General features: G+C 55.0%; 3 protein-coding genes across 16 annotated transcripts; all 3 read right to left on the reverse strand.

Annotated features, from left to right (window-relative positions):
* Window positions 1-878: 878 nt before the first annotated feature.
* MBD3 (methyl-CpG binding domain protein 3) lies at window positions 879-16862 on the reverse strand. 2 transcript variants are annotated; one of them, XM_066336368.1, is made up of 8 exons: window positions 16629-16862; window positions 12702-12758; window positions 10542-10701; window positions 8383-8520; window positions 6235-6325; window positions 5172-5349; window positions 3800-3997; window positions 879-2719 (listed from the first exon to the last, which is right to left on the reverse strand). In XM_066336368.1, exons 1-7 carry the CDS (start codon window positions 16640-16642, stop codon window positions 3805-3807), a joined length of 831 nt encoding a protein of 276 aa, XP_066192465.1. In that variant the 5' UTR covers window positions 16643-16862; the 3' UTR covers window positions 879-2719; window positions 3800-3804. The 2 variants fall into 2 exon arrangements, with proteins under 2 accessions (XP_066192465.1, XP_066192466.1); XM_066336369.1 differs by lacking the exon at window positions 12702-12758 and having other exon boundaries at window positions 16629-16861.
* A 5285-nt stretch (window positions 16863-22147) lies between these two features.
* On the reverse strand, window positions 22148-26197 carry UQCR11 (ubiquinol-cytochrome c reductase, complex III subunit XI). The gene is made up of 3 exons (XM_066336370.1): window positions 26101-26197; window positions 24047-24181; window positions 22148-22381 (listed from the first exon to the last, which is right to left on the reverse strand). The coding sequence occupies exons 1-2, from the start codon at window positions 26148-26150 to the stop codon at window positions 24061-24063; spliced, it is 171 nt and encodes a 56-aa protein (XP_066192467.1). The 5' UTR covers window positions 26151-26197; the 3' UTR covers window positions 22148-22381; window positions 24047-24060.
* Window positions 26198-28836: 2639 nt separating this feature from the next.
* TCF3 (transcription factor 3) lies at window positions 28837-112460 on the reverse strand. Of its 13 annotated transcripts, XR_010745410.1 has the most exons (21): window positions 112119-112458; window positions 109899-110000; window positions 102827-102899; window positions 68831-68904; window positions 67665-67761; window positions 58199-58266; window positions 55013-55142; window positions 53378-53427; window positions 47846-47948; window positions 47157-47296; window positions 46890-47016; window positions 45964-46022; window positions 45188-45266; window positions 44320-44393; window positions 43487-43690; window positions 41956-42079; window positions 41057-41219; window positions 39918-40156; window positions 36093-36237; window positions 30940-35214; window positions 28837-30882 (listed from the first exon to the last, which is right to left on the reverse strand). XR_010745410.1 is itself a non-coding variant. In XM_066336104.1 (20 exons), the coding sequence occupies exons 2-19, from the start codon at window positions 109971-109973 to the stop codon at window positions 36095-36097; spliced, it is 2022 nt and encodes a 673-aa protein (XP_066192201.1). In that variant the 5' UTR covers window positions 109974-110000; window positions 112119-112458; the 3' UTR covers window positions 28837-35214; window positions 36093-36094. The 13 variants fall into 13 exon arrangements, 12 of the variants coding, with proteins under 12 accessions (XP_066192201.1, XP_066192202.1, XP_066192206.1 ...); XM_066336104.1 differs by having other exon boundaries at window positions 28837-35214; XM_066336105.1 differs by having other exon boundaries at window positions 28837-35214; window positions 67665-67758; window positions 112119-112457.
* Between the last annotated feature and the right edge of the window lie 27461 nt (window positions 112461-139921).

The following is a 139921-nucleotide window of genomic DNA, read 5'->3' on the forward strand; positions in this document are numbered from 1 at the left end:
TCCCTTTTTGGCACTTTGCACAAGCAACTCCTCCACATCAATGAAAACATAATCAACTTTGTAAAGTGAAGAGAGCTGAATTGGGAAAGCAGCAGGGGGGAGGGAACAGAGAGTTGGCAGCAATTTAAACCTGATGTTCAGTGCATCAAAATAAGAGTATCAGCACCTCAATCACCTGTGTTATGGTATCTCAATGGTATGGTTAGAGTCAAGTAAAAGTAGATAAAACATCACCAGGTATTAAAAAGTTTTCAAAAAGACAGTGTCAGAATAAGACTGCTCTGGGCATAAGGTGTGCAGGTTTAGCACACCTCTGGTGTGGGATATGAACTGCTGGAGTTGTCATTCAAAGGGCCATATGGGAACACACTGAAGTTGAGCCAGGAGAGGTTTAGATTGGATATTAGGGATAATTTTTTTATTTTTTACAAAAAGGGTTGTCCAGCCCTGGCGCAGGCTGACCAAGGCAGTGGTGGAGTCATGGTCCCTGGGAGTGTTTAAAAGCAGTGTGGATGTGGCACTTGGGGACATGGTTTAGTGGTGAATGTGATGGTGCTGGGCTCATGGTTGGATTTTTTATCTTAAAGCTCTTTTCCCACCTTAACAATTCTGTGACTCTCTATCACCAACCTGCCCAAGAGATGGGACACCCTGGCAGCCTCTCCCTTGGTGAGGACACAAGAGAGGATTCTGTAACAAGAATGAACTGCTTTCCATGAATTTCCCTCCACATTCCCCTCTGCCAGGCCTCAGATGTCAAGATCCAAATCTCAGAGTGGAGCCCACAACAGAACTCCCAGAGCATCCCCACGGGGTGAAGTGGAAAGGGTAGAGCACAAAACTCCAGGTAAGGGCTTAAGGCAAACTAGAAGAACCTCTTCTTTGTGAGAAACATTTAATTCAACACCATGACTTACAAGAGGACAGATTTACAGAGTAGTAACTGTAACAGACTGTTCAGAAAGGAAAATAATGGTTGCTGCCTGCAGTGCCAGGTAAAGCTCCCCAAGGCAGCACCTGGCGGAGCAGCAGCAAAGTACAATTCAGTCTCCTTGCAGTACTCCAATGAGCAGTATCAACCAATTTTGTGTTTTCAAACCTTTAAGAAAAGAGTGAATAAAGGATCAATCACTTTGGCATGGGATATTTTTCAGAGATCACTAAGCTGCACTACTCCCAAAGGCAATTCCGTGGCCCCTGGCTGTCAATGCTAATCTTTCTCATACAATAAAGGCTCTGGGAGCTACTTTCTTCCCCAAGTTTTGGGATACCAACAACTTGTACAATTGGTTGGTGGCACAATATTTAATCCACCACTCTGTAGTGTTCTCTCAGCCGAGACGTCCACGCATGGATTATGCAATGGATACCCTAAGACTAAAATCATTTTGCAACCCAGTCAACACATTCCCCAAGCTATCAACTCTCCTCTTCCTCCCCTCTCCTTGTCTCCCTTCCCAGAGAAATCTATTTTTAGCCACAAGTTACTCCAATATGCTCAAAGATGTACTGGAAGAGACTGGAATCAATCAAGGTACCCATGGTGAAGCTCAATACTTATAAACACATTAAGGCAGGTTTCACATCAGTCCAATTTTCGACACAAAATGCTGGTCACTTCACTGCACATGCAAATAAGAAAGATTCAATACTTAATAAAAAGCTTTAAATTTCTTTTTAAGATATCAATTATAGAAAAATCAACCTTTTTCCTTTCTTTTTTTTTTTTTTTTAAGAGGTCAGAACATTACTGCACACAAAAGCAGGTGTGTAGCCACACCTGTTGGAATGGATCCCCTTCCCTCCACACTGAGGAACAGAGGGCAGGTTCTTGGCACCAGAAGAGAAAAAGGAGGAAGTTTTCCTCATTATCAGTTAGAAATGAGTCATCCTTCCATCCCTAGTTGAGAAAGTCCTTCTGACTGGACTTAAACCAAAGTAAAATATACCTCAGGCTGGGTATATATCGCCTCTGAGACTGTTTAGAATGTCTGGACACAAAGAGCTCTGTATCCAAACTGTGGTGTGGAATAACCAAAACCCCAAATTCCCAGGGCTGGCAGCCCAAGTCCTCGAGTGCAGCTTCCCCTTCTCACCCAAGCTCAGGTGGAAGAGGCACTGGCAGCTCAGCTCTGAGACTACATGTCCAAGACCAATGTGGTCTTGTGAGGAAATGGCAATTCAGTGACTGGAATTCACACATGGAATGAACCATTCACAACATGAAATGACCTCCTTTACAGTCAGGTACAAACAGGTAGCCCACAGCAGAGTAGCCAAGGAGTGAAACAGCATCTCTCTCCCTCAGGTAACAGAGAAATTGTTTCTGTGGGTCCTTAAAAGTACTTTGATAGAAAAGCTTAAAAATGTATCACCCAGCACTGACCCACAAAAAGTAATACCAAAAAAAAAAAAAACCAAACAAAAACCCAAAAGAGCCTAAGATTTTTCCCTCCCACCATGTAGTATTCCTTTATCCCCTCCCACCTTTGCATTCCCAATCACCCTATCCCTTTAGAAAAAGGAAGGGGAGTAGAGTTTAGTCAAGTTCCATCTGCAAAACTCCCCAGCAATGAATGAACCATCAGCTTGCACTTTTCCTGAAGTCCATCCAAAGGCTCTGGGGTGCAGTTGGACTGGTGGTGCACTCTGGGCTCTGTGAATGCTTGTGCTGACCCTGCTGAATGGGTTTATACTGGGAATTCTTAGATGGAACTCCCTGAAAGAGGAAAAAAAAAAAAAAAGACCTTGTAACTCAAAAAGAATTTTTGTATCTTTTCTTGAAAGGAGAAATCCCACTGTCACAACACATCCATGTCTTTATCTCCCGGATTTCACATGCAGCAGTCAGTTTGTTCTGGCTCCTGCCTATTGCCAGCCTCTATAGCAGAAAGGAATTCAAGGTATTCACTGTCCAAATAAAGCCACTGTTGGTGATACTGGAAAATGGGAAAAAAGAGCCCAGATAAAAGATGGGATCTCCCAAAGGCCAAGCAGATTGCACATTATAATCAATCCTCAAGCTTCACGGATTGCTTAACAAAATCAATCTTCCCCTTACCTGAAATCCCCATTCCCTCCAAAGGAGCTCTTATGCTATTCATCCTAAAATATTCCTTTTTTCCCCCATCACATTCTTGATTCTTGTGTCAGAGGCTCCAGAGGAGGCCACTAAGGTATCTTAGGGCTGGAGAACCTTTCCTATGGGGACAGGCTGAGACAACTGGGTCTGAATCCTGAGCCTCCTTTTCCCCAGACTGAGACCCCTCAGCTCCCTCAGCCACTCCTGGTGTGCCAGAGCCTTCCCCAGCCCTGTCCCAACGGGCCTGGAACACACACTTCCAGGATCCAGGGGCAGCCACAGCTGCTCTGGGCACCCTGTGCCAGGGCCTCCCCACCCTCACAGCCAACAATTCCTTCCCAATATCCCATCCAGCCCTGCCCTCTGGCAGTGGGGACCATTCCCTGTGTCCTGTCCCTCCATCCCTTGTCCCAGTCCCTCTCCAGCTCTCCTGGAGCCCCTTTAGGCCCTGCCAGGGGCTCGGAGCTCTCCCTGGAGCCTTCTCTTCTCCAGTGAACACCCCCAGCCCTCCCAGGCTGTCCCCAGAACAGAGGGGCTCCAGCCCTTGGAGCAGCTCTGCAGGTGGAGTCTCATGCCCACCTCCCCCACTCCTGACCCAAGGCTACCACACCTTTCAAAGCACAGGCTAAAAAGCAAAGATTCATCAATATTTAAGATTCCTCCTGAAAAGTTTCCTGCTCCCAGTGTTTAAGGTGAGACACAGCACTATCACCTTACCTGGACTATACATTTTCCATCTCCTGGTCATGGTCCTGTTCCTCCTCCTCCTCTTCTTCTTCTCCTTCTTCCTCTGCTCCTTCTTTCTCCGAGGGAGGCTCCCCATCCCTGGCAATCTCCTCCACATGGGCCAGCATGTCAGCCATCAGTGCCTCCTCCAGCCTCTTCCTCACCTGCTGCACCAGCTCCTCCTGCTTCCTGCCCAACACAAGGGACACCCAACATCAGTCCCCGAGGCTCTCCCTGTCAAGGGGAAAAAATCTCCAACCCACCCAACATGAGACAAGCATAAACTGGAAAAGCCCTCTAAGAACTTCATTGTATAAAAAAACAAAAAACAAACAAACAAAAAAAAAAACCCAACAAAGCCCCCCAAAACCTCACCTGGCATGGTACTACAAATGAAGATGAAAAAAAATTTAAAAATTTGTCCAGTATTTCTTTCATGAGTCCTGCACCTCTTGATTTCTGGCTGAAATTTGGCTCATCTAGTGGGAGATTTTATTTTTTTTTTTTTTTGGCCTAAGGCTAATCTTTAACTCCTACTACTAATATCTAACAAGTCAGCCTACCCTGCACAGACTTTCAAATATAAGACTGGAGAAAATTAAGGTTCCTGCCATTTCTTTCTGCTCATTTTCCTTTTGAGTCCCAAGCCTAAGAAGTCAAAGACACAGCAAAGAAGTGATCAACAATCAGTGGCTCATGGGGCTCCTATTTCAGCTCAGCCACAGGACATCAAAGTTACAAACAGACTGTTTCTCCTGGTCATTTATGTCTCAATCAAGCCCAGAAAAGTCATCCCGCAATTCCAAAAGATTTATCAAGCAGTCAAAGCAAGGACTGCCTTTAAACACTTCATGAATGCAAACTGCATGCTGCAGGCCTTTGGTATATTCAGTTCTTCATCAAAAGCTTTAAGCTGAATAAACTGCATCCTTGTTCCCTGTCACCACAGCAGGCACAGCTTGGATTTGGTCAATCCATAGATTCTACTTAATTCATTTACTGACACATATGAAGTTGAAGAGAAATCCAATCCCACTGTTCAGGATTTCTCCAATCCCATCTCTGCCCAGAAGTGCCTCAGTCAAGGTTCCCCCCACTCAGACACTTTTGTAATAAAAGGAAACTTGACATCAGAAACAAACCTGAGCCTGAAACTCCAAAGTAACTGAGCATGGCCAAAATAAAAAATAGTGGGCTTTAAGCACATGACAGAGCTTAATGTAACTACTTTTGTCTACTCGATTGCTAGAGAGCCATTCAAATTAATCCCCAAGCCGCAGTGCTCCATCAGACATTTAGAAAGAAGAGAAAAGCACTGTTTGGGCACAAGGAACCTCGTGCAAGTGCAATTTCCACTTCATACCTGATATCTTCATCCGTCACCATGAAGGCTTTGCAGAGAGGCTGGGAGGTGTTCAGCCAGACCCCCGGGTTCTTCTCCACGGCTGCAGAGAGCTGGCCAGTGATGGGCATGGTGCTGGTGTGCAGGGCACTGGCGATGGCAGAGAGCAGAGTCTCGTCCGTGCAGCCGGGGCCAACCCCTGCAAGGGGGAGGGAAATCCATAACCAGCACTGCCCCAGGCAGGGAGCACGAAATCAGGACAATGGGAATGAAATTTTAATGGCAAAGCACAGGCTGCCAGTTTGAAAGCTCACACGACATAAATCTTAGACCTAAATGCTTCTAGCAGCACCCATGCAGCTCTCTAAGGGTATTTAAACTTAGAGCTGTTCCTCATTCTGTTACAACCAAAACCACAATAAAACCCACCAAACCGGGAAGGGAAGGTGTTTCCATTCTGCTTTAATGAGGCTCAGAGAGCTGGGGGTGTTCACCTGGAGAAGAGAAGGCTCCAGGGAGAGCTCCGAGCCCCTGCCAGGGCCTAAAGGGGCTCCAGGAGAGCTGGAGAGGGACTGGGACAAGGGATGGAGGGACAGGACACAGGGAATGGCTTCCACTGCCAGAGGACAGGGAGAGATGAGATACTGGAAAGAAATTTATTCACGTGAGGGTGGGGAGGCCCTGGCACAGGGTGCCCAGAGCAGCTGTGGCTGCCCCTGGATCCCTGGCAGTGCCCAAGGCCAGGCTGGACAGGGCTTGGAGCAGCCTGGGACAGTGGAACATGTCCCTGCCATGGCAGGGGGTAGGACGGATGAGCTTTAAGGTCCCTTCCAACCCAAACTCAAACAGCATTCTGGGATGCTCTGGAAAATGAATCCTCCAAAAGGCTGAGAAGCCTTGCTTCAGCGACTCCTCAGAAGAAAGGGCACTGGGACCCCCAGGCAAAGCACTACAACTCCTACTGCAGCAGGAATGGATACAGCCCTGCCAGGCTCTGGGAACAGAGAGCTCACCCTCAGCACCTTCATTCACTGCTGCCAGGGGCCAAAATGCCAGCCCTGAGTGAAGGGCACCCTCTGATTACCTTGCAACCCTTTGGGAAGGTCCATTGTTTTCACCAGTTCCTCTGCAATGTCAAAGGCATTCAGTCCACTCAACTTCTTCTCCCAGAAGAGCTGCAGTCAAAGCAGGTGGTTATTGGCACAACCAGAAACGGAACTGACAACGCCACAAAATCCCTGCTTCCTGTGCAGAGAGGGAACAGCAGTGCTGGGGACAGTTTAATACGGATTTACCACAGAAGGGATCTGCCACCTCCAACAGCAGGACAATCCTCATTGCCAATCAGCCCCACGACTCCTCTCCCCCAATTTGCTGCCTTGGAAAAAAACCTCTTTTCTTCCAGGGCCTGGTACTTTCACTGCTCTGAGCTGCAGCAGCAAGGCCAGGCTTGCTGACTTTCAGCTACAACCTCAGAGTGTGAGACAGCTTTTTTTACACCCTATTTCTCTCCAACACATCCCACAGAAAATTAAGGAATGGAAGAACTGTATTCAAGGTAAAGTATTATTTTCTCCTTGTCCAGCAGTTTGGTCCTTTCCTCCATGTCTTGTCCCTTACCAGATTTTGAGTCACAGGCTCTCCCCAGGCTTAAAGCCACGTGAATGTCTGGTATGGTAGAAAGTCAAATACATCACCTTGATACAGCTTTAATTTTGCACCTTGGTGCAGGAGGGATATCAGGAGGATAGCAATGCACAGCTGGAGGATCAACTATCTTGCAAAAAACCACATTTTTTTCAAGATTTTGAGAAATCAAGAATTCACCTCAAACACTCCATGCATATCCCACCCCTTTTTCCTGCCTGTCAAAATCCAAGTGCAACTGACCCCACATGACTTTTCCAAAAGGGAGAATCAGGGTAGTCACAGCCCTAACACAGGCTGGACATCCTCTAGACTTTCAAACAGGCGGTTTTTTGTGTTACCCAGAGAAGCTGTGGCTGCCACAGTCCTGGAATTGTCCAAGGCCAGGTTGAATGGGGCTTGGAGCAACCTGGGATAGTGCAAGGTGTCCCTACCCGTGGTAGGAGGGTGGAATGGGATCATCTTTAAGATCACTTCCAGCCCCCAATAATTCTGGGATTTTTAAGCCAGTGCATGGTGGGATTTGGCACTGCTTCCAATTCTGCAGAAACATCTGGAGTCTGTTGAGCAAAAGTTGAAAAAATCTGCAGTCCAGTAAAGTATCTTAAACAGGAACACAAATCCAGCTTAGAACTGAGAGAGGGCATTTTATCTTTAATGTTCTCTTTTATTGCCTTAACTATAAAAACTGCAACAACAACAATAGGAACAAGGAATAGCAACAACACTGTGAACATACAGGATCTACTTCCCCAGAAAACCATGGTAAGACCCTGCCAACCTGCTGAAAAAACAAAAAACCCACCCCAACCACCAAAACCCCCCACCCATTTCAGATGAGTTCTATCTCACACCTGGAGGTTCTAGCTGAACTAAGTTTATGTAATTCTTAAAAACTGCCTTCAAAATGTGTTTCTTTAAGTTTTCAGAAAAGGTTTTCGGTGTTCTAACAGGCACAGCTTATTTCACCAGGGTCTTGCTTTGTCCTGAGCACCCTTTCCTTGAATTTTGGTGTGTTCTCTTGCTTGCAAATAAACATTATGATAAGAAAAACACTTTGATTTTGTATTAAAAATAACATTCTAAGTGAATTTATGATCTTATACTGGCAGAGTTTACTCCTAATGTACAGTCCCTTGCACTGCAACCAACACCACATTGGATGTGATCCATGCAGGAACATGGATTTAATGGAACATGGAATTCTTACACAATTGCAACATTTGACAGTGATTCTAAATCTAAGTGTCCTCTGAAGTGGTTACAATGCCTGAATAATTTTGTAGATAATACCTGATTTCAGCATTAAGGAAATTCAGGTTTAGCTACACCAGAACTGTGATCTAATCAAGGCTAGAATTTGTAAATCCCAGTGCACAGAGTCCAGAACTAGAGATTGGGAATGGGATTTGTTCTGATTTTAAGAGCTGGGAGCACTGCAATCCACTGCTTCTGAAAGATTTTTCTGAATTCTGAAGTGTCAGGGATCAGGAAGTGCCAGGGAGTATTTGTTTAGCAGCACGAAATGAAAGTCGATTATTTTGGGATCCTCCCAGCAGCAAATCCAGGAGTTTCTCAACCTTACCTGCCTGGGCTGGTCCACAGCTTTCTGGGGGTCACTCTTCACCTTGTTGCTGGGGTGGTTTGTGATCTTGGTGACAGGCTGTTTGAAGATAGAGGCTGTCTGTCTCACAGGCAGGGCTGTGTTCAAATCAGGCTTGCCCTGTTTCAAACAAAAAGAAAAGGAAAACCCCAACAAAAATAATTTCAATTTGCTAAAATGCTACTACAGCCATGAAGAAGTGCAGCAGGGAACAGTTCCTGGGCTTGAAATCTTGTCTAATCTCAAGTTATACAAGTTAGGCTGCTAAAAATACATAACTAAATTCAAATCTTGCCTTAGACCTATCAAAGTTTTCCACTCATTCTGTTTAACATAGCACCCTCCTCCCATGTTAGCTCACACACATCAGTTTTACTCCCATTTTTAATGAGTTTAGGAGCCAGAACAAACCACGTGTAATCACTAAAAGAGAGGATTACAACACAATATTTGTAATAAATTTAAAAAAATTATGAACGGGCATTTTTTTCTGAATCCAGAAACCATTCCAAACCATTCCTTCTAAATCCAGTTGTGACCAATAAACAAACCAACACAGCTGGAAGCTACATCCCTTTTTTAACCTTTGGCTCTGAACGAAGCCCAGCTTTTAAATGAAGCTCATAATCAATTCTGCACTACATGACTGCATTTTCTGTTAGGAGAAGCACAGGAAGAGTGCTCCTCATGCCCAAAATCTAACACACAACTCCTGGAATGGCTGTAGGACACGCTTTGTTCTTGGGGATGCAAACACTGCGTCTGCTTCACAGATTTATTCATGAGATGTAGAAAAGATGTATTCAGGACAAATATAATTCTGAACCATCTGGGTGCTAATCCATTCAGAAGCCAGTGATAACATTTGTACATTTATTGAGAGTTTTGGGCAGAATTTTTAGCCTGAGAGGTGTGTGAGCTGCTGGTCTCTGCCTCAAGGCAAGTCTCAAAATATCACTGCAGCACCCAGGACTGCAAAGAATGTTCCTAACACTCTCGTGATGATGATCCTTGACTGGCTGATGTATTTAAAAAATTATCATTGTGCCTTTTCCACATTCAGTGTTTAGGTGCACACACAACAGCTTTTGGGTTCTGGGAAAGATTTTAGCACCTGAGGAAGATCCTTAGGAATGAGTTGGGACAATCAATTCAGACAGGGAGCCTGTCTCTGCCATCCTGACACCTCAACAATCTGAATTTTATTTTGCTCTACAAACAGGCCTCACAGTCCTCTTCCCTCTCCAGCTTTTTGCCCCAAATGCCACCTCCTCTTCCATCAATTCCAGAGATGGGTCACCAGCACAGCCTGGGAGAGCTCCAGTGAGTCACTGGCAGGAGAGGCAGCATCTCCTTATCCCTATGGACCCAAATCCCTCCTCTCCTCTCAAACCAGAGGCAAGGGCAGGGCAGAGCTGCTGCACAGTCCCAGGAGATGTGGGGGTCTGGAACAGATTGTTCTGGAGAAGGTGAGCTCAAACTCTAGGGAGAAGGATCACAGAATCATGGAATGCTTTAGATTGGAAAGGACCCTAAAGACCATCCAGTGCTACCCCCAGCCATGGGCAGGGACACTTTCCACTATCCCAGGGTGCTCCTGCTGCTCTGGGCACCCTGTGCCAGGGCCTCCCCACCCTCACAGCCAACAATTCCTTCCCAATATCCCATCCAGCCCTGCCCTCTGGCAGTGGAAGCCATTCCCTGTGTCCTGTCCCTCCATCCCTTGTCCCAGTCCCTCTCCAGCTCTCCTGGAGCCCCTTTAGGCCCTGCCAGGGGCTCGGAGCTCTCCCTGGAGCCTTCTCTCCTCCAGTGAACACCCCCAGCCCTCCCAGGCTGTCCCCAGAGCAGAGGGGCTCCTCCGTACTCATTCCCACAGGTCAATCCCTCTCTTCTCTTGGGAACTGAGAAGGTGACAGTCTCTTCCCTGCCCTCCTGCACAGAAGACAGAGCAGTGACACAGCTCTCCTCCATGGCACCAACCCCCTGGGAGCAGCACTGTCCAACTGCCACCCACAGAGATGTTCTGACACAGCTCCAAGTTCACACTTCAGTTATGAAATGCTGCACTTTCCCTCTCTCCCAGACACTGCTGTGGCAGCTCCACAGCGAGGAGGGGAAGCTCCAGGGCCTCTCAGGCTTACTTTGGCTTGGTTGGAGCAGTCGTAGCGCATCCTCTGCCTGTTCTTGTTCATTTTGTTCATCAGCATTTTCCCCGTGCGGAAGTCAAAGGTGCCCAGGTCCATGGAGCTGCCCAAGTAACGCGCCAGCTGCGGCTTGCTCCGGAACTTCTTCCCACTGGGGCTGCAAAACACACACCAGAGAGACATGGAGGGAAACTTAAACCCCCTGGACTTCTGCAACTCAGGAGAGAGAATTTTTATCTCCTTCCTGAAAAACACATGCTGGACTTTGGAGAATGAAGCTCACATTCAACTCTAAAATGCATGGTTTTCCTTCCATATTGACTCTGGCTCATGTGGAACAGACAAATTAAGTTATAATGTTTTTGTATGTCAAAAGGAAGATTCAGATCAGGTAAACAAATGTAGAATAATGCACACAATAACCATCAAGGGAGATCACAGCACAGATGCACTTTTCATTTAGTTGTCTCTCATAGTAAATGTCCACTTTCAGGTATAATTTCTTCTCCCAGGACTGTTGCATTTGACCAGCACCACAAATGCTCCTTGTCTCCTCTCCCTGTCCCTTAAACAACACATTCAGGTTTGCTGAAAAGACAGAAGTTAACTATTGACAAGCTGCAAAACAATGAATCACAAAGTGATGTAAAGATAAATGTCAAAACCTCATTTAACTTTCCATTAATGGTAAAAGGGAAGAGAGATTCTTCTGTTACCCCTGGGTTTCCACGAAGACTCAACCTGGAGAGCAGGCACAAATTGTTGCAAATCTTTACTGATGTTTTCCTTGGGGTCTTTGTTTTTTGTTTTTTTAATAATCCAACATCATAAGCTATTTTTTTATTCATAAAGCAAAAATAAGACAGTGTGTTATGGCTGCAGTGAAGGACTATAAAGACAATAAGCACCAAGTATTCTTCACCTTCTCACTAAGTGTTATAACAACACCTCATTATTCCCTGGATTACTCTCACTTCTGCATTTCTCCACCTTGCAACTTGCATCTTCAGTCCTAGTTCACATCCAGGAGAAGCTCATTCCCTGTATATCCATCCCACTATCATAGGCTAATGGGCTGGAAGGCATTTTAAGACCAAAAATGCCAGTTACGGCCTCATCTCACACTGGTGAGATACTGACAACCTTACCAGGTTCTTAACAACAACAAAACAAAAATAAAAAAGGAGAAGTCTATTTTCACATACTGTCTGCTGCCCTGAAGCTTTTTTAGGGGAAAATCAGCATAAGTAGAGAATTTCTGGTATAGGACAGTGACAAAGCAATTAGGCTAAGTCAGACTGTGCATGAAAAAAAAAAAAAGATAAAAAAAAAACCAAAACCCAAACTCAGAAGGTACTGAAGCATTAAAAACTCTCCAAAAACTGAGCTAAATTTAATATAAATTACACTAAAACTGAAATTAGAAAAAGACTCTTGAAGGAGTTAAGACTGAAAGGTTGTGGTGATCCCACACAGCATCTGCTTACGAAGCTCCTGGCTCCAACTGCTCCCAAGCTGCTTATCCTGCCTGGATCTTCTCCCTGCCACCACTACTGCTCACACAGCCCAGGGTTCATGCAAATGAAGCAGCTGAGGAAAATAATCCATCTTGGGAGGGCAGAGAGAGGAGGAGGAAACACTCCCTTCGCTGGTTATTCCTCAGCTGGAGCAGCTCCCCGTGGAGCTGCACTTGGGCCAGGAGACAACACGGAGTAGGACCAAGCAGCCAGGAACAGAGCCTGTGTCCAGCCTCAAATTTGTGAATCGCTTTTTCAAACTATAAGGGGAGTTATTTGCCTCAATCCAGAGAGAGGAATAACCAGAGAGAGGAATCCAGAGAGAGGAATAAGCCTCAATCCAGAGAGAGGAATAACCAACTCCAGCAGCTTTAGGGCAGAGCTGTTGCTGCCAGTGAAGCCAGGAAGAGAAACATGGCACTGTTTCCTCTTCCAAGATCTGCTGCTCCAGTTTGGGGTTTAGTGTCTTAGCAGGTTTAAAAATAATGCATTAAAGTGCAGAGGAACTTCCAGAACAGTCAGTACAGTCAAAGACAGGATTTTTAAGTGAACAGAGCCCTTCATCTTGTGTGTTTAGTATGTGCTGTGGTCATTTTGCAAGGAAGAACTGAAAAGCTGCTCAGAGTCTCAAAAAACCCACCTGAAATGACTGAGAGTCCTGTCTCTTCCTGGGGAAGCTTGGCCCAAAGGAAAAGCACTGAAATGTTCAGAAGAAAAACTTTTATTCCGATTAGGTCTTGCAAAAGGCAGATCATCCCCAGGCTCTCTGGGACAGTAGCAGACCAGGGAGCAAAACTATGACCAGAAGGTAACAGTGAGCTGAGAAAGGAAGGGGTGGGGTGCCCTGGAGCTCCTGGGGACCCTCTGGCAGGACCATGCAGGACATTGGGGCACCTACACACACCTGGGAGGGTCAGAGGTGTGGGGTGGAGCCAGAGGAACCCAAAACTCCAGCGGGATTCCTGCTGCACACCAGGACACAGAGAAACTCCCTCAACACCTCGGAACTCTGAGCCCTGTTAAAGTGCCCTTTAAACGTCACAAAATACTGACTTTACCTCCTTCAGCTCCTCCTGCACTCCTGGTTTTGCACAAAGATTTTAAAGTGGCCCAGAAACGAGACATTTTGGTACAAAGCTGCAAACCCCAACCTCTGCTCTGTAACATCCCCCCAGGCAGCGACGCTGAGAGCCCGGATTGATCCTGGGCTCCCAAATTAGGCTCTGTCACAGTTCCCTCTGTGTGAAAGGCAAGGACACGGCCAAGCTGCAAAGGAGTTTACAAGTTGCAAAGGATTTTCCATGCTCGTCCATCACCAGCTCCGGGGCTTTATTTGCTCGGGCCGCCTGGCTCCCGCGAACAAAACAGAGCTGGGACCCAGCCCGAGCCGGCCGCAGCTCCCATTCCCAGCCTTTTCCGTGCGGATTAAGCCGCGCTCGGGGCAGCCTATTGAGGGGCCAGGCCTGCCAGGTGCCCCTGCTCTCCATGTGCAGCTCACCCTTTGTTTCCTGCCTTACATCCTTAAGGAGAGAGCGGCTGCCCAGGCCCTCTCCCCTCCTCCCCCATGGCAGTCTCCTCCCCTCCGCTCTCCCGTTTGGCCTGCACAGGATCTGCACAACTTGGGAAGCAAGGGACAAAAGACAAAAAAAAAAAAAACAACCAAAAAAAAAAAACCAACCCTGAGCAAAGCCAGCCACCGCCTGCCTCTGGAAGAAATGGAGGCAGGAATAACCCAGGGAAAACGGGTCGCTGAAAGCAGACACTCAGAGCCTCGTTTCCTCGCTGGATGGGGCAAGGGAAGAACACAAAATGCTTCTACCTCTTGCTTTGCATCGTGCTCCCTCCACTCACTTCTCTCCCCAGCTCTGCCCCAGGCAAATCCCAGCAGCAGGGGCTCCTGGAGGGCTGCAGGACCTCCTGATGCTGCCCCCAGGGAGACGGGGACCACAAAATCCACCACTGTTAGCTTCTCCCTCACAGCATCCTCACGTTATCCCTGGATGCAGCACGCACACAGGGTCCCACACTCCAGCTGGGTTATCTTGGGATGGGCTGGCACAGCCATAAAAACTACACCAGACCAGGGGGGTGACACCTCCAGCTGCCACAGCCCAGGCCACAAGGCACAACCATCCCACAGCTCCGCACGGAGCAGCCTCGGGACCGGCCTGTCCCATCCCACTGGGGCTGTCCCAGGCACCTGGAAGGGATGACACTCCCCAGGGATGATGTTCCCTGCCCCGCAGGGCAACAGGGAGGTCCTTGTTCAGCAACTTGGACTCCAACCACACCAAAAAAAACCACCCCAAACTCCCAAACCACCCCCACAACCAAACAAAGCACTTGGAGAACACACACAATCTCCCAAACTTCCAGAAGCATCACATCCCTAAAGAAGAGCCCAAGTAACACTGGGACAAACACAAATACAACCTGATGATTTTGCAGGGCTCAACTCAGGCATCATGGAATCATGGAATTGTTAAGGATGAAAAAGACCTTTAAGATCATCAGATCCAACCATCACCCCAGCATCACCACCATGTTCACCACTAAACCATGTCCCCAAGTGCCACATGCACATGTCCTTGAACATTTCCAGGGATGATGTCGCCACCGCTGCCCTGGGCAGCCTGTTCTAATCCTTTACAACAGTTTCCATGAAAAAAATCTCCCTAATACCCAACCTAAATGTCCCCTAGTGCAACTTGAGGCCGTTTCCTTCTCATGTGAGAAGTCATAAGCTTCCCTGCAGGCAAACCAGAGCAACAGAGGAAAAGCAAAGCACAGACTCAGTAAAAGCATTCTGCTCCACAGTTGTTTTTTTTTTAAGATTGTACTGATTAAAATATCCTTGGAGGAGTGTTAAAAACATTCCCTTCCAACTTCTTACATTTGTGCTGCAAAGGTAAGGAATTCTCAACAAAATAAGTTCCACACAAGAGTGTGAAGTTTCCCAGCACAGTGATGGCAACATTCTGAGGCAGAGATGAGCAGCGATCTCAAATTTCTGACACTTGGCCATCAAACCTTCAGGAGAAAAGCACTCTGAAGGAAAAAAAACCACAAAGCAGCACTAAATTCTCCTTCCCCTGTGTGAGCCAAAACTCTCTCAAAGACAACCTGTCACTTTGACAAAATCCCCAATATGATTTTCTTCCTGAAATCCTCCATCCCTGCACTTTTCCTGCTCACTCCAAACCCAGCCCACAAGTCCCACTGGAGCAGCCAGAAACCCTCTTTAGGATGAGGTTCAAGGACTGGCTTTAAAAACATGCCCAGATACTCACATCTCGAGGAAGATGTGATTTCCAGCGAGAGACTGACTCACACAAACATCTCGCAGGGGGTTTTCCACAAACCCACCCTGCATCTGTACACCCCTGGGAGCTGGACAGAACACTCACCACGTAAACAACAGGCAGAACTTGCACAGGTATTACTGAACTGCCACACCTGCATTTGCCACTCTGAGGTAATGCAAAATGCAACAGAAACCAAAAACTAGCGCAACAAAGCTCTATTCTGCCTTTGATCTCTGTCCAAATTGATACAAAGGGAAAACCCATAATAATTTCTGACTAAAAACACGCTATTTATCCTCTCTCCCCCTTTTTTTAAAGTTCAGCTCCAACACTGTAACTTAACAAACAAGTTCTGGGAAAACCAGGATCTCTGAAGCTTTCAGCTGCTCCTGGTGGTCTCATCCTGCCCTTAGCCTCTCAGCTGCAGCAGCAGAACCGGCTTCACACTTTCGAGGATGGCATTTTCTGGTTCACTACCCTTTTCTCACAGCCATAATCTGATTTTTAAAATGAAACCTGAAGCTAAAGCTGTGGCTGCCCCATCTCTGGAAGTGCTCAGGGCCAGGTTGGACGGGGCTGGGAGCCACCTGGTCCTGGGGAAGGGGCTCCTACTCCAAGCATGGCAGGGGTGGAATGAGATGGGCTTTAAGGTCCCTCCCAAGCCAAACCACCCTGTGAAAATTCCGTGACAGATGCAGAGGTTGACGGTATGGATCTTCCCGACAAGCAGGGCTAGGTGAGGACACAGGGACAGCTCCTGCTGCGCTCCCATCTCCCGCTGGACCCGAGTTTCACACCTCAGCCCGCGGGTGCCTCGTGGGTGCGGGGAGGATCCATATGGCCACCTACAGCCGTATGAGCCATGCAGGGCTATAAATAGAAAGCCTGCAGCTCCCGGGCCATGTGCTCCCCCACAGCCACACTCCCGGGAAGGCGCATCCCGAGCCCGCCCTGGGGCCACCACCGCCACCAGCGACGCTCCCTCCCCGCGATTTTTAAGTACACCCAAAAAGCAGCAGGGCAAGCCCCAAGAAAGGAGGAACAACACCCCCGCTGCTCCTTCGAGAGCAAGGAACGCCGCGTGTCGGGGGGCCCGGGCCGCTCGGAGGGGACGCGGGGGCTCCTCAGGGCGCTCCCCCATTCCCGAGGGGCCGAGCGTCCCCGGGCCGGTCCCGCCGCCTTCCCTCCACCTGCGGCTGCGGCCCCGGCCCGGCCTCCCGCGGCCCCCCCGCGCCCGGGGCGGCCCCACCGAGCGCTCCCACCTCTTCCGCTCCATGGCGGCTCCTCCCGGCCCGCTCCCGCCTGGCTCCGGCCGCCTCCCGCCGGCTCCTCCCGGCCGCCGCGCTCTCCTCCCGCCGCCGGCTCGACCGCGCTGCCGCTGCCCCCGGGAGGCGGCGCCGCGGCCCCGGCTCGTCCCGCCGCCGGTGCCGCTCCGCTCCCGCTCCCGTTCCCGCGGGCGCCGCCGGGCCCTGGCCCCGCTCCCGCCGCCGGTGCGCGCCGTTCCTCCGCCCGCCCCTTCCACCCACCGAGCCGCCTCCCACCGCCCGCCGCGCCCGGATCCCTCCGCCCGCATATAGTCCCTGCCCCCCGCCGCCCCCACGTGGGACCCCCGCCACCGCAGCGCCGCTCCCCGCCGCCAGTCCCCACGCTCCGCTTTACCCCAGCGCCGAGCGCCGCGGGCCCCCACGGTGTCCCGGCAGCGCCGCTTTGGGCATCTTCTTCCCCCGCGACCCCCGGCCCCGCCCCGCGCCCCGGGGCTGCGGACCCGCCCGGACCCCGGGGGACAACCGGCCCCTCGCCGTGGGGCTGCCCCCGGGGGTTCGCGGGTTTGGGGGCTTGGTTCCGTGCAAAAGCACCATGCCAAAACCTCCCCCCCCCACCAAACCCCCAACCAACAACAAAAACAAACGAACAAGCAAGCAAAAAAAAAAAAAAAAAAAAAAAAAAGTGAAATCAGCGCATGAGGAGCTGGAGTGAAGACAAAAGCAATGAAAAGTTTTTCAGAAAAGCGTGTAATCCAACATCTACAGCAGCTGCAGTGGCAAATTCCCTACTGTGGTACCGACAGGAGAGAAATCTGCCCGCCACTGCCATGGAACATCACCTGTGAGCCCGAGTTTTGGGAATGAGGTACCACCCAGCACCTGAATTCCAGCAGCTCGTGTTCCTCGCCATTCCAGTGTCCACATGCTGGGAAACACCACAAGGCAGCCTCTTTCCCAAAGCAAGTCAGAGAAATCAATTTTCTTTTAATGAATGATGTATTAGATTTTTGTTAAGAATCCTGTCTGGAGCAGCAGTTGGAAGGGATCAGTGTCAGACATTACAGCAGGGGTGTCCATAGCAGGATGTCCATTCCTTCAGCCACAGCTCTGGTCTGACACCAAACTCTGTGTCAGCAGCCAGTGCTTCCTCCAGTCCTCAGCTGGCAGTAACACAGAAACCTGGAATATCCTGAGCTGGAAGGGACCCACAGGGATGATTCAGTCCCACTCCTGTCCCTGCACAGACACCCAACAATCCCACCCTGAGCATCCCTGAGAGCCTTGTCCAAACCCTCCTGGAGCTCTGGCACCGTGGGGCTGGGACCATTCCCTGGGGAGCCTGGGCAGTGCCCCAGCACCCTCGGGGGGAAGAACCTTTCCCTGAGCTCCAGCCCAGCCCTGGCACAGCTCCAGCCCTTCCTGGGCTCCTGTCCCTGTCCCAGAGCAGAGCTCAGCCCCTGCCCCTCCGCCTCCCCTCAGGAGGAGCTGCAGCCCCCGAGGAGCCTCCCCTCAGTCTCCTCTGCTCCAGCTGGACGAGCCAAGTGCCCTCAGCCTCTCCTCAGACCCTTCCCCAGCTCCGTGTCCCTCCTTTGGGCACTCTCCAACAGCTTTGGATCCTTCTGATCTTGTGGTGCCCAAAGTGCCCCCGGCACTGGGGTGAGGCTGCCCCAGTCAGAGCAGGGTGGGACAATCCCTCCCTGGGCCTGGTGCCCCCAGGACACGGTGCCCCTTTGGGCTGCCAGGACTCAGCTGTGACTCAGATCCAACCTGCCACTGACCAGGACCCCCAGGTCCCTTCCCACGGGGCTGCTCTCCAGCCTCTCATTCCCAGTCTGTCCCTGCATCCAGGGCTGCCCCACCCCAGGGCAGGAACCAGCACCGGCCATCGCTAAATGTCACACGGTTGGTGATTACTTACTACCTTTTCTTTTTTCAATTCAGGGCTCACTCACTCGTTTCAAACTCCCTCGTTTGAAAAGCAGCAGGACACTGAGGGAGGATGTGAGACGTGTCATGGAGGAGAGGGAAGCCCACACCCCCACAACGGGCTGCAAATTGTCCAGACTCCGGAGCAGAAACTGAAAACAATTTCCCAGAGCCAGGTGTGCCTGTATGTGCTGGGTTACATTTGCTATGTTTAAAAAGTTTTAAGATCCATGAGGACGGAGGTGGTGTCTTTAATTTGATCAATGCTGAGTTTTGCCCTGAAGGCATCCCAGCGCCCCAGGGACTGGCATGGCGTAGTTTATACTGTCTCGTCTGGGCTCTCAGGTACGAAATGTCTCGCTCTGCTATTGCTGTTATTTCCTGAAATCTTGCACAAAAGAGATGGAAAACTTCCAATTCCCACTATTGATCAAACCCACACTATCTTCCATAACACGTCCCTGTTTCTCTTAATAAAAACACCCCAAACCTCACACTCCAGCTGAACTGACACTGTTGTAACCAAAAACTTGCAGTGACATGGAGCTTTGGAGTGCAAAAGGGAAGGCAAAGCACGGTGAAACCTTCAGTGGTATTTTTAAAGAATTAACTGGCAGAGCTGGGAGAAAATGGAGCCGTGTTTGGATGTGGAAGAGGATCCCTGAAATGTCCTCTGGACCTCAAGCTGAGGGTATCAGGAGGTGGAAAATCAGTTTTCACTGGCAGCCGGCACCGGTTTGTGGAAGGGAAACATTTACTCTCTTCTAGGACTGCATGAAATGTTTGGGTAGAAATGAACTTGAGCTGAAGGGAAAATATTTCAGTTTTCCTCTGGGAACACTGCCAAGGTGAGGTATTTGCAGGTATAACCAACCACCAGCTGAAAGTGAATTCAGCTGCCAGAGACTCTTTGTTGCCCCATGGATGAGCAAATAATCAAACAAAATCACCAAAATCGGTTGTTGTCAGGCATAGAAGGAAGCAGCAGGATATCCCAACAGAAACACTCTTGATTTCACTCTGCAGGTATCCTTGGTTTGAAGCTTCCCACCCTCAACCCCTAGAGCCAATTGAGAAGTCTATTCCAGAGCAGGATTAGCCAAGGAATTCCTAACGCAGGAGCCCCAGCAGAGACTCTTCCAGAAGAGACCAACAAGGGCTGTTCCAGGCTCACAGTGCTGATGTGGCTGCAGTAAAAACCCCCCATCCCATCTCCACTTGCACACACCACCAAGGAAGTGAAGTGGGGGTACCACAACAAGGACAAACAATTGAAGAGGCAGGCAGGAATGCAAAGCCTCCCTTTTCTTAGAGGCTGTTTCAAAGTTACATCATCAACTCAGAGTTTGTTTGATGCCTGTAAACCCAAAGCTACCTCCGTGCCCACTCCAGAATTGGAAGAGGAAGTTTTCTTCCCCCCTCTGTGAGGTCACTGTTTTTTAATTTGTTCCTCTAACATATGTGGCATTCATATCTAATTATGAAAATAACTGTTAGAAGAGAAGCAATGCTAGGGTATCAAAAATTAGATCACCCATGCCACTTGAACAGTAATTATTTGAATTTTAACAGAGACTTGCCCAAGAATGCAAAAGGTATTTTCAAGAGCGTGTTTCTTGCTCTTGTAGCAAGAGAAATACAGCAATTAAATAAGTTATACACTAATCCTACAGTTAATTAGCAGTAATTCCATCACTAGAAATGCTGCACGAAGAACAAGGAGCTGAACAATCCCCAAACAAATCCAAGGTCTGTACACTCCTTACAGTGCTGCCTGTGCACACAGCTGGAATTTTAAATATGTTTTCCTCCTTTCAGTATCTCATCTCACCTGCTGGGCACACTTCTACCACTGAGGCTGTGTAAAGGTGACTGTCACCACTGACCAGCAGCTTGGACTGGCTGCAAGGACAGGCTGACAGAATATCCTCTCTCCAAGAATATCCACCTTACAGGCATAATTTGGCTGGAAATGGATCAGCATCAACACCTCTCTTTATGGCAGAGGGCTGCTGTTGCCAAATCTCCGCTCTCAGTATCCTGAGGTTAAGGAGAGGCTTTGGTCTCCTGCAGGTCAGTCAGGAGCACTGCTGGAGCAGGGATGGGACAGCCTGAGGAATCAGCACCATTATCCCATTATTTCATAAGCTTCTGTTCCATCAGGCTCCCAGGGAAGCTGCCCCAAGGTGCCAGAGCTCCAGGAGGGTTTGGAAAAGGCTCTCAGGGATGCTCAGGGTGGGATTGTTGGGGTGTCTGTGCAGGGCCGGGGGCTGGACTGCAGGATCCCTGTGAGTCCCTTCTCACTCAGGATGTTCCAGGATTCTGTGATTGCACCTTACTGGACATAGCAGAGCAGCAGAGGCAGTTTTTGCATGTGAAAATTATATTCTTTGCCCCTAATTCATTAACAATGAAGCTGCTGAAGCAACACTAAGAAATTTTTAATTGTTAATTAAGTAATCCAAGTGTCCTGCATAGTGCCACTGTTTGGGCAGGCTTTCCAGCAGTTTTCTGTAGAAACATCCCTGAGGGTGACACAGCCCTGACAGTGACACAGGCAGCACAGCTACAACCGGGATTTTCCCCTAAAGAGATTCAAACCTTGCATTACAGCCAAACATTCTAGTAAGATTAAACTGGGCACTAAGCAGAGAGAAAACTGTTCTCACACAGAGGACATTTGTTTGTAAATTCTGGTCTTTGTGAAAAGGGATGAACTTTTCCCCTCGAGTCTGAGTCATCTGTGGCTGAGTGGCAGAGACCCTGAGCAAAATAATCCTCCTCCTTCCTTTTTCAAACAGCTAAAAATGCTCATGTAAAGGGTTGTGTTTGGGGGTTGTTTTATCACCGATTTAACTTCACAAATAAATAGATCTATGGATTAAGAATACAGATCCTTTTACTACTCAAACCCCAAATTAAGAACTGAGCAGCTCTCTGAACCTCTGGTTTTCGTCCTGGTACAAAGAAAGACACTCAGGATTTGGGGCCTGCCTTCTTCAAGTCCCTAGATTTAAGCCAGAAAAGCTAAGAAAAAATAGATCATTTAAGGGGTCCACGAATTGATGTCAAAACCCCCAAATCATTTTTTAAACTAAATTTCAGGAATCTGTTATCATGAAACACTACAATATTGGCTGTGAAAAGTTAACTGTATCCATGAGGCCATAATGATCCAGCAATGGTAAGCCTAAAATCAACACATACCTAAGAGCAGCTCAAGAGCTGTAATTGATATAAATAAATAATCAAACCCAGTATTCTAGTAGCCAGTGGTTGATTCCCAAGAAACCTGCACAGGAAAAAAAGACAAATACATGGCAGACCTGCCTTAGGACACACAGTCCAACAAGCTGAAGACATAACATGGTGTCCAGAGAAGTTGTGGCTGCCCCTGGATCCCTGGAAGTTTCCAAGGCCAGGCTGGACAGGGCTTGGAGCAACCTGGGATAGTGCCAAGCACTCCAACCCAAACCAGTCTGTGACTCCATGATTCTGTAAAAACCAAACCAGGAGTCTGGTCTTAAGAATGTGGACTAAGAAGGTAATGCACACACACACAAATCCCCCAAAACCCAACCACCCCCAAAATCATTCACTTGGTTTATTTTGTACACCAGGTTTATAAGTTACTCCCATCAAGGCAAGATGTGCTGGGAAAGTGCTCAGAGGAAGTGGTCAGTGAATTTGCTCACAGCTGCTCATTGGAGAGACAGACAGACAGATCACAGCTTGTTGCAGAATCTGTATTGGGCATTTCAGGGTCACCCCCAGCAGGGTCTCAGCGGACGGATGGCTCCAAACACTCTCCAGCAATAACGACCCTGCAACAAACACAGAGCACAACAAACACAGAGTTAAGCAGAGCTTCCTGCACAGTGCCCCAGCAGCTAACATGGGAGATTTCAAAACCCTCTATATCCAGGCAGGAATTTTCTGGTACAGGAGCTGACCCAAGTGCAGGTGTGCAGGCCTGGAGTCCCTTTGGAAGGGAGCACAGGCCACCACAGACACATCCCCGTTCTCTGCTCCTCTTTACAGATGACTGACACACAAAGCTCTTATTTCAAAATGGGTAACACAGACATTGTTGGCTCAGGAATAGAGCTGTGTTCCTACTACTGACAATTTTTAAGGAAGGAAAGACCTTCGAAGATAATATAATTCCCTCCACATAACTTGAGAGTTTTTCCACTCGAAAACTTTCCTCCATCCAGGTCAGATGGGGCTTGGAGCACCCTGGGATAGGGAAAGGTGTCTCTGCCCACGGCAGGGGTGGAACTTAATGGGCTTTAAGGACCCTTCCCACCCAAACCATTTTGTGATTTTATGGTTCTGTGACTTGTCTGTAAACGTCACAGTGACCCAAAATGCCTCCAGTTCAGCTAACTTCCAAGACAAGTTTCATTCCTCTCTTAATTACAGAAGGATCTGTGCAATACTGAGTTTGCAAACAGTAAATCATTTCAACTGCAATAATTATTGCTAAAAAACCTTAAAAAGTTCTGTCTGTGCTTTCCAAACTGACTGACTTCCCTACGAAATACTGTGTAGCTGGAGCACAGCTAGCTCACTTTCATTAATCAACATTTAGATGTAGCAGTTATTCTGGCCAGAAGAAAAACACTGAGGTGGACAAAGCTTTCTCTGGACTCAGACTTTCCCCTTTAATGGGAATTTCCCTTTTTCCCTTTAATTAGCATCCTTTAATAAACTGAAAAATCTTCCTGACTCCCTTCTATCTGCAGCAAGTACTAAAGAAATCCAAAGCCTGCCTACTAGAAAGAATATGCAGTCACAGCCCCAACAGAAGGATGTCTAATTGCTGCTTGAGCTTTAGGAATTTAGGAATTGCTGCTCCAGTTTCAGAACATTCAGAACAGCACTTCTGATATGCATTTAAAGAAGGGAAATAACCAAAACTTTGAGAAAGCGGATCTTTCAAGGAATTAATGGAACACAATAACCAGCTCCAAAAATTCAATTTACTTTTAATACCAGTTACAAGGAGCAGAAAGGAGGCTGAATTTGCCTAGTCACAAACCTAGTTCTGAGCTTGTAGCCCTTCTGCTCAGGAACAGAAGTAAGCAACTACATCAAAAGTTCCAAATTAACATGATTTGACCTCTTAAGAACCACATTGTGTTGTGGGAAACCCGCTGCTTGCAAAATAATCACTTGAAAAACATATTCTAATGAATCTTTCATCCTTCTGGTGCTCTGTGAAAGTCCATTAAAAAAAAATAAAAATTGTGCCGGAGGCAAAGAGGAAACATGTCCTGTCACACCAACACAGGGTTATTGTCTTACAGCTCCAGGCCAGGTACTCCTGGACAGGGCTTGGGGCAACCTGGGAATGGAAGGTGTCCTTGCTCATGGCAGAGAGTGAGAAGGATGAGCTTTAGGGACCTTCCAACCCAAACCCATCTGGTATTCTGTGATTTTATAATTCTATTGATTAAGCCAAGAGATGCACAAACAGAACTCACCATTAGAGGGAAGCTCAGTCTTCAGTTTTGTACTTGCCACCGATGTAGGGAACATACTGCAAGACCAGCTTCCAGTCTGTGGCCCAGATCACACCGACACCAGCCACACCACCCCATGTCACAAGGGTGGGGGTCCTAAAGAAGAGACACACACCCAGGTACATAACAAATTACCACTGTGAAAGGCCTTGGCAGATGCTCATGGCTGAGGTACCTCAGAAATACCCTGAGCTGGAAGAGACCCACAGGGATGATTCAGTCCCACTTCTGTCCCTGCCCAGACACCCAACAATCCCACCCTGAGCATCCCTGAGAGCCTTGTCCAAACCCTCCTGGAGCTCTGGCACCCTGGGGCTGGGACCATTCCCTGGGGAGCCTGGGCAGTGCCCCAGCACCCTCGGGGGGAAGAACCTTTCCCTGAGCTCCAGCCCAGCCCTGGCACAGCTCCAGCCCTTCCTGGGCTCCTGTCCCTGTCCCAGAGCAGAGCTCAGCCCCTGCCCCTCCGCCTCCCCTCAGGAGGAGCTGCAGCCCCCGAGGAGCCTCCCCTCAGTCTCCTCTGCTCCAGCTGGACGAGCCAAGTGCCCTCAGCCTCTCCTCAGACCCTTCCCCAGCTCCGTGTCCCTCCTTTGGACACTCTCCAACAGCTTTGGATCCTTCTGATCTTGTGGTGCCCAAACTGGACACAGAAATCTGAAACAACCTCACAGATATGGAACAGTATTAGTTCTCAGGGCAGCCACGATATTTGACAGGAACAAGGTCGTAGTCTTTTACTTAAAAATAGTACTACTCAACAAAGAGAAGACACCCTCCATACACTGCTGCGGACACATCCCGTCGATTCTGCCCCGCCGAACACCTCGTTTTGCCTCCCACAGCCCCGCAAAGGGCACCCACGGGCACTGCTGTATTCATATATGTGAAGCACAGCCAGCGCCGGGCGGGCCGCAGCCTTTCCCCGGCTCCGCGGCCCCGGGCCGAGCGCTGCTCCGCGCCCCAGGGCCGCCCCCAGCGACCCTCACAGAGCCTGGAGCGAACGGGGAGGCCTCGGGCAGGGCTTCGGGAAGCGGTCGGCACCTTCAGCCTCCCACAGTGCGCGCTGAGTGCGGGGCCGTGCCCGGGGAACGCCGTGAGGGGAGCGCGGGGCCCCGGCCGGGCACACAGAGCCGGGAATGGCACACAGAGCCGGGCACACGGAGCCGGGCCGGGCACACGGAGCCGGGCCGGGCAGACAGAGCCGGGCCGGGCACACGGAGCCGGGCCGGGCACACGGAGCCGGGCCGGGCACACGGAGCCGGGCCGGGCACACGGAGCCGGGCCGGGCACACGGAGCCGGGCCGGGCACACAGAGCCGGGCCGGGCCGGGCCGGGCACACGGAGCCGGGCCGGGCCGGGCACACAGAGCCGGGCCGGGCACACGGAGCCGGGCCGGGCAGACAGAGCCGGGCCGGGCACACGGAGCCGGGCCGGGCAGACAGAGCCGGGCCGGGCACACGGAGCCGGGCCGGGCCGGGCACACGGAGCCGGGCCGGGCCGGGCACACGGAGCCGGGCCGGGCCGGGCACACGGAGCCGGGCCGGGCCGGGCACACGGAGCCGGGCCGGGCCGGGCACACGGAGCCGGGCCGGGCCGGGCACACGGAGCCGGGCCGGGCCGGGCACACGGAGCCGGGCCGGGCCGGGCACACGGAGCCGGGCCGGGCCGGGCACACGGAGCCGGGCCGGGCCGGGCACACGGAGCCGGGCCGGGCCGGGCACACGGAGCCGGGCCGGGCACACGGAGCCGGGCCGGGCCGGGCACACAGAGCCGGGCCTGGCACACAGAGCCGGGCCTGGCACACAGAGCCGGGCCGGGCCGGGCGAGCAGAGCCCGGGTCGGAGCGGAGAGAAAGCCCGCGTCGAAGCGGGCAAACCCGGGGCCAGGGCAGGCAGAGAGTTGGAGCAAACCCGGGTTGGAGCGTATGAGCTCGGGTCAGAGAGGACAGACAGCCCCGGGTCGAAGCGGGCAGGCCCAGGCAGCCCCAGGGCCGGGTGGGCAGCGCGGTCTCTCCTCACCAGGTCTGCAGCAGTTGCGCGTAGCGCGGGCCCAGCAGTTGACTCAACATGGCGATGGCGCCGCCTCAAAGTGACCCCGAGCGCCGGCGCGGCGGTGGGACCGCTCTGAGCATGCGGGGGCTCAAAGGGGCGGGGCCGCGGCCGGGCTCAATGGGGCGGGGCCGGGGCGGAGCGACAGCGGGGCGGGGCTCAGCGGGGCGGGGCCGGGAGCGGGGCGGGGCCGGGAGCGGGGCGGGGCTCAGCGGGGCGGGGCCGGGCCGGGCGCGGGGCGGGGCCGGGAGCTGGGCGGGGCCGGGAGCGGGGCGGGGCCGGGAGCGGGGCGGGGCCGGGAGCGGGGCGGGGCCGGGAGCTGGGCGGGGCCGGGAGCTGGGCGGGGCCGGGAGCGGGGCGGGGCCGGGAGCGGGGCGGGGCCGGGGCGGTGCCCGCGCGTGTGGGGAAGGGGCACGGGGGCCCTGAGGGGATACGGGGACTGAGGCGACAGGAGCCGAGGGATCGGGCTTGTCTCTGTACTGGAGAAGAGATGCGAACCCTGAGGGGACACGACCCCTTGAGGGGACACGGGCCGAGGGGACGGGCTGTCCCCACACTGGAGAGGGGACACGAGCCCTGAAGGGACAAGAGCCCTGACACCAGCCCTGAGGACACGGGCCCTGAGGGGACACGGGCCGAGAGGATGGGCTGTCCCCACAGCCAGGAGAGGGCAGCAGCTGCCCTGAGGGAACAGGCTGCCCCTGCACTGGAGAGGGGACATGAGGCCTGTCTTCACACCAGAGAGGGAGCACGAGCCCTGAGGTGAGCCCTGAGGGGACAGGATTTCCCCAAGCTGCAGAGGGCACACGGGCCCTGAGGGGTGGTGGCAGTGTGCCCGCGCTGAGCTGGGACAGCTGCTCAGCCTCTTGTCCCGGGGGCAGTGCCCTCTTCCCAAAGCGTTTCCCCAGAGCCCAGCAGCGCCTCTGCAAACCCGGGGACACTCAGCCTTCCCCAACAGGAGAGGGAGTTTCCAGCCAGGTTTTTCAGGAGAGGGACATAAAATCACCATCAATTCAATGATGTTCCCTGGTCTCTGCTTGGAGCCTGCTCAGCCTCCTGTGAACATTTAGGAAGAACACTGGAACAGATAGCCCGGAGCAGCTGGGGTATCCCAGGCTGGACCGGGCTTGGAGCACTCTGGGATTGTACGAGGGGTCCCTGCCCATAGGATGAGCTTCAAGGTCCTTTAGAACCCAAAGCATTCCGTGATTCTGTGATTGTCTGGCAGTGGGAGCATGACATGATGCTTGCCCACAGGGGCTGGTAGTCTCATCGCAGCTCATCTCCAGCTGATAGTGACTCATCTCCAGGGAGGAAGTGCTGGCAGGAGCTTCCAGCTCTGCCTCACTTGGTGGCCACTGCTCAGATCTTGGGAAGCTGGATGGTTCAGCAACTCCTTTGTGCTGCTCCTTGTTCCTGTCCTTACCAGCTCTCCCAGCCCAAGCCTGCTCTGGACACTGGCACTTGCCTGCTTTTATTATGCTGCACTTTGGGCATTTGTTGAGCATCCATCTTCCAGGCAGCTCCCAAGCACACACTTCTCTCTCATCTGGATCTGAGTTTTAACCCGCTGGCACAGACTGCCCAGGGCAATGGTGGAGTCACCATCCCTAGAAGCATTCCCAAAATGTGTGGATGTGGCTCTTGAGGACATTTTTAGTGGTGAACATGGCAGTGCTGCTGCATTAATGATTAGACTGGGTGATCTTCAAAGTCTTTCCCAGTCTTAATGATTCTGTTATTTTATGATGGAATCTAAGGAAGGACTGTCACCCAGAGCAGCTTGGGAAGGGCAGAGCTAGCTCACTGCTGAGAGAAGGCACCCAAGGCTCAGAGAGATTTAACCAACCAGTGCCAGAGTCACTTCTCAGTTAGTCTGGACTTTGTCCTGCTCTGTGAGGACAAGCCTTGAGCCAGAGCAGCACAGTGAAAACACAGGCAGCAAACCTGGGAAGGAAGGCTGCTTCCAGGCAGGTGCTTTGTCTCTGTGGAAGTGTCCAAGGCCAGGCTGGATGGGGCTTGTGGTCCAGTGGAAGGTGTCCCTACTTGTGGAGCGAGTGGAATGAGATGGGCTTTGTGGTCCTTTTGAACCCAAATCAAGCTGTAATTCTGTGAAAGGCCTGAGGGACTTGGAGCCTGAAGGGCAGGAGGATGGCACCAGGTGGGGGGCAGGCTCTGTTCCCAGGGAACAAGGGACAGGACCAGAGGAAAGGGCCCCAAGTTGTGCCAGGGAAGGTTTTGGTTGGATATTAGTTAAAGTTTCTTCACAGAGAGGGCTGTCAGGTACTGGAACAGGTACTGGGGTAGAAGTCACCATCCCTGGAAATGTTCAAACAACGAATGTGGTGGTTAGGGCAGGGGTTAGTGCCGAATTGACAATTGGACTGGATGATCTTAAAGGTCTTTTTCAACCTCAACGACTATGATTTGATGAATTTCTTCCATCACCAGTCTGTGCTGGGCTCCTGGATGGGCACGGGGCATTTAAGTGGATTTCCCACTTGTGGGTGCTCCCCAGGGGCAGAGGTGAGGAAACAACAGTGATGCAGGGGGCAGAATCCACACCCAGAGCAAGTGTCTGAAAACCTGTCTGGTGTTTTTGTTAATTTTTTTGATTTTTTTTAGTACAAGGCATAGCCTTTATTCCAACTTCTAATTCCTAGGGATACATTATCTGAAGGACACACATAGGGATAAAAAAAGTAATATTGTTATAAAATGTCACATTTATTGCTACATTACTGTTATATACAGGACAGTTCTCAAAATCTACTTTAAAAAAGTTAGGATTATTTAAAAATTCCAAATAATCCAGCCAGCTGTTTTGACACTTGTATAAATATTTAAAAAAATGAAAACAATTCATATCTTGAGGCACTCAGAAACACAATTTCATCCCCCAATTGTGATTCATTTCAAAGAGCAATGCATTTCCCACCCCCAAATACTTTATTTTTATTTTTTTTTTTGCTGGGTTAGGCATATATATATATATATTTACTATATATATAGTTCAAAACTATAATGTGTATCTGATTTAAGAACAAGGATTTCAGCCACTTAAGTACATCTGGATTTACAGGTAGGCAGCATAAACATCAAAAGCAAGGACCATTTTTTATTTTAAAGGCCAAAAACCAAAAACAACCCAAAACTTTCTACAGGGTTAAAAATAAACAACTTCCGCAGGCATCTCCCATCTGCTCTCCCACCCCCCATTCCTACAAAAATATAGAGACAGAACATCCCAGGAATGCTTTGTTTCCCCAGAGAGCTGCAGCCCTCGGCACCCAACGGGTCATTCCCACCTGTGGGGTCGGGATCCTCCCCGTCCTGCCTCAGCAGGTGCCTCTTTCCCCTCTCCTGGCACATGAACTGTGGCTGGTGTGTGGCTCCTCATGGCTCCTTCCCTCCCCAGTGGCTCCATGTTACAAGGTTTGCCAAAAAGCTGGTGGGTTCAAGTGATTTGGGAAGATGTGGCCGTGGGAAGGGGGACCCGCGGTGTTCCCAGGTCACTGCCTCCAGGAGCTCCACAGAGCCGTGGAGCACAGCCCAGGGATGCAGGGCACGGGGATGCTCTCTGGCAAAAGGCCTTGGTACCAGCACACCCCCTTTGGAAGCAGAAACCCTTTTGCTCCCCCGAGCTGGTGCTGCAGCCACGCTGAGCTGAGATGTCCCGGGGTGAGCGCTACAGCCTCACCCTCCACCCTCCTTGGCTGGGCCAGGGTGGGAATGGAGAGCCCTGAGGGGCAGGAGGGGTACAAAACCAGGGGAACAGAGATACCAGTGTGGAGACCCGCAACAGGACTGCCCTTGGCCCTGAGCTGGCTGCAAGTGGACACACAGGTTTTTGGCAGGTCATGTGGAGCCTGCACCACCCTCCTAAGCAGAGCCCACCTCCCCGTGGAAGTCCTGCAGGCCGAGGCACAGCAGTGCTGGCTCTGCAGAAGGGCTGAATTGGCCTGGAAATCAAAGTACAGAGCACCAGGTGCCCCGACACCTGCCCCAAGGGCAGGGAGAGGCAGCTGTGCTGTGGGACACAGGCAGCACCCAATCATCCTGCCTGCACCCCAGCTGATGGGGAGCTGCTGGCATGGGCTGCCCCTCTGCAAAGGGAAACAGCCCAGAGATGCTGCCTGGAGAGACTGGGGAGCACGGGAGGAAGGGGAAGCAGCTGAAGGAAAAGCAGCCCCAGCCAAGCCTGAGGCTCAGCTGTTAGAACAGGGCAGTCTGGGAAGCAACAAGGTGGAACAGAACTTCTCCTTTCAGAGGGCTGAGAGGATGAAGGATGCTGGCAGAGCCCCACCAGCTTTGAGCAGAAGGCACAGGAGGGTGAAGGGTGCGTGCAGGAGCCCCAGGACCAGGCCTTGCCCTCTCCAATTCAGTGCCCAGTATGAGCTGGGTGTTTCTACAGTCTCATCTGTCCTCTCCCAGCTCCAGGGTGCAAGTCTCAAAATGCTTTTAGAGCTGCCAGGAATGAAGCCAGACCCTGAGGGCAGCAGGGAGCAGGAACTCAGGAGCAATCATGGACAAGAGCAGAGAGAACAGCTGGGATCTGCAGAGCCCTGGGAGAGGGAAGAGGGATAAGATTTGCATAGGATTTTTAACAGGGAAAAGACCTTGTGCAAGCTCGGGGACAGAAAACAGGCCCTGCTATTGCTGGTGTCGGGCAGAACGGAGGAGTCCAGTGGCCAGGGCTTGCTCTAGGTTAGCCAGCACTGCAGGCTTGTTCTGGCCCAGCTCCATCCCCAGCTTTGCTTCACCTTCCAAAGCCCAGGGATGGAACTAAAGCTGGCCCAGGCTTCCCACTAAAGCACAGCAGGGCCTGCAAGAGGAACTTGGGTTCCACTTGGGCCCAAAGCTGGCAGCAAAGCTCAAGGGGTGAAGGGGAGTGGGGGTTCCAAAGCCTCCTGTTTCTTGAGCCCCCACAGCTGGAATCACCCAGCAAGGGGCCAAAGGCTCTGCTGGCTTCAGTGGGGACACAAAGGACCTTAGAAAGCAGTTTCTGCACTGACTCTGGAATTACAGCCTCCTGAGGAAACCACAGCTTGATTGCATCCTTGCTGCCAACACACCTCTGTGAGAGGTGTGAGAGAGGAGCAGAGAGCCCGAGAGATGCTGGCTGGGGCTGTGAGTAGATCTAATGGGGGGTCATGGGTGTTTGCCAAGCAGCTGGAATTCTGCTCCCTGAGCTGTGAGCAGGAGCAGCCAGGCTGCCACCACTGCCTGAGCACCAACCCATGAGAGGCTGCAGCTGCTTTGCTCTGGGGAAAAAGCAGGTGAAAAGGGAGAAAACAAAAATCTGCAATTACACTGTTCATAGACTGGATTCCAGACACTCTCAGTCCTGTGGCATGAACAGCTTGTGTGCAGGGAGGCAGGGGGCTGGCTGAGTGGGGCAAGAAGAGGCCCCTGGGCTGGGGACACAAGAAATGTCCCATGGCAGTGTCCCACTTCTGCTGCTTCACTGGGATGCAGCTTGGGGAAAGAGGAACCAGAAGCTGCACAGAAGGGAAGACAGCCTCCCTGTCTGATGAAGGAAGCTTTGGGGGGCTCAGTTGCCCCAAAGATGAGGGCACGTGTCCCCAGGAGCAGCCATGAGAGCAAAGGCTGAGAGAGGAAGGAGAAGATGGAATAAATGGCACCTTATGCCCACCCGTGACACCTCTCCTGGTGTGGGGGACACGCAGACGGGCAGAGGAGCAGGTCTGGGGTTCTGTAAGATCCCAAGTGGAATGGAGCAGAGCTGTGGGCTGGGGAGGGTGCAGACCTGGCCCTCACTGACCACAACACCTAAAGACAAGAGTTTTCTTGCTACAGGGTGACATTTCACGGCTGGGCTGGTGGCATTTGGGGGCAGCACATGGCAGCAATTGTTTTTAGAAAAGCCACTTCCCCTGACAGGTTACAGGCACTATGTTCACACTGAGCCAAACACTGACAAGACAAAAGAATTTTTCCTTGCTGCTCTTCCCAATTGCTCCTTGAGCACCTGGAAAACAGAGATGTCACTGAGGCCAAACTGGGCTGACACAAAGCTGTCACCCTGCGCCATCGAGGCAACTCCAGGGACAGCACTGCCACCCCTTACACTGTGCTTTTGAGATGACATCTCCAAACCTTGGCTCTGAGGGCTTATGCTCAAGGATCTTCACCCAAGCCTTGCCACGGAAGGAAGTTGGCTGGATTTGCTGTCCAAGTAACATCTTAAACCACTGAAATGCAGCTGAAAAGCCCCATTTTTTGTTGCAAGGCCTGGGGATTCAGGGATGGTGAGAAAGACTCTGGCTCATCAGGACTACTCCCTGGCCTGCAGGACTCAGAGGGGATGAAGAAGTTCGGCAAGTTTGTGAACAACTCATACATCTTCTCAGACTTCCAATTTTGTTCAATTTATGGATTTTTCTTGACTAGTCTCTGTAAGTCCAGTTGTCCATGACTGCCACCTCCAATTCTTGGGGCAGAATCAAAGGATTTGTGAACTTTTAAATATTTTTGTAGGGTTTCAATCTTTCCAGGGCTGGGACACTGCTCCATCCCTCCTGGCCCTGGGACAGGGGCACTGAGCGAGCCCCAGCCCCTGAGCAGTAGGTACTTTGCAGCTCCAACACTGTCTCACCAGTGGAGGAGGAACTCTCATGGATGAAACAAAAAGCAGCTGCTGAGCCCTCCAATTTGCACTCCAGAGCATGAATGGGAGTCAAGGCTGTCACACATGGAGGAAAACCTCATCCATCTCCCTGCCCACTGCTTCAGCAGCAAGAAGAACCCAAGGGAAGGAAGTGTCATAACCTGACGAGATGATTAGGCTAAAACGTGTCTGTTACAAAGGCAAGAAGAACGTGGGTTACTGGAACCACTGAGCTTTCCTGGCCTTCCCAGGGACAGAGCTGGGGCTGCTGAGGTCTCACCACGCAGAAGGAAGGGTGGGAGCAGCACGCCAGGGAAAGCCAGGAGCACCCCAAAAGCTTCAGAGCGATGGTTGGATGTTGGGAAGCCCCAGGGCAGGGCCAGGGGCAGCAGGGACTGTCCCATCCTGCCCTGGCACTTGGAGTGGCTCAGCTTGGAGCTGCCACAGGGGCTGAGGCCACAGTGCCCAGGTGTGGGTGGGACATAAGCACTGCCCTGAGTGCTTCCAGCAGGGTTTGCCAGAGCACAAAGCACAGCGGAGCACGGAGGACCACCAGGTTATGCCAAAACCTGGGGCTGCTGGGAAGTGCCAAAGGACCTAATCCTGTTTGCCAGTCCCTCCCTTTCCCTGTGCCAAAGCAACACAGCTTCCCCTGGAGCCCAGGCTGGAGCAGCACAGGGGAGAGATGGATCCTGCAGGGGAGAGGGGAGTTCCCCACATCCCCCCAGACCAGCACCCACATCCTGTGCACCATGCTGCCTGACTGGGTTCTGCAGAGCTGGGAAGAACCAGGCACAAAATGTTTCAGAAGGGGAAGGAGAGGGAAGAAACAAAAGTGAATTCCTCATGGATGTTTTTGCATGGCCATCTCCAAACCGGTTGCTGCAGCTCAACACTGCCCAGCATCTCTTTGTTTTCTCCACACCTCTGGGGCATCCAGAGGGGCTGCCAGGGATCCTCCTCCTGCTGAGCACACCAGAGTGCTCTGGAGTGACTGGGAATCCCTTGGAGTGAAGGGATGGCTGGCCCAGCTTGGCTGCTGGAGCACATGGTGCAGGAGAGGGCCTCCTGCTGCCCTCCTTCCCAGTGCTGAGAGAGGAGCTCACATGCAGGTGACAGAGCCAACTCACATCCCACAGCACAGTGCTGAGCTCAGTTTGCCTCCATGGATGCCTGGGAGATGTGACAGCAGGTGACAGAGGGGTGTGAAGGCACCCCTCTCCCCGAGCCAGTATTTTGCATTTCTGATGGTGGTGGCTCCACTGCAAGAAGGGATCCTGCTGCTGGTCGTGGCGTTGCCGAGGCTGGAGTGAGCCAGGTTGCTGCTCCTTTCCTGCCGTCCTCAGGTCTGCTGCTGCCCAGCTTCCTGGCCCTGTATCCCACTGCTGCTGCCGTGCTCCAGCTGCCTCTGCCTCTTCCCAGTGCTCCAGCTTTGTTCAGTTGGTCTTTGTTCAGCGCTGCTCCTGGAAGTGCCTCCAGCAGCTCTAGATGTGGGAAGAGGCGCTTCCCTTGTGCATCCCTTGCTGCTCTGCTCACCTGGAAGCACCTCAGTGCCTTGGTTCTCCTCCACTCAGGGCCTGCTCTCTCCCAGCAGCTCGTCCTCCCCACGGCGATGCTCTGGAACTGCCGTGGGCCGTGTCCTCTCCCACAGGGGCCCGTGGGGCCTCGGGATCTCCGGGAACAAAGCAAAGCTCACCAAGCACCTCGGTCACCGCCGGGGGGAGCGGGAGCACTGCTGCCACTCACTTTGCTGTTTAACTTCCTTTTCCCAAATCAGAAGTGGCCAAAGCAAAGAGATGGTGAAGTCACCACATGAGTTTGTTTTTTGTCATGGAAGGTACAAGCCAGGCAAGGAAGAACATTCCCTCACTGTGGCTACATTCGCTTTTAGTGGCTTTCCGAGCCGAATCTGAGAATTCCTCTCTTTATATCCAGTCTCTCTTAATACAATTTTAATATTCTGGTTGATCCTAAAGATGCAACGTTAACTATAGAAACAGCAGCAGAAAAGCGGAGGGTACAAGACATGTTTTTATACAAAAAAAATTTTTTTCGTTGCTTACAAAACATATGCAAAAGAAGCTAAAAAAAACCAAAAGGCATTGCTATTTGTTCTACATAAAAAATCTCATAACTAATGTTCTTTTTTTTAAAAAAAGAAATATCAAGCTTAGGCACAATTTTGCTGCTGGCTGCTTGTGAACAAGCCAAGAGAACACGCCACCCCCTCCTAACTGAGTGATATGTATTGACTGTTCTGCACTTTATACTTAAGGCAATTTTTTGTTTCCATTTTGTTTCTGACAAAGTGTTTTTTCCACCCCTTACGTCACGCCAGGATCCATCTGCGTGTGTCAGTATGAGCAGTACTACAGTTTATGGTTCAACAGGGTTGCAGGTCACACTGAGGGTTTTCTTCCTACAGATCTCCATATCCAGAGGAACAAAAAGATCTACCGAAAAAAAAAAAAAAAAAAAAAAAAACAAAAAAAAAAAAAAAAACGGTGAAACTGTGCTCCTTGCACAACGGGTCCCAAACTCCTGCAGCTCATCCCTGCAGGGCTGCAGCTGAGCTTTGCCACCCCCAGGCACCCCCTGGGGCAGGGGACACCAAGGGACCGTGTCATCTCCATGCACTCCACAGGATCAGCTCCTGACCTACCACTCCTGGATGTGCTCAACCCCCCACCATCTCTGCACTGCTCAGATGCTCCTAGGTTCCCTTAAAAATGGGGACAGCCCATCGGAGTCTGTGCCTGCCACAGCCTCACCAGGGGTTTTTCACCTTCTCTGACTCACTTGGCATTTCTGGGACTTGCCCATCCCCTCTCATAGAGCCACAGGGAAAAGGAATTGCTGGTTTCCAGTAGCCAACTGGGGCAGGACTGGGAGGTGCAGAGCAGAGCTGAGCCCACTCAGAGACCTCTGAACCCCCCCCTCCCAGCTGTGGGGCTGCACTCTGCTGTGGGCCAGAGCCTTTGGATGTCCGTGGGGCATGTGACACACAGAGAGAAAAATGGAATGGCTTGGGTTTGAAGATTAAAGTTCATCTTATTCCAGCCCCAGCCATGGGCAGGGACACCTTCCACTATCTCAGGTTGCTCCAAGCCCCTCCAGCCTGGCCTTGGACACTTGCAGGGATGGGGCAGCCACAGCTGCTCTGGGCGCCCTGTGCCAGGCCTCGCACACATGCAGGTCATTGATTTCAGGGAAATGAAGCAGGGCCAAGGCTGGTGCTGAGGGAGTGGGGCTGACCAGACAGGGCAGAGCAGCGTGTGGGAAGAGGGCTGGACCCAACCTGGGATGTGGGATCAAAGGTGGGGAGCAGTACCTTTACATGTGCCCGACAGGGTTGTGACCATCTCCTAGACCAGGATGTGAAGCTGACAGTGTCATCTGGGGGTCTCCCACCACTCCGGACACTTTCTCCTCTTCCCGACGCTTCAAGCAGGCCGCTTTTGGGTTCAGATTGCGCTCTGTGCCCAAAACAGCAAGGGAGGAGAGCAACCTCAGTCTGGGCAACAGCATCACCCCTGGCAGCAGCATCCCAGAGGGACAGTTGCAGGCAGGCCCGTGTGAGGAGATGAGCTCTGTGCAGCACTCGCTGCTGCCTGCAGGAATCTGCCAGGCCCCACTTAAACATGGAATCATGGAATGGTTTGGTTGGAAGGAATGTTAAAGGCCATCTTGTTACCACCATCCCCTGCCATGGACAGGGACACCTTCCACTATCCCTGGTTGCTGCAAGCCCTGTCCAGCCTGGCCTTGGACACTGCCAGGGATCCAGGGGCAGCCACAGCTGCTCTGGGCACCCTGTGCCAGGGCATCTCAATGTGCTTGTTACATGAACCCTTGAGTGCCTCAGCCAGCACTCAGAGTTGAGGACTGAATTTTCCAAAGTTGCTTAATGGGATCCAGGTGCCAAATTATGTTAAGCATGAGTGGAGAGAGAGAGGAGCCTCAAATCCACCCCGGGCCAGGGCTGGGGCATGTTCAGCACCTAGAGGTGCTGCTAGTGCTGCAAACACACACCTCACACTGAAAGCAGGAGTCAGGACAGAGAAGCGTGAGCATGCAGAGACAGGGGGAGAGACAGGCCCCAAAATGCACCTGCCCGTGGTACCATACCTCGTACTTGCTGCTCCAGGCCCAGAATGACCTGCACCGCTTGCTGTAGGATGATCAGTTTGGTCTGTGCTTTGTCCGTTTTTAAGTGCATCTGGCACATGCGTCCCAGTTCTTTAAAGGCCTCGTTAATGTCCCGCACACGCACCCTCTCCCTGGCGTTATTGGCCATTCTCCTCTCCCGGTCCCTCAGATCTTTGTCCTCCAGTGACAAGGCCTCGTCTGTACTGCTGGGTTCATAGCACCACAGGGGTTAGTCAGGGGGTGCCACCGAGGGGGGCTCTATGTTGCCATGCTGGAAGTGCTCCGGGTGTCCACTGCAAATGGCCCAAATGGCCTCACTTTGCAAAGCCAATTCCTCCGGGTGCTTCGCAGAGCAGCCCAGGCTGTGTCAGCTCTGTGAGCCCAGGGAAGGTGCTGCCAGCACAGGGCCAGGTGCCCAGGGGGCTGGAGGGGCCACTGGGGGCAAGGGTGGGCACTGATGCAGCATCACCCACCAACCTCGACCCTCTGCAAAATTTTGCCTTCCTGTTTGTTTTCAACTGAAAACTCAAAGAGTGGGGGAGGGTCTCTGCCAAAACCATCAGGTTTGTCCCCCAAGGAAAGATTTTTGGCAGGAAGCAAATCCTTCCTTTAAAGATTTCCTTCCCAAATTCCAGCTGCAGCTCCCAGTGCTGGTGTTTGGAGCAGTGGTGCTGCAGCAGCAGGAGCAGCTTGGCCTGGCACCCTCTTAGGGGCCACGGCAGCATTGGGAGCAGGAGCCTGGGCTGCTCTGAGGATCAGACTCAGATGCAGACACTGAATCTCGTTTTTCCACACAGCCAAAAGCGTGCCAGAAGGGGTGATTTTCTTTCTCACACACAGTCAGAAGCTCTGAGAGAGGCCCCACTGCTGACAGCACCCCGTGGATGCCTGACACAGGCAGGGATGGGGGGAAGCAAAGTTGTGCTGGCAGCATCTTGAACCGTGGCCTTGCCCATCCCCTTGAAAGCACCAATTTAAGCCCAGACGACCTTCTCCCCCAGAGCAAAACTTCTTGCAGGAAGACACCTATATGAGGAGGGTTCTTGGGTGAGACCTGACACTGGGACAGCCTGTGGCCTTGGGCTCCTGGGGAGCCACGTGGGGACAAGCCTTTAGCAAAGAGGAGCCGCAGAGTCAGAGCTTTCTTGGAGAGTCTCTGGACAGTGCATGGCCAAGTGAAGGGGGAGCCGGGGTCCCTCAGGCAAGCACTGCCTGTGTGGGACAGAGTCAGTGGACACACTGCCCACTGTCCCTGCTGCACCCTCTCCTCACTGCCTTGTCCCTGTCTGTGTCCCCTCCTGGCTGCCCCAGCTGGCACTGCCACCTTCTCTCCACACGCCCAGGACAGGTGGGGAGACAGGGCCATCCTGTGCCCCCCATGCAGGATCCCAGATCCTTCCTGCAGCACAGGGTGGTGGCTGTAGGTCTTTGCTGGTGGCCAGTCCTAGCTGGTGGCTCCCCCAGCAGGGACAAGGCCTGGATGTCACAGATGGGAGCAGGACAGAGCCGTGCTCCCATCACCAGCACATAGTGGCAGCTTGCATTGTGTGAGGATGGGTTGCTTTGGCTGTCTTGTGCCCCTGGGGGTCACCAACCAGCCTAAAACTCATCAGTCTCCTCCTTTCCCTTGCTGTAGCTGCTGTGGCAGTGGGAGGATCCTGGCAACCCCCTGGGCACACAGGGACCTGATGGCTCCATGCCCATGGTAGTGCTGCCAGAGGGGATGTGAGGGAGGGATTCTCTCCTGGAAAGCAGCACAAACCCACAGAGGGGACGCTGCCTGTCTACACTAACTGCTGAGGGAGGCTGCAGGGCTCAGCCACTTCCCTGGCTGCCTCCAGGAAGGGTTTAAAAAGGGACAAGCGTGGGAGACCAAAGTGAACATGGTGCCAACTCTGCCTAAGCCCTGCCCCACCCTTGGTCCTGCCTGGGATCCTTGAGCAGCAAGTACAAGGTAGAGTGGGACCACCGAGAGGTCACGGCTGGGGCATGTCTGTAGGAGATTGGAAAGAACAGAACCAAAAAATAAAAACTCGAAATAAAAAAAAAAAAATCAAAAGGAAGGGGAAATTAAAAAAGAAGACAGGAAAAAATATACATGTTATGAAAGGCAAAAAATTACAAACTGAAGAGAGGCACAAAGGACTCCAACATCAAGGCACAGCAAGGCCAGCAGAGAGGAGCACAGCCAGGCACAGCCCCCGACGCGTGTTACCACAGCTCTGCAGAGAGAAAGGGGTTATCTTGCCCGGCACCCCGCACTGCAGGCGGGGCAGGAGCGGGAGCATGCACTGCGGGATGCAGGACAAAGCAGCCACCCCTCGCTTCCCTCCCTGGCATTGTGCACACACACCACGATGCACACGTGTGTGGAAGGCAGCGAGAGTGCCCTGAGGGTGTCCCGGGGAGGGGCAGAGCCTGCAGGCGCCTGCTGGCAGCTCCAGGCTCACAATGCACAGTGTTCCCAGCCTGTGTCTGACACCAGCGAGTGCAGGCAGCGATGGCTGCTCAGCCCATGGCATCCTGCTGCCCTTGCACATCTCTCGTGGTGCAAAGGCTTTGCCAAGTGCCACACTGCGGGGACAGGAGCACAGAGCCCCCATCAGGCACAGAGGGGCCAGGAATGGGCTCTGTGCTCAGAGCAGCCCTTGGAGATGGCAGAGCTGGACCCCTCTGGGAGAGTTTCTAGTGGGGTTTCTGTCACTTTGCTGACCAAGCACTGAGCACTCCTGGCTGCGGGGAAGCAGGATGGCACAGATGTCCCCACAGGGACTGGCATGCAGCACACGCAGTGGCAGCAGGGGACAAAGGAGAGAACAGCAGGGATGGATGCAAAAAAGGCAAAAAAATAAAAATAAAAAGACACTGACAGCCTTGGGTTGATCCCCAAGGCCACAGGGGAGAGAGACAGTGCGAGGCACCACAGCACGTCACAAGAGACAGACAGACAGACAGCCCCGTGCCGATCAGATACGTAAAATATCACCACTCCGGGACCCTCACTGACCTCTAACTTGTTGCTCCAGGTTCAGTATGACTGATACGGCCTGGTGTAGGATTAGCAGTTTGGTCTGCGGTTTTTCGCTGTTTAGGTGCAGTTGGCACATGCGTCCGAGCTCTTTAAAGGCCTCGTTGATGTCACGAACCCGCAGGCGCTCACGGGCATTATTGGCGACCCTCCTTTCTCTCTCTCTCTCGGCTTTTTGCTCTGGGGGAAGAAGATCGTCCTCCTCATCCTCATCTTGACTAATGGTTTAAAATAAGAACGAGACAGGGACATTCCTCGTGTGCACTCTCAGCACTGGTCAACTCACAGACAAGAAACACACGGTGACGCACCAAGATGCCGAGCCCCCCATGTGCCCTGCCAGCACCTGCTGGCCTGTGCCACATTCAGGGACACACAGGGGCTTCGGAGAGAAGCAGTTAAGACTCTTCTTCTGCGTCTTTTCTGTTTCGTTTTTAAACAGCAAAGAAAGAAACCACAATGTGATTAAGGCCTGAGCTTGTTGCTGGGGGAGTGCAGGGTGACCTAGACAAGGTGAAGGCCAACACTGGAATCTCCAGCTGGAATTTGGGAAGATGTAGCCCTCTGCCTTCAGGGCAGGAGTGGGGCTGGTGCTGCTTCTCTAGGCACCATCACCCTGGTGAGGTCACCAAGCTGGTGGCAAGGCAGCAGAGCAGCCAACACGATGAAGGACTCTACCTGAGCTACCTCCACTCCTCTGGCTGGATGTGACAGAGGATACAGGAGCCCAAAGCAGAGATGCTCCAAGGCAGGAAAGGGGTCAAACCATGTCTGACTGGGGCTGAGCACTTGCTCCTTTCCTGCAGGGCCCCAGGTGCCCAGACAGGCAGGTGGGGGATAAGGTGCATCCCTCTGGTTTAGGAGCATGAGGACACCCTGAGGCCACAGAGACAGGAGCCAGCAGGAGGGTGGCAGGGGCCTTTCCCCCTGGGGGCAGTAGCAGGAGCTGAGGCTGTGTGAGACCACACCAGGCTCCAGTTGGGAAGGGGCTGGGGGGGCCTGTGCTGCAGGATGACCACAGGCCAAACCAGGCCAAGCCCAGTGCCTGGGGGATCCTGGCAGCTGGACCCCAGCCCAAACACCCCTGGCCTGGGAGCAGAGAAATTGGAGGGAGAGACCTGTTCAAAGAGCACCTTGTTCTATTCCTGGAGGGTTTCAGCTCTTTCTTCTCCTCTTCTGAGTTATCTGCCACTGATGTGTTCTCTTCATCCTCCTTCTCTTCTCTCTTTATTTCGCTCGTTCCTGAGGAGACGCTGCTCCGCCCCAGCCCCCCAGACAAGCCTGCAGAGAGAGCAGAGCCACATGCAGAGTTTGAGGGGCCTGGTCCATACAGGAGGCTGAGGGTTTCCCAGGCCCTGTTCCTGCGGTGGCATCCCAAACTCGTTCTGCATTGCTGCTCCACAATGGAGGATGGGGGGGTGCTGGTTCTGCCCTGCTGACACTTCCCGTTCTCCCTCTTACTTCCCAGACCCTCCAGTTTGGGAACCCAACCTACACAGCAGAGCACTGTGAACTGCACACCCACACCTAGCAGGGGGGACAAGAAAATACAGATCAAACACGTAGGGTTAGATGGAATATTGGGAAAGAATTGTTCCCTGGGAGGGTGGGGTGGCCCTGGCACAGGGTGCCCAGAGCAGCTGTGGCTGCCTCTGGAACCCTGGAACTGTTCCAGGCCAGGTTGGAGGAGGCTTGCAACAACGGGCTGGGATAGTGGAAGGTGAACCTGCCCATGGGAGGGGGTGGTAGGAGATGAGCTTTAAGATCCCTTCCAAGCCAGACCATTCTGGGACTTTGTGAAACTACTGGAAAAGGCTCCAAGTAGAAACTGCTCTTTGAATGCTGCAAGGAAGCACCAGCCTTGAAGAGACATCCATTTCCTCCCAGGCTGCTGCTGCACAGGCCTGGACCCAAGCCCCACAGGTGACTCTCCACACTCCACAGTAGGTGAACCCCCAACACAGGTGAACCCTTGCACAGGTGAGACCCATCCTGCACCCCAGCAGAGCTGCCTTACCACTGTATGTGTCCTGCTGCCTGCTGAGGTCCGGGAGGGAGCTGGGCTGTGATGGAAGTGTGACATGGTTGTGGAGCAAGCTGGGGTTGCTGGACAGCCCATCTTCAGGGTGGCCTCCTCCCACCTGCAGCACAAGGAGCAGAGCAAGCCTTAGGGGGGAATGTGTCATGGCCAGTGGGGACACTCACCTGGGCAGTCACCCAAGGACGTCCCCAGGGCTCCAGGCTGAGGCACAGCTGTGTGCTCCCCTCACACTCCCACACCTGAACTCTGGAGTGTGGGAGGGAAGAGGCAGCCTGCTCCAGCACCAGCTCTCTGGGACCATGCTGGGGACACTGCAGCTTCCTGCTCTGAACAGGAGCTGGGGCAGCCCAGAGCCCCTGTCACTGCTGTCCCTTGCCTCGAGGAAAAGTGCCTTTGTGCCTGGTGCAAGGTCAGCACACCAGAGAGGACACATCCTGTGTCCATTGAGCACCGCTGTTTCCTAATCCCTGCAGTGCCACCAGAGCAAGGGACATCCCAGCAACATGAACTTGGCTCCAAACAAGCTGGAGGCAAAGAGTGAGGGCCCCTTCTGAGCCCACAGCCCCAAGGCTGTGACACACAGGCTGGGGACTGACAGGACACAGCCAGCCCTGCTGGCTCCCCAGCTGGCAGCAGCCTACAGAGAACAAGTCTCATTCCCTGCTCAGGAGCAGAATCCAGGAAGCCTGGAAGGGGATCACAACTGGTTCTCTGGGGACTGGAGATGTGTCACTGTTTGCTGCAGCAGGCAAGCAGCTCTGCCAAAAACACGCTGCTGTGGTCACCAACCTCTAGACAAGGGGAGAGCCAGGTGACCCAGCACAGGATCCCAGCATCCACGTGCCCACGGTGCCCTGGATTCATCACACTCCCTGGAGCTGGAATGAGCCCTTACACGCCAGCACTGTGCATGTGGCTGCACAAACCATTCAGAGCAGGGAATTCCTGGTGACACCTGGCACTCCTGTACCCACTGGATCCCTCTTCTCCTCCCTGCATATCCCAGTGATGCCTTGAAGTTGTTTTGAGGGATTTCCAATCATCTTGCAGGGAAAGAAGAGCAGCTCTCTCACCACCTCTGCATGCCCTGAGAAGGAGCACAAGGGAAGAGCACACAGAGCTCGTGCCAAGGGTGGACTCGATGTCCCCAGAGCAGCTGTGGCTGCCCCTGGATCCCTGGAAGTGTTCAAACCAGGCTGGACAGGGCTTGGAGCACCCTGGGATAGGGGAAGGTGTCCCTGCCTGTGGCAGGAGGTGGAACAAGATGAGCTCTGAGGTCCCTCCAACCCAAACCACTCTGGGATTCTGTGACTCAACTCTCCCTTGCAGGAACATGGGAAGTGACTTCTGTGCCTGTCACCCATGTAACGCTGCTAACACCTCTTCCAAGATGGACCACACTCAGCTGTTCTTGCACCACCATGTCCCTCTGAATGCCAGGGCACCCCGCGCATGACACGTGTCCCCAGCTTGTCCCTGCCAGCTGCCACAACGCTCCCACACTCACCAGACTTGGGTGCCTGTTCCCCAGGGCCATGACTGAGGCGGGGAAGGCCTGGCCCAGGCTGCCCACAGTGGCACTGTGTGGTGGTGCTGAGCCCAGCAGCCCGTGCATGTCTCCGTGGTTGCTGGCCATGGCAGAGGTCTGGCCCACAGCGTGGTTCCTCAGCACATGGATGGCTTCATCCAACCTGTCTTCCATTTTGTTTTGCTGGAAGGGCAGGACAGAGACAGGTCTGTGTTAAGTGCCCCATCCCTGGAAGTGTCCAAGGTTGGATGGGGCTTGGAGCACTCTGGTCTAGCAGAAGGTATCTCTACCCATGGCAGTGGGTGGAACTGTATGAGCTTTAAGATCCCTTCCACCCCAAACCTTTCCATGATGCCAATCCGATTCCATGATTGCAGTCCCATAAAGCCAGCTGCCCCCTGCTGCTCTGCACTACAGAATGGCTAGTGGCAATCCTGGACTCAGGTGCCACAGGGCAGGGATGGGGAGAATAACCCGCCCTCAGCCAGTGCCATTCCCCAAAGGCATGATGGGTCACGAGTGGAACTGCTCAGGGCAGGGAGGCAGAAACCTGCCAGGAATCCCTTAGCCTGGGCCAGACCCCAGAATAGGCCTGGGCCAGGGGCAGGGGTAGGGTGCCAGGCTGCGAGGGGACTCCAAGTCAGAGATGTAGCACTTGGCTCTGCTCAGCTGCTGCCACCCAAATACCCATCCCTGACCAAACAGCTGATTTCAGGCATTTAGGGCAGAGGGCATCACCCAAAAACCCTTCACCACCAAGCCCTGAGGGATAAGAGAGAAAAGGAGATGCTGGAATTTTTGGTGCCACTCACCAAAGTGTGGAGGCTCCCTTCGTAGCTGGGAGATAAGGCACCCGCTCCACCCGCCCGCGGCCACTGCGACGAGCCTGGGGACAAACGCAGAGTTGGGGACCGGCCATGGCCACGGCGGCCACTAGATGGGGCTGGAAGCTGGGACACCGCGGCACCGCACCGGCCACCGGCCACGCACAGCGCTGCTCGGCACGGCTCGGGCCACAGCAGCACCACCCGGCACTGCACAGGCACTGTGGCACCTCATGGGACTGCGTGGGCCACCACAGCACCGCAAGGGCCACCATGGCACTGCACAGCACCACTGTGGCACCACATGCTCTGCATGGGCCACCACAGCCCCACACAAGTCCCCACGGCAGTGCACAGGCCACCACGACACTGTTTGACACCTCATGGGCCACCACAGAGCTGTGTGGCACTGCATGGACACTGTGGCACTGCGTGGCACTACGAGCTCTGCGCTGGCTCAGCCCTTCCGACCTCGAGAGGTGTGCAAATGGTCCTGGCCTCAGTGACTCGCTGTGACCTCAGGGCCACAGGGAGCCTGGGCACCAGCTCTGCTGGGCACAGCAGCACTCCTGTCCTGCACGAGGGGACCAGGGAATGGGCTTTCTGCAGGTGCTGAACATGGGTTTTAACCACTTGGCTGTTTCCCAGTTTCCACTGTGCTTTTCCCATGGGAGACAAATCCAGCCACAGCCTCTCTGAGATGAGATGCTCAGAGACAGGGTCAGGAAGGACAGGAGAAGGTCCCAGGGTTGCTGCGAGCCCTGGGCTGAGTGTTTAGGGCTGACCTGGGAAATTTTCTGCCTGGGAGCTCCCCAAAGCAAACCTGGCCCCCCTTACCCTTTACATTGTCACTCACCTGCAAGGCCCTGCGGGGACCCGACCGGGGTGGAGGGGTTGGAGGAGAAGTTATTGCTAGAGTGGTCAGGGGAGTAAATCTGTAGGGACAGAAGGGGGACAGTTAGCAGTGCCACCCTGAGCTAGCTGCGCCCTCCCAGTGGCACTCTCCACCTGCTGGGAGCTCCCTTCCCAAATCCACAGCCAGCACAAAGACTGAGCCCAGTTCCCTCCAGTTCCTCCATTAACCTCAGAGTCTCTCTGTGCCCACTGTCAGCACCCCTGAGCGCAGCCTCTGCTCTTCAGGTCCCCTCTCAGGAGGAAGCAGGAGCTCTCAGGAATTGCTGTAGGGTGCACTGTCAGCACCCCTCTACCACCATGCAAAGATCACTGAACGGGACAGAGGCAACTCTCTGGTAACCCAGCGAGACCAATGCCCTCCAGTTTGAACCAGCAAACACAGGGCAAGGACTACTGGCACCTGCAAGTCGTGCCACAAGGTCTGTGTAGGGTGGTCCTGGCAAAGCAGAACCAGTCTGTGAGGGCACAGAGCAGGTAATGGGGCTGCAGGACCACCACAACTCGTGGTGCCTCGGTTTCCCTATCAGTACCTTAGTTTCCCCATCCACCAAAAGGTGCCAGGACTGAGATGACAGCACAGGGAGAGGGGAAAACCCTCCCTCAGAGGCTGCTGTGGATTTGGGCTGCATTCACCAGATGTGTGCACATTCCCTGCTGGGTAAAGGGTCCCTGCAGCAGCAGGACTGGGAGTGGGTCAGGACTACCCCAAACTCTTACCGAGGCCAGAGCCTTCCCAAGTGCGTCTCCGGAGCTCCCGGCTGTGGTTCCTCTGTTACCTGCCAAGAGAGGACACAGATGCCACTGCCAAGGCCCCCGACCCCAGCAGGACACAGTAACCTACAAGACCTTCTTTGGGGTCACCTGCTCTGGGGTGGAAATTTTCTGCTTTTAGTGCTTTGCTTGAAAATTAAATGTTTGTCCAGCAGCTCCCATGTGGGGCACCTTCCCCTGGAAGCTGTCAAGGGGCTGCAGGGACATCTGTCCAAGCTCTGGGCTGGAGGTGCAGTGCCACCAACAGCAGTCAGACATCTCTGCTGCAGCACAGCCATTGCCATGGGGCATCTCAAACCCCAACAACCACCAATGCACTGGATAACTCCACAGGTCTCTTCCAACCTTAATGATACTTTCATTCTATGAATCCCAAACTTGCTTCTCCATAGAAAAAGAAAGTTTTTTTCTACAAATCTGTGTCAGGATCCTCATTTCCTGGAGAACAGGAGCTCGTTTTAGTAACAAGTTTTGTAACAGGTTCAGCAGGATCAGAGAGTCAAAGCACCCTGCAGTTAACGTGGCATCCAAACCCAGCACAAACATTCCTGTTCTGGATCTAGGGGAGCAGCTTCACACAGGTGTGAATCCATCCCACAACTTATCTAACCCACAGCACTTCCAGGAGACAATGCCAGAACTCCCGGGCTCCTCCCAGACTCGCCCCACGAGGCGTAAACCCCCAGACCAGCACCCAAGTGCTCCAGCAGCAAGAACCTCACTGTGCCTCTTCCCCAGGAAGGGACTTCAGGCACGAGGTACCAAAGGTGTCTGTGTGTGTTGGATGTGTCAGGCACCAGGTTTGCCTTGGTTTTCCAGGTGAGCCTGTGCCTGGCCATGGAGCTCGGGGTCACCCTGGTGACTGCTCATACCCATCATGTTGTCTGTGCCGCTGATCGGGGGCGTGTGACTGGACACTCCGTACGCTGTGGAGGCTGAAGAGAAGCCGGACACAGAGGGGAGTCCACCGTTCACCTCTCCTGAATGCAGCTGGTAGTTCTGGCAGGGAAGGAGAGAAGGGGGAGAGGGACCCTGGAAAAGCTGTGGGGTTCAGCAGCTGGGGCAGGATCCAGGTGGCCCAAGCCCACAGCCAGGGGAGAAGGTGACAGGGAGGTGACACAGCCATGGGGACACGTTACCATGCGTTCATGCTGATGTAAACTGTTGAAGCCACTGGACTGTGGGAGTGGGGATGAGGAGCTGCCCAGCATGGCACCGTAACTCGACTGGCTCATGGCACCCGGGGAACTCCACAGGTCTGGCGAGTTATGAAGTCCATCTGCAAGGAACCCATAGCTGAGTGAGGCAGGGACAGTGGCACGCACCCTCAGGCCCTGGGTGGGGGACAAGTCAGCCCTGGCTGAGGGGCTGGGGCTGTCCCCATCACATCCTGCCTGTGCTGAGCATCACTTGCTGGGCAAATCAGGACAAACTCCCTGGGACAGGGACAGGAGCCCAGGAAGGGCTGGAGCTGTGCCAGGGCTGGGCTGGAGCTCAGGGAAAGGTTCTTCCCCCCGAGGGTGCTGGGGCACTGCCCAGGCTCCCCAGGGAATGGTCCCGGCCCCAAGGTGCCAGAGCTCCAGGAGGGTTTGGACAAGGCTCTCAGGGATGCTCAGGGTGGACTGTTGGGTGTCTGTGCAGGGCTGCACTGATGATTCTTGTGGGTCCCTTCTCACTTAGGGTATTTGATGATTTTGGGGCTGCATTGCGCCTCATGCACTCTTGCTGTGAGCTCCCTCCAGATGTGCAATCCCTCCCATGGCCCATAATGGGCAAGGCTGCTCCTGCTCTGCCTGCCTTGTGGATCACAGGGCTGGGAATAATTCACCTGTCATATAAAAGGCTCCAGGATACACAGTGCTGGGAGGTTTCGAGGGAGTATATCCAGCTGGATCCCTGCTGTAGTCATCACCTGAGTTGGATGGATACACCTGTGGGGCAGGAAAGGGGTTGAAGAGAAGGGCTTGGTCAGTCCATGGCCCCACATCCTTACCATGGCTGCCCCCAACCCTGCACAGCTTAAACTTCAAACCTCAAACTTCAGCAGTGTTTGATCACCTTTCCCATGGCAACAGAGCAGCAACTGCTTCACTCAACTGACCTTTCAAGCATGTGGAGGGACAGGACACAGGGAACAGCTTCCCACTGCCAGAGGGCAGGGATGGATGGGATATTGGGAAGGAACTCTTGGCTGTGAGGGCGGGGAGGCCCTGAGATGCCCAGAGCAGCTGTGGCTGCCCCTGGATCCCTGGCAGTGCCCAAGGCCAGGTTGGAGGGGTCTTGGAGAAGCCTGGGACAGTGGAAGGTGTCCCTGCCCATGGCAGGGGTGGAACTGGATGGGCTTTGAGGTCCCAATCCAAACCATCTGATGAGTTCAGGAGCTTTGCTTTGATTCATCCCACAGCAGATCTGGGGCAGGGGGGGACTGGAGCAGCTCAGCCAAAGTCCTCAAAGGGCACAGCCCTACGTGGAGCAGGGCAGGGGACAGGGCACAGAGGACAGAGCAGAGGGCAGAAGGGACAAGGCACAGGGCTCTTCTCTGTTTGTTCCTGTCACCCTCCTTGGCCCCCAGAACCTGCCCAGCTCCAGCAGAAGTTTCGACTCTGCTCCAGTTCCGTTTTCCATGGTTATAACTTTTTCTGGGTAACCACAAAAGCCACCACTGTTGCAGTGACCCCACACTGGGGGGACGGGATGGGCAGTGGCAGCGGGCATCTGTGTGGCCTCAGACCCCTCTGTGCCAACCCTGCCCTGTGCCAGGCTCCTGAGCACAGCCTGCTCAAGGCCACAGGGAAACCAGGCTGAGGGGAAACTGAGGCACAGGGGGCTGAGCAGCCCCTCACAGCCATTGTCAAAGGGGAGGGGACAACTCTCAGACAGCCCTCACACAGCTTTTGGGTCAGATTTCTGCAGCACTGCTCAGCTCTGTGATTTAACAGCACTTTAAGCTGAAGAAAAAGCTTTTCCTTCTCTTCTAAATTAACCAAACCCATCCTAGAAAGCCCTGACTGAAAATCAGCTTCTGCCAGGACAAAAACAGACTTTTCTTTTTTTAAAGCAGAAATTCAACATGCAAAGGAACCGAAATGGCACTCAAAGAAACTGAAATAGCATTCAGATGATGTGAGAACTTTTGTCACGGCTTATTTTCATCCCCTTTGATTCATTCTGAAACCGATAATCATTTTTTTTTTTAAATCCAGCCGAAAGCAGAGGTGGGGCAGGGGCTGGGCTCTGCTTGGCACACACAGTTCTCTTTGGAAAGGAAACTTGCCTGAGTTTCTTTTTCCCCACAGCCAGCTGCTCCCTTCCAGCCCTTGTTCTCACCCAGCAAAAAGGGACAAAATTGATGGTGGGGAGTAAAAGACTCAGAGAATCCTTAAGGTTGGAAGAGACCTTTAAGATCAAGGCAAACCATAAAAGCAGCACCACCATGGTCATCACTAACTCATGTCCTCAAGTGCCATATCCACATGATTTTTTTTTAACAGCTCCAAGATGGTGACTCTACCCTGGCCCTGGACAGCCTGTGCCAGGCCTCTTTTTCTTTAAAAAACAACCCCAAAGCCCCCAGAAATCCAACAAGGGTCAAAATTGGTGGTAAAGGGTCTGGAGCCACAGGAGAGGCTGAGGAAGCTGGGAAAGGGGCTCAGCCTGGAGAAAAGGAGCTCAGGGGGGACTTGGTGGCTCTGCACAAGTCCCTGACAGGAGGGGACAGCCAGAGGGGTCGGGCTCTGCTCCCAGAGAACAGGGACAGGAGGAGAGGAAACAGCCTCAGGCTGGGCCAGGGGAGATTTAGAATGAATATTGGGAAAATTTCTTCACACAAAGTGTGGTCAGGCATTGGAACAGACTGCGCAGGGCAGTGGTGGAGTCACCATCCCTGGAAGTGTTCAAACAACGTGTGAATGTGGCACTTGGGGACATGGGTCAGCAGTGGCCTTGGCAATGCTGGGGAACAGTTGGACTCTGTGACCTTTAGAGGGCTTTTCCAACCTTAATGACTGTGATTCTACTGGGAACTCGTAAAATAAAGACACAAAAAAAAAAAAAAAAAAAAAAAAAAAAAAAAAAAAAAAAAAGGGGGGGGTGGGGGTGGGGAAGGGCAAATCCTGACAGACACTGGCAGCTGCCCTTTGTCCCTTGCTCAGAAAGAATTCCAGGCCCTGGTCCCCAGGATGCTGCCGGGTGCTGTGGGCAGAGGGGCCACGCGTGGGCTGGGGGGGATGGGGGAGGCACTGCAGATTGGGAATCCAGCAAATTGACTTTTCCTATAATTTGATTAAATAGCGGGAGCCGGGACAGGGAATGGAGCGCAGCACGTCTGAGAGCCCCGCGCCATCTGGCAGGGGCTGGCTCGGGGCCAGGCGCCCGGCAGCTGCACCAACAGCCAAGCCAGGAACCCACGGAGAAAACAACGGGGAGAAAATGGCAGGGATGGAGGCACCGGGGCTGCAAAGCAGGCTGCAGGCAGAGCAGGGGGATGTTAACCTTGCTGCGCATCCACCCTGCTCCACCACCCCCGGACACATCTCCTGCCGGATCCCGGGAGGCCAAGTTTCACCACACCCCTGTGATTTCTCCTTTGGCTGCCCAGCGCAGGGCAGGCTGTGAAGGGCCGGTTCCATGCCGTGTGCCCGGAGCCGTGCGAGGGCCGGGCCCCGCTCCCCGGCCCCAGCCGCAGCGCTCACGGCGGCCTCGGGGACCTCCAGGTGAGGTCATTTCCTCCGCTTACAATCTGCCAGCGCGGCCAGAGCCCTCGAAAAGCCCCAGCGCTGGGATTCGCAGCGCTTTGTGGTCTTGGGTTGTTTTTCCCTCCCTGTTTTTCTTGCTTAAATGCAGGAGCTGGGGTGGGACTTTGGGCAGACTGAGGCTAAACAGAGCGGCGAGCAGACTGGGAAAGCACAGCCTGAAACAGCTCCCAGGCACTGAACTCAGTATGGCAACAAAATCCTGCAGAACCAACGTGCACAAAGGCCCTCCCCGGGCTCTGGCACCACAGCCGATGTGGGGCCACATCCAGCCTGGATCCTGTGCCCAGACACAGCAGCCCGTGGCCAGGGGCTCCAGAGCTGCAGGGAGGCGCCAAGGGGCTCCATGCCCTGAGGGCAGCCCCAAACCAGCACCTACTGCAGAGAATCCCAGGATGGTTTGGGTTCAGAGGGAGCTCAAAACCCATCTTATTCCAAGCCCTTCCATAGGCAGGGACACCTTTCACTGTCCCAGGCTGCTCCAAGCCCCGTCTAACCTGGCCTTGGACACTGCCAGGGATCCAGGGGCAGCCACACCTGCTCTGGACACCCTCACGGGCAACAATTCCTTCCCAATGTCCTAGGTAACCCTGCCCCCTGGCTCCTGGAGCCCCTTTAGGCCCTGGCAGGGGCTCTGAAGTCTCTCTTCTCCAGGTGAACACCCTCAGCTCTCCCAGGCTGGCTCCAGAGCAGAGGGGTCCAGCCCTCGGAGCAGCTCTGTGGCCTCCTCGGGACAAAAGCACTGAGCTCAAAGGCCCTGGGTTCCCAGCACAGGTAGCTCTGTGCCCGTCCCTGCCTGGCATCACTGCTCACACTCCCTGCACCCCCTCACACTGCCGGTGCCTCTTGGTGCCTTTGGCATCACTCCCTGTTCACCCACCCACCCTCAACTCCTGCAGCCGCTGACCTCGGCGAGTTTTCAAAGCAGCTCGGGAATTACAGATTAAAGCACTTAATTTTAATAAGATGCTGATTAACCTATTTATTTTGCACGGGGTCCAGCGATAACGCGGGGCGGGCTCCTGCATGGGCGAGTCAGACAAGAAAGAGCCTTTGATCCGCTGCCTTTGAGGCCACTCCTGCTTCACACTTCTCCTGCTGCCGAGGCACGGAGCTGTCTCCCCAGGTGTGGAAGTTCAAAAACAAACCAGGAAGCCAGAGCTCCCAGCACAGGGAGGGTGAGGGAGAGAGGCAGAACCAGCCTGTGCTCTGAAAATCAGAGCTTTGGCATCAATGGACAACTGAAGCAACAGCCAGGGCAGAGAGGGAGATTTAGGTTGGATGTTGGGGAAAAATTCTTCCCTGAGAGGTTGTGGAGACCCTGGCACAGGGTGCCCAGAGCAGCTGTGGCTGCCCCTGGATCCCTGGAAGTGTCCAAGGCCAGGATGGACGGGGCTTGAAGCACTCTGGGATCGTGGGGAGTGTCTGTGCCCATGGCAGGGGTGGGACTGGATGAACTTTAATGTCCTTCCAACCCAAACCATTCCATGATCCTAAGAAGGGCTGGAGTGCAGGTGCCACTCAGACACGCGAAGGGGCTGAGCTGTGGCAAATGCCAAGCAGCTCCTCCTGTGGGAATCAGGGTCCTCCAGGATGGAGGACGGGCCAAGCCCCAGCACTTTGAAATTTGAGGCCAATAAAGGCCATTTGTCCAGGGTGATGTTTTCCCCACATGTGGACTAGGGTTTAAAGCTCCAAATTTCACACAGAAACTCATGGCAGCGACACGGCTCGTGACTCAAAACACGTTTTCCCTGTAAAAACACAGATTCTTTGGAGCTGTTTTCTGCCTCATGCGGATCCACATGGACCCTCCAAAACCCCCAGGTCTATGAGCCCAACCCGGCAAGGCCTCGGTGCCCTCCTCTCCATCTGTCCTCCAAAACCAGCACCTCGGGGTCCAACCCCAAAGGCAGAGCCTGTGGTGGAGGATACAGCTCTGCACCAGTCCTCAGGGAATGCCACGGATTTCCCCGTGGATGGAGTGTTCCCTGGGGAACGGGGGAACATCACAGCGGCTTTGGCAGAGAGTGAGGGCACAGCCCCAGCACAGCCCCGGCCTGGGGACAGAGCACAAAGGCACAGAGCCGTCCCCCTCCAAGCACGCAAACATTCCAGCCAGGAATGCGGCCCCGGCCGCCAGACAGCTCCCGTGTTCCTGCAGGAACCCTCCAGCCCGCTCCAATTAGCTTTCCTGGAGATCCCATTACTTCCAGCCACAAAGACATTGTTCAGTTTATTGGAACAGCCCAAGAGTTAAGTGGAACAGCCGCGGGAGCAGGGATAGCGTATTCCTGCAGGCTGCTCAACTTTCCTATAAAGCAGCGCACACCTGGAGCGGCCTCAGCTGCCTGCCCCCAGCGCAACTGCGCCGCTTCCCCTCCCGCCGTGAAACCCGAGCCTCGGTGTCGCCTTTCACCGCGACATAGCGTCAAACACGGCACAGGCTGCGGGGCAGGGGCCACGGAGCTCTCCCACCGCTTCCCGTGCTCCCAGCACGGGAAATCCCTCCCCATCCCGCTGAAATCCCAGCCTGCGATGTTTGGGGCTGCGGGGCAGAGCGGGTTCCCAGGGCACGGGGAAATGGGGAACATGCTGCTGCCACTTACCGAGGAGGGGAGTCCAGGAGGCACCTTCCGAACCTTTTTGGGCTGTCCATCTGGGTCAGAGAAGAGAGGATCTGAGTTGTCAAGGAGGTTAGAGGGAGGGGAAACGAGCTGCAGCAAAAGTCTCCGGGATTGGAAACTGCAGGTACAGACAGGGCCGAGATCCCAGTGGCCATGGAAGCATCAACAATGAAAATGTCCAGGGATGAGCCTCTCCAAGTCTTGTCTGCACCGTTTGGGGGCAGGTTCACACCCACACAGAGATCCCAGGATGGCAAGGGCTTGTTGAGAGAGACTGAACCCATGAATATAATAACATTTAATGTTATAACCCCTTATTGGGTTTTTTTTTTGGAAACACTTTTAACCTGAAGTGGGTTTGTGGAGAGAGGATGCAGAAAGGGAACACATGCAGGGCTGAGCTGTATTTTCATTTGCTTCCTACCCAGGGATAGATTTGGGAAAGCTTCACTGCTACAGGAGGCAGGGATATGCTTCCCAGAGGCAGACCCCAGCCCATCCCTCCAGTTCCAGCTCTGGAGGGGGACAGTGACCTGCGGAAAGGGGACAGTTCAGGGAGGTGGTGGGGAAACATCCAGAAGTGGCTCAAGGGGAAGCACTGGGTAAATTTTTTTAAAAATTCTATTTTTCATAATTATTATTTTTATAACTACTTTCTCAATAGTTTTAAAATTATTTTTCATAATTTTAAAATTTATTTTTCATAATTAAGGAAAGCCTTGGCTGAGGAGTGAAGGGTGCTAACACAGGAACCTGCCAAGACAAGGACTCTGCTGGGATGTACCTCCAGAGCAGAAATTCATCCCACAGAATGCTAGAGAATCATTTTCCAGGCTGAAGTGGCAGCACCAGAGTAGGTGCCTTTTTCTGAAAAGCACTGAAAAATGCACCCATCACTGGGTCACTTCTGGTTTCACTTGTTGGAGATAACCCAAAATAGCAGCAGGAAGGTGGCTCTGGAGGGTGCAGGGGGAACTGTGATGAGAAACACAAGTTCTGGGGAACTGGAGCTTGTCTTTTCTCTGAAGTTAAACTCAGACCTGACCCCAGCCTTCAGTAAAAGCTTATTCCCAGGCTGATCCAGACGTGGGCAAGCCCTGCTAGTGACCAGCAGAGCGGCAGGGAGAGCTCCTAGAGCAAACACTGCCTGTGTCCCAGGCACAGCCCTGGACCTCCCACTGCCTCCTACACCCTGCTCCTGCCACTCCTGCCTGCTGCTGCTCCAGGAGGGCCACCAGCCACAGAAACAGCCTCCATGGCAGCCCAAAGTTTGCCAGAAAGGACAAGTGATGTGCAGTGGGGCTGGAGGTGTTTTTACCAGAACCTCAAGCCATTTGCTGCTTTCAGCTAACCTGGCATTTTCCAGAAAGAGGGAAATTGTACCTGACTCTGAGCATCCTTTTTTTTGAGGTTAGATATCTCTCTCTATATATATAAAAGAGATATTTATATGCATTACCTCCTCAAAAAAGAGCAAATGCCAAATTCATGCCAGGAGCACAGTGACAACATCATTCCCTCATTCCCAACTTCAATGTCCTCGTTCCCAAAGGCAGATCTGACAAGGGCACCTGTCCAGCTCGTGTGGTGCCACCCAGGGGACATGCAGTCACTCACCTATGCTGCTCTCAGCACCTCTCCTGCGAGGATTGTTGGGGTAAGAAAAATACTGAGACCCTCCTTTGCCCCCAGTGGGGGAAAGTGTGCTCGGGCTGGTGATTCCCATCTCACTGGGCAGGAAACCAGGCTGCAAACAAGGAGAGAGAAAAGCCCTTCCATGGAATTACACTGGAAAACGACTCGCTGGGAGAGAACAGAGCTGCTTTGAGCCACCTTCACACCAATTCAGCTGAGGGGAAAAATAAACATGAGCCAAGGGGCCAGGAGGGAAAGCAAATCCGTAAATATGGGGGTGGAGGTGGGGGAATAGGTGTGGAGGAACAAAAGGGGCTTTCAGCTTGTGCTTTCCTGCTGGACCCCAGCAAGGAACCTTTGCAAACCAGGGATGCAGACCAGGAGGTGCCATGGTGGGGAACATTGTGGTCCTGCAGTCACCTTGCAGGTGCTATGGCAGGACCATCGTGGCCCATGCTCATCTTGATGTCCAGGAGGACAGGATGAGTCCCATGTCACCAGCCCACGTCATGCCCAGTGCCCTGGAATGGCACTGCCACTGCTCACTGCTTTTCTCCTGAGTTTTATCAGGGAAAAGCTGAATCCTTCTTTCTACAGCCATGAAACTCCTCCCTGGTGTTTATCCCAGCTGACCTTGGGCACGCTGGGAAGCAGTGTGGAGCCAGAGCCCAGGGTGCTCCCTCCTGGGACAGAGCCTCTCCTCCAGCACTGCCCCTCTCACCTCGGGAGGAAGTTCAGTGTATTTACATGGAATTGCACAGGGCTGGCAAAGGGCCCTCAAGTCCCAAAAGCTCAGCTTTGACCCATCTTCCGAGGGCAACACATGGAAATAAAGGAGGATTTCAGGCTTTTGAGAAACTGGAAAGAAAAACCTTTGCTTTCAAACTCCGTCTCCTCCAGAAAGGGGTCAGGGAGGGAAAGAGGAGCTCGTGTGTTCACAGCTGGTGACATTCCTGCAATCTGTTCCACTGCTCAGGTTTCCTCTGCTCCGGACTCGCTCCCTGAGCAGCCAAGGAAAGCACTCGGAGGGATCCCGGGAGCTGCTGCCCTGCTCCTCCTGCAGGCGGCAGATGCACTGGGATTTTGAGGCAATTTCCCAGGGAAAGGGGTTTTCTTCCCGTTTCCTTTCCCTGGGGACGGCCCAGGAGGTGGTTCAGGGTTAAACAAGCGGGAAATGCCTTGCCAGCTCTGCCTCAGAGCAGGGCATTTTTGGGGAAGAACCTGATCCCCATCCAGGCCATCCCCACCAGACTATTTTTCATCTTTTCAAAAACAGATTAAAAAAAAAGGTCAACCCCTCCACTCCCCCAAACTGGAGCCAGAAGCAACAACTGCTCTGGGGGCCACAGCAGCTCCATTGGCCTCCCCCCACCCCCACAAGGGGGTTTTGTCTCCTCTCCACATCAAGTGGGATTTGCCACCCGATCCCAAGCCCTGTGCCCTCCTCTCCCGGGGCCTCTCCCGGCCATTTGCCCCCCCATTTCTGTTACCTTATATTCCCCCTCCTCCACAAAAGCCCAGCAAAACCATCACATCCAAAAGCAACACTTGGCACTGGGCCCAGTTTTCTTTGAGCAGCTTCAGTGGTAAATGAAATCCACTCTGGCACAGCCAGCACAGCTGCTCCAGCAAAGGAAACATCCTCACTTCAGAGAAGAGGAAATTATGACAAATTTGTGTAAAATTAAAACATGTAATATGTGTGTATGTACATGGATAAAATAAAAGCTGTCCGGCCAAAAGCTCCTCCCTTGGCTCCAGAGCTGGGACTGTTTCCCCAGGGCCACGCTGGGCTCTGAGGGGGCACTTGGAGCCACAGATCAAAGGGAGGTGCTCGCTCCTTCCCCAAAAACTATTTCTGGATGCTGGTGGCAGCAGGGAAGGTTATCTCAGGGCTACTGCCCTGCGTTCCAGGCTTGGACTGACGCCTGTGGTATTCCCCACAGGAAGTAAAGTTGTTTCCCCAAGCAGGTCCTGCCACGGTTCACGTGGGGTGACCAAATGGGGCCAAGCTGTGTCTGAAAGAGGTGGCTCTGCTGTGCCAGGGTCTTCCAGGATTGTGGAGATCATGGAGTCAGTGAAGGATTTGGGTTGGGAGGGACCTTAAAGCTCATCCTGTCCCACCCCTGCCATGGCAGGGACACCTTCCACTGTCCCAGGCTGCTCCAAGCCCTGTCCAGCCTGGCCTTGGGCACTGCCAGGGATCCAGGGGCAGCCACAGCTTCTCTGGGCACCCTGTGCCAGGGCCTCCCCACCCTCACAGCCAACAATTCCTTCCCAATATCCCATCCAGCCCTGCCCTCTGGCAGTGGAAGCCATTCCCTGTGTCCTGTCCCTCCATCCCTTGTCCCAGTCCCTCTCCAGCTCTCCTGGAGCCCCTTTAGGCCCTGCCAGGGGCTCAGAGCTCTCCCTGGAGCCTTCTCTTCTCCAGTGAACACCCCCAGCCCTCCCAGGCTGTCCCCAGAGCAGAGGGGCTCCAGCCCTTGGAGCAGCTCTGGGGCCTCCTCTGCACTGGCTCCAGCAGCTCCATGTCCTGATGCTGGGCCCTGGGGCTGGACAGAGAGCTCCTGCTGCAGGTCCTGCATCAACAGCCCCACCATAAAACCAAGGCTCCACCCGACAGTCAAATGATGCTGCAGCAGCACAGAAACCACCTCAGAGACCCTCCCTCCCCACACCTGGGACACAGGACACCGGCCTGGGAACTGGGAGATGCTGCTGAAGAGGGAGAGGGAAGGCCCAGGGCAGGCAGTGCAGGGGGAAGGAGCCTCTGGGAACACTCCCCTGCCCACAGCCAGCCTGGCACAGGGAAAGGTGCTCCTTGAATCTGACTCCCTGAAACTCCCCAGCAAGGCAGCGTGGCTGTGTCACGGCTGATCAAATACAAACCAGGAGTAATAACAAAACGGGTGAGGCTGAAGAAGACTGGGAAAGAAGCAAGAGGCTACTACAACCAACATTTTCTAACCTCTGGCAACTCCTCTGAACCAGCAGCACACACCAGTATGAACCTCCAACCCTCCACAGAGGTTTTGGGAGCAGAGCAGAGGCTTCCCAGGTCCCCGTGCACGGAGATGAGATGTAAATCCAGGCTGGTTTTCATTACCAGACTCTCGTTCTCGGGAGCCAGTAAATGAAGCAGAAAATCTCACTGCATTTTATCATTACCTGGTTTAGTCCTGGCATCCCTGTGTCTCTTCCAAACGTGGAGTATGAGGCTCTTTCACTGCTCTTCCCTGCAGAAGGAGAAAAGACAAGGTTTGGGGTAAGAGGAAAGTGGAGAGGGGTTTTTTTGCCTCCAGGCACCTGGATCCTGCCAAGGGACAAATCCTGCTCCTGTGAGGCAGCTTGCCCTGCCTTCCCATGAAGGGACAGCCTGAAAAGCGCCTGCTAAAGCAGGAGGTGCTTTAAGTTCATGGAGAGCAGATCCATAAACACCAAAAGCCTGGAGCTGCAGCAGCACAGGGAAGTGCTTGTGGCCATGGAAACTGGCAGTGTCAGCCTCGAGCCAAGAACTCCCTGCAGACAGCGGAGACCCGGCCAGCTGGACTTGGCAGAGGCTGGGCTGGAGCAGACCACGGGCCAGGACAAGTGACCAGACTCTGGATGTGCTTTCCAGACAACAGGAAACGCAATCCCAGCACACGAGAGCTGAGCTGCTGCTCCACACAGGGCACTGGGCACCTTCTTCCCCTCTCCTGGGGGAGGTTCAATTTCCCAAAATCTGCTGTTCCTCACAGTCAGAGCAGTGCTGCCAGCTGGGATCTGTGTGGGAACAGCCCCGTGCCAGCGGTGTCCACGTGCCCCTGTGAACTTTATAGAATTCCAGAAGGATTTGGTTTGGAAAGGACCTCAAAGCCCATCCAGTCCCACTCCCTGCCATGGGCAGGGACACCTTCCACCATCCCAGGCTGCTCCAAACCATCCAACCTGGCCTGGAACACTCCCAGGAATCCAGGAGCAGCCACAGCTGCTCTGGGCACCCTGTGCCAGGGCCTCCTCACCCTCACAGGGCAAAATTTGCTCCCAATATCCCATCTTTCCCTGCCCTCTGGCAGTGGGAAGCCATCCCCCCTTGTTCTGGCACTCAGGATCAATGAGGGTTTCTCTCAGAAGCACCTCACCCTGCACACATGCAGCTGAAAATAAAGTTTTGAAGAGAAAAAAAAAAAAAAAAAAAAAAAAAAAAAAAAAAAAAAAAAAAAGAGGAGCCCAGACTCCTGGTGGGATGTTCCCTCTCCAAAACACCCTGACACTCTCTTGCTTTGTGCCCTGGGCATAGTGTGACCCCAGGCAGCAGCACCCAGGGGTGCCAAGACAGCCAAGGACACAAGAAAAGGAGGAAAGGAGTGGTTCTGTGCTGTGCCTGGAGCAGCTGGAGGTACAGCAGTGTCCTTTGGAATTCTCTCCAGCCCCCTAAAGCAAAAGCAGACCCTCTTCTAGTGGGGAACAGGCACTCCACCACCCACTACCCCCAAACCCTTCCCGAAAAGGGGATCACAGATCACATCCTGCCTCCGGTCTGGCTTAGTGAGCAAAACTGGGAGGGGCAGGGTTTTGCCAATCTGCTTATCCTAAAGCCAGCCCTGAGGCCACTAAGATGCAGGTTAATGCACTGAGGCGACGCTGGGGCTGGCAGGACCCTCCCCACACCACTAAGAGGTTTTGGGGAGCAGAGGAAGAGGACGGGGAAGCAAAATGCCTCAAGCCAGTCCTCCCCAAAGCACAGGGCCCAGAGACCAGAGAATGCCAGAGTGGTTTGGGTTGGAAGGGATCTTAAATATCATCTCATTCCAGCCCCTGCCATGGGCAGGGATACCTTCCACTATCCCTAGTTGCTGCAAGCCCTGTCCAGCCTGGCCTTGGACACTTCCAGGGATCCAGGGGCAGCCACAGCTGCTCTGGGCGCCCTGTGCCACATGGGAAAAGAGAGAAGGCTGCTTATTTTGCAACCTTACCATGGAGGTCTTGAACTCAACCCAAAAATTTTAGCATGGATTCCCCAGTACAACCCCCAAGCCCCAGATCCCTGATGGGAAGGTCCTGGCAGCCTCCTCCTCCCTCCATCCAGTGACAGCCAGAGGCTCCGGGGGCTGCTGCCATTTCCTTTCAGAGGCTTAAACGTTAAGTAAACAAAGGTCAAAATGTCAGAGGATGGATCTCCTAAATGACCTAATTTCTAAAAGAGCTTAAGGGCTCGATCTGCTGCAGCACCAGCCATGGGCACAAAGAACTCAGCAGGTTGTGGCATCAGGCAGGTCCTGATTACTCCTACAGCAGAGGAAAAGCAGGGTAATGCCAAGGGGGGTTGGCTGGACAGCAGTAGCCAGCTCTCCCATCTGGTAACACACTGCTGCTTCCATGTGTGACTGGAGTGGAGAATCACAGAATCACGGAATGGTTTGGGTTGGAAGGGACCCTAAAGCTCATCCAGTTCTACCCCTGGCCATGGGCAGGGACATCTTCCACTATCCCAGGGTGCTCAACACCCCATCCAGCAGCCTCTGCCATCACCCGAGAACTTAGGATGAACCAGGGCCCTCCTGGATGTGTGTAGGAAGGTGAAGGGACACTGGGCAATCACCAGTTGTGTGATGTTCAACAAGTGCAAGTGTCAGATCCTGCCCTGGGGTGGGGCAGCCCTGGATGCAGGGACAGACTGGGAATGAGAGGCTGGAGAGCAGTGCCCTGGGAAGGGACCTGGGGGTCCTGGTCAGTGGCAAGTTGGATCTGAGTCACAGCTGAGTCCTGGCAGCCCAAAGGGGCACCGTGTCCTGGGGGCACCAGGCCCAGGGAGGGATTGTCCCACCCTGCTCTGACTGGGGCAGCCTCACTCCAGTGCCGGGGGCACTTTGGGCACCACAAGATCAGAAGGATCCAAAGCTGTTGGAGAGTGTCCAAAGGAGGGACACGGAGCTGGGGAAGGGTCTGAGGAGAGGCTGAGGGCACTTGGCTCGTCCAGCTGGAGCAGAGGAGACTGAGGGGAGGCTCCTCGGGGGCTGCAGCTCCTCCTGAGGGGAGGCGGAGGGGCAGGGGCTGAGCTCTGCTCTGGGACAGGGACAGGAGCCCAGGAAGGGCTGGAGCTGTGCCAGGGCTGGGCTGGAGCTCAGGGAAAGGTTCTTCCCCCCGAGGGTGCTGGGGCACTGCCCAGGCTCCCCAGGGAATGGTCCCAGCCCCAAGGTGCCAGAGCTCCAGGAGGGTTTGGACAAGGCTCTCAGGGGTGCTCAGGGTGGGATTGTTGGGTGTCTGGGCAGAGACAGGGGCTGGACTTGTGGGTGCCTTCCAGCTCAGGATGTTCTGGGATTCTCTGAACCCAGTGCTAGATCTGCACTGTCCAAACCCCCAGCCTTCTCTGGATGTCTCTCATTCCTCACTCAGCCCCTGCTGCACCCCTGGGTCTGTGGGTGCCCCGTGGGATAGGGGACATTTGGGAAAGAGAGGGCAGCCCTGGGCAGCCCCAGCTCCTGTACCCTCCATCATCACATAACAAGTGAAAAAAGCAGTAAAAGACTCAGCAGAAGAAATTTTACATTTAACTGTCTATGAAAATAAGGCAGAAGAAAGAATGGCAAACTTTTCTGGATTGGAATGTACCTAAATTCAAAAAGTGCACAATCTGAGCAAGGAAAGGCTAAACTTGCTGCTTCTGTGGGCAGGGAGATGGCACAGGTGGCAAATCCATACCCACCTTGTCACCCCTTGGCAGCCACAGTCCAGGGCACCAGCCAGGAAAGGTGGAAAAGCTCCAGGGAGGAGACAAGGATCAGGATGGAGACAACTCCCAGTAACTTGGGAAAACCCCACCAGGAATCTCCCAAACTTCATCTTGCTCCTAACAGAATTACTGAAATCCTGCAGATGAGTGTGAAGGGATCTTGTGGGAGGAGGAGGAGGAGGAGATAGTGGGAATAAATCCCTTGAAGACGAAAGGCGTTTCCTTTGGAAGGGAGGTGAAGCACAGTGGAGGCACCTCGAGTCAGTGCACCCTGACACTGGCTAAGAGCATTCAGCATTTCCTGATCTTTCTGGCATCCCCCTCCTGCCTTTCCCCCTGCCAGCTCCTTCTCCTGCCCCTCATCTGCCTCCAGCCCTGCCTAAGGAGCCATTTCCCAGCCTCTCTCCTCTCCCAGCATGTTCCCTCTTGCAGGATCTGGCTGTGTGGGGCTCTGGGATGCCTCCCCCAGCCCTGCCTTCACCCAGGGCTTTTCCAGAGGAACCCCCCACGCTGTTTGTGTGACTCCTCCCAAAGGCACGTCTGCTCCTGAGCTTGGAGATGGGGTGGAAAAATAAAAACTGCTCTTCCCAGAGGTTCCCATCCGCTCTGGCAGTGTCAGGCATAGGCTTTGGCACCCTGAATCATGGCAGCATTTCACTTCCACCAGAGCAAACTGCTTTTAAATAAACTCTTGGGTTTGCCATTTCTCTCACAGACCACAGAATCATGGAATATCCTGAGTTGGAAGGGATCCACAGGGATCACTGAAGTCCAAACTCCTGGCCCTGCACTTGACAGTCCAAGAAAAAATATTTAAATGTTGCCTACAAGTTTTTCCAGCACCCACTGGCGGAACCAGTGCCCCCAGATCACCCCAGCCCCAGCACTGCCACCACCCACCGTGCACCTCCCCTAGCCCCACACTGCTAATTCCATTAGAATTCCATTAGAATTCCAGCCTGGGGGAAAGGGGAAGCAAAACACAGCCAGGGATTAAAAATGGGGAGAAAAAAAGAAGTTAAAAAAACAGGAGCAGCGACAAGCCCCTGATTAAACCCATTGTCCAGGAAGACCCCAATCTACAGGCTCTGACAATACCCACCCGATTAGGAACACTGCTCTGAAAGGCAGCTAATTACTAGAAATAATTACTAGAAAGAAATCTGTTATGGCTTATCAGTTTCCTCACTGTTTAACCATCCCACTCCCTGCCTGTCCCTGCTTAAGATGAATGGTAAATTGTGAAATTGGTGACTTTAAACAGACAGAAAAGCCCATTTCACCCCCTGGGATGAGTGAGTTTGTCACTGTGCTGTGTCCTGGCACCACCCTGGGACAGCCAGAGATGCTCCTGTCACCTCTCCCCACCCCAGGCTGGGAAGCTCAGAACTCCCCAGCAGGTTCCCTGTCCTTCAGGAGCAGCACCAAAGACTCAAAGCTGTAAAACTTGGAGGAGGGAGCAATGGAGGGGCTCAGACATTGGTTCTGCACCTGCTCATCTGGTTCAAAGCCCCCCACCCAGCAGCCTGGGATGTTCTCATTCAGAGCACTGATGGTGCTTCCATTCAGGCATTTAGAGTCACAGAATCCTGGAATATCCTGAGCAGGAGGAGATCCCCAAGGATCATCAGTGCAGCTCCTGTCCCTGCCCAGACACCCAACAATCCCACCCTGAGCATCCCTGAGAGCCTTGTCCAAACCCTCCTGGAGCTCTGGCACCTTGGGGCTGGGACCATTCCCTGGGGAGCCTGGGCAGTGCCCCAGCACCCTCGGGGGGAAGAACCTTTCCCTGAGCTCCAGCCCAGCCCTGGCACAGCTCCAGCCCTTCCTGGGCTCCTGTCCCTGTCCCAGAGCAGAGCTCAGCCCCTGCCCCTCCGCCTCCCCTCAGGAGGAGCTGCAGCCCCCGAGGAGCCTCCCCTCAGTCTCCTCTGCTCCAGCTGGACGAGCCAAGTGCCCTCAGCCTCTCCTCAGACCCCCCCTTTCCTCCTCTGAACACTTTTAAATTTATTTTCTTATTCTTTTGACAAATTTAGGCTATTCCATACAGTGCAACACAGCGCAGAGCTCCCTGCCCAGTCTGTCCTGCAGAGAGCTCTGATCTTCCCCATCACCTGTGGAGCTGACGCTGCGGCAGAGGGAAGGCACTGAAGACTCCCCTCACACTGTGCCTTTGATGACAGCAGGAAGGGCATCACCCTCAGCCCTGTGGGAGCGTTGTATGAGGGGAGCATCTCCCACAGGTGCTGTGTCAGTGCAGCCCCTCTCAGCTCTGTGCTGAAGGTGCCTCCCAAAGCCAAGCTCCCATCGTGACCCATGTTCATCCAAAGAACATCCATGAGCTCCAGCTCAACAGCAGAACAGAAATCAGTGCTTTTCCTTTCAAACTGCTTTTGGATCAAGCATGCACCCTGTGATCCACGTGGTCACCACCCCAAGACTGGGCTGGACTGGGGTGAGGAGCAGTGACCATCCCTCTGGCTGCCACCGGCTGCTGCTCCTGCTCTGGGGCCACAGCAGGGAACAACGGGGATTAAATCGGAGCTTTGTCTTCCCCCAGCTCCACCCCAGGGGCTGAGCAGCCCCTTCCTCACTGCCCCTGGGAGGGGACTTGGGCTGGGGAGGGGGACCCTGGGCAGGGGAGGAGGCCTTGGGCTGGGGTGACACCAAAGGGCCCAAGTGGGACAGTAACAAGGGGCAGGGATGCAGCCTGCAGGGATTTCAGGGATGTGCTGGCAGCGTCCTGCTCCCTTCAAACTCAGACCTGCTTTCCTTCTCTCCTGGGCCAGGCAGATCCCTCCAGCCCTGCCTTTCCCAGGGAGTTTGCTGCTCGTGGAGTTTGTGACACCAGCTCCCAGCACAGAGACACACAAAAATCTGGATGGACACATTCCACTGCTCCCTTACCCAACGGGCCACTCCACCCTGCAGCTTCCCAATCTCTCTCCTTGCTCCCTGCTCCTGTCAGATCAGTGTGAGTGGTGACAGGGCTCGTGCAGGAGGGGGAGCACTGGCTGCACCTGGGATCCCCCTTGGGATCTCCAGAGTCCTAAAATGCCACCAGCCTGCAGGGACAAGGGAAGGCTCCACCCTGGCAGGGATGTGATAGATCACTGCTTCAAAGCTCAGGCTGGCAGCAGCTCCTCAGCCCACCAAAGACTGGTCAGAGCACAGCCTCCTTTTCCATGTAAAAAATTGAGGCAAACAATCACAATGTGCTCCATTTCTCTAACAAGTCCTGCCTGCTGTAGTGTCCCTTTGCTGTGGGAAGGTGCTCCCTGTCCCTAAAGCCCATCCTCAGAGGACAGGGGGCTGCAGCCTGGCCCTGGGACATGCACAGACTCCAGGAACACAAAATCCAAAGGATGGGAGTCCCAGCAGGAGCCATCACCACCCTGACTGCTCAGAGCCCCAACGCTGGCTTTGGGGAGCCCTTTCAGCTCAGCCTCCCTCTCCGGTGGCCCAACCCACCACTGCCAACACAGAGCATCAATGCTGCTCCCAAAATGGCTCTTCCCACAGTTCCTGATCTTCCTTGAAGAAATAGACGTTGAGTGGGAAAGAGAAAAATTCTGATCTTGGAGCTGAGCTTAGATGTTTTACACACCTTTCATCCATCAACTATCACAACATGTTCATCCTCATCTGCTCCCTCCACCTCCTCAGATTTTAAAATTCTCTGGTTCCACTCAACCATGCCATTAACACGATCTTCCCACCCTGAAGGGCACCTTGCTGGCAACCAGGACCTGGGAGACAAGGGGCCACATTTCCAAAACTCCCCTTTCCCTCCCATTTTTCCTCTGCTTTTACAGAAACATTATTTTATTTTCCTGCCTTTCTTCTTCCTTACCCCTTTGCATTTTGCCACTCTAAAATTTGCAGAAGCAGCTTGAAAAAGAGGAAGAGAAAATCCCATCCCTGCTCCTCCCCATGTCCTTCCTTCCCAGCACATGAGCAAAGAGGTAGGTTTAGATGGGACATTGGGAAGGAATTGTTGGCTGTGAGGGTGGGGAGGCCCTGGCACAGGGTGCCCAGAGCAGCTGTGGCTGCCCCTGGATCCCTGGAAGTGTTCCAGGTCAGGCTGGACAGGGCTTGGAGCAGCCTGGGACAGTGGAAGGTGTCCCTGCCATGGCAGGGGGTGGCACTGGATGGGCTTTGAGGTCCTTTCCCACCCAAAGCATTCCATGATTCTTTGATTCTACAGTGAAAACTGATTTATGTATTTTGGAACCTGCTCCCAGAATCTATGCTTTCTACTTTAACCATGTTCAGTTTTAGGAACAAAAGGGACTTGGAAATATGAGGAATCCTTTCCCCCTTCCCTATTTCAGTAGTGGAGCTCCTGGTGCTTCCCCTGACCCCCCTGGGGAGATACAGCCCCTTGAACCCGGGGCCAGAGCGTGGCCACAGTCCTGCTGGCCACAGGGCCTGTGCTCAGCCCCACTGCAGAGCCACTGGAATTCACCCAGGGAGGCCCCACGTGCTGGGGACCGGTCGGGCTCGCAGGGAGAGCCGCAGCGGCTGCCAGGGGCCCGAAGGCCCGGCTTTGAGAGGGAGCCAAAGGCGTCTTCCCTGCACACATCAAAGGGGAAACCTCGCTGTTCCTCCCCGGGCGGCTCCTTCTCAGCTGGAAACTCTCAAGGCTGCCTTGGCCCCAGGTGTGGGATGGGCTGGGAGGGGTCCCCCCACGCACATCCCCCCCAAGCCATGCTGGGCTGCACCGAGGTCCCCTGACATACTCAAAAACTTCTCTGTGCTCCACTGACATCCTCCCGGGGCAGAGAGGGAGAAGGAGGATCCCCCCTTGCAGAGGGGCAGGGGAGCTGCTCGGAAAGGCTTATCCCCCTGCACAGGATCCCCAAGGGACACCCAAACATTGTCTCCGACAGCACAAGGGGTGAAAGGGGGGAGCAGAGCTCTCAGTGAGCCCCAAGCCCTAACCCTGGCCAGGAGGGGCCTGGCTGCTGCTCCTGTCCCAGCACAACCCTGCTCTGCTCTTCCCCTTTGCCACCACATCCACAGGGGGGATTTTATGTTGGGGGGATTTTCTGTTTCGAACACCACTCCCTTTTCTTACCCCTCCCTCCCAACCACAAGCACGCCCTGCCCCAGTCCTGCTCCTTCCACATGTGCTGGAGCATTTTAACCCCCTCTGCCTGGACAAAGACAGGAGGACTGACCCCAATTCCTGACCTAATGCCATTAGAGCTCTCTAAGCTCTCCAGGAGGGATATTTTCTGCTCTTAATCTCTCCTCCCACCCCCGAGCTGGGAGAGGTGACTGGGTGAATGGTCACACGCATCTGCTCACGCAGGATCACTGTCCCCTCACTCTCTGTGAGCTCCTCACGCTGCCTGCCTGCAGCTCGGGATGGAGGGACCAGACAAGGCTGCTGGAGCCTGGCAGGATATGGGAAGAGGCCCCTCCAAACCCCACTGCAGCAAAGGGAGCACCTCCAGATCTCTGGGAAGTGACACAACCACCAGCCCCTTGCAAGCCACAGTCAGCCAGTGGGTCTGTTTGGAAGTGACCATGGTGGGATCATCTGCAGCTACCTACTCACTTAAGCAGGGTCATCCCAAATCCTTAATAAATCCTTAACAATGAGCATCTCTCACAGGCCTAATTCCCAGCTCCCAGGAGCACACTCAGCCCATCCTGGCAGGCATCGACCCCTGCTGCTGCCTCAGGGTGCTACCATAAAGCAGGGGAAAATACCCACAGACATAAAACAGCTGGCACAGCTGGCCCTGATGGAACCCTCTGTGTACCACCTCCCTGGACCACAGCTTGGAGAACACCTGCAGCAGGTCCAACACAGGGAACAGCAACGTTGTCCCAACACTCCCCCCACCATGGGCCAGCCAGTGCCACGTGTCCCCTGCCCTGGGGACCTGCCAGGCAGCTGCAGGCACTCACCCACGAGTCCAGCTCCCAGGAATGGTGACGAGGAGATGCTGTTGTGGGATGGCAGGTCCCGGTGCTCACCGTAGTGGGGGCCTTCTCCATAGCTCTGCTGGGACAACAGGGGACAGTCACACCCGAGCTGAGCCCAATCCCAAAACATGAGGCTGCCAGGGCCCAGCCTCCCCCAGGAAGGGACAAAGCCAAAGGCTCTTTGCGAAAAGGGCATGGAATGGATTTTACCCTCATGCCAAGAGAGAGCTGGGTAGTGCAGAGGCTGTGGTGTTGGGAGAGGACATGGCAGCTGGGGACATGGCAAGAGGGGACATGGAACCATGCTTTGCCCCATGCTGGCAGCTCTTGGGCAGTTTGGCACCCACCAGGTAAGAGCCAGGCAGCCCTTCCCTGAACCAGAGGGATGAAGGGGCACGGAAAAGGCTGGATAAATATAAATGTATCTTTTTAGATATATTTATATAAATATATAAATTCTAAATATGCAAGTGAGAGTTGACACCACAGCTCCAGCTCTGCCACTGACCAGAGGGGAGGGAAAGGTGCCACTGCAAAAACGAATCTCACAAACCCATCAAAACAAAAATTACACCATTTCCATGAAGTTTGTGGCATTTCTGTCCTCCCATACTCAGGCCTCTGTCAAGAGGTGCTGCAGCCTCAAGTCCTTCCTTGCAAAACCTTTCCCAGTTCTCCATCCCCACCAAGGGTGCCATGACCAGACAATGTGGTGGATTGCAGGGATTCTCTCCTCAGGTTCCCAAAGTGTTGTGGGGTGGGTGCTCAGGAAGCTTTGCCATCAGATGAGACCCCTCAACCCACTCAGATCCCTCGACCCACCCATCTATGTCTCCTCTGGGGACCTGTCCCAGCCCCTGGGCCCCATCTCCCCACAGCAACACTGGGTGCAGGGAAGGAGATGCCCGAGCAGCCACAGGAGCCCATCCGAGTGCAGGTCTGGGAGAGGTTTTTGGAGAAACCTCAAGGGGACCTCAAGGCAGCAAAGCCTGGGGAGATGGGGAAGGGGGAAACCCTAGAGAGTTCACAGAGCCCATGTCCAAAATGGGGCAAGAAAAGCTGTTGCAGGGTTAGACCAACGCTCTGAAAGGCCTGGGACAGCCCTCGTTTGTTTTGGTTGGAGTTTGGTGTTTGTGCTTTGTCCTTACCCTTCCTTGGTCAAACGTGGAGCTGTTTTGATCTGCCGTTCCCCAGGAACCTGATCCCGATCTTTCATCCAAGCCTACCGAAAAACAGGAAGAACAAAGGTTACTCTTTGCTTTATCAGCAAAGCCTCAAAGGTGTTCTTGTAAAATTAACTCTTCCTTCTACAAACAAAACAATATTTTCATTAATAAACCACTTCCACTTGGCGTGACTGAGCCTCCCCTCTGCCTCCTCACCTTCCCACTCCCACTGGGAGTTATTCCACAAACTTCAAAGCAAATCCCACCACAGCCTGGAAATGGTTCAAAACATAGGACAGTGGGAAGAGGATAAACAAGTATTTTAACTCCTTTATTCCAGAGAGCACCCATGAACCTCCTTTCCCCGGAGAGCGACGGTGAAAGGGACTGAACCATAAATCAAAAACACATTGCATCCATTTGGATGCTCCAGCAGAACTTGAATTTTGCCCATGGTGCTGCAAGATCATGGGCGAATTCTGTTCAACCTGAGCAGAGTGAAAGAGTGCCCAGGGGCGAAATCCTCAGGTGAGGATTGCTGGGGGTCCAACGTTACAGAGTGTCCAGGGGTGTTCTTTCAGGGGCCCAAGGTTCCCCAGAAGAAGTGGGGCCATCAGAGCACACCCCCAGCCTTCTCAGGTGTAGCCCTCCCAAGAATATCCTCTGCAAAAAGGGATCCAATTCAAACCAGCAGAGGAGCAGGCAGAAGGTTTTGCAATGTTTCTGCACAGGCTGTGGTGGGAAATCAGCTCCTTTCATCCCCTGCCAAGTGCATGCAGGCAGCACCTCCTGGGCTGCACAAGGCACCCAGGGGAGTCAGATCATCATGAAATGGTTTGGGCTGGAAGGGACCTTACTCAGCTCATCCTACCCCTGCCATGGGCAGGGACATGGACTTCCACTGTCCCAGGTCCATCCAACCTGGCTTTGGGCACTGCCAGGGATCCAGGGGCAGCCACAGCTGCTCTGGGCACCCTGTGCCAGGGCCTCCCCACCCTCACAGCCAACAATTCCTTCCCAATGTCCCATCCAGCCCTGCCCTCTGGCAGTGGAAGCCATTCCCTGTGTCCTGTCCCTCCATCCCTTGTCCCAGTCCCTCTCCAGCTCTCCTGGAGCTCCTTCAGTGAGCTGGGCATGTCCACCAACACAAAAAACCTTAGGATGTTGCATCAGCACAGCTGCCACAGTTCCAGCTGATACCACAACCACAAGGAAGGAACCTTCCCTGACAAACAGCCTCAACCTGACTGAGCAGCAAGATCTCTGACTGTGCTGCTCCATCTCCTGCTCCAGTGGGTGACCAGGGGCTGGTGAGCAGCAGTCAAATGTTCAAAGGGGGAAAATGCAGGGATTTGAGAGGGGCTGGGCAGGGTTGGGGCATCCATCATCTTTGGAGGTGCTGCACAAACACTGTGAACTCTGCTGGGTTGACAGGGAGAAATCCCAGATCTGCAGGAGCCTGAGAGTGATGGTGGCACCAGCCATGGACAGTTCCCAACCCACGGACACCCTGTGCCCCCCACCAGTGGTCGTGGCCACAGCAGCCATGGTGTGACACCAGACTCCCAGCACCATCACCCCGTGGCAGCACGAGGCCCCAGGGCTCTATGGGGACCCGGCCTGTGTTGGGTCTTCCAATGGGGATGGCACTTCCAGGTGCCCCAGGGTGTCCTTTCGGGAGCAGGGATGCAGCAAGGACATGGGGGCTGAGGGTCAGGGCTCACTCCCATTTTGCTTGGCAAAGCTGATTATTATGGCAAACATGCCTCAGATTTGTCTCGTCCGCTCCCCTCACTGTTCATTTAACCAGAAACTTCTTTCAAATTACATCCTTCTATTTCTGTGCCTTTGTGTTAATCATTTCCCCAGAGAATTGGTGTTTAATTGCTGTCTAATTTGCATAATTATGCATATTAATCTCCACACCTAATGAATATTCATAATTCTCATTTAGATTTTGTTTTCTAATCAAAAATTTCCAATGTGATTACTGTGCAGAGCAGGGATAAGCCTCTAATAATACCTTGGATACTAGGGAGAATTACTGCCAATTCTCCCACCTCCTACTTCCTAGAATAAACTTTTGCTTTGCTAATGTGTTTTTCCAAAGCAATTCATCTGCAATCCCTGCAAACCCTGGTGAGGCAGGAGGCAGAAACGCTCCTTTGAGTAATTTTGCTGTCACAGGTGGTTTTAAAGCTCCCCAAGGGTGGGGGAAAAGACACGAGCAGGATGAGCAGCCTTGGGCATCCTTGGATGTCCGGAAGGACAAGGACTGCAGCACCACAGTCCCCAAGAGGAACCCCAGGAGCCTCAGAGGCAGAGGGGACGCCAAGGTGTGGGGGTCCAGACTCTAAGACCCAGCCCAGCCCCACGCAAGATGGGCTTTGGTGTCCTGGGTCACCCTGGGTCACCCTGGCCTCTCACAGAGCCCTTGGTCCTGCCACCACCCCTGCAACAGCAGAGCAGCATTCCCAGGCCAGAATACGTCTGGAGACGATGCTCAATAGGCTCTGGAGGGGGATAGAGGGCCTGGAAGTCCAGGGAAATTTTCTTCAGGTTGTTTAGTCTTCCTTTCTTGAACGTGCCTTCAGCTATTCAAGAACCTTCAGCTATTTTCTTGAGTTATGCCTGGACACAATCTGTGCTCTGGGATGCCCCTGCCCGAGCAGGGAGATGGGACCAATGAGCCACTGTGGTCCTTCCAACCTCACCCATTCTGGGATTCTGTGACAAAATTCCTGAAAAATAAAAGTAAATCTTTGCCTGGTGCCCCCAGTGAAGGAGGGAAAGGGGACACAGGGGGAAAAGCTGAAGATGAGGGTCACACATCCCCTAGACAAGGACAAACCCTGCCACGAGCTTCTGCACCCTGTGGTGCCACCACCATGGCAGAGACCCTGGAGAGGGGCCAAACCCAAATGCTTCAACAGCCGCTGCAGAGGATGAGCCACTTAACCCAGGGCATGGCTGGGTCCCCAACCCCTGCTTGGCCCCTTTGTGACCCAAATAGGGTCACAGCAGAGCACCTCTTTTTTTTCAGGTAGAAATTCCTCCCTGTGAGGGTAAGGAGGCCCTGGCACAGGGTGCCCAGAGCAGCTGTGGCTGCTCCTGGAGATCCCTGGAAATGTCCAAGGCCAAGCTGGACGGGACTTGGAGCAGTGTGGGATAGTGGAAGGTGTCCCTGCCCATGGCAGGAGTGGCACTGGATGGGCTTTAAGGTCCCTCCCAACCTAAACCAGTCTGGTATTCAGGGATTCTATAACCCCCTGGGGAAACCCAAAAGGTCACTTGTACCCTCCAGGTAGTTCCTTCCAAGGTGAAGTGAGATTCCACTTTCCCACCAAAGCAGCAAAGAGCATCCCAAGGTTTTGGAAGCACCTCTGAAGGTGCTCATGTCAGCTCTGTCTGATGTCTCCTGGAAAATAAAGTCTTGCACTTTTCTCAAGCTGCAGCCACTGGCTTGAAAGGTGCCAGCAAAAACAAAAATCTTCCTACTTTCTGCGCCTGCAGGTGCTTTAGGAATTCAGGGATTTCTGGGATGAAGCCAGGAAACAGCAGACTACCCTCTTTCAATGTCTAGCATCTGTCCTACATTCCCTAGCAGCCCACTCTTCCCTCCCTTTGTATTCCTAAAGATCTGCAGTTTTACAGCAAATGCCCTCAGCCAGCCCTGCAAAATCCCAATGTTTGACCACGGGCAAGGAGTGTCTGGAAAAGCTCCCATCAGCAGGATTTGCTCCACTCCCAGCACAAAGCCCCTGGACATGGTGTCACCCCAAACATGGTCACACAGCCTGGTGCTGTGAGCACAGAGCAGCCAGGCTGGGCACGAGGGGAGGGAGAGGAAGGGGAAGAAGAGAGAGAAGCTGGGGTGGGAAGAACACGGCTCAGCAGCCCCAGGGCTCATCCAAGGGCACCCCAGCAGCTGAGCTGATCCAGGCGCCCAGGGAAAGGTCAGAGGCACCTTGGGGCACCTGGGAATGTGTTTCCTGCCTCTGGGTCCTGCCCAGGAGCTGCCCCAGGTGAGATGGAGATCCCATGAGAATCTTTTGGACCCCAACTGCCCCATACTTGTGGACAAATCTGCTGCCTTCAAACACCCACAGTGCTGGCAAAAAAAAGCATAAATCCAAGTCACCAAAGAGAGATCACACCCAAAGGGCCCCAGAGCTGCTCCAAGGGCTGGAGCCCCTCTGCTCTGGGGACAGCCTGGGAGGGCTGGGGGTGTTCACTGGAGAAGAGAAGGCTCCAGGGAGAGCTCAGAGCCCCTTGCAGGGCCTAAAGGGGCTCCAGGAGAGCTGGAGAGGGACTGGGACAAGGGATGGAGGGACAGGACACAGGGAATGGCTTCACTGCCAGAGGGCAGGGCTGGGTGGGAGATTGGGAAGGAATTGTTGGCTGTGAGGGTGGGGAGGCCCTGGCACAGGGTGCCCAGAGCAGCTGTGGAAGTGTCCAAGGTCAGGTTGGACAGGGCTTGGAGCAGCCTGGGACAGTGGAATGTGTCCCTGCCCATGGCAGGGGTGGCACTGGATGGGCTTTAAGGTCTCTTCCAACCCAAACCTTTATGGGATTTTGTGATTCTGTGAAAGAAAACTCCCATGGCACTGAGCTGAATTCTGCCTGCACAAGGGAGCTCCATCCTGGCAGGGCTTGGCTTTGCCACCCTTCCAGTGCTCTCCTACCATGAGGTGTGTGAGTTTTGGAGATGCCCATGTGCCCGTGCTGCTGGCAGGAGCCAACCTGATTTTAAAATAACCCCATTTCCCAAGTTAAGGCACACTTTCCAATTGAGAAGCAACAAAAATAGGAGCTACCCCCTCTCACCATTAATACAGTTATTAAACTGCATACAGATTAATTGTGCATTTTAATAACCCTGAGCATGAATATTCATAACACATTTCTTGCTCATGTTCTAATTAAAACATACTAATAGAATAAGATGTAGCTGTCAGACAGTCTTTTTTTTTTTCCTCACGGTTTTCCTGCTGCAGCCAAGAGCTGATAGACAAGAGCTGTCCTAAGCTTCAGCAGGGCTAAAAATGATTTCACCACATTTAGGCTGAGAAAAACCATCCTTAGTGCAGCAATGAACCCTAGGAAAGGCTATGGACAAGTGTCCAATGACACAGAGCAATGAGAGCTGCTCTCTCCAGGAGGAATGGAACCCCATCGAACACACCACTCCAACAAGAAAACACAGGAGAGTGGTAGGAAAGGGGAACTGTTTCACCGAAAGGAGGGCAGATTTACTTCAGATATTGGGAGGAAATTCTCCCCTCTGAGGATGGGGGGCCCTGGGATAGTGGAAGGTGTTCCTGCCATGGCAGGGAGTGGCACTGGATGGGATTTAATGTCCCTCCACCCCAAACTATTTCATGTAAATGCATTAAAAGGGGGCAGAGTTTTGTGATCCATCCCACATCCCTCCTGCTCAGTTCACAGCCTGTGCCTTCCAGCTGCCATCCACGGGAGCCAAAAATGCTGCACTAAGAGAAGCTGCCCTGGTTTCAACAACCAGAGCCCCCAAACCTACCCAGGCACAGGGCTGGGCCCTGAGCCCTGAGCTCTGAACGGCCCAGTCTGAGCTCAGCACTTGGACATGGGGTGGGAGGGAATGTGGCTGTGGAATCAGCTCTGACCACCTGGACACAGCCAACCTATGGCCTTCCGGTGAATGGGACAGGGTCAGGAGTTGGACTCAATGGTCCTTGAGTGTCTCTGCAAACTCAGGATATTCCAGGATTCTGTGGAAGGTCTTCTAAAACAAGGTCAGTCCCTAACAATTGCTTTGCTCAAAGCAAAGCTCAAGGGGTGTGCAGTCATCTCTCTGGATGCAGAGGACTAGCAGGGATGGAGAACAGGATATTTTGCTCCTGAACCCTCTCAGATACCATTTGTAAAGCATAGACAGAGTTTTTGCTCTTAAATCCTATAATAAAGGATTCCCTGAGGAGAACATGCACTGCTGGAAAGCTGCAGCACTGCAGGTTCAAATAATGGAATGGTTTGGGTGGGAAGGGACCTCAGAGCCCATCCAGTGCCACCCCTGCCACCAGCAGGGACACCTTCCACTGTCCCAGGCTGCTCCAAGCCCTGTCCAGCCTGGCCTTGGGCACTGCCAGGGGTCCAGGGGCAGCCACAGCTGCTCTGTGCCAGGGCCTCCCCATCCTCACAGGGAGAAATTTCTGGGATTTCTTCCTATGACTCCAAATGTCTCAAAGACACCTCATTTTCACTTGTCAGGAGGAGGAGGAGGCAGTGAGGCACCCTCACATCAGCCCCAGGGGTGGCACTAGGGGACACTGCTGGGTGTCTGTGCCACTGGAGCTGTGACTGAGCCAGGCTGAGCTTCTCCCTCCCCCTGGCCTCCACAATCTGCCCTCCCTAATCTGATTCCAGCAAAATGACTGGGCCAGGCATATTTTTTTTTTTTAATTCTATTAAAAATATTTAGGCCAAATCCCTCCCGTGGCTGGAGAAGGTTTGGAAGCAGCTGTAACTGCCACCAAGGTGCATCTTCTGTCCTCAACAGAGACCACACAGTGCCCAGGGTGGGGGATTTGAGGGACAGGAGGGAAATTCCAGCTCTGCAGCCACAGCAGCACCCGAGGGTTAGGGCAGGACAAGGATGTGGTGGCAGCTGGGAGTAAAAAACCCCACAGCCAGCAGCTTTTCAAGCTCATGGAATACTTAGATCCATGGAATGGTTTGGGCTGGAAGGAGCCCTAAAGATCATCTTGTTCCAAGCCCCCTGGCATGGTTATTTAACCCAGAGAAGCCCTGCTCCTCACCTGCCTCCCCTGGGGGTGGGACAGCACAAGCCACCACAGGCAGGGCCACCGGTGCCACTGTAATTTGATTTGAAGCAGAGGTGACAGAAGGCTGCTTGATAAACACTTCCAAATTAAGCAGCTTTGTGGGCTAATCACTCTGGCGATCAGCCCCACAGCAAAATCTCTGCTAAAAGGGATTGGAAATCAATAAAATTAGTTGACTAGTAATTAGCTTTAGTCCCAGGAAAACCAGCAAAGTTGTTTTTCCTGGAGAGAGTAGGCTCCATTTGGCGAGGAACAACCCACCCAAACACCCCCCAGGAAAGGCTCTGAGGTGCTGTCTGCGAGGGAAAAGGGGGTGCTGGAAGCAGCTCCCAGAATTCCTGTTTATTTACCAGCCCCATCCACCCCCAAATAGGAAAAAACAGCTGTGAGTGGAAGGCAGCCGGGAGCTGTTTACAGGACGTCGATTGTGGAGAGGACCATACAATTTGTTCACTTCCTTTTCCCGGTGCATGACAAAACAATTACAATAAAAATAAGGGGGGGGGGGGTGGTTTGTGGATAAAGAACCCACCCTGAACACCTGGAGGGCAGCACGAGGTCCCTGGCAATGCCACCCTGGCAATGCCACCCTGGAGGGCTCTGCTCATGGGGCCGGTCAGGGCATGTTTTATCCCCTTCACTACCTTGAAATTTGAGGTTGGACCAAGACTGGCTGGTTGTGACAGAGAGGTTGAGCTGTTCCTCTACTCTGGACAGGCTGGACAGGGCTTGGAGCAACCTGGGATACTGGAAGGTGTCCCTGCACATGGCAGGGGGCGGAAATGTGCTGCCACTCACTTTCTGACCTGTCCAGGGGCATCAAATGGGCCAGGTGGATTTCCCTCTGGGACAGGAGCCCAGGAAGGGCTGGAGCTGTGCCAGGGCTGGGCTGGAGCTCAGGGAAAGGTTCTTCCCCCCGAGGGTGCTGGGGCACTGCCCAGGCTCCCCAGGGAATGGTCCCAGCCCCAAGGTGCCAGAGCTCCAGGAGGGTTTGGACAAGGCTCTCAGGGATGCTCAGGGTGGGATTGTTGGGGTGTCCTGGTTAACACCAGGGGTTGGACTGGATGATCTTTGTGGGTCCATTCCAGCTCAGGATATTGCAGGACTCCATAAACAGATGCTCTGGACCAGGAGAGCCCAGTGACACCTTTCCCCAGACCATGCAGCCCAAGTGGGGACACACAACAGCACCCACATTAAACTCACAGATCCCGGGATGATTTCTGGGGCAGATTCTGCCCCTTTATCCTTGTGATGATGAATGAACCCAGAACCCAAAGCCACGAGAGGCCCATCCACCCCACACACCCCCCGGATTCAGGGAAGCACCTGCTGCTGCCGCCCCCTCCCCAAATGTGCACTCAGGGATAATTTTTGACTTCAAAAAGCTGATGCCACCACTTTGGTGATTGTTAATTCCTCTGCTCAGCATCTCCTGCACCGTATTCCAGTTCAGCAGTTTCTGCACACACACAGATGGGGTTTAGGAAATGTTTGGGGCTGGGGAAAAATACGAGAGAACCAGGGAAGGAGTGGGGGAAAATGATCCATCAGCTTTCCATGAGGGATAACTATGGGGAGAAATTGAACCTACACGAAAACCAAACAAAGCCAGAAAGAGGGGAAAAGAGTCAAAGAAGTGCTTTAGCAACTCTTAGTCTTTTGGAAGATGCTCTGGTATCACTGAAACTGCTCTCAAAGGACAGGGCAGGCTCCAAGGCAGCGCCTGGGCTGGGTTTGGGGGTACTGGTGTGGCATCCTAGAAGCAGAATCCTGGAATGTCCTGGAAGGGATCCACAAGGATCATTGACTCCTACTCCTGTTCCTGCTCAGGACATCCCAACAATCCCACCATGTGCATAACCAGTAATAATTATATGCAATAATAAATGTATAAACCAATGCCCAGCACAGGGGTGAGGAAGTTCTGGAAAAACCAACAAAACCCAACCAGTAAATCCAGCCATCCCTCACTTTAGATAAGAGTCATATTTGCAGATGTAAAGGAAGGCCCCCGCTGCATTTTAGGTAGTGATTTTACAGTAATCAAAATAAAAGCTTGCCTTTGTGTTAAGTCATCATTAAGAAAATTAGTAACTTGTGCCAGATCTCATCAAGGCCTTACAAAACGACTGCACAGGGTACCCATGGTGGCACTGGGGCACAGCCACCATCCCTTGTGACCAGAACATGGCCAAGGACCTGACCCAGGGTGCCAAGGTTCACACCAGCAGTGAATTGTTGGGCTGTGCTCCTCCTGGAGGATGGGTCAGACTGGACAGGATTTATTACACTAAAAAAATGGGGATGTATGTATGTATGTATGTATGTATGTATGGATGGATGGATGGATGGATGGATGGATGGATGTATGGATGGATGGATGGATGGATGGATGGATGGATGGATATCAGCCCTGGGGAGAAGGATTTGGGGGTGTTGGTGGGGGAGAGGCTCAGCCTGCCCTGGCCATGGGCACTGAGCCCAGAAACCCCCCTGTGCTGGGCTCAGCCCCAGCGTGGGCAGCAGGGGAGGGGGATTCTGCCCCTCTGCCCCACTCAGGTGAGAGCCCACCTGCAGAGCTGCCCCAGCCCTGGGGAACAACATCAGGAGGACGTGGAGCTGCTGGAGCCAGTCCAGAGGAGGCCCCAGAGCTGCTCCAAGGGCTGGAGCCCCTCTGCTCTGGGGACAGCCTGGGAGAGCTGGGGGTGTTCACTGGAGAAGAGAAGGCTCCATGGAGAGCTCCGAGCCCCTTCCTCCCCTGTCAGGGTGGGGAGGCTGGGACAGTGGGCATGTGTCCCCTGCCTGTGGCAGGGGTGGAATGAGATGGGCTTTGTGGTCGCTTCCAGCCCAAGCTGTTCTGTGATTCTGTGATAAAAATCCAGAGAGAAAAGTGAAGGCAGAGAGAGTTTTGGACCTCCCAAATACAGGGAAGATCCTGGTCCCTCCAGCAAGAATGCCCCAAGAGCAGCAGCCAGTCCCTCTCCCTGCCCCTGGGAGAGCCAGCAAGATGCCACACGGAGAAAGAAAACAAACCTGTGACGACAACCAGAGGGAAGAAAATAAACTTTAAAGCTCAAAACACTTCCCCCCAGCTGTAAAAACAAAGGCCAGCAGTGACCAAACACGAGCACAAAGGAGAGGCAGGAGAAGGGGATGGAGGATAACACAGTCAGGGCTTTCTAAAGGTCATCAGCCTGCAGGACGAACCCACCGTGTCCTCTGTCCCCAGCCTCTCCAGGACAAACCTACCCATGCCCCTCATCCCCAGCCTCCAGCCCAGCCTGACAGCCCTGCAAGAAGCAGGATGTCAAGGAGGGTCCAAGGGACAAAAGTGCAGGGAAACGGACCAAGAATAACACTGGGCTGAGTCAGACCCACAACAGGTGTCAGAGGAGTTGCTTTTCTTCACTGTCCCTCAGATCAGTCGTGTTTTGGAGGGACAGCTCTGCTCCCTCCATGCAGATGGAAACAGAGAGCCAGTGTGAGGTCACAGTGGGACCCCACAGCCAGGCTGGCCAGTCCTGCAGTGCCACTGCCCTGTGAAAGGGTGGGTGACAGGGACCATAGCAGCTGGGAGAGCACAGGGGGATGTCCCAAAGCTCTGGAAACAGCTTGGGATAAACCCAACCCTGCAGAACAACAAGGAGGTGGCCCAGACCTGACTCTGTGCTACCCCCTTTGCAGGAAGGTGTCACACAGCACAATGCCAGTCACTAGAGAATCAAGGAGAGATGTGGGTTTAAAGGGACCTCACTGCTCATCCAGTTCCACCCTCTGCCATGGCAGGGACACCTTCCACTAGCCCAGAGTGCTCCAAGACCCACCCAACCTGGCCTTGGGCACTGCCAGGGATCCAGGGGCAGCCACAGCTGCTCTGGGCACCCTGTGCCAGGGCCTGCCCACCCTCACAGCCAACAATTCCTTCCCAATATCCCATCCAGCCCTGCCCTCTGGCAGTGGAAACCATTCCCTGTGTCCTGTCCCTCCATCCCTTGTCCCAGTCCCTCTCCAGCTCTCCTGGAGCCCCTTTAGGCCCTGCAAGGGGCTCGGAGCTCTCCCTGGAGCCTTCTCTTCTCCAGTGAACACCCCCAGCCCTCCCAGGCTGTCCCCAGAGCAGAGGGGCTCCAGCCCTTGGAGCAGCTCTGTGGCCTCCTCTGCACTGGCTCCAGCAGCTCCACGTCCTCCTGATGTTGTTCCCCAGGGCTGGGGCAGCTCTGCAGGTGGGCTCTCACCTGAGTGGGGCACAGGGGCAGAATCCCCCTCCCCTGCTGCCCACGCTGGGGCTGAGCCCAGCACAGGGGGGTTTCTGGGCTCAGTGCCCATGGCCGGGGCAGGCTGAGCCTCTCCCCCACCAACACCCCCAAATCCTTCTCCCCAGGGCTGATCTCCATCTCTTCTCCCATAAATGCACAGACAGCCCCATGGAGAACCTTCCTTATTTCTGCCTCACATGCATGCAAGAACATCAACACATTTGCTACCACAAAACAACTGAAATTCAGTAGATACAGGGTTATTCCCAAAGCCAGGGGTTATATTCCATTAAATAGAAAGCTTCAGGGAGAAGACTGAGTATAAATCCACATCCTGTTTTTTCCAGGTCATTTACTGTAGCACAGAGTCACACACTCCTGACAGGCACAGGCACTCCACACTCACACACGGATTGCTGGATTGCTGTCCAAAGGGACGCAGCTCATTCTGCTGAGTGAACGAGGGAACTCAGCAGCCTGAAGCCAGCGAGGACTGAAACACGCTGGTCCCCTGGGACACTCAGTGACCTCTCATGTTCCTCGGGCCATGGGGTGTTTTGCACACCCCCACAGATGCACAGAGGAGCTGCAACACCCCCACTTACAGCACTTAGCAGCACCCACCTCCATTTCCGCTCTGATTTGCATATTTCCAAGTATTGTTTAATTTGCAATGTAAAATCAAATTACAGCCGCAGAGATGCAACCAAGAGCACGAGGGAACAGAAATCTTCTCCCACTTGGTTTCCATTACTCATGAAGAAGACAAATGGGGATAGAAGCCTGTTTACTTACAAGTGACCAAAAAAACCCTCAGAATTTTGTCAGAGAGGCATTTGAGATCAAACAGGCAGGCGGTGCCAGCTGTGTGTACGTGAGCCCTCCCAACCCTGCACTGCTGCAGCCCGACAGGTAGGGAGGCCAGGGGATGTTAAAAATTAGACAAATTAAGGATGGCTTCCAAATAATGTGGAAATTACACGGGGAAGTGGCCAAACACACGTACACCCCACCAGGGTGGCCTTGGCAGTTTGTTTGTGAGCGTCCTCTCAGCAGGAAGAGGGATGGTGGGGAGTGACTTGTGAGCTAATGCACGAGTCCCCGAGAGCCTCCTTGGGAAAAACAGACCCCAAAGGGGTGTGGAAACACCCAGGGGCGGTTCTGCCAAGCCCAGGGCTGTGATCCTGCGGGGTGCTGGGCCCCTGTGGATGCCTCAAGGGCTCAGGATGCGGCCGCAGGGCCCAAGCCCAGCACTGGCGCAGACGATGATTCAGCCCACAGGAAGGATCATCTCAGAAGAATTGTTGGACACAATGAGGAAAACTTTCCCAAACAAAGCGTTCTCAGCACCACCTGCCTCCCTCCCTCAGTCCCAGCTCCTGCTCGCGAGTAACCTCCAGGCTCTGCTCACCACAACAGAAGTCGGTGGTTTTGTTTTCCCCTTTCCCAGGCTGAGCGTTCCTGGGGCACAGCAGGCTCAGGATTCCGTCCTGGCCCCCGAGGGCAACACACAGGCTGCCAACAATGCCCCCGGCCACGTCCAGTTACAGCCAGCAACCTCAGGGCTGTAAACTTCAGGAGCTGGATATATTCAAAATATCCAAGCTAGGCTTCCTAAGGAATCCTTAAAGCAAATCCATGGGTCAGAGCACACCAGGTGCAGAGTTTTGGAGATAACTGCATGTACAGCCAAGGAGTTCACCCTCCCAGACAGCACTCTTACAGAATTTGGTCCATGTGGCACCACACAGTGAGGTATTTACCTGAAGAACAATTTAAAGACAGATGTGACCTATTTAGAACTCTGCCAAATATTTCTGTAATTGAATAGACAATCGATTATTTAAATTGCATTACAAAGGGCTGAATTCAATCCACTTGCTCCTACAAAGCACCATTTCCATGAACCATGAACAATTCTTTTTCCCCCTCTTTAAACACAAACACTTCAAGATGTTCACTTGTCCCTTCCTTGAAAGGATCCAAATCTTTGTATAACCGTACCCCATGCCCTAAATTCCCCTTGTAGCCCTAAAGCCAAAAGGACAAGTCACAGGAAGAGTTTACCTGAAGATAAATCCCAACCCATCAGCTTTAAGGCTACAAAGGCTTATGGTGTGAGTGGGGCAGGGCCATCAGCCCTCATGACCTTGGCAGGAGTCACTGATGCGTGGCACTGTGGGTTTAGTCTGTCAGTCAGCCCTCGAGACCTTGTTCACCACACATCGCTCAGGGGACACCAAAAAGTTGCTCCAGCCCCTTGTGCCCTCGTCCCCTTGTCCCAAAATCCAGCTCCCAACACACATCTCCAAGCAGCGCCTAAACACTGGTGAAGGGAGGGATTAAGGCACTGAGCTGGTGGGGAGGAAGGGTTTATGGATCTGAATGTGTCACCTGGTTGGGGATGTGGAGAAGTGCCTGGGGCAGCTCCCGGGAAAAAACCAGACAGAGCCAAGGGCAGCCTGGATCCAGTCTGTGTCTGATGGGTTGTGGTGGCACCAGCTCAGGCTGGGGTGTGCCACCCTCGGCAAGTGCTGCTGGGCTCCTCCTGCTCTGTGAGGGGCACGGAGTGTATGGGTGAAGGAGCAAAGGGAGCCCACCTTCCCCATCCCTTCAGGCTGGGCCCCACTGTGCCCCCCACGTCACCTGCACTGTCCCCGGGTAACCAGTGGCATGGGTGAGGTGCCAGTAGATGGCACTCAATGAGTAGCACGGATCCTCTTTCCCGGGAGTAACCAGCACCTTTCTCCTGCCTGCACATTTCAAACCATTTCCTGGGTGCAACTTTGGCATCACTCAACAGTGGCTGGCAGGAGCTGGTGCTCCTTGGTCTCATCCCCTGTGCTGGGCAACAAAAAAGCCCTGAATAAACCCCAGTGCCCAGCTCCTCAGAAGCCCCAGAGATCTCAGGAACGCAGATTTTATTATTCTTATTGACATCTCTCACGTTACCCTGGGCACACACTGACCATTGTTTGGGTTGTGGATGGGAGACCCCGGGAAGGTGGCAGACAGTTTCCCATCCCTGCTCCACAGCCAGCATGGCAAACCCACAGCAGCAGCAGCCTGGCCTCACGCCCATCCCAGCCCTTCCAGGGCTCACACACCAGGGCTCTCTGCTGCTCAGAACAAGCTGGAGACAAAAAGACCCATTAGATTATCTTGTCTGTGTCTTCTGTACATGAGGCTTCGATTTCTGGTGCTTTTGTCAAGGCGAGCACTAGCACTCCTTATCAGGAATCCTAATACAACTGTCTAGGAAAATTGACCATTAACAAGCTCCTCTGATATTTTGCTCAAAGATTGCTTTCTTTCAACTATGAGAAGCTCAAATAAATGTTTTCCTACATGAACAAAAAGAGCTGTAGCAGTTAAAACCCTAAAGCTGCAGTTTGCTGGGATGGTAAGAGCTGAGCTCGCCACTGTGGATGAGAAGCTGCTGTCTTGAAGTAAAGTGGTTGCATTTTCAAATGCAGGTTTGAAATAAAAGAAAAAAATTAAAAATTGTACGTATAAAAATGAGAATGGGAAAAAAAAAAAAAAAGAAAAACATAATAAAAAGAAAAAGTGCACCATTCCCAGCCTTGTGCTGCAAGGTAAACAAGAACCAAAGTCATCCCCAAATCCCTGGACTGCCTCCAGCATGTGAGCTCTGCTGGCAGCTCCCACCTCTGCTCTGGGGACACCCAGGACCATGCTGACAAAGCTCCCTCCACATCTTCACTGCAGCAGGCTCACGAGTGGCTCAGGAGAGCCACTGGCTGCTGTGGGAGGAAAGAGCCTTTCTCACTCTGCATTTCTCTTGAGTGAGCTCTGGGCTTGCTGGACTTTCCAAGGGTTGCTGAACATGTAAGGCAGCAGGAAACCCAAAGAAAATCGGTTCCCCATTTGGAGCACAACATGCCCCAGAAGCCCCCAAGATGGGGCAGGCCAGGATGGGTGGGAAGAGGAAGATGTCAGCTGGCAGCTGGTTTGCAAAACCACAGCCTCACACCTTTGCCTCTCAGAGCCCCAGTGCTGGTGTCACCATGGCACAGGGAGCAGGGACAGGCTGGAGGGGAGAAAGTGCCCTGGCTGCTCCCATCAGACCCCTCATTTCCTGACAGAATCAAGGGGAAACAGGCTGTTATCAATCTCTCTGGTGCCCAGGATCCACCACACTCTGGGGTTGTTCATCCAGCTCCTGCCCACACTGCTGTGGTCAGGGTGAGGAGCACATACTAACCTCTGCTCACCTCAGGCACAGAGCTTTAACTCTCTCAGTGAGTCCCACACTTGTTTGGGTTGGAAGGGACCTTAAATCTCATCTTGTTCCACCCCCTGCCATGGGCAGGGACACCTTCCATTATCCCAGGGGGCTCCTGGGAACCTGTCCTGGGCTTGCATGGCTCTGTGCACCCTGCAATTGCCCCTGATCTCGCAGCATCCCAAAGCCTCAGCTGCTCCCTGGCATCCCAGAGAGAGCCCAGTCTGCACCCAGGATGCTGCCTCACCTACACACAAGCCCGTGTTATTTAAAACTCAGAGGTGCACGTTTCCCAAGGTGTCCCTGTGCCCCATCTCAGTTCAAAGCAGCACCACGTGCAGCGATTCAGATGAAATGGTCCCTCTTAAGTTACAACTCCACACACACAAATCACTCCAATCAAAGCCAGACCACCTCCAGGGAGCTGTGCCTTGTTTGATTCATATCTAAACCCACCTGAAATAAAAAACATCCCACAGGCCCCTTGTAGGTCAAGGAAACCCCTCACCCAGGCCATGTCACCACAGCAATTAACAATACAGCAATTAACTGTGCTAGCGATGGGCTTACAGAGTGGGGACCACGGTGACCGTACACAGGACACCCGCAGCTGGCACTTTGTGCTGTGTCCCCAACCTACAGACCCCTCTCCTCCTGCAGCCCTGCCCTGGTCACAGATGTTACAGGTTTAGGGGACTAGGGCACACACAGTGGGGAGGCAACAAAACTGAGCTGTTCCTGCTCCCAGAAAGGGTTGGGTGTCCTCAAGCAGCTTTAAGGTTCTCAGTTCCTGCCCAGTAGCACTGGAAAGTACTCAGAACGTATGGAAGAAGATCCTTGCACAATTCCAGCCTGACCCTCCACAGCCCACCCCTCGAGAGTACAACTCCCAACCGACCCACAAAAATCACCCCTTCACACTCCATCCTCCCAAGGCTTTACCAAAAACCCTGCCAGACGCGTGGCACGTACCCCTGGAGAGCCTGTTGTGGGCTGCCATGTCCCCGGAGCCGCCAGCAGCCGCGGTCCCTGTGCCGAGCTCCAGCCCAGCCCCGCCGAGGGAGGAGCAGCTCCTGCCTCTGTCCTGTCCTGTCCTGCCCACCGCCGCCTGCCTTTGTCTGGGGACTGCAGAGTGCACTGCAGGGACAGGCAGAGGCAGGGGAAGGAAAGTTGAAGGAGTTTATGGGGTGGATCAGGTTTATCAGGGAGTTTATGAAGCGCTGCCTGGAGAGCAAAGAGCAAATGGACAGCATCTCTTCCAGATCAGGATTGTTCCTAGGGAGACCTGGAAAAAATCAGCTAAGTGCTTCAGTCATGCTCTGATCTACAGATGAGGGTGGGGAGGCCCTGGCACAGGGTGCCCAGAGCAGCTGGGGCTGGATCCCTGGCAGTGCCCAAGGCCAGGTTGGACAGGGCTTGGAGCAGCCTGGGACAGTGGAAGGTGTCCCTGGGTATGGCAGGGGCTGGCAGTGGGTCCCTAAGGTCTCCTCCAGTCCAAAACACTCTGTGATTCCATGTTATCTTCATGTTATCTCCTTGCCACGAGCCCCTTAAAGGCCGGGTCAGCAGCAGCGCTGCAGCTGGAGCAGTTTTTGCCCTCTCACAAAAGCCACCTCCACCCAATCCTGCACAGCTCTGTCATGGGGATCCAGGGGACTCCTTTGGCACAGCCCTGGGCACTGGTTATTGTTTGGCTTTCCTTTATCTGCAGATCTCAAAGCATTTTGTAAATGTTAAACCTCAAAGCCTCTCCAGGGAACTAAACCCTTTCTGCTATTGTACAGATGGAGAGACTTGCCCAAAAATGAGGGCAGAGCTAGGGAGGCAGCAGAGGCCAGAGCTGAGCCAGCTCAGCTTTTTATTGGCACAAAGTACAGTGACACAGATTATCCCTGGAAGACCTGCATGGACAAACACATCTCCTGGGAGAAGCACTCACTCTCCAGGTGGAAAAGCCTGGCATGCTGGAGCACCCAAAAATTTATTTACAACTGGTGCTCCAAACCACAATGTCTCACCCATCTTTCAGTTTTCTTCTTTGGATAAAAAAACCACCAAAAACCCAAAAAAACCCACCCTAGTTCTACAGTTTCAATTTTTTAGAAAATTATTTAAAGAAAACAGAACAAAAAACCACAGTGATTTTAAAAATACAAACCAAGCTGGGGGAGAAGGGCTCTTCTCTATTTCTGAGCTGCCCCAGGAGGGCTGGGCAGGGGAGGGAGCTGGGGGAGATGCTCCTGCTTGGCTTCTCAGGTCCTGCTGGCCGTGGGGGCTCTGGGGAGCTCCCCAACTTTTCACTCAGCTTTATTTCCCATGCACTTCAATTTAAAGGAACCTGAGGGCCAGCAGGAATTGGGCATTCAGTGCCACCCAGCATTCAGTGCCCAGTGCTCCAGGGAAATGCTGCAGTGAGCCAGACGGGATGGAATTGTACCATCACTTCACTCAGGACATCACTCAGTGCCTGTAGGCTCCAGCTAAGGGAGAAACCACAAATAACTGAGTGTCTGCGATGGGAAGGAGCCAGCACAAGGGTGCCCTGGCAGCTGGAGAACCTCACAGGAATGAAGACAAGCAGCAGCAGGAGCAGCCCAGGGCAGGCATCCTCTGGGATGCACAAACGTGCTCCGCTCGGGCTGTAAAGGTGTTGGGAGCAGCTCCCACAGGAACAAGCGAAGTGCCAGGCCCAAGGAACCTCCTGTGTTAACCAAAGAGAACCTCAGAAGTTTGCTCTGAACTCATGATTCCAGATATCATTTTCCTGAGATACCTCAATTCCCAGCCCCTTCTCAGAGCATCATCTCTCCCCCAAGCCCAGGATCTCAGGTAACAGCCCCTCCTCCAGTTTCTGACCCACACAGAGAACCTGGAGAGAGGTTCTCTAGAGAGACAGCACAGAGAACTAGCCATGAGCGAGGCATGGAGTGACAGGACAAGGCTTCCACTGCCACAGGGCAGGGCCAGATGTGATTTTAGGAAGAAACTGTTGGCTCTGAGGGTGGGCAGGCCCTGGCACAGGGTGCCCAGAGCAGCTGTGGCTGCCCCTGGATCCCTGGAAGTTTCCCAGGCCAGGTTGGATGGGACTTGGAGGAACCTGTCCTTGCCCATGGCAGAGCTGGAACACGATGAGCTTTGAGGTCCCTTTCAGCCCAAACCAGTCTGGAATTCTGTGAAGAGCGTGTAAAAATCCCACAGGACAGAATTCAGGACTCATTTTCCACTCCAAGCTCCTCATATTCAAATGGTGTCTCCAGCATGACAGAACTCAATTGGATCAACCTCACGCTTCCCTGTGGAGCCAGGCAGTTCCTGGGAAGTCAGTGCAGGGACAGCAACACCTCAGTGCCATAAGCCCTGGGAGGGGGGAGCACCAGAACTGCCAGCCTCTTCATGGCTTCCCTGCAGCTTGGGAAGGAGCCAGAGCCAGAGGGGACATGAGGCAGCTCTTGGTGACCAACGGGGAGAGGCCAGGCACAGGCCTCCAGGCACCTTCACCAGAAACAGCAGCTTAATATTCTACAAGCCCCAAGTTTTGAGTTCTGAACTAATGGAAACCGAGAGGACTTGAGCAGGGTCTCTGCTGCCCACAAGGCAGCCCAGGCTCCTTCCCCTTCAGCTGGTTCACCCCTGGTCACTTCTGCAGCTGCTCCAACCTCAGAGGCTGCTTGTGACATCATGGCCAGGCAACAGATAATGAAGGAAACACAGCTGGGGTGGGCACCACCGAGGCTCCACATTTGGCCAAAAGGGAATTGGACTCAACCAAACCCAAATCAGGAGTCTCAGGCGTGAAGGTCAAGCAAGAAGGTGCAAAGTGGAGCTGTTTGGGTGAGGAGAAGCTTTGGACAGCAGCCTTGGGGCACTGGGGGATGCTCCCCAAGGAAGCTCACCATGCAGGTCCCCCTAATGGTTCAGATGGGCTCAGCTGGCCAAACCCACCCTGCCCTTTCTTTCCATCCTGCACCTTCACTCCCCACTGATTTCCATGGAAGTGTTTAATTAAGTAATTAAAGTGGTGATGTCTGCTGGGCTTCATGATACCAACAGTGAATCAACAGCAGGTGAGTGGGCAAAGAGAAGGGGGACAAGAACCAGGAGAGCTCCAGGATTTGGGGCAGACACTGCCCCAGGTGGGACCACTGCCACCAGGAGAGCAGCCACACTCCTGAGGACAGGGGCTCAGGAGCCACTCCCATGCCCACCAGTGCCACATCCCCAACGCTGGCTGTGCCAGGATGGAGATGGCTTTTGCTCTGCACATCCCTGGGCTCAGGTACCTTTGGATTGTCCCGAGTGACCCTTCAGAGAGGCAGAGACAATAAGGCTGACCCAGAGCTCGACGGCACAATCCCAGAACAGACTAACCCTGCTCCTGGGATGTACTTCCCATCCCAAAGCATCCACAAGGTGCAGAGTTGAGAGTCCTCTCATTAATGGCACAGGCAGAGCCTCTTGCCTCAGTCCCCAGCACCTAGGGGGCCAGAGAGCCCCTCATGCCACGGGAAGGTGCCCCAGCCCTCCTGGGGCACAGCCCCCTGCCTTTCCTGGGAGAGATTTTAGAGTTAAAACAACACCGGTAGTGGGATTGTCAGCAGCGCAAATGCACAATCAGGAGGGGAAGATGTGGGGGGAAAGCATCCAACTGGCAAATATAATACTTGGAAGGAAAAGCAGATTTTTAAAAAAAATAAAAAATGAGGGGGTGGCAAAAAAAAAAAATCTCAGGAAGTCATCTAGTCATTCCTGCTCTTTGCAGAAACAATAGACTCGGGATGCTGGCTAAGTTATAAATAATCCCGCTGGCTACACAACACAAATCCAAGACAGGAGCAGGGTAACTATTAGCTCCATGGAAAGTGAGTCACTACCTTCTTACAGCATTCCCAAAAAGGGAAAACACCACGGCCACACTCCTGCCCTGCTCCACTGGCCAGGACCCCATCCCAAGGGGCAAGAGCTGCTCGGTGACACAATGTGACTGAGACACGGACGCCCTGAGCCACAGTGAGCTCCAGCAGCAGTGAGGCTGATCCCAAAGAAGAGCAGGACACACAACCTGACACTCCCAGAATCACAGAATCTTGAAATATCCTGAGCTGGAAGGGACCCACAAGAATCATCAGTCCAATCCTGCCCAGACACCCAACAATCCCACCCTGAGCATCCCTGAGAGCCTTGTCCAAACCCTCCTGGAGCTCTGGCACCTTGGGGCTGGGCCCATTCCCTGGGGAGCCTGGGCAGTGCCCCAGCACCCTCGGGGGGAAGAACCTTTCCCTGAGCTCCAGCCCAGCCCTGGCACAGCTCCAGCCCTTCCTGGGCTCCTGTCCCTGTCCCAGAGCAGAGCTCAGCCCCTGCCCCTCCGCCTCCCCTCAGGAGGAGCTGCAGCCCCCGAGGAGCCTCCCCTCAGTCTCCTCTGCTCCAGCTGGACGAGCCAAGTGCCCTCAGCCTCTCCTCAGACCCTTCCCCAGCTCCGTGTCCCTCCTTTGGACACTCTCCAACAGCTTTGGATCCTTTTGATGCTGCAGACATTGCGGGATCAGTGGCAAGAAAACTCAAATTAGGGAAAATAATGGGAAGCCACCAACTCCACAACATCCTTCTCGTTTTAGAAAGGAAGTTGCCATTGTGACATGCTTTGGCTGAGCTGTTTTCCAGATCCCTCTTCTGAACCTGAGAGCAAGCACAGAGATGAGCAAAGCCAACATGCCCCAAGATGCTGGTGAAACTGCCCTAGGAGGAGTGGGTGTGCCAGGATTACTGCCCCAAGCACAGCAGGAGGGACAGGGCCCCTCTGGCCTGGCAGCTCTCAGGGCAAAGGGAAGATGCATCTTTTTGGGCACCCAGAACATCTTTGTCACTTCTCTGTGTTTGTGGCCAACCAGGAGCATAAAGTGCAGCACCCAGGACCAGGGTGTCCCTGCATGAGCACAGGCCCCAGGAGCCCTCGTGTCAGGAGCAAAACATGGAATCATGGAATGGTTTGGGTGGAAAAGAACCTCAAAGCCCACCTCATTCCGCCCCCTGCCGTGAGCAGGGACACCTTCCACTATCCCAGGGTGCTCCAAGAGCTGTCCAACCTGGCCTTGGACACTTAGAGGGATGGGGAGCCCCCAGCCTCTCTGAGTAACTGATAAAGGGAAAGAACTTCCCAACTGGAGACTTGGAGGTGACATAACTTCTCCTTTCTTAAAAAAAAAAAAAAAAAAAAAAAAAAAAGAAAAAAGAAAAAAAAAGCTTCCTGACTTGTTATTCCATTACCCAAATCTGGAAATGTAATCATATTAGTTCAGCTGCATTAACACAACAAAAAACCCCAACAAAAACTGTCTTAAAGACTGAATTGATCTCCAAGGAGTGAAGAGAAAGGAGAACAAAAGTCAGAAACCCAGAGCAAGCAGCTTCCCCTGTGAGCACCATGGCCAGCCCGGCACCCAAGCCACTCTCCAATGACAGATTCACGGAGGATGTGAAATAATCAGGATGTGAAGTGATTTTTAAGAGCTTTTTTTGCCAGGTAGGTGAGGTAAAAGGTCATGAGAGCCATGTGAGCACAACCAGCTCAGCAACATAATGCTGAGTTTGTCACAGAGCTTAACTCAGCTTAAACAGACCTCAGTCAAGGGGAAAAATCCAGCCTCAAGCCAAGTGGAAGTCCAGCAGCTCTGAGGGACTGTGGGGATGTGCAGTGTTGGCTCAGCAATCCCACAGCCACCAAAACCTCCAGCAAAGCCCCTGCTCCTTTTCTCTGGTACCTGGGGAGCACTGCCCAAACCATGGCCCTGTGTGGGAAGGGCCTTGGAGCAGCCACTGCTCCAACTGAAATGAAAAACCAGAAAGCCTCAATTTCCAGCCTGGGAGCTGCAGCCAGGGCCCTTTCAGGAGCAATGTGAGGGGATCCTGCACAAACCCACCTGATGGGTGGGAAAATGTAGTGAATCCCACCTGGTTCGGGCAGAAAGGGACCTTAAAGCTCATCCTGTCCCACCCCTGCCATGGTGAGGACACCTTCCACTATCCCAAGCTGCTCCAAGCCATGTCCAACCTGGCCTTGGGCACTGCCAGGGATCCAGGGGCAGCTGCTCTGGGCACCCTGTGCCAGGGCCTCCCCACCCTCACAGCCAACAATTCCTTCCCAATGTCCCATCCAGCCCTGCCCTCTGGCAGTGAGTGAACACCCCCAGCCCTCCCAGGCTGTCCCCAGAGCAGAGGGGCTCCAGCCCTTGGAGCAGCTCTGGGGCCTCCTCTGCACTGGCTCCAGCAGCTCCACGTCCTCCTGATGTTGTTCCCCAGGGCTGGGGCAGCTCTGCAGGTGGGCTCTCACCTGAGTGGGGCAGAGGGGCAGAATCCCCCTCCCCTGCTGCCCACGCTGGGGGCTCAGCCCTGGACACAGCCAGGAGTGGAGCTGCCACCAAAATCAAGTTGTTAAGAGTAAATCTAATCCCCATCCCCTGTGGTGCTGGAATGGCCACTCAGCCAGACAAATCCAGTTTGGGAGGAAAGGTGCGAACACTCTGAACCATGGGACAAGAAATGAAGCAACTCTACTTTAAAATTTTTTCTTCAAAAAGGAAAAAAAGAACCAACCAACCAACCAACCATATGTGACGGGGAGGCACATCCACCTTCCCACAGCTTTTTGGGCCATTCATCATTTGGATAAAATCCAGTTTCACATTGAAATTCAGCTGGACTTTCAAATGCAAATCCAAGGAGAAGAGCAACATATGGTAGAGGTTAGTGCATATTTTTCCTAATTAGATGGCAAACTGCTGCTTTGTATAACAATGTTAACGGGGCAGGAGGAGCCTTTGCAAGGGAGACCACAGCACTTCAGAATAAAATGTCCCAGAAAGCAGAAGGGGCCCAGGCCACCCCTGCTCTCAGGGAAGGTCATGCACTCACTGCCACCAGGATGGGTATTGTCACTTGTCAAAAGCGAGACTTGTCCCTCCAGCTTGAGAAGGATGAGGCAGAAAGGTAAGAGAGGGGATTGGTAACACCAGTGACACCAAGGCTTATGCTGAAGGACTTTGACTTCTTCCAGGTCAGGTTGTCCCCTGGGGCACCCGTGGCTGTCACACACACACACCTGGGAGGGCTTTTGGAGGGGGAAAACGTTACCAGTGCTTCATCCCAGGGGCCTGGGATGAAGGAAGGATGGGCAGAACATGCTTCAGAACTCCCTAAGAAAGGGAGGAACATCTCTGCTTTGGGCAGTGCTGAGCAGCCAGCACCAAACCTGCCCCAGGAGAGGCAGGTGCCACCACCAGAGGTGACCCCAGAGCTTGCTGGCCACATCCAGTGCCCTCAGACAGGACACAGGGAGCATCACCCACTTTCCTGGAAGGTTATTCCCAGCTAGGACAAGTCAAGGTTTATAGATGACTGTCCCTTGCCCTGCATGGTCTGAAAAAAGCCACCTCCTCATGTCCCTGTGTGCTGGAGGCTGCCCTCCCTCCCAGCCTTGGCCCCAGAGGCTCTGATATGAAGCTCATTTATTTATTTTCAGTCCCTGTCTAACCAGGCAAACTCCCCTGCTAGAAAAAGCTTATGCCACATTAACTTCACCTCCTTCTTACTCCTGACGCAATCCCCAGCTAAATTTAGAGGAAGACATTGCCTGAGGTCACTTTGGAGGTGGGGATGTGCTTCCCAGGGTTCACAGGCAGATGGACAGTGTTTTTTAGATTTTTCTCCCTGCTGGCTTTGGAGCTGGGCTACCTGGCGAGTTAATTGAAAAATTCAGGATTAAAAAATGAGGGCAGATGTCCTAGACTGCCTCTCTCCCTTCTTTACTGGGGGAGTGAGGCACTGGAGGCAACTTCCCTCCAGAAACATTAAACAGGGCAGGGAGAAGAGCATCCAAACAGCCACTGCAGAAACTCTCAAAAGCTAAACCAAGAAATCTCCTCTCACGGCTCAGATTTTCCCTTTCTGATGTGTGTTCAGATGTACTTCCACCCTGCAAGACAGGGACAGACAGACCAGGATCTCTGCAACCCACTGGCAAAACTCCCACCCTCCATCCTCCCCCAAACCCGAGGCAAATCCCTGTTTGGATGGCAAAGACAGAAAGCCACAGTGGCTGCTCCCTGGGACAGCCAGGAATCTTGTCCAGGAGCTGGATCCTCTGGCAGAAAAACCCCAAATAGTGACAAACCTGCGGGCACAATGACACCTTTGGGTACTGCTTTGCTGTGATGGAGGCGTTGGCCCGGTCCCCAGTCCCTGTCTGTCCCCCCAGATGGGCTCTCTGCTGTCACAGCCCCATTGTGGGGCCACGAGAGCTCTGCTGGCTTGCCTCAGGTGATCCCTGATCCTCAGCCGTGCTCCCAGGCCCCTGTACAATTACATATTCAGCACCACAATGTATTTCAAACTGTATTTCATGCCTCATTTGGCAACAAAATTAATTAAAATCTAAGTCACCACAGAAGGAGTGTGGCACCTCTTCCCTCTGTGGGTGTATAACTCAATTTGTTTAAGCTAATGTGCTAATCAAAGCTTGCCAGGTATTTGGGGACCTTCTGTCAGAGGGGTCTCAAGTGTACACAGGATGGACTCTGCTTGGAGGGGACCAGGCACCGACTGCCCAAGCACAGGGCCTGCCACCATCCTCTGAAAAAGCGTGGATTTCCCAAAATGCAATCCCTCCTCCACCAGCACCAGGCATTTGCAGTCAGGCCAACATATCCCAGGGTTTTGTGGGTCTGGGAGCTGCCCACTAGCTGGGAATCACAGAATCCTGGAGTATCCTGAGCAGGACGAGATCCCCAAGGGTCATCAGTGCAGCCCCTGTCCCTGCCCAGACACCCAACAATCCCACCCTGAGCATCCCTGAGAGCCTTGTCCAAACCCTCCTGGAGCTCTGGCACCTTGGGGCTGGGACCATTCCCTGGGGAGCCTGGGCAGTGCCCCAGCACCCTCGGGGGGAAGAACCTTTCCCTGAGCTCCAGCCCAGCCCTGGCACAGCTCCAGCCCTTCCTGGGCTCCTGTCCCTGTCCCAGAGCAGAGCTCAGCCCCTGCCCCTCCGCCTCCCCTCAGGAGAAGGGGCACCAAGAGGATCACTGCCATCCTGGTTTCCCAAGCTGATCAGGTTGAGGCTGCTGAACAGATCCAGCTGGGCTTGGGGATGTGCCAGGGAAACCCCAGCACCCAGTCCTGACTGCCCAGGTCCCTTGTCCTGGCCACACAGGGACTAGTGGGCAATTCAGTGTCCCCACTCCCAGCTCTTTGGAGGTGCTGGGAGAAGGCAGAATATCCCAGCCCATACAGATGGGAATTCAACAGGCAGATAGAACCATAGAAAGGTTGGAGTTGGAAGGGACCTCAAAGCTCATTCCCACCCCCTGCCATGGGCAGGGACATCTTCCACTGTCCCAGGCTGCTCCAAGCCCTGTCCAGCCTGGCCTTGGGCACTGCCAGGGATCCAGGGGCAGCCACAGCTGCTCTGGGCACCCTGTGCCAGAGCCTCCCCACCCTCACAGCCAACAATTCCTTCCCAATATCCCATCCAGCCCTGCCCTCTGGCAGTGGAAGCCATTCCCTGTGTCCTGTCCCTCCATCCCTTGTCCCAGTCCCTCTCCAGCTCTCCTGGAGCCCCTTTAGGCCCTGCAAGGGGCTCGGAGCTCTCCCTGGAGCCTTCTCTTCTCCAGTGAACACCCCCAGCCCTCCCAGGCTGTCCCCAGAGCAGAGCGGCTCCAGCCCTTGGAGCAGCTCTGGTGCCTCCTCTGGACTTGTTCTTGATGTAGGTAAACATTTTGACCTCGCTGAGACAGCTCTATTATCCCTACATCCACCACTGTCTCCCCCTCAGCTCCCTCCCTTCCCATGATGGAAATGGCCCTGGGTGAATCCTTAAATCCTGTATGTGGAGTAGGGAGCACAGGCTGGACAGAAGTGAAGAGGATCCTCTCCAGGCCACCAAGACCACAGAGACAACAGTCAGGAATCAGGTATTGATACTGTCCTGCAGTTGTGTGCATTGGGGAATGTAGTGTCAGGTGAGAGATGAGGCCCTCCAGAGTAACAAAATAACACCTTGCATTAAATCCACCCCCTTAAGACACGCGTTTGTCTCTAATTAAAAATAATATTACTAATAATTGCAGTGTGAGTGTCACTGCCCACAACCACTAACAATGGAGATGCAGCAGGCTGAGGAGCTGGTCACACGTGGGACACGTGCTGCAGCAGGGCACCCCACAGGGCATGAGGAATTGCGAATTAGCAGCAGCCAGGTCCAGCAGCAACACTTGCCAGACCTGCTGGGCCCCTTCCAAAGCCATCTCTCCCCTCTGCAAAGGGCACAACAAACCTGGAGGCCTCGAGCTGGAAGGTTGAGCCAACATGTGCTGCTTGGGCAGCCCTGGGTTGGGACAGGATTAGAGGTGAACTCAGGCAGAGCTGCACCAACCCCCAGGGTCCAGCCTGCCCTCCAGAGACCGCCTGAGTGCTCAGAATGGAGCTGAGACCCCTGAGGAACAGGGCAGTGACAGAGGGAATTCACAGAATCCCAGAATGGTTTAGATTAGAAGAGGTCTTACAGTCCATCCAATGCCACCCCCTGCCATGGGCAGGGACACCTTCCACTGTCCCAGGCTGCTCCAAGCCCTGTCCAACCTGACCTGGAACACTGCCAGGGATCCAGGGGCAGCCACAGCTGCTCTGGGCAAGGCCTTCTCCCTCTCACAGGGCAGAATTTCTTCACAATGTCTAAGCTGAGTTTACTCTCTTTACTTACTAATTGCTGCCCACCAGCAACTCTCGTTAAAGACAAGGCAGTGCTGGAGCTTGTACCTGTTCTTTTAGAAGGTGCACACCAAGCCCAGCTTCCCCTCAGCCCCTCAGATTTTTACACAAGACACAGCAATCCCCCAGAGCCCCTCGAGCAGGCACAGCCTCACTGCTACCCAACTGCCTCATCCAGGGGAGGAAAGAGCTCTGCTGGGAAAAGAGCCCTGCACTGCTTCAGCAGTTCTGGCAAAGTTAAAACTGTGCTTAAACAAGGTCTGTGGCAAACTGGCAGTTTCTAAACAAAAGCTGTCGCTTATCTCAGTACAGCTTTGGTTCTGGCATCCCCAGCAGTCTCTGTACTCTTCCCAGTTAAAGATCTTAAAAACAGTCCAGAAGATTCTTCTCCAGGTGGGAGATGAACAATAAAAAACCCACACAAGAACCCCCCCCAAAACCTTCCCTTGAAGACATGCACCCTTCATCCCTCAAGTTAAACACACCCTGAGACAGGGACAGGGTTATATTTGCCTCTCCCCAATGCTAGAGGAGCCCTGATCTGCTGCCAGAGCATCCCCACAGCACTGTCATCGTGTCCCTGCTCTTCCCAGACCCACTTCTGGTGTGTCCATTAGAAACCAGCTGTGCCTCTGGCAGGGCAGGACACCATCGCTCCCAGCAGTGAAATCAAATTCAAGGAGAAAAAATTAATTGCAAGAAAGAGAAAGCCCTTCATATTTCAAGCCAGCTTGGACAAGGCTTGGAGCAACCTGGCAGAGGGGAAGGTGCCCCTGCCCATGGCAGGAGATGGAATGAGACGGGTCCAAATCATTCTGGGATTCTGTTTCAATCCCATTGCAAAGGCACAGGAGAAACATCTGTGCAGGTGGGGGATCCCTGGGAGCAGGAACATGCACCCCAGGACAGGAGATCAGAGATGGGCTGTGACCCTGGATTAAGGCACACAGGTGTGAAGACCTTTCCCTGCCATTTGTTGCCCCAAACATGTTATTTCCTGCTGACCTGCACTCCCTGCCCCCAGCTTTTGGGCCCTCCAACTCTTTTCTTCTCTTGCTTTCCATATCCTGGTAAATGGGATGCACCCCACAGGAAAAACAGGGAGCAGAATGGGGAGAGGGAGGAGAACAGGAGCTTCACCAGGGCAAAGACAAAACCAAAGCAGAAAGCCCAACTTGCAGAGAGGAGATGAACCTCACTGAGAGTGTCCAGGCTTTGTTAACAGCAGGGTGGGGACTGCAGCACATAGGTGTGCCCCTGCCATACCTGGAGCATCCTCCTGCATCCCATGGGCTCTGCCAGGAGCAGGAATGGAAATGCTCCAATGCTGTGGAGAGCAGGGAGTGCAGGGACTGTACTTGGAGGCAATGAGACTTCATGGCTTTGCAAGCTGGATGTGGCAATGGCAAGGCTTTTCCATGGAATCTCAAAATGGTTTTTGGGTTGGAAGAGACCTTAAAGCTCATCTCCTTCCAAGCACCTGCCATGGGCAGGTTCACTTTCCACTGTCCCAGGCTGCTCCAAGCCCTGTCCAGCCTGGCCTTGGGCACTGCCAGGGATCCAGGGGCAGCCACAGCTGCTCTGGGCACCCTGTGCCAGGGCCTCCCCACCCTCACAGCCAACAATTCCTTCCCAATATCCCATCCAGCCCTGCCCTCTGGAAGCCATTCCCTGTGTCCTGTCCCTCCATCCCTTGTCCCAGTCCCTCTCCAGCTCTCCTGGAGCCCCTTTAGGCCCTGCCAGGGGCTCGGAGCTCTCCCTGGAGCCTTCTCTTCTCCAGGTGAACACCCCCAGCCCTCCTTTGATTTCCTTTGATAATGGTTAAGCAGTAACATTTACTTTGAAGCAAACGGTCACATCAATGTCCTGGCAAGTGAATTTTTTCTGCCTTGCCTTTTTCTGTTGTGGTGGCTTTGTGTTTGGTGTGTTTGGTGACAGTTTGCATGGGCATGCCACAAAAAAAAAAAACCCCATGCAGCCCGGATCCCAAACTTGAACGGGAAGTGCCAGCTCTAAATATCAAGTCCCATATTGCACACCTCATGTCTGCCTTTCATCATCCATCAAAATAGCAAGCAGAGCCCAGCACTCCCACTACAGCATAAGCAAAACATGTGGGAACTCGAGGCAGTTAGTAGGAAAACGTGATACAGCCTTGCTAATAAAAGCTCCTGCTTTCCTCACTATGGAAAACAGTTGCAAATGGGTTTCTGCAGCCTGGGACTCGACTGCTGACAGCATGGTGACAGAAATGCTGTGCTTGGCTCTTCCCAGCCCTGCCTGCTCTGGTGTCCCTGCAAAACCAGCTCCAGGAGCAGAGGGCAGTCCAGCATCATCCTGCTGCTCCAGACCCTGCCCATCCTGCTCGGAGCTTCCCAACACAGGACTGCCTCCACACTCAAAATAATTAAACCTTCAAACAGCTCCCCCATAGCACCGATTAAAGAGACAACCCCAGCTTTCAGAGAATTTACGACTCTCGGTGCTGTTGCCACAGGTATCCAAGTTTGTGCCTTGTTTAAAGTGAGTTTCAAAGGGGATCTGGACTCGCCTCCCTCCGGGGAGAATCCATTTGCTTTGTTCACCAGACTATAACTTAAAATTTGTTACATGCGCCAGCTTGTAACCCTTTGAAAAACTCCCTGCTTCACCAGCCTCAAATGGACTTGATGAACTTCCCCCAGTCAAAGCAATTCCCTCACGGGGAGCCTCAGCTCACCAGCAGAGAAGCACCCAACGAATTTTGGGGGTGGAAATCACAGCATGGGTGAGAAGGGGACTCTCCCTCCCAAACCCACCCAAGAGCCCAAGCAAAGAGGCCAGCCCACTTTGGCACAAAGCATGAAGGAAAGGGCACTTAATGCTGAATTAGCTTATTTAAAAGGGGAGGAAAAGAAAAATATAATTAGCAAAGGTTTTTCTTGTTAAGAGCAGAATAATTTGTCAGCAGGAGACCCCATGGCTCCTGTCCCACCAGGAACAGGGAGGGTGTGTAACCACGTCCCCATCCCAGTCATGCATTTGGGATGGGAAAGGAGATCGTTGCACACTCTCCGTATTACCCACAGGTGGAAGTGTTCTGTGTGCTGCTCCAGGAGATGTTTTACCTCACACAACCACATGCCTTGGGTTTATTTCCCTGCTCTGCAGAGCCCAAACCCCTTTGCTGGAGCAAAGGAGTCGCTGGCATGCACCAACAATGCCGAAAACTCAGCAGCCACGAGGCCACAGCACAACCCCGCTGCCTCTGGCCACTCCCACTGCCTCGATGTCAATTAAAATGGTCATTTCCATGTGAAATTCAGCCCCAGTGGTTTCCTGCTTGAGGCAGGGCTCGATGAAGCACTGGGAGGGAGCTTGCTGCAGCTCAGATTAGTCATTTATGAACTATGATACGACGGGGGACACCCTTTGAGATGTTTTGTTACTGCAAATAACACTTTTTGGGGAGGGGACAGTGAACCCCTTTGAGGAGCAGGACAGCAGGCACAGGCTGAGCACCCTGGCTAAAACAAAACCCTGGTGGCAAACAGCCCATGCTGGAAAACACTGGTTGCAGCTCCCAGCCCCAGGAAGACCAACTTCCCGTGGTGACCTATATGTGCTATAAATGCTGCAGCCACGGGCTGGGTGACGTCAGCTCCATCCTTGTGGCAATTGTTGGGTCTCTCTTTGCCAAGAAAAGGCAAAGCGGAGGTGCTGAACTGTCCATGCGGCGGGGGAGCAAAACCAGTTCCTCCCCGGAGCATTTGAGGACAGAAATGAGAGAAACAGTGGCAGGGCTTAAAATAAAATCAGGAGGCAAATAGGAAAGCAAAGAGATCTCGAAGCTGGAGGGTTTGCATGAACACTTTGAATTTTTCTGGCCTGGAGGAGAAAAAGGTAATTCCATTCCCTTGGTAATGGGGCCACCAGCAGCTTGGCCAGGGCAGTTATTGGAAACATGGAATTGTTAAGGTTGGAAAAGATCTTTAAGATGTTCAAGTTCAACTGTCAGCCCAGCACCATGTTCACCACTAAAGCATGCCCTCAAGTGCCACATCAACACCTATCCTGAACACTTCCAGGGATGACGATTCCATCACTGCTCTGGGCAGTCTGTGCCAATGGTTAGCAACACTTCTGGCACAGAAATTTTGAATTTGAAAAGGATTTGAATTTGGGACAATTTTATCACTGGGATTCCCTGTTTTAAATGCTTCTGCTCCTTTATTTACCAGTTGGACTTCGGAAGCAAGAATCTCATCAGTCAGTGCTTTGCACCCTTCCCTCCTTCCCTCCTCACTTCCCCAGAGGAGGAGGAAAGAGCCTGGAGATAGCAGCTCCTCTGGAGGGGAAAAAGAATAAAAGCTGCACACTGCCCCAGCATTTCCACAAGGAGGTGGGAACAGAGACCATGAATTCCCATGTCCAGCTCAATTACACCAACCCAGTGACATGATCCCATCCCGAGTGGGCAGAAGGATAAAACACCAATATTTCTGGCACATGAGACAACATCAGTTTTTTATCTTGGGGTTACCACAAGAAGCTCAAATAAAGAGATCCTGGCACTGTGGTGCACAGCACCGAGCTAAGGCTCAGACAAATCAGTGTTTGCTTCTCCTTCGCAGTCAGAGGGGAAATGCTGCAGTGTCTTCACTGCTGGTCCAGGCCCCGGACTGAGAAGTGCTTGGAACACACGTGGCACATTAAAGAAGCAGCCCAGGCCTTCCTGCATGGCAAGATTTAGGCTGATCACCTCCAGGTCCAGGTTATGGTGTGGCTGTGAGGTGCTCTGCTCCCCTTGCAAGTCCAGATTCCCAAATCCAAGGGCTATCTGCTCTCCACCCTCTGACCACATCAAGGTTAATAATGACTCCAAGTCAAATGTTGAGCTTGATGACTGCCTATGTCTTGGGGGATGAACTGCCTTGGGGGATGACCAAAGCCAGGTTGGAGGGAGCTTGGAGCAACCTGGTCTAGTGGAAGGTGCCCCTGCCCATGGCAGGGGGTGGCGAAAGATGAGCTTTAAGGTCCCTTCCAAATCAAAGACTTCCATGATTCTGCAATTCTAACTAGTAGCTGATTGCATCAGTGAATAAAGCTAAACCAACAAACCAACAATCTCTGAGAACAGCCTCTTGCCATTTTCTAGGGCCTTGTTTGGACACCTGGGATCCTTCTAACAGGCAGAGGACAGCCTTCTGCATGGCACAACTCGCTGATGTCTTACTGCCGTTATTCACCCCACCAGCAAAAAGCCAGAGATGGTTTGGAGAAGTCCCAAAGCTGACACTTAGATGAAATTTGTCCCTTGATCTCCAGGTGAGGCCAAGGATGGTTGATCAAGAGATAACTCTGTTGCTGGAGCAAAGCTCTTGCCCTACACCCAGCCCTGAGCTGCAATCCCAAGCCAGGATGCCCGAGGCAGGATGAGGGAGCTTCTGCCGTGTCCAAGGCTGGGACAGCAGGGATTGTGCAACGTCCCTCAGCGAAGTTGTATAACATCAGGGCTCTGTTTTTATGAACTGCTCCCAGTCAGGCTCAGAGAGCAGCAGCCCAGAGGAAGGGTGGTGTCAACATTACCTTTCATTCACCCGAAAGAAAAGCAGGGGTGGGGGGAGAATCAAAGATTCGGTGTCGTTTGGGCTGGAGGGGGGTCTGGCAGTGCTGCAGGGCTCACTCCAGCCTCTGCTCCTGGCCAGCACCACAGACCTGGCAGCCAAGGCGAGCTCTGAGCAGGAAATGGATTAATGGGAGCTCCTGCACTGCTCTTCTCCCCACAGCGTGCAGCACGTTTTTGTGGATTATTTTAACAGCACAAGGTGCACAGGGAACACTCACTGGAGAGATCAGCTTCCATCCGGGTTAACACAAGAGTTTTCTCCCCTCCAATTTCCTCCAGCGCCCACTCAACAGCTTCCCTCCCTGCAAAAGTGTTTGCTCAAAACCATCTTGACATGCAGCGAAACAGCTCAGCCTGAGAGCATCACATTTGCCTGATCCAGGAGGGCAGGAGCAGGGCAGGGCAGAGCCCCCATCCCACTGCTGCAGGTTCCCCAGTGCCTGACTGGGGCATCAAAGCTGCTCTCCAGAAATCCCAGCCCAGTCTCTGGGATGCTCCCAGTGTCACAGCACAGCCAGGAGTTTCCCTGCACAGCTGGAGCCAGCCCAGGGCAGGGAAGGTCAGGTTTTAACCATCCACAAAGTGTTCAGCAAGAAGGGCAAATTGGCTGGACTTCCCTCATGCCAGGGGCTGTGTGAGCCCTGCACAGAGCTTCCCTAGGCATTAAAGCCCTGGCCCAACACTGTCCAGGAATCCTCCTCCTGAGCCTCAAACCAAGCAGCACATTTTCAGCCTCCAATTGCAGCCACCCTCCAGCCCACTCCTCCCCTCTGTCCTGCTCCCAAAGCCCTTGGATGTCAGCATGCCAGGTCCCCCTTGGCACCCTGGAGGGCTTTGCAAGATCCCTTTGGGAATGCTGAGATCCCACCCAACTGCAGGGAGCTACTCTAGAGGCTGCATGGAGCAGACCCCCAAAGTGCACCAGGAATGAGCCATCACCACCCTGTTGTCAGAGGGGAACAGCAGAAGTCTTCCAGGGCACTGCAGACACATCTAAGCAGCTTAGAGACCAGCCCTGCCTGATTCCAGGCTCTTGGAGCAGTGGGACAACAACCTCCAGCTCAGGCAGCAGCATCTTAATGGGAGACAGCTCAGCAAGAGCAGCTTTGCCCACTCTGAGACACATGGAACAACAAGGAAACCATCCAGAGAAACAGCAGCAGAGCACCACCAGAAAAATACATCACTAAAATATAGAACCCTCTCCCCTATGCTGTCTCTGGAACCAAACACAAATTTATTGCAAGAAACATTATGGTATAAGGAGAAAAAAACGTAAGAAGACAGTACCTGATCCTCCAAACTGAGTGCTCGCGAGGGTCGTGGGTCTGTTTTTTCCATTAGCCACTGGCAAGGGAAACATCTAGAAAAACAAGGAGATGAGAGAGAAGGGAAGAGAAAAGAGATTTCAGTATGTTGGTTTTACTGTGCTGCTGCAAAGGAGTCACCCTGGGGGAGGGGGGAAGGCAGCCCGTCATTGATGCAAAAACCTTTCCTTGTGTCCCTGCTCCATCGCTCAGGAGAGGCAGGAGGGAGGCACAGCCCTGCTATCACACACACATCCCCACGTGCACAACTCCTGGTTCTGCAGGGGCAGCTGGAAACCAGCCAAGAAACATCCCTGCTGTGGTCCGAACCAACAGTTTGATCCCAAAATTGCTCACGCTGGCTACAGGTAACCCTGGGGAAAGGCCGACTCCATTCATAAAAAGCCAGCAGGATAATGACAGCAAAGCTATTTTATCCCTCAGTGTCCCAGCTCCCACAGGAGTCCTGGTCCCATCCCACACCTCCAGCCACGTGCACTGCCTGGGCAGGACAAGGGCTGCCTGTGGGTCTGGGTGGCACAGGCAGGGAAGGCTCAGCGATGAGCCCCCAGCCTCAGGGAGCAGCTCCCACCCTGCTGCTTTGGGGGATCCAGCAGCACCAGGACCTGACACAGCCCTGGGGCCTGGGGGAGGAAGCTGCTCTAAGGGCAAATATAGTTACTCATGATTTAAAACATTAATATATTTCATAGAATCAGTCGCTCCTGGGACTTGTTTGCTCTATCACTGCAGCTTCATTATCACAACTGAGTCTCCCCTGCCAGGAGCTTCCTCAAAAATACTGCACACCTCGTCACCTAACCTGTATAAATATTTTTAATAAAAGTTGGGAGAGTTTCAGAGGCTGCTATTTAATAATTTACATGCACCTGCGTGCAGCAGTAATTCTCCTCCACACAAATGGAGCTCCAGCCAATAAAACAACTGGTGGGAAAACGCTTAGTGAATTAACATTTTAATATCCTTTTTCTACTCAAGATACTTTCACCACCAAGTCATTTGAATTTTTATTATTTTTAGCTTTGTAATGTCTGAGTAACTCAAAAGTTTAATGCTTTGAAGATTAAACAATGTAATGGCACAAGAGCCTACAGAAAGGCAGTGTTTCATGCCCTGACATAGCTGAAGTCTGGCTGTGGTCAGAAACATTCCTTTGTAGAGGACTGTCTGCCCAGCTTTGTTTTCACAAATGCTGGGGAGGAGCAAAAAAACCCCAACAAAAAACAGTTAAATGTGGTAGAGATGCAAAGAGAGCAGTTAAGGAACCAACTGCCATTCATAAAGGGCACAAATTTGGGATCATATATATGCATGTGCAGGGTGTAGATGTTTTATACACGGATTCAAACGAAGGTGTAAACAGTGTTTAGTATTCACCCTGGCTGCCTGCACACACCTGCCCTCACCTGCCTGCCCACGGCCCCCTGGCCCCCTTGGATGTGCCTCAAGGCTGCTGCTCACCCCAGGGGCTCCCAAGGTGTTTGGGGTGGCCCAGCAGCCCCACCATCAGATGAGCTTTGTTTCCTCAGGAAGTTGGGCTAGAAAATAAAAACAAACCCCAAAGATTGCAGCTCACCTTCCTCTGCACCGCTGCAGGGCTTCCCTGCACCCCTCTCCCCCTTGCTGGGCAGGAGGGGGGTTTGCAGACATCCCCCAAAGTGCTGAAAATGGAACTGACGTGGCTGATCCCAGCCCACCTATGCTCACAGGAGATGGAGATCAAGCTCCCCTTTTGGCAAGGGGCAGGTCTGCATGTGCGAGCAGGGGGGAAGGGATGCACCATGAACGGAGCAGCAAAAGGCACACTCACACAACAAAAACCAAAAACCCCCAAAACAAACAAACAAACCCAGCACTGCCGGCTCTTTTCATGAGCATTTCTGCTCAGCACTTGCTGAGGCTGAAAAACCCAAGGTTTGAGCAGCAGACGCAAGTGGAGAGAAGGAACAGCCTTGTTCCATTGTGCACCCAGCACCTTCTGCTTCTGCAGAACAGGAGGAGGGTCTCCGCAGAACAGCGATGTCCAGAGCCCCCAAAACACCCCCAGCCCCTGCCCCCCTCAGCCCGGGGAACTCCTCCCCTCCTGCAACTGACTGGAGAGAGATTTTGAGGATGATGCAACACTTTCCTGCTCTGCCTCCCCAAGGGATTTAGGAATCGTGGACCCCTTCCTGCAGGAGGGCAAGTGGAGATGCTAAAGCACAGAATCCTGAAATATCCTGAGCTGGAAGAGACCCACAGAGATCACCAGTGCAGCCCCTGTCCCTGCACAGACACCCAACAATCCCACCCTGTGCATCCCGTTGTCCAAACCCTCCTGGAGCTCTGGCACCTTGGGGCTGGGACCATTCCCTGGGGAGCCTGGGCAGTGCCCCAGCACCCTCGGGGGGAAGAACCTTTCCCTGAGCTCCAGCCCAAGCCCCTGACACAACCTCATGCTGTCAAAGAAGGGTGATGGGGAGCCGGGAACCCTGGGTTATCCCTCCACACTTATCACTCGCCAACCCTCTGGGTTTTTTCTTGCTCCCAGCCTCTTTTTCCACTGTGGTGTGGGCTGAAGCTGCCCTGAGGAGCCCGGCACAAGTCATACGTGAAGTGCCTTCGCTGGCGTGTGTCGCTCAGAGGCAAAGTTCATCCACCCACTGCAAATTTCCTTTCTGCTTTTAAATGCTGCTTTAAAAATAAACTGGGGGGAGGGAGGAGATGAACCGGAGCTGGCACCTACCAGGGGACCCAGGCATTGAGGAGGGACCCAGGCATGAGCTCTCAAGAGTTGTAATTGGGTCATTACTTGACCTTTGTTAGATTTGAATATTGTAGATTTAAACGGTTATGTAAAATCCCCTATCTTAACTCGCTGTATTTGGTTTTTAAAGTCCTATCTCCAGCCTCCTGAGAGCTGACAACAACTTCTGCATTCCCTCCTAGCTCAATTTCCACCCCTCCCGAAGAATTTATTCTCCCTCTATTTCTCCCTGGGTAGAGGCAAATCCAGAGCAGGGGAAGATCCAAATGCCCTGAGGAGGTTATAGCCAAGAGACCTCACACTTCATACAGCAAACTCCTAAGGAAGAAAGAGAATTTGCCAGAAACAAGGAACATCAAACAGCATTTTGTTTATTGTGCACATCTAGAAGTGCATCTTTTTTAAAATTAAATCAGTGCTCACTCTCTCTCCTCTCCCACCTGATGAACTCCAGGCTGAACCAACCTCAGGCCTGAACTCCAAACCTGAAATCTATTTTACAGCATGGAAAGTATACAGCTGTTAATTTGGGGAGAAGAGGGAGTTTGACTCAAAATACATTGCTGGCAGGACATTTTATATGTTTTCACTTAAGGCAGACCTTCCTAACTACAGCCCCAAATGCCCACTGTGTGTGAAGTCAAACAAACTCCACAACTGCTTCGCTGTGAACAAAACTCAATTTTATCATGGAAATGTAGGCACTGGGCCTTGGCTTCAGCAGGGCACGGCTTCAGCATCCTCCAGCAGAGCAGCAGGAGTTGCTCCAGCCCTGCTTGCTGCCAACAGTTTGGCTCCCACCCCCGGATCCGGGGTTGGAGCTGTGAGAGGCACGGCACAGCGGGAGCAGCCGCGGGAGCAGCGATGAGCGGCAGGTCCTGTGTGACTGCTCAAGCCCCTGCCCACCCTGTGCTGAGCCAGAAACCCCCTCTGCCAGGCAGCTCCCCACAGCATATGGTTAATACTCTGCTAATAATCATGGCTGTTAACAGCACCTCGCTCCTGCCAGAGCCCCCGGCTGGCACCGGCACGTGGCTGCTCCCAGCTCGGCTGGCGCTCGGTGGCACTGACACACCCGGGGCTGCTCTGCTCCCCTGTCCCCTACCCGGGGTGTCCCCATCCTTCGGAGCAGCCCAGCCCAGCCAGGACATCTGGGTGGCACCTTCCCACTGCACACCAGCATTTGCACAGGTGAGACACTGCCTGGGATAACCAGTAACCACGAAAAGTCCTAGAATCTGGGAATACCCTGGAAGGGACCTACAAAGATCATCCAAGTCCAGCCCCTGTCCCTGCACAGACACCCAACAATCCCACCCTGAGCATCCCTGAGAGCCTTGTCCAAACCCTCCTGGAGCTCTGGCACCTTGGGGCTGGGACCATTCCCTGGGGAGCCTGGGCAGTGCCCCAGCACCCTCGGGGGGAAGAACCTTTTCCTCATATCCAAGTCCTTGTTGGTTGAGCATCTCCTGACAGCACAGGCCAAGAGCAGCTCCCCCCATACACAACCTGTGCCTATCAAGCTAAGCTGCAGAGCCTGGCAGCCACCAAAACCCAGCCTAATCAATAGGCTGAGCTGCCCACTCGGGTCTGTAGGCAGGATGCTTTCTCGAAAGCTCCTCTCCAGATTGGCCAGCCCATCTGGGCCTGCTGCCAGGAAGCAGTGGTGAAGGCAGGCTAACAAATTACCTGCACTTTGGGGCAATTAGAAAAGGCAATTTATCTGGGGGTAGAGGTAAGTGTGCTGCCATGCACACCCCAAAGCATCACTGGGCCTTTCCTTTGACTCCTGCTCACTGACAGATTCCTTCGATTTTTGCCCTTTTTGGCAAATTACAGTGACACAAAGCTTTTGGTGAGTGCTTTAGAGTTCATTATCTACCCATTGAATTTATTTATTAAAGAGGGGATGAGTCTCTTCTTTCAGGAGTGCAAGCCCAGTTTGCAGCATCTCACACAACCCTGTCATTTACTGACCCCAGGAACTCATGGTAGGCCATGCCACCCCCTTAGGGCCTTAAAATTCCCTCCCTGCACAGCAAAACACAGGGCAGGGCTGGACCACAGACTGCTGGGACTGAACACATTTTCCCTAGAAGAAAGGAATCAAAATACTGATCTGAAGCAAATGCTTCCAGCTGCTCTGAGTATCTCTACTTTTCCCTCCCCTCTACTGTCCTGGAGAGGATTATTGAGCCGATGCTCCACTCCTGTTTATTCAAAGAAAAACATAAATACACTTAAAAGAGCGAGCTTTGTGGTCAAAAATCCTGTATCCCAAGGACACGGGGAGAGCAAACCATGGAGCGCCTCTTCAACAGACCCATCTACTGTCTAGGAAGCTTTTCCATTTCAGCTCCTCATCCTTGAGGAGAGCTGTTAATATTCCCTTTATGCAAAGAGAGGAGCAGGGTGTGCGGAGATGAGGGTTTGTGAAACAGAGCTGGCTGTGGTCCAGGCTGCGCCGGAGCCCATCGGCCAGCAGATCCTGCAGGGAACATCTTCAAGTCGTCTGCTGAAAAATGACATTTGCAGGCCCTGAGGCTGTGAGCAGCTACCCCCAGCACCTCTACACCAGCCTTGGAGGAGCACAGGATACGTTTTGGTCCTTCCCCGAATTATGCCAGTGGAAGAGCATTGAATCCAAATCCAAATTTAACCTTTTTGGTGTGGATTCACCTCCAAGGACAGGAACACTTGTGTACAGAGGGACTAGGTCAAGACTCCTCCCGGGAATACAGCTCTAGGCATGCAAATGAGGATGGTTGGTTAAATTGGAAAAGATAGATGGTCTTGAGAGTTTTTTAAAGCTCTACATGGTGAATGGGACTTGATTTTTTTTTTCCAAGGAGGGGGAAAAGCAAAGCAGGAGCTACTGCAGCCCCCGTCAGGGAGCAGATTCTGGATTACTGACCAAAAGTGCAGTTGATGGAAAGCCCGAGGGCTCCTGCCAACCTGCAGGACCTCTGAGAGGGACAAATAACCACAGGAAGCCCTGAAGAGATTCTTGGTTTTACAGGGTTACCATCACCATAGTAGTCCCTGTACCCACTTTAAAATATTCTACCAGAAAAGCCCATTGCCAGCAATTTAACAGACCCAGCCTGCCAGCAGAAGCATGAATCTGGGAGAATGGGGCCTCTCCTGCAGAAGAATTGCTCTTAGGGGGCTGAGAGACTCCCCCCACTGCCCCTCCTGCAGCACAGAGCCCTGTCAGCACAGATACAACCCCCAGCTGCAGAAAAAGGTTTATTTCCCAGGGCTGAACCTCAGCATGCCGATGCAGAAAAGCAGATGAGCCTCAGCACATCCACAGGTGTCACAGCCACTGGGACAGCAGGTGAGCCTAGCTTTGCCACCACTTTTTGTCCCTTCTCCTCCAAGGGGCAGGAACAGCAGCCCAGCAGGGCTGTGGGCTGGGTGACCCAGGCTGGGGTGACTCTCATGGCCATTCCCCCTCCTGGAGCTGTTGTTTCTATCTCTGCAGCACGTTTGCTTATCTCAACAGCAAGACACACGCTTTGAGTGCCATGAGGGTGCAGCACACAACAGAGGAACCCAACAGACAGTTATGTGCCTTTGAACACCAGCTCTGCCCTCCACGAGTCACCTGCCAAGGAGAGGCAGCACCACTGGCAGTGCCACAGCGGGATGTGCCAGGGACTAACCCTGCTCTGCTGTGACTAAAGGGACTTCTCCTCCCTCTGAGCCGTGCACACCCTTCAGGAGGAACTCTTAGGTCCTGTTTCTTTGAAAATAAATAGCTCCTAAATGCAGCTCAAGGTTTCCAGGATACAGAAGAGCAGAGCATGGGGAGCACAAGTGTCCAACTCCTGCAAAAGTAACGCACTGGAGAGCTTGGACATGTTTCAAACTGTGACAAAATAACCTGTGGGAGCAAAAGTTTAATAGTCTGGATCTAGGGAGAGGAAGAAAGCTTGATTAATCAGCTACTGAAGTTACATCTCTGCATGGCTGCAGTAACAGTCACCCAGTGAGCATTTAAACAGAGAACACACAACTCTGTTAATTCCCCCAAAATGTCCCATCCAGAAAAGAAACCTCTCGGCCTCCCTTATGAGGGAACAACACACGTTTGAGGGGAAGAGGGGGAGAGGAGGGGCAGAGGCTTTGCTTTAACTTGAAAATAAACAAGTTGCAGCACATGTGCACGCACACAAACACGGCACATCTGAAATCCATCATGTCCAATTTACAGGCTCACATTTCCTCCCCTGTGCAGCTCCCAGCCCCAGGGCTGTGCAGCCCCCCGGCCGCGCTCGCTCACCATACTGAAGTCCAGCAGGTCACTGAGCTCTTTGTCTGTCCCAACTGCAGCCATTCTCTGCTGCTGCTGATTCATATTCCCACAGACTCAACAGTGGCAGTCCTGGAGAAAGCGAGGGGGAGGGGAGAGAGATATTTTAATGACTACAGCAAACTACCCACCCCATTGATGAATATTTTAAAAAGACTGAGTGGAGGGGTGAGAAAAGAAAAACCCTGAGCGCGTCTGCAGCGTCCAACTCCGGGGCCAGAGCACAGTCGGAGTCCTCACACAGCACCCAGCGGCAGGAACAAGCCTTCTATTGACCAGACACACTTGTATGTTAGTTTTTTGCTGCCAATTCCACTAATTCAGGCCAATTCTGTTCCTGGCGTGTGGCGAATGAAGGGGGAAAAGAAAAAAAAAAAAAAGGAAAAAAAAAAAAGAGTCAACTCATTTATCAAAGGGTTCAGGCAAGTTATCACTCAGGCGCTTGTCTGGCTCGGCTCGCCCCCTTGCCTTCCCCCACACTTGCTCCCCGCAGGAGGCTCTCTTGTCCTTGCCGAGTTTTGTTTAAAAAAAAAAAAAAAAAAAAAAAAAAAAAAAAAAGTGAAAAAAAAAAAAAAAAAGTCTGATGTTACAGCTCTTTCCTTCGCGTCGCCGAGCACCTGCAGCTGCTTTTTCAGGGGCTGTGTTTGGGGATGCCCAGCCAGGCCGTGCTCAGTGAGAACTGAGCCTCTCCACTCCCAAAAGGGACTGGAAACAAAAAAATTTTGTTTTCAGAGTGTTTTTGCAAAAATAAAGCCCTCCAGGCAACCTTGTAAGATAGGTAAATATTATTCTTCCTAATTTTACAGATTATTTTTTTTCAAAAGGGAGATTGATCTTTTTTGCCAGCTTGCTATGATAGAAAAATATTTCTTTGGAAGGGAGGAAGAGAGGCTGGGGATGAGATAAAAGATTCCCTTTTTTTTTTTTTTGGCCTTTTTTTTTAGGAACTCATTCATGGTTACAAAGGGCAGCTGGCCAATAAATTTAACTCATTAATCGTAAGTTTAAAAAAAAGAAGTTATTAAAAAAAAAAAAAAAAAAAGAAAACTCCACACGATCCAAAGTGTTTGTAGGCTCAGCACTACATTTCAATGAAGTTTCATAAAAAAAGACTGAAATCAGCCCAGCGTGTAAAAAGCCATCAGCACTATAAAAAAAAGCCCGGGAATTTTCTTTCTTTTTTTTTTTTTTTTTTAATTTTCATTTTCTTTGAAAAGCCTTTTTCAAAGTGTCATCAGGGCATCTGCTCAGTGTTTTAGTGTTTTTAAAGGCACTTTCCCAACCTTCTGCCCTGGTGCCTCAAGCGCGGCTGGGGGCACGAGACCCCAGAGCCCCCATGGAAAGAGGCAGGGAGAAGGGGACATCTCTTCCCAGTCCCCCAAACCCCGCACCCCTGAGGCACCCGGAGACAACGTGAACAAAACCTTTACCCGCCCCAAAGCCGGGCTTGGCGAGAGTTATTTTTATTTATTCCACGCACACTTTCTGACCCCAAAGCAGCCCGCGGGCCCGAGGCGCCGGGCCGGGACCCCCAAGCAGATGTCCCCGGGGTTCCTCCCCAGCCCGGACAAAGGCCCGGCCGCCCCGGGACGGGGACGGGGACGAAGCTGTTCGCTGCCCCCCACCCGCGACCCCCGTGCCGTAGGGAAGGGGCTGCGGCGGGGAGCGCAGGAGGGGGACGCGGGCCCCAGGAGCCCCCTCCGTGCCGGGGGAAAAGCCGCAGCAGCCGCCCCCGCGCTGCGTCCCGCGGCTCCCGCAGCCGCCGAGCCGGGAAGGGGCTCAGAGACCCCCGGGGCCGGCTGAGGCGGGCCGGGGACGAGCGGCGGACTGCGCTCGGCTGAAGTTCACAGCAGGACCGAGCACCGGGCCCCTCTCCCCGGCGGGGACCCACGCACCCCCTCCCAGCGGCTCGCACGGCCCCGAACCCGCCCCACCGCTGCCGCCCCCCTTCACCCGGCCCCGGCAAACTTTGCCGAGGGGACAATAGCGCCGAGCCCGTCCCGTCCCCCTCCGCGCCCCGAGCGCTGCGAGCCCCGCCACACCGGACCCACAGCTCCGGCACCCCGCGCCCGTAGCGCCGGGACCCCCGCTCCGCGCAGCCCCGGGGCGGCGCGGCCGGGTTGGCTTGGCTATTATTTTATTATTTCTACATTTTATTTCGCTTTTTTTTTTTTTTTTTTTTTTTTTTACCTGTTCCAGGCCCGGCGCGCCCAGGGCAGGGGAAGCGCATGAAGGGTGTCGGGGGTCGCGGCGGGGGCGGGGGCGGCCGCGGCGCCCAGGCCCGGGGGCGGCGGCGGCGCCTATTGTTCTCCGCCGCCGGCGGATACAATGTAGCGAAGCGGCGCGATCGCCCCGCACCGGGCGGCGCGTGCGCCCCGGCCCGCCCCGCAGCCCCGCCCCGCGCCGGGCCGGGCCCTAACGCCGCTGCTGCCGCCGCCGGGGCCGCCGCCACCGCCGCTCCGCCTCCCGCCGCTGGCCCGCCCGCCCGCCCCGCCGCCCATGCATAGTTCCCCCCGCGGCGGCGGCGGCCACCACGTCTCCCCCCGCAGCCCCCCGCGCCCGCCTCTGCCGCCTCCCCCCTCACGCCCTCGCGACTCGCGGCCGCACGCCCCGCCCCCGCCGTATCCCTCCGCCGCCCGTACGAGCAGCGGGGAGCAGCGGGGTGATGTCGCCCCTCGCGCGCCTCGCGGCACCGGCAGGCGCGTGGCCGCACCGGGGGCGGCGGAACGGGGCCGCGGCGGCTCGGCGGGGGGCTCCGCCGTGGCGGGGACTATATTCCTTAGCGGAGGGGGACAGGCGGCGGGGGAAGCACAAACGGTGACGACAGGGGAGCTCCGTGAGATGGACTGATAAGGCAGGGGGGCTCCGGCCAATGAAAAGGCTGTCTTGCTGTGATTGGCAGGTGGTGCGGCCAGCCAGGACGCGGACCGTCGCGGTCCCCGCCCACCGGCCGCGGGGGCGGGGCGGCAGGGCGGGGCGTGGCCGCTCGCTGTCGCCGCCCGCAGCTCCCCCCGTGCCGCCGGCGGGGCCCCCGGCGGGGCCGGGCTCCGTGCGGGTCCCGCCGCCAGAGACCCGCCCGGCAGCTGCTGCCTCGGAGCCGCCGCCCCCCGGGACCCTCGCCGAAGGGGCCTGGCGGGACCTGCGTGGTGGCTGTGGCCCGACAGCGCCGGCCGCTCTGGGGGCCGGTGGGACCGAGGCAGCAGGACTGGGATGGAGAGTCGGTGTGTGACATCCTGGGGTCGCCTCGGAGCGGGTTGGATGGGGAGAGGCCTCAAATTTAGTCTCGTTACACCCCCTGCCATGGCAGGGACACCTTCCACTGTCCCAGGCTGCTCCAAGCCCTGTCCAGCCTGGCCTTGGGCACTGCCAGGGATCCAGGGGCAGCCACAGCTGCTCTGGGCACCCTGTGCCAGGGCCTCCCCACCCTCACAGCCAACAATTCCTTCCCAATGTCCCATCCAGCCCTGCCCTCTGGCAGTGGAAACCATTCCCTGTGTCCTGTCCCTCCATCCCTTGTCCCAGTCCCTCTCCAGCTCTCCTGGAGCCCCTTTAGGCCCTGCAAGGGGCTCGGAGCTCTCCCTGGAGCCTTCTCTTCTCCAGTGAACACCCCCAGCCCTCCCAGGCTGTCCCCAGAGCAGAGGGGCTCCAGCCCTTGGAGCAGCTCTGGGGCCTCCTCTGCACTGGCTCCAGCAGCTCCACGTCCTCCTGATGTTGTTCCCCAGGGCTGGGGCAGCTCTGCAGGTGGGCTCTCACCTGAGTGGGGCAGAGGGGCAGAATCCCCCTCCCCTGCTGCCCACGCTGGGGCTGAGCCCAGCACAGGGGGGTTTCTGGGCTCAGTGCCCATGGCCGGGGCAGGCTGAGCCTCTCCCCCACCAACACCCCCAAATCCTTCTCCCCAGGGCTGCTCCTGATCCATTCTTTATCCAGCTTGCTTGGGATTGCCCTGACCCACATGCGCAGCCTTGCACTTGAACTTGTCGAACTTCATGATTTTGGCACAATCCTGCTTTTCCTGCCTGACTTGGTCCCTTCTCTCCAGTGTGTGACCCCACCACACAGCTCTGTGTCACCAAGTGCCCTGGATCCCACTGTTGATGTCTCTGATAGAACTCCACACCTCCCCACCCTTTTCCCTGCCCACCTGGCTGTTGCAGCCGGTGCTGGCACTTGGAAGCAGCTGGCAGGTGCTTGAGATCAAAGGTGCCAACGGGACAGTGGAATGCGTATCTGCCTCATTCTCTGGGGTGAGGGAGTTTGTATCATTCCCTAGGGCCCTGGGAGCTGCTTCCCCCACCTCTTCTCCAATGGATTTTTAGAGGAGCTGGGATTGGGTGTGGGAGTGGAGAAATGGTGCTTTGCCCAGTTACACATGGTCCAGGAGCTTCAGGAGCAGAGGCACAAACACACAGTTGCAGCAGGTGTGGGCAGAGGGTCACCTCATCTCCCTACATACACCCTGGATCCCGACACGGGGATTTTGGAGGAGCTGGGCTGCTCTCCCTGGCAGAAGCTGCTGCTTCTGCCCTGCCCAGGCAGCTCCAAGCTCATCGGTCAGCCGAGCTGGTTTGGCTTTCCCTGTCCATGACCCCTCTGCATGTAGATCTAGGGCCAGCTGTCACCTGCAGCTTTGGGCCATTTGGCTTTTTTTTTTTTTTTTTTTTTTTTTTTTTAAGTGGAAATAATTGCCTGCATTTAAATGGGGTCACTGACCTAAGTCATCTCCTGTCATCAGGGATGGATCATCCTAGGGGTGAGGATGGCCCTGCCCCAGTTCAGTAAGGATGGGGATGTGGGCTAGCAGCGAGTTGGTCCAAGGCACATGGAACCATAAAATCGTAGAACAGTTTGGGTGGGAAAAGGAACCTTAAACTTCATCTTGTTCCATCCTCATACCCCAGGGAGGGACACCTCCCACTGTCCCAGGCTGCTACAAACCCCATCCAGCCTGGCCTTGGGCACTGCCAGGGATCCAGGGGCAGCCACAGCTGCTCTGGGCACCCTGTGCCAGGGCCTCCCCACCCTCACAGCCAACAATTCCTTCCCAATGTCCCATCCAGCCCTGCCCTCTGGCAGTGGAAGCCATTCCCTGTGTCCTGTCCCTCCATCCCTTGCCCTAAGTTACTGTGCAGCTCTGGGCAAAGGAAGGCAAGTGTTGCCTTGTCACTGCTGCTCTGTAAAAAGGAACCATTCACCACCTTCTGCTGCATTTTCTCTGTGCCCAGTGGCCCTTGGGACTGGTGTCATCCTCCAGCACCCCAAGCCCAGCCACTTCCCGCACTGTGAGGCCTCCTGCCAACATCATCCCTCTCCTGCTGCTCCTCCTCCACCTTCCGCTCCCGGGGATGACAGGGAGAAGATGAAACATTTCCCTAACACAATTATATTCTAATTTTGCATGTGTGGCCATAATTTCCCTGTCAACAATTGTAATTAAACCTTCAAGCCTTGCTTTCCTGCTGCTGGTGGCTCAGCAAAGTCAAGTGATGGAGGGATGGCATGGCATGGCACGGCATGGGCAGGAGCTGGAATAAGCCTCAATGGTTTTCCACAGGCATCCGTGGCCAGGACAGTGTGAGATGAAGGCAGTGAGGAGATTTTCTTGCTCTAAGCTGTTTTGGTCACTTGGTCTATGTTGAAAATAGAATTTGCATTTCACAGACTGCTTGGGATTGGAGTGGACCTCTGGGGATCATCCAGTTCAACTGTTTGCCGAGGCAGGGTCATCCAGAGCAGGTGACACAGGGACACGTCCAGGTGGGTTTTGGAGTCTCCCTCTCTTGGACAGAGACTCCACAGCCTCTTTGCGCAGCCTGTTCAGGGCTCTGCCACCCTCATGGAAAGCAGTTCTTCCTCATGCTGAGGTGGGACTTCTGGTGGTTTAGTTTACGGCCACTGCTCCTTGCCCTGTTGCTGGGCACCAGAATAGAGTCTGGCACCATCCTCTGACAGCCCTTGGAGATACTTGCATGGATTGGTGAGATCCCTTCTCAGTCTTCTCTGGACTAACCAAGCCCAGCTCCTGTGGTCTGTCCTCATCAGAGACATGCTCCAGACACCAAATCATCTTTGGGGCCTCCTCTGGACTCTCTGCAGTAGCTCCTTGTCCCAGGACTGGACACAGCACCCCAGATGTGCCTCACTATGGCTGAGCAGAGGGGCAGATTCACTCCCTGCCCTGATGGCCACTCTCTTCCCAATGCCCCCAGGGTCCCATTGTCCCCCCCAGTCCCAGGACACTCTGCTGGCTCGGGGACAGTTTGTCATCCACCAGGACCCCCAGGCCCTTCTCTGCAGAGCTGCTCTCCAGTGGGTCATCCCCAGCCTGTGCTGGCACTTGGGGTTGTTCCTCCGCGGGTGAAGGACCCTACACTTGCCCTTGTTGAACCTCCTTAAGTTTCTCTCCACCTAGCTCTGCAGCCTGTAATTAATTAGCTTATAATTAATAATTCCTCCCTCCTGGTGGGTGGCAGCATCATGGCAAAGTGTCCCCAGGCCTCCTCATGGGGAACCATGAAGGCTTAAAACTCCTCTGACATCGTGGGTTTTTTTTTGAAGCTGAGAAGTTCCCCCTTCTAGTTCACAGCATGGCCTCCTCAGTTTCCCATTTCAGGCTATTTTGGTAGGGCAGGAGGAAGCAAAGAGGATGAGGGGATGCACAAAGGGGCACCATGAGGATGCTGTGCAGACACGTCCACCCAGAGGTGACACCAGAGGGGCTCCAGTGACATTCCCCACTTGGAAAAGTGCTGGGGGCAACCTCAACATCGCCTGGGCACCTTGTGAGGTGGGGTAGGAGCCTAAAACAGCATGGGCAACACAGAACCACAGAATCCTGGGACCTCCTGAGTGGGAAGGGACCCACAAGGATTATCAGCTCCGGGCCCTGCACAGGGCAGCCCCAAGAGCCACCAAGATTCTCCCAAGAACCTCAAGAACATCTCGAGTTCTCATTATTTCCATCCCCTGGACCTTTGGGATGGCGGTAGCAGTTTTCACCATCTGCACAATTGGTTGTGCTGATGACGCACAGCTGATAAATAAGAAAATCATGCTGAGGTTGTGTCCAAGTGCTGGGAGCGGTGGCTGAAATGAAGCAGTTTCACAGTGACTCTTGTGATGCTCAGAGCTGGCGATGCCAGGGAGAAAAGTGTAGTGGAGGCTCCAAAGGAGGGCATGGAGAGCTTCCCCCACAGGCAGGTCATCCTCCATGATGTCATCCTCAGCTCTGCTGCACAGAGAAGCTGTGGCTGCCCCTGGATCCCTGGAAGTGTTTTAGACCAGGCTGGATGGGGCTTGGAGCACCCTGGGCTAGTGAAAGGTGTTCCTGCCCACGTCAGGGGGTGCAATTGGATGGGCTTCAAGGTTCCTCCCAACTCAAACCATCCCATGGTGCTGTGATCTCTCCTGGAAGAGGAGCAGTTCCTCTGGCTGGGCTTTTGTCTCTGTCCCTGCTCTCTGTGCTGTTTCCCTTTTGTGCGATGACATCGGGGCCACACTCTGCTCATGTGGAGCCCTTGGAGACCATTGTAGGTGCTGGTGGGTGTGAGCCCACCATTGCTGGGAGTCCTGAACAAGCCCCGTGGCAGAACCTGCTTGACCTAGGGGGGCTGAATGAGGTGTCCTGTGCCAAAAACCAGTTGAGATCGCTGAGATTACCAAGGAGTTGCAGTGTCTTCAGAGCTCCTGGTGCCGAAGGAAAGGCTGAGACCCAAAGGTGGATGGGTGGATGGGTGGATGAATGGACAAATGGATTGTTCAAAAGCAACTTTGGGGCTGGTTGTTCTGCCTTTGACCCCCCCACCTTGGTCTGTCAGTGTCCCCAGGGCACATTTCAGTGGTTCATGAGGGTCTGGGGAAGGCTCGATGCAGTCCTTGGCCAGGAGAGCTTGGGAATGCTGGGCTGGTCCAGCCTCTGTGCAGTGGAAATGTGTGGAAATGTGTGTCCCCAGTGGAAGCTGTGGGACACCAGCCACTGCCCTCGGAGCCTCCCACTCCCTCTTACAAAACTGGAAATTAATGAATTACAATTCAACAAGCTGGGCAACAAAATAGGCTTTAGAAAAAGTAATATATATATATACTGGAAAAAAGTCCCCATTTCCATGGAATTTCCTTTGAGCTGGCCTGGGTTTCCACCCTGTGATTCCCTGGGCATGGCGCTGCCCTCTCCAGGGACCCAGATCCTTTTTCCTTCTGTTAGTGACTGGGGCCTGATGCCTGGTCCAGAGGAGATGGATGGGCCAGGATCACCCAGCAAGGTGAGTGCTGCCCTGAGGCCCCCTGCCCGAAACACCAGGACAGCCTGAGGGGTCCCCTCAGCGTGGGGACAGTGAGGGGCACAAGCAGGCAAGCGTGTCCCACCCAGAGCTGAGGTCTGGGGGCTCCATCCTGCCCCAGGCTCTCGGGCTCAGGAGGTGAAACAGAGTGGGACACGCAGGGCAGTGCCCCTGCAGACACCCGTCCTGCAGCCACCCAGAGTGCCCGGGGCTGGGTCATGGCAAGGGGCCGGAGAGAGCTCGGGGCTCCTCACTGGATCCCGAGGACTTTAAGGAGCAGGTTTGAGTTCATATTTGCATTTAGTCACAGTGTGAGTCAGACATTCCAGCCCCGGCTGCCGAAATGCCTCAGCTCTGACTTCTGATTTCCCACTGCAACCTTGGGTTGGTTTTCTTTTTGTTTTGGGCTGTTGGGTTTTTTTTTTTTTTTTCCTCCCCTTTTCTCTTTCCCTTTCCCTTTCTCTTTCTCTTCTTTTTCTTCCCTTTCTCTGTCCTTTCTGGCCAGCCCCATTCCAAAGGCAGGTCCCTGGCACCGGGCACAGGTGGATGGGGAGCGGGATGGGCAGGGGCATCCTGCACAGTTTATTCTTCCCTGTAGCAGTGGGAAGCCGAGGGAGAGTTGAACCCTGCCAGGTGAAGGGGGTTGAGCCAGCAGCCCACACATCCCTCCAGCAGCGGTGCGGGGACACGGGGGTGGCATCGAAGTCACCAGCAGCTTTTGGCTCCCCTGGCCAGCGCGGAGAGGTCCCAGGGCAGGCAAAACTGGGGGGGAGGAGTGGGAGGGAGTTGGACAAACCGCCAGGACAAGCCCACCAGACCTTCCCCTCTGCTTCGGGGTACGTGTCATGCTTGTGCAGGTTTGTTTGTCCTCAGCAAAACGCCAGTTCTTAAAGTGAAGTTTTTAATTAAAACTGACCTGGAGCTCAGCAGGCTCGGAGCAGGAGCTGCCTCCCCCTCGTGTCCCCCCCTTGCTGTCCCCTGCCCCCAGAGCCGGGTCCCAGGGGGATGTCAGGGGTGCAGCCCAGACGTGGGGGCTGCGGGACCCCTGCGCCGGGGGCTGGGGGCAGAAGCTGTGCCGAGCGCTTGGCCAGAAAGGCGATTTTGTTTTTGGTTTCCTGGATGATGCATTCCACATGGCGTTGCATCACGCACAGCTGTTACATCACTTTAGCCAGGAAATTTAAAACAAGTGGCCTGGGCTGGAAATGGTGGTTTAATTATTATTTATGGATAACAACAACGACAGCGAGAGAGAAGAAAGGCCTCCAAACTCGGTGGGTTTTTTTTTCCCTCTCTTTTTAAAGCCCGCCCATCTCTCACATTACAGCGACGATGTCCCCAGCTCCCTCCCAGCCCCAGGGATGGGCTCCCAGCGGGGGCGACTTTCGGGCTTGGCTGCTTTGGCTACACTGTCCCCCTCCCCTCCAATGTGTCCCCTCCTTCCTGGCCACCCCCGCAGAGCTGGGACACCCTCTGCCCCCTGACACCCACGGAGACACTTCCTGCACCAAAGGGTGCCACAGCAGCTCCCCAGGAGCATCCTTGGCTTCTCCTCTTGTCCTCCCTTCGGGTGCCATTTGTCACCAGCAGTCCCCACCACTGTTGTGACCCTGCCAGCTGTGACAGTCACTATTCCCCATGGGACATTCTGGAGAGACACGACAAATCCCAGTCCATCCCTGTCTGCTGGGGCCGCCCCACAGGGCATCTGAGGGCCACTGGGGACAGGGATGGATCCCTTTCTCCAACCTATTTCACTCCTTTTGTCTCCAGCTGTTGGGGACAGAAGTGATCTCGAGAGCGTTGTCATCCCCATTGTCCTCCCTGCCAGGAGGCGTCAGGGATCCTCTTCTTCCTCTCTTCCTTTGGGCACAGCATGGAGCAGGGACACCAGTGGCTCTGCTCTCCCACTGCCACCACCCTGGGGGTCCCTGTCACCGGCAGGACACCCCCTTCCATCGGGCTCTGCCCCTGCCTGAGTGTGACTGACGGCTGCACATGGCCAGGGCCACGCGTGTCCCCAGAGCCACGCGTGTCCCCGGGGCCCCTGCTGTGGACTGTCTAGCTGCTCCTCCAGAACCTGCCGGCGGCGTTCGCATAGCCCCAGCCCCTTTTACAGCTGGGGAAAGCGAGGCACAGGAAAGGACGGTGGGATGGCTGCTGAGTCTCCACAGGCACCTCCAGGCAGGGTCATGTCCCTGCGGGGATGCAGGGGACACAGCAGCCCTGGGCGAGGCCCCCGGGGGACATGCCTGGGGTCCTCACTTGGGATCTGCAGGAGGGACCCAGCCCCAGCCTGGGCACAGCTGGGATGGAAACTCCTCAACCCCACGTCAGAGAGCCTCGGGGCACCTCGTTGGAAAATTCATGGGGGAATTCTGTGTGCAAACCCCGTGTTTTGTGCACAGTGTTGAAAAACACAAAAGTGCTCCATTGACATACCGCTGTGGCGCTTCGGCGGTGACAAGACCCCTGCGGCCACCTCGCACGGCCACCACGGTGCCCTCAGAGCCACCACAGTCATCCCTAATCCCGTTCCCTGCAGGCTGCTGAGGGCACTCCTGGGACACGCACCTCAGCCCTGAGGACCCTCCCAGGGCTCAAGGAAAGCGGTCCCCAAATTGTCACATTCAGATGCTCTGGTTGTACCCTGGGTGGCCCAGGTGAGGACCTTCTGCTCTGTTTTCCGCAGGCAGTGCGATGTCATCCCGCACGGGCACAGCCGAGCCTGGGGACCCTTGGGGAGCCGCTTGGGGACTGCGATCCTGCCCGGGGGCCGGGCAAATGGCTTTAAAATGGGCAAAAAGAGGAGCTGGGGCCATGAGGGCTGGGGTGTGCAGGAGGAGGAAACGCGGCATCCCCGGCCCCAGGTGGGGTCCCCCAGCTCGGGGCAGCCCAAGATAGAATCCGCCCACGGGCAGGAAACCCTCAGAGCGTGTTCACGGGGCGGAGGAATCTCCTCTGAGTGGAAAGAAAAGGCGCCCTCGGCCCCAGAAAGCATCTCAGCCCCACCCCCGAGGCCGGGGGATCTCCAGGGGTGCCCCGGGTGCCCGGGGGGACCGTGTTCCCCCACCGGGGTGTGGAGTGAAGGTTAACTCAGGAGCTTGTGGTGGGAGACACTCAGAAAGGGGTGGGAGGACCTGCTGAGGGTCTGGGCAGAGGCACAGGCAGGAGGCTCTGGAAAAGGGGATGGGAACAGGGGGAGGTAGAGGAGGGAAGGAGGGAGAAGGAAGGTGAGAGATGGAGCAGAGGAGATCTGTCATAGGAGCTAAGACACAAAGCAGGGGACAGGGACGGGAGCCTTGCGCACAGAGCCTGGCCAAGATGCCAAACGGGGCATCCAGCACCTTCACAGGTGAAAACAGCAGGGCAGCTGTCAAACCTGAGGGTAAATACTGCCCAGGGACAAGGAAGGGTGCAGCACCCAGGACAGCCGATGGAAAAGTTCCCCTGCCAGCTGGAAAAGTCCCCAAAGAATGGGTGCCCCACAGCGAGAAAGGGACAGGAGGAAGTGGAAAGCTTTTCCCTGGCTGAGTTGATTTTGGATGTCACTGGGACGTGAATGTGCCATTCTTGGGGCACTTGTCCTGATTCTTAAAGCTAACAGCTCAGTGAATCCATCCTTCCAGTGGGAGGGGATCAGGAAGTTTCAGTCTGCAAGTGTGCCCTGAAGTGGAGCTGATCCAAGCACCGGGACACTGGGACCATGATGGCCTTTGTGCCTTTGCACCAGGGGACAGGAGAGGACACCGTGGTGCCTCTCTGGGACCCAACGGGGGATTTCCCCTCCCTCCCCAGCTTTTTCTGCTTACTGGGTTCTGTGATCTGATGTCAGGTTTCAGCTTCATTTGAGGAGTAATAGAAACCACACAGTGAGGTGAATCCCTGCTCCAGGCTCTGTCCCCAACCCATGGGAGAGGCTCACCAGGTCCTAGTGACAGCTCTGCTGCAGCAGGAGAAGGCTCAGCCGGGAAAGAGGAGCCAAAGTTTTCATCTCAGCGCCATTTTCCATCCTCCTTCCTCACGGTCTCAGCCCAGGGGTGGTGTGGGCACTGCCTGCCCCATCTATTTTCCCACTGTAGGATCCAGCCCTGCTGGCTCTCCGGACATCCACCCTGGCTCTGTCCTGTTCCACACTGCACCATGTCCTTGTCCCATTACATGTGACTCTGGCATGGATGGCATCCTGGAAAATCCTGAGTTAGAAGGACCCCACAGAGATGATTGTGTCCAAATCCAGGCCCTGCACAGACACCCAACAATCCCACCCTGAGCATCCCTGAGAACCTTGTCCAAACCCTCCTGGAGCTCTGGCACCTTGGGGAGCCTGGGCAGTGCCCCAGCTGCTGAAAACTTCCCCCGTGTGACCCCTGAGTGACCTAAATTTATGGCTCATGTCTCTAGCAAGAGGCTGAGGACTGGGTGTGCTTCTCTTGGGGACACAACCCCACGTCACCTTATCCTAGAGGATGCTGCAGCCATGAGACAGCCCCAAATGCAGCCCTTTCTCCTGTGTACAGGGATGCTCTAGATGTTCCAGCCCTCGCCCGTCCTCAGCACAGCTGCAGATGTGTCTCTGCCGTGTCCTCCCACCACGGCCTCGCTTCTCTCTCACTTCCCCAGGCTGAGATGTTGCGTGGGGGAGTCAACCTCACAATGCTGGTGAGATCAGAGGCCGGCACCCCCGGGAGCTCACGTCACTGCAGCCGAGAGACAGGAGCAGCAGCAACCTGTGCCAGGGCTGAGCTGGGGGCTGCTGTGGCCACGGGGAGCAGAGCAGCTCCCTGAGCTGTGCCCTGTCCCCAGGGCAGGGAATGAGGGCAGTGGCCCAGGGCAATGGGCAGCAGCCTGGCCGTGGGTGCCTGTTCCATGTCTGAAGCTGTCAGGTCCCTTTGTGGCATTTTGCAGGTGCTGCCCTTCCCCTGCACTCAGGGTTCTGTGGAAGAGGGGGGCACAGAGGAGACGTGGGATGAAATCCAAAAGTAGGTTTAAGGGACACCGAAGGAGGAAGAGGAGGAGGCTGAAGAGATGCTCAGCCCAGGGCATGTGAAAGGACACAGCAGCACAACCCCTCTGTCCCCAGCCGTGGCCACAGGTTTGTCCGTGGTGGGTCAGGAGGGGACATGAGCACCCCAGGGCTGGGCTTCGGGCCGTGCCCGAGGGGCAGGGGACTTTGAGGGTACAGGAGGGTGCTGTGACCCTGGCCATGGGCTGGTGGGTTCCCAGCAGCTCTGCCAAAGGCTGGGGACGCCTGATGGCCCCCATGGCACCATGACCTGTGTCCCCACAGGGCCCCCCCGCCTTGGCAGTGGGAGCCCCGGGCTGAAGGGAGGTGGGCTGGGGGAGGGTGCAGGAAGCAGATTAACGGCAGCCACTCGTGAAATGTAGGGCAGCCCCATCTGTCAGGCAGCTCCCGTTCGGATCCGGCTGCGATGCCTCCCCCACCTCCTGCAGCCCCTCCCCACCCTGCTCCCTGCAAACCCACATCCGGGGGGGCTGTGGGAGCATCCTCCGGGGGAGAGAGGAGGCCTCGGGCTCTCAAAGGGGCTTTTACCTTTATTAAATCCTGGATGTGCCCCTCGTTCCCACAGGCAGCCCCTGGCCTGGGCACCCGGCGTGCCTCCAACCCAGAGTTTTGACACCCAGGAGTTTCCCCCTCTTTTGAGGTCTCCCAAAAACTCCAGCTCAAGGAGTCAGGGGGTTTCGTGACAGTTTTATTTAAAACCAGGAGCTTAAGGAAGAAATAATTAAATTTGGAGATGGGAGAGGAAGGGGCAGAAAGGTGACTTTGGCTGCCCACGCCTGTGGCTGAGACCCAGCACTGCCGTCCTTGGACTGGCTTTTGAAGCTGCTTCCAAAGCTTTGCATGACTGGCAGCACTGGAGAATGCCCGGGAGCTGCTGGAATCAGATCTGCCAGCCCCAGGAGGTGCCAGGGCTGCCACTGGCTGGAGCACGGAGGAACCAGGACAGGCTGGGAGTTGCCCTGACCGCCCAGCCCCAGGGAAGGCCCCCAGCCCCTCACTGAAACTGGGAAATACAGAAATCCTGCCTGTCCCAAAAGCTGCCCCTCTCCCACAGAACATCTTGCTCAGATTTTGAGCAAAACCAGGCAAAAAGAATCTTGGAACCCCCTGACTCTGCCATCGGCTCTGCTCAGCATTTGGCACTGTGGAAAGAGGTGTCAGTTTATCACAGCAGGAGATGAGTGAAGGGACAAAAATCTACCTGAAATGAAAATAGACACCTAGATGTTGCCCAGAGGTGCACAGAGTGCTCAGAGAAGCTGTGACTGCCCCATCCCTGGAAATACTGGAGAGGCTGGGCAGGCTTGGAGCAGTCTGGGATAGTGGAAGGTGTCCCTGCCCACGGCAGGGCGTGGGACAAGACGGCTTTAAGGTCTCTTCCAGCCCAAAGCAGGGGTTCTGTGTGTGTAACCTGCGGCTGCAGGGACATGTTCACCTGCTGGGGTTTGCAGTGACCTCAGTTTACCTTGGCAGCCTCAGACAGCTTATCTTATCTCCGCATCGAGCTGTGCTGCACTGAGACAAGTGCCAAGTGCTTTGGCTTCCCCTGCTCTTGCCTGCCACAACACCCCCGCCAGGGCACCCACACTGCACTCCTGGGACACCCACCTCACTCGGGCACAGCCCCAGGAGCTCATCACAGGAATGGGAGACACGTGGGGGGAGAATCTGCTCCATACAGGGGTACAGGGAGTGCTCCCAATACCCAATTCCTCCTCCAGCCTCCGTTCCTGTATCCCCCCTCTATCCCCCAGCATCCCAGGAAGCAGAGACTGAGCTGCTTGGCACCATCCTTGTCTCTGTTTCCCCCATTTCTCTGGTTTTGACTGTGTTGTAGCTCTGCAGGTGCCCAGGCCCCGCGGGTGCTGTGCTGTGGGGCAGCCAGGATGGGCTGTGGGACAGAGCCTGGTGTTGATCCCTAATCCTGCCCCTCCACACTACCAGAATAACGCCCTGATGGAAAAGGCTTCAGCTGCTCCAGCCTCTCCTCAGCAGGACGTCTCTGGGATTCGGACCTTGCTGTTCTCCTTGCCTAGTAGTTTATAAACCCAAATATTGGCATGGTTTTCCCCAGAACAGCAGCAGGAGGCAGGGATGGGGTGCTCAGGAAAGGAACCTGTGAGCCCTTCACCCCACGATGGCCCCCACAAGCCATGGAAGGAGGATGGGGGTTCATTGCACTGGATAATTGCCATTTTCCTGGGTGCAGCGGGAGCTGGGCAGGGGGACCTGCACCCCCAGCCCTGTCTCTGCGGTTCCAGGGCCTCCCGGGGCAGGGTGACAGCGAGCTGCAGAAGGCAGGATGTCACCTCAAACCTCAAGAGGAGCTGCTGCTGGGGGGGAGGGCGGCCGGGATGCTGGAGGGGGTTTCGGGGCACCCAGTGTAAACACGGGTGCTCCTCTCCCAGCCGGCTCCTTCTGCAGCCCCGCCTCGTGCTGAACCTCTCTTGTGTCCCCAGGGGGACAGGGAATGGCCGGTGGGGTCGGGACACGACCCTTTGCAGGGCTGCGTGGGGTCCATGACTGGAGAAAACGCTCTGATGCCCTCAGGGGTCCTTCTGGAGGGTGGCACGAGGGTGTCCCCCTCTCTCGGGTCCGCACAGCACCCGACGCTCCGAATCCACCGGGAGATGGATTTGGCAGCTTTGGGACAATGGGTGGGGACCCTGCAGCCCCCCAAGCTCCTGGGGGAGATAAATATGGCAGCTCTGCCCTCAGCCCTCTCTATCTCTGGGCTCCTCAGGAGCTCCTTTCATACCAATTTGTTGCCTGTCACCACCACAAATTCTTTTTGCTCATCCATAATCCACAAATCCCTCCCCAGCCCACCTGGGGTGCAGGAACCCTGAAAGCTGGACCCGAGACCCTCAACCACATCAGGGTCTGGCGACTCTTCAGATGTGGGGCTGGGACACAGCAAAGAGGGGGCCACGAGTCATCCCTAAATTCCTAAAACACCCCCAGAGCCCTGCTGGCAGCCACTGACCCTAATGGGGCTCGGGAGGGTGCTGGGGAGGGGACACCAGGGGAGGGCAGCGCCCACTGTGGTCCCACAGCTCCAGTGCTCCTCGGTGGAGGTGTCACCCACCTGTGGAGGTGTCACCCACCTGTGCAGGTGCCCCCAGAGCTGCCCCAGCACCCACCTGCACAGGTACACACGAGGTGTCCGCCTGCCCAGGGGTGGAGCAGCCTGGCTCTGAGCTTCCCTCGGGAAAAGGCAGCGTTTTCCTGCTGCTCGACACGGAGAGGGAGAGCACGGGGAGGAAGGAGGGCCCTTGGCACGGCCGGTGCTGCCCCTGCTGCCCGCCCTGTGCCCCGGCCCCCGCGGGGAGGGGAGGGTTGGCGGCTCCGCAGGCGTGCGCTGGGGCTGCCTGGGGGGAGAACGGGGCACGGGGACCGGGGACTCGTGTCCGCTGGCTCAGCTTGGGCAGGGACACCCGAGCGAGAGGATTGTCCTGTTGGCGACAGCTCCGCCTGCCCCGTGTCCCCCGCAGCCGGCCCTGTGCAGGGCAGGGAGGGCCCATCCCCGTGAGTGGGATAAGGGGATGCCCGGGATGGGGATGAGCTCGGCTCCGGCTCCCTGATCCTCAGAGAGCCAGCGAGGCTCAGCCTCCGGCCACAGCTGCCTGGCCACCCTGGCCACCACAGCATGGGGCAGCGGGACCATGGCAGGGGGCCCGAGCCTGCGAGCAGCAACTTCTGTGGCTTTGAAAGCAAAAAAAGGAGCCCCGCATCCCCAGGAGCAGCTGTTCCTGCTTGCCTGTCTCCTTTCCTGCTTTTATTCCCTTTTTTCTTTAATCATCTCCTCTCGCCTCGACCGCATCGACGCTAAGATGGAGCCGCTTCCCTCCCATCCAGCCCGGCTCCGTGCGCCTCCCCCAGCCCACACCTCACCTCGGGGGTGACAACGACAGCTGCAAGGGTGGCGGGTGTCCCTTCCCCCTCTCCCACAGCCCTTCCCGTCCCCCTCCTGTCCCCAGCCCCCCGCCGGTGCCGAGCCCCCCGAGCCGGGCGGCCCCGCAGCCTTCTGCCTTGACATTTGAAAAATGCCAGGCTGAGCCGGAGCCGGCAGCTGCAGGGTGGCACGCCGCCAACTATTTCGTTTTGGGTGGGTTTCGGTTTGTTTTCCGTGGCGGACGCCGCTGGCGGGAATGAAAGAGGAAGGCTGAGCCCCAGCCCTCGCCCGCCAGGTTCGGGGGCTGCGCAGGGGCTGAGCCCACGGGCGGACACTGACCCCATCCATGGCCGAGGACCGGCAGCTCTTGGGCTGCGGCATCACCTGCGTGGCTCAGCGGTCTGGCTGTCCCCAAATCCTGGGGGCACCCCCACCTCGGAGTCCCCACCTCCTGGTGCCCCTGTGCTCTCCAGCGCCGGCCTTGGCCGGGTCCTGGTCCCCAGAGAACTCATGGGGTGAGGAGAGAGGAACGAGCCAGGTGCTGATCCAGCTCTCGGGGGAGAGAGGATCCCGATGTGTTCAGAGGCCGAGTCCCCGCAGAGCCGTGTCACCGGCCAGCCAGGGTGTCACTGGGGGAGCCACACCACATTGGGACCCCGCAGAGAAGTCACCTCCCGGCCTGGCTGTCCCCAGCCCCTCTGCGGGCCCTGGCGCAGGAATCGCCGGGGGTTTGCCGGGGGCTGCGGCACGGAGCGAAGGGAAGGAAGGAGCTGGTTTTCCCCTGCCCTTTTGCAGGTATCCAAGTCCCCGGCTGCTGCTGCGCCTCGGTGACGGGCAGTGCCATCGGGATGGCACAAGGGATGGAGTCCTCCTCCCAGTGCCCCGTGCCCTCCTCAGCTGGGGCAGGGGACAGCAGCCGGCAGCAAGGACACCACTTGGATACTCATATTTTTTATTCATGTAAGCACCATAAATCTGCCTGGCTGCTCTTTCCCTGACAATAGAATTCATTATGATGGAAATATCCTCCGGAGGACTGCAGCTTAATTACCTCCTCATTTGCATTTTTGCATATTAATGACTGCAGAGCTGCTAATTTTGCTGCATTATTTTAAAGGCAAAGCAGCCCCACTCCTCCGTTGTCTCTGCTGCCATTTTCTGTTCCCTCACTTTGTCCCCGCTAGGGCCGGAGGCGGCTCAGCCCCGGGCTGGGCGGGTGTCCCCGGACGTGTGCCCGGTGCGATGGCCCCGCTCCGTCCCAGTGCCACCCTCGGGAATTCCAGCCCTTCCTCACGGTGCCTCCGTCACCCCTTTGGGCCCCCCAGCCCCGTGGGGGAGGGTGGGGAGTCCCTGGGGTGCGATGCCCCGGCCAGGTGCCGTGCAGGGTGTCCCCAGGATGCCCGTGGCTCCTTGGCGAGCGTTGGGGGCGGCGTGGCCGCCTGCGTCCTCCGCGCTCCCGCCCATTGTTCTGGTGGCGGTTTTTGGGAGCGGTGTCACCGCCTGTTACTTCCACTCCATGGCTCCAACCGCAGCGCTCCGGGCACCAGCGGGGGGGTTTTGCCTGGCTCGCATCCCTGCTCCCGGGGCGCCGGGCGGGATGGGGAGAGGTCACTTCCCGAAATATCTGATGGGAACAGCAAGGCTCCAGGGCATGGGGGGGATGCTGAGATCTCTCCTGCGTCTCCACGAGGTGCTGTGTCCCTGCTCCGGCTTCCCCTGTGTCCCTGTCCCAGGCCGGTGTTTAGGGCCCATCCTGGCTGCCGGGATCCAGCTGGAGCCCAGCAGGTCCCCAGATGTGCGCTGACCCCAGCCGCTGGCGGGGGTTGTCTCCGCTCCCTTCCCGTGGCCCACCCACGCCAGGCGGGCAGAAGCAGAACCAAGAGTTTCCCGTCCCCGGCCGAAGCCCGAGGCGTGGCCGTGTGTCCTGGCCGCCGGGTGACACAGGTGCCACCGAGCCAGGGCTGCCCGGCGTGCCTCAGCCTGGCCGGTGCCACCAAGGGCGGCGCGGAGGGGCGCTGGGAGTGGAGCCGGATTCTGTCCCTGTCCCCTGCGGAACGCTGAGCACCGCCCCAGCGTCGGGCCGTGAGGTGGGCAGGGACGGGGCTGGGGACAGGGACAAGGGATGGGGCCAGGCAGAGGGACAAAGACAGGGCAGGGGAGGGACATAGGGACAGGGCTGGGGACAGGAACAGGGCTGGGGACAGGACTGGGTACAGCAGAAGGGACGGAGCTGGGCTCAGGGATGGGGATGGGACAGGGACGCAGCTGGCAACAGGCTTGGAGATGGGGCTGGGGACAGGGCCAGGGCTGGGGACAGGGCTGGATGGGAATGGAACTGGGAGGGGGATAGGGCTGGAAACAGGGCTGGGGACCAGAACAGGGATCGAGTCGGGGCTGAAGACAGGGATAGGAACAGGACAGGGCTGGGGACAGGGACAGGGACAGGGCTGGGGACCAGGCCGTGCATAAGAGCAGGGCTGGAGACAGAGCAGGGCTGGTGACAGGGACAGGGAGGGTTACAGAACACAGGGACAGACACACAGACTCCAGGACACAGGAACAGGATAGGGACAGACATAGGACATAGGGACAGACACACGGACAGACTCAGGGACAGACAGGGACCGACACACGGACACAGGGACGGATACAGGGACCGACACACGGACAGACACACGGACGGCCCGCAGTCGGGGCTGGGCGGGCTCTTGGCGTCACCTGGCGGCCGCTGGGGGCACTGCAGGGCCGCGGGTCCGGGGGTCGGGGGGACCCGGGGGGCGCGGAGGGACGGGGGGGACACGGGGAACCCCGGCGGTGGCCCGCGGGTCCCGCACGGGGGATGCCCCGAGGCCGGGTGGGGTGGCATTAACCCCAGGACCTCTCTCAGCTCTCCCCATCACTTTCACCCCGGGGGTCTGTCCCCGAGGTGTTCCCCCCGGGACGGCAGTGGTCCCACGAAGGACCCTGGGGACAGGGCGGGGGCGGCTCTGGGACCCCCAGGAGAGGGGACAGCGCGGGGACAGCGCAGCCGGGAGGGGCAGGACCTGCCCGCTAGAGGGCAGCGGAGCCCAGGAATTGGGGTCCCCGGGCGGGCCCCGCATCCTGCACCTCTCACCCTGCACCCCTCACTTTGTACCCCTCACCCTGCACCCCTCACCCTGCACCCCTCCCACTGCCTCCAGCGCTGCCCCCTAAACCCCTCACACTTCACCCCTCCATCCTGCCCTTCCCACCTGCACCCTTCAGCCTGCACCCCACCGCTCCTCATCCTGCACCCCACAATCCCTCACACGGCCCTCCTGCATCCCTGCACCCCTGCATCCTGCCCCGCACGCCTCCACCTTTCATCCTGCACTCCCCAGCCAAACCTCCTCCCTTGACCTCTCCCTGCTTTCCGCTCTCCCCACACCCCCTGCCTGCTCTTCCATCTCTCCAGCTTTCTTCCCACTCCCCACTGGCTCCCATCACCCCTGGGTTCCTGCTGGGCCACCCAGGCATCCCTCTGTGCCTCAGTTTCCCCAGAGAACACCACATCCACCCTCACAGGTGATCTGGCACCCTCTGGCACCCCGTGTCCTGCTCCCCTTGGAAGGGCCTGTCCCTGGGCTGGGAATTTAACCCTCAACCTCTCCAAAGCAGCATCATCCCACTAACACAGCAGCCTTGACACTCTGACCTGCCCCAGCAGCCCCCTGCATCCCAGAGCCCCCCATCCATCCCTGGGGACCACTGGTGTCACCGTGGCAACCAGTGCTGGTCAGCAGGCAGTGACCTGGGTGCCCTGGAGGGAGCCCTGGGCCTGGCTGGGGTCAGCGGGGTCAATCAATCTCATTGCTATGCACAGGGCCCTTCCTTACCTCCGTAACGAGTGCCAGGGTTGGCAGGCCCGGGAAAAAGGAACAAAACAGGGGTAAAATGATAGAAAAGCAACTCAGAGGGTTTTTTTTCCAAGGCCTGTGCCAGTGTCCCCCAAGATGGGTCCCTCCAGGGCTCTGCAGGGACCTCAGGACAGAGGGATGTGCTGGGCTGGGGGTCTCTGGGCAGGGTGGGGGTCTGGGTGCCCGGAGTTGGGCTTCCAATTCCCAAATCCCCCTGCCCGTGTGGGTGACCCACCACTCTCACCAACCTGCCCACATCCTGCCAGACAGTGTCAGGAAGGGCTGGGGGAAGAGGGGGCTTTGCTGCACCCCAGCAGCCTCCCCCTGCCATGGAGGGTAGGGGGCAGACAGCCCTGTGGGCCCCCAAAATGGGGAAGATGCCTGAGGAGGGCTCAGATTGCTGAACAGGGAAGCTGATGGTAACCTTCCTCCATCCCCCTGCTCTGAGCCATCCTCACCCTCCTCCATCCCCCTGCTCTGAGCCTTCCTCATCCTCCTCCATCCCTCTGCTCTGAGCCTTCCTCACCTTCCTCCATCCCCCTGCTCTGAGCCTTCCTCACCCTCCTCCATCCCCCTGCTCTGAGCCTTCCTCACCCTCCGGCCGTCCCGCGGTGGGTCGGGCTGGAGCCGCGGCTGCGGGCCCGTCGTGGCCTGGCTGAGGCCCAGCAGACTCATCTCCCAGTGGATCCCTGCCCGCAGCTTCGGCCGGCGGCCGCCGACTGTGCCGGGCACAGAGCCGCCCCCAGCCCGGGGATGGGATGGGATGGGATGGGGCACCCAAACCTTCCCCCGGCCGGGGGCTGCTCCTGGGGAACCCCCCGGGTGCCGGGGCAGAGGGGACACCCCTCAGGCTGTCCGGGAGGCCAGCGGCGTGGGAACCCCGATTTCTAATGCACTTCTCATCTCCGGCTGCTCCGCGGCTCGGGGGTGCAGCCGCCCTGGGGTGCAGCCACCTCCGGCTGAGATCCCAACCCTAAAATCCGCCAGGGCCCAGCAGAGGCTGCTCGGGACCTGCGTTGTCACCTCCTGTGTCGCAGCCCCGAGGGACAGCGCCGAGCGGAGGGGTGGCTTTGGGGAGGGGGCAGTGGCTGCCCCCAGAACTCTGCCGAGCCCCGCGCTGCCCCAGCCGCGCTCGGGGGCTGAAGCGTGCGGAGGACAGACACGGTGTCTCCAGCACAACCACACCGCCTCGGCGAGGGGAGGGGGCTGCTGGGAAGAGGCTCCCCCCGCCACGGGGGCCATTGCCGGCATTTACCGGTACTGGGCCGGCAGCGCCGCCCCGGGGCCCTCCCAGTGCCCCCAGTTCCTCCCCGGGGGCAGCGGCTCCGAGCCCGCCAGGCTCCCGCTTCCTCGGTGCCTGGGCTCCCTCTGCCCCCTGCACGACAACCCCACACAGAGAGGGGGCACCAGCTGCTTTTTTGCTCCCCGAACACGGCCCCAAATTCCCATTTTGGCTCCAGCCCCAGTGGGCACCCTGGGGACCGCTCCAGGATACGGATGCTCCCATTCCTGCTGCCCCCACCCCCCGCATCCCGCCCGGAGCCACACGTGGCCGGCCCTGACGGCTGGAAGATGGATTTATTGCAATGATGCAAAAATTAGTTTATAGAATATATATAAATAAAGATTTCCTTCCTTGATGGGCAAACTCAGCACAGCAGCAGCTCTTCTGGCAGGATTTATTAATCACCTCGGTGCTGCCTGTGCAGTGGCAACAGATTCCCAGGGCAAATTGGGCCACTGGTGCTCTGAGAAGGGGCAAAATTCCTCAATTTGAGCTTCTCCTGGGTCCAGAACAGGTTCTTGCTGCTGCGGACAGGCCTGGCAGAGGAAGGCATCCCCCAGCCCTGAAACTGGCTGGAAGAGGAACGTCCTTCCAGCTTCCTTGGGCATCCAGTGACAGGACAAGGGGGAAAGGCCTTAAGCTGAAGGAAGATAAAATTAGATGGGATATTGGGAAGGAATTGTTCCCTGTGAGGGTGGGGAGGCCCTGGCACAGGGTGCCCAGAGCAGCTGTGGCTGGATCCCTGGCAGTGCCCAAGGCCAGGCTGGACAGGGCTTGGAGCAGCCTGGGGCAGTGGGAGGCGTGGAATGAGATGAACCATCCATCAAATGGGGACCCAAATAATTCTGGGGTTCTGGGATTCGCCCTGCTGGATAAACACGGGGAAACTGAGGCGCGGCTGCAGCATGACTTGGCTGAAGCTGGGGAGAACCAAAGGGAGGATGCTGGAGCCTGCGCTGGCTGGAGCATCACAGGGGGCTGCGCTTCCTCTTGGAGCCGGGGGGAGGAGGCAGCGATCCCGGCGGGACCCTGCCCTGCACCTGGCCGAGGTGAAGCCCCCCTTCCCGGCAGGGAGCCCCGGGACGCTGCCCCGTGCCCCGCGGGGAGGCGGCGGGTTCCAGCGGCACCCCGGGCCCCGGGCAGCCCCGCGGGGCGCCGGGCAGCGGCGGGGCACGGGCTGCCGCTCTCTGTGTCTCCTTGCTGGGCGGTCGATCCCCAGACAGACTCCTCGCCTTGCTGCGTGTGCTCTTTCGAGCCCATTGATTTCCCTGAGTAAGTGAGTTTGTATGGATCATGCAGCATGCAGGCTGGGCTGCCCAGCGGTGCAGCAGCCGGCAGGGGGGAGGGCTGCGAGGGGGGGCACCGGGGAGAGAGCACAGCCGATCAATATGGACAGTGTGAAGTGAATTAATGGAAGACGTAGAGCCTGGCTGACAGCGCTGCCGGGGCCGCGCTGCCCTTCGGGGGCTGCTGCAGGCAGCTGGCGATGCCGAGAGGGGTCCCCGGGGGCCTCGGCCCTGCCCGGGGATGCCGCTGGGGCAGGGGACGGCTGCAGCGACCTTGTGGCTCTGGAGCTTCTCCCCGACGCGAGGTTTGGTTCTTGAGGCTGTGCCCGAGGGTTCCCCCGCGGGAGGTCACCTGTACCCACGGCCGGGGGCATCTCGGGGGGAGGATGGGGCAAACACGGAGTTCTCAGGGACGGGGATTGCTCAGGGTTTCCGCGAAAACCTTTTGGGGGGTGTGATGAAACGAAAGGGGAGAAAACCCCCCAGTTTTCTATGGAAATCTGTTGGCTTTCCTTTCAACAGGATTTCTCGTGCTCAGAGGAGTGGGGTGCAACCAGACCCTGCGCACACCCAGCTCACCTCCCACACCTCCTTGGCCTGCGCAGTGTTGTGTTGGGAGCTTGGAAAAATAGCTAAACCTTAAAATCCTCCCAAAAGTGTTTCCTGTGGTCACCCTGGGACAGGGCTGGCAGCAGCAGCCTCAGTTCATTCCCAAATCGTGGAATGCTCAGCTCGGGGCGCAGGGAGGAGATTCCGAATCCTGGCAATGCCAATCAAAGAGGAGCACGTGGTCAGCGCATAAACCTCCCAAACTCCACCCAAAATGAGGCACTTTCCAGCCCGTGCCACTTGCTGAGGCTCGTTAGGATCTTGTCACAGAGTCCCAGAATGGTGTCAGTTGGAAGGGACATGAAAGCCCATCCAGTGCCACCCCTGCCATGGCAGGGACACCTTCCACTGTCCCAGGCTGCTCCAAGCCCTGTCCAGCCTGGCCTTGGGCACTGCCAGGGATCCAGGGGCAGCCACAGCTGCTCTGGGCACCCTGTGCCCCCTCACGGCCAAGAAGTTTTTCATAGTATCTGATCTAAACCCGCTCCCTCCGTGTGAACTCATTCCCCCTTTTCCTGTCACTCCAGTTCCCGATGAAGATCCCCTCTCCAGGTTCCCTGTAATTATCCTTCCCCTTCCTGGCTTGTCTTTGCTGGAATTGAGACATAGAGGAGGCCACCTTGGCACAGTTGGGTATCAGGGATTTACGGACGGGAGGGCTCCCTGCAGGGCTCAGCCCGGGGCTGTGGGGCTCGTTTTGCTCGGGGGACTCCGGGAGGAGCCACTGCGGCCACCTGAGAAAGGCTCCGGGTGCCGCCACCTCTGTCCCTTTATACCGGGACCTCGAGTGCCCGGGGAAAGGAGGGCACAGCCCCGGCGTGGAAATCCGGGCTGCAGGATGGGTTTGTGCGGGACGCCTTGAGCGCAGAGCAGCGGCGTTTGGGACAATTTCCTGCTGTGTGGTTAAATCCAGGACGGCTGCAGGGCGGCTTTTGGAGCTTCTCCCGCTTGGATTTTGAGCAGGAGGAGAAGCTATTGCCAGAAGCGCTTTGGGAGCCAGGCTGGAAACACACTCCAGGTGCTCCCAGGAGCTCTGGCAGCACAGGGGCAGCACCCTGGGGGTTTGCCCAAGGGCAGGGGCTGGCCCAGAGCTGAGGTCCCTGTCCCCAAGCTCACAGTGACAGAGGTCAGGGAGCTACGGGGCTGGGCACCCTCTGCCCCCAGAACACGAGGAGTCCTGTGGAGCAGGTGGGATGAGGGAGGCTTGGGATGCTGAGGAGGGGAACGCTGTGTCCATGTGGAGCTCCAGAGCAGGGAGGACGCTGCTGGCGGTGGCAGAGGCGTGCCCGGGGATGGCACCCACGTGTCCCTCACACTGTGCCACAGGGACATGGCACAGAGGGCATGTGATGGGTGAGGGGTGTCACCACCAGCCTGGCATCGAGTCCTGCCTGCCACGTGAGACCTGGGAATATGAGGCTCCTCTGAGCCGTGACACGAGGCAGATGGGCCTGGGGAGGGGGAGGAAGAGGAGCTCTGGCCCTTTAAGAGAATAATTTCGGAGCTGGCCTACTGAGTTATTGATTGGCGCTATGGTAACGTATATTAGATTATGTATGGCTGGAAATGTGTTGTGGACTGGGAGGCTTGTTTGGGAAGCCAGCACTCCTCTTCTTGTAAACCAGCTCCCTGCAGAGGTTTGGGCTGTGCAGGGTCTGTGGAGTGGCAGCTCCAAAGGAGCTGAGCACAGGCAGCGCTCGGTGCACGTGTGAGACTGAGGGATCCTTGGGATTCTCACCCTGGGGGCTCCTCGGGGGCACAGGGAACCCTGGAGGGTCTGGGGTCAAAAGGGTGGGAATCAAATAGGTGGGAATACCTGTGGAATTGGTCAGAAGAGGTGAAAGCCCAGAGCAAAGCCTTTCCTCCCAGAGCAGCCACAGCAATTCCCACCTCTGGTCTTCCTTGGAGAAGGCAAAACACCTGGGGAAGGACCCAGTCCCATGACACAGGGCAAGAGAAGTGTCTGCGTTCACCCCAGGCTCTCCCTCTGCCAGGGCTTTGCCTTTGGAGCTGGCTAAACACAGCTTTTCCCTGTGGCTGTGGCACAGGGAGGGCAGGGGCCAGCAGGGAGGAAGGGGCCTGGTGGAGGGGTGTGGGTTTGCCAAAATCCTTTTCCAGCCAACTGCTCCAGGTCCTTTGTGAGTCCGAGCGCTGCGGCTCCATGTCCTGGGAGCGCTCTCGCCTTGCAGGGGAGGCTCCATCCAGCCCCACTCCTGGAGTTTCAGACCCTGAGAACAGGGAGAGGAGCTGGGCTAGGACCAAACCCCTCTCCAGGAGTGCCGGGAAGGAGCAGCTCCTGTCCGGGCAGGTAAAGCTCCCAAATCGCAGGCAGAGCCCTCTGTGCCCATTCCCTCACCAGGAACCCGAGGGCTGGGACATGGCTCATCCTGCTCCTGCTGGCTTTTCCTGCCAGGAGCCGTGGGAACCCCGGCACTCATCGGGGGGATGAAGGCTCCACATGGATCACTCTCTCCCCGGTGCTGGCCAGGGACAGCCTTGGGGCAGCCTCGGGAGGCACTGGAGAGGGGCTGGGGCTTTGTGCTGGAGTAATTTGGCTTGGAAAATGAGAGACTTGGTTCAGAAGTGTGAGGGAGGGGAAGGCAAAGGGGAGAGGCAGCTGCTGGAGGGGCTGAGGGAAGCAGGGTCAGCCCGGGGGACGTCATGAGCTGCCAGAGGGGAGTGGGATGTACTGTGGGGTGTCCCTACAGCAGCCTTGGTGGGAGCTGTGCCTGCTCCCTGCTCCACTCCTTTTCCTCCCCGTTTGCCCTGGAGCCACTCTGGACCCTGGTGCTGCCTCATGAGGGGCCCTGACAGGGTGGGGGTCCCCAAACACCCCACTGGGGCCTATGGGGCTGTGTTTGGGGTCAGACCCAGGCAGGGACTGGGATGCACTGGGGACAGGGAGCCAAGGAAAGGGGACAGGACCCTTGGTGGTGCCCATGAGCAATGCTGAGGCCATGGGAGGCTGGTTGGAGATGGGACAAGGGAATCAGGGGGAGAAAACAAAGTTATTTGTGGCATCTTGCAGGGCTTCATTTACGCCTGGCCCCAGTGCTCACAGCTGGAGATTCAGGGCTGAGATGGGGCCTCTGGGAGCCACCAGGGTTAGAGCTGCTGCACTCCAGGCACTTCTCAGCCCCTGCTCCAGTGCCAAACACTCCATCTGCTCCTCTGTCCTCTCCTCTCACTTTTCCATTTATTTTTACCTTCCTCCTCCAGTGTAAGATAAAATCCTATTGATCCCTCAGCCGGGTGCTGTGTGTGATGGGAGAGGGATGGATCCTGTCATTGATGGGAGGGATGGACCCCAAAATGCCAGTGGCTGAAGCTCCTGTGCCTCCTCCACCTGGGCTGCCCAGGAGCACCTCCCAGCCCTCTGGGGACAGCAGGGATGGCCTTGGGCAGGGCCATGGAGCTGCAGGGCTGGAGCCCCAGGCTGGGCTCCCAGGAGTCCTGAGCTGCTCCAGGAGCTGAAGTTGCCTGTGGCCAGGCTGAGAATAGATTTTTAAGGCCTCAGGACCTGAATTTTGGTAGGTTTTCAAGTGTATTTCTGGTTTTCCAAGTAGCTGTTTGAAGCTCTGGAAACTCTGGGGAAGCTCCTCTGTGGGTTCTGGGAGCTGTGATGGGTCCTGGGTACCACAACAACAGTGTTGAGTGTGGGAAACCCCCAGATCCCAGCTCCTCACTGGGCTGCTGACTCTGGGGGCCCTGAGAGTCTCTGAAATCCAGACAAAGTGAGGATCCCTGCTTGGCCCATCTTTTTTTTTTTTTTTTTTTTTTTTTTTTTTTTTTTTTTTTTTTTTTTTTTTTTTTTTTTTTTTTTTTTTTTTGTGTTAATTCTTGTTCCTGCATCCTGGCTGGCTCCAAGGGCTAGAAGAGAATTAAAATAAAATGTTGCACCTCTGCTCTGGAGCCAGGCTGGGAGATTTGGGGTTGTTCACCTGGAGAAGGCTTCAGGGAGAGCTCAGAGCCCCTTCAAGGGCTCCAGGAGAGCTGGAGAGGGACTGGGACAAGGGATGGAGGGACAGGACACAGGGAATGGCTTCCACTGCCAGAGGGCAGGGCTGGATGGGATATTGGGAAGGAATTGTTGGCTGTGAGGGTGGGGAGGCCCTGGCACAGGGTGCCCAGAGCAGCTGTGTCTGCCCCAGGATCCCTGGCAGTGCCCAAGGCCAGGCTGGACAGGGCTTGGAGCAGCCTGGGACAGTGGAAGGTGTCCCTGTTCGTGGCAGAGGGTGGGAATGAGGTGAAGTTTAAGATCCCTTATGCTCCCAAACATTCTGGCATTCTATGAAAATAGAAAATGACACAGAATGGTAAAATTCCCACCCCTGTTCCTGAGTGGCTGCAGATGGATGCTCTGCCTCAAACCTCTGCAGGGCCTGGGAAATGGTTGTGGTTTGGGCCAGGGATTTTTGGTTGAATTGGTTTGATTTTCCTTTCTAGCTGCCTTGAACTGCTGCAGTACCGGGGCCAGGAGTGGGGCTGCTCCTGCCAGAGCCCCTCTGGGGGCAGCAGCTGCTGCTTGGGCTGGGGAGAGGAGAGGAGGGAACTGCACCCGGGTAGTGGCCGGAGGGAGGAGACAGTGCTTGGCTCCCCAGCATACCTGCGATGTGCAGCCTGGAGCACTGCAAATCAGAGGAGCCAATGCTCCTGGACACCCTTGGATCTATTAAAGGAGTCTGGCTGCCTGGGAGAAGCTGCTATGACTTCCCTTCCCTTCCCTTCCCTTCCCTTCCCTTCCCTTCCCTTCCCTTCCCTTCCCTTCCCTTCCCTTCCCTTCCCTTCCCAAACCTTCCCAAACCTTCCCAAACCTTCCCAAACCTTCCCAAACCTTCCCAAACCTTCCCAAACCTTCCCAAACCTTCCCAAACCTTCCCTTCCCTGCACCTTGGGGACACACCAGCCTTCCCCTGATGTCCCCAAGGGTGCAGCCCTGCTCAGTCCCACTTTGGCCAGTGGCAACTGCCTTGTCCTGCCTTAACCCTGGTCCCTGAACTGGGACAGGAGTGTCCCTGCACTGCCACAGGAGTGTCCCTGCTCAGCTGTCCCTGCGTTGGAGGCTCCATCTGGGTTGCTCACAGCCAGGGTCACAGCTCTGGGAGCAGGGAAGGACCATTCCAGGGGATGGGACCTTGCTGGTGACCCTTTCCATGGGAGAGGTGGCCAAGGCCTGGGACCACCGGGGTTCATCCTCCCTGAGGGTCTTCTGGGGACGGGCAGGTCTGAGTGCTGGGGACAGGGACACACACAGGGCCCGGTGCAGTGAGTGGTGGCTTCAGACACGGCAGGTGACCCCGGGGCATCTCTGAGTGCCGGCAGTGGCTGCAGGGATGAGGAGGCTCTGAACCTGCCCGGCTTCAGGGATTTCTGGAGAAGCTGCTCTTTTTTCCCTCTCTTTAGTTTTCCCTCCTTTATTTCTCTTTTCTCCATTTCTTTCTATTCCCGTCTTCCCCCCCCCCCCCCCGCCCCCTGCTTCCCTTTTTTCCCTCTCTCCCTTTTTCCCCTCTTGCCTCCTTTTTTTGCTCTTTCCCCCCTTTTTTTCTCTTCCCTCATTTTTTGCGCACTTTTCCATTTCTGGCATTCCCGAGAGGAGCTGGCGGTTCCAGACCCATCTGGACATTAGGGAAAACAAAGGGGCGGGAGGGGAGAGGGAGAAGCCGTGCTCGGATTGCGTTTGTCAGCCCCACATCGGCGTGTCCCATCCCTCGGCAGCCCCTGAGCCCCGGGGACAGGAG

The sequence above is a fragment of the Sylvia atricapilla genome, chromosome 26 (genome assembly GCF_009819655.1).
Source record: "Sylvia atricapilla isolate bSylAtr1 chromosome 26, bSylAtr1.pri, whole genome shotgun sequence".
NCBI lineage: Eukaryota > Metazoa > Chordata > Aves > Passeriformes > Sylviidae > Sylvia > Sylvia atricapilla.

Excerpts from the sequence above, each read along its gene's own strand:
- MBD3 (XM_066336368.1), bottom strand. Across the intron at positions 6,326-8,382 it reads CTGTGGACCAGCCCAGGCAG|CTCTTCTGGGAGAAGAAGTT; the intron begins GTAAGGTTGAGA and ends CTTTGACTGCAG. Across the intron at positions 3,998-5,171 it reads GTGACGGATGAAGATATCAG|GAAGCAGGAGGAGCTGGTGC; the intron begins GTATGAAGTGGA and ends TGTGTTGGGCAG.
- TCF3 (XM_066336104.1), bottom strand. The coding sequence starts at position 109,973 with ATGAATCAGCAGCAGCAGAGAATGGCTGCAGTTGGGACAGACAAAGAG. Across the intron at positions 46,023-46,889 it reads CGGCACAGACAACATGATGG|GTAACAGAGGAACCACAGCC; the intron begins GTATGAGCAGTC and ends CTCTCTTGGCAG. Across the intron at positions 40,157-41,056 it reads ACAAGGTGCTCTTTGAACAG|TCAAGATGAGGATGAGGAGG; the intron begins GTCTCTCCCTCC and ends TTAAACCATTAG.
- UQCR11 (XM_066336370.1), bottom strand. The coding sequence starts at position 26,150 with ATGTTGAGTCAACTGCTGGGCCCGCGCTACGCGCAACTGCTGCAGACC. Across the intron at positions 24,182-26,100 it reads GCGCAACTGCTGCAGACCTG|GACCCCCACCCTTGTGACAT; the intron begins GTGAGGAGAGAC and ends TCTCTTCTTTAG.